This window comes from Xiphias gladius, chromosome 7, assembly GCF_016859285.1.
Source record: "Xiphias gladius isolate SHS-SW01 ecotype Sanya breed wild chromosome 7, ASM1685928v1, whole genome shotgun sequence".
Lineage (NCBI taxonomy): Eukaryota > Metazoa > Chordata > Actinopteri > Istiophoriformes > Xiphiidae > Xiphias > Xiphias gladius.
In genome coordinates this window covers 10,450,829-10,575,025 of record NC_053406.1, presented here as the reverse complement: position 1 = coordinate 10,575,025, position 124,197 = coordinate 10,450,829, and the positions used below count along the sequence as shown (strand labels likewise).

Genomic DNA, 124,197 nt, shown 5'->3' with positions numbered 1-124,197 from the left:
ATAATATGTCTGTAAATCATAACTGTATAGGGATGTGAAAGCTTGCACAATGTTGAAGTTCACAGGCAAAACTTTCCTGTATTGTCACATACAGTATCTCTGTCTAAATGAAAACTCCAGTTTGGTCATCTACATCGTCTGCAACTTGTCAACTTTCAGTGTATTAAAGAGCAACATGTGCACCTTCATAGTCACAGTTAGCCAGTACAGAGCAAACAAAAAGTGCTGAAAGAACGTCCAATTAAAAAAGTGAGAAAGAGTGCAGAGGAGACGAGTACACATGCATTGAACGCAATAAGTTGACAATATCAGTTTTTGGAACTCTAGAGAAACCAACCTTAACTTCAGTTACTGCTACAGCAACCAGTAAAAAAAATGTTTTAGCATTTAATGGTGAAACTGTGTAATAGTAGCCTCCTCAAAGTAAAGTAAAATTGCATTTTTATACTGTAAAATGTATTGTTCAAATCTTGGTTTGGTCAGATCTGGTATTAGGTAGACAATCCGGATACTGGTTCCCTGGGATACTGGTAATGGCCCCTTGTCATACCCTCATGCACACGAACATACACAAACGCACACTCAGACACACATATATAAACTCGGTTTGTTGGCAGCTCTCAATGTTGAGTGCCGAGTTTTAAAGTGACTGGATCAATACAGGGTAGTGAATAGCCAATTTCAGTTTGTTCTATTGAAATGGGCTGGCGCTGCATTCTAGAGGGAGAGCACCTGAAATTGGCAGTGGCAGAGTGGAATTGGATTTGTGAAGAAAGAAAGACTGAGGAGTGAGCAGAATGATCAGAAAAAAGACTTGGTAACCTACATCTCCATGCGCATACACACAAATATCAAAATGCCCAAGTGTAATTGTTATGCGCATGGTATCTTAGCCGAATTATGGAGACAGTTATGCAAGCCCTTTTACCCGCTGTCTTTCACTGTCTCACCAACATGCACCCACTCTCACGCACTCAGCCACAGCTCATTTCTGATTCGTTGATCGTATAATCCATGGCAATCAAGCTCTGTGTTGGACGAAGAGGTGACAGCGTCTCTAGATAGTAAATAGCTCATTCAGTAGATCCTCGGTTGATTCTGTTTATTGGGATGATATGGACTGAAGCCATCACCAAACTACAGTGTAGTGACATGGATGGATGTCTGGCCATAGAAACTGTAAATAGTTTAAACCATAACTTTGCAGTTCTTTCTAGCCTGACAAGCTAATTAAACAGACAAGTGTTGAGTTTGAAGGATACACGGCCAGTGGCGCTAGACCAAAGGGGATATCAGCTCTTTTTGGGTGCTTAGGATACCAGGGCCAGGTAACTTTGCATTCATGACATCAAGTTCAGACCAAAATCCTAAGACTAAACTAAGGAAGACTACATCTAGTCATATTTAATCTTCTTTTACGTAGGTAAAACATTGGAACTTCTTATTTCAAGGTGGAACGCCAACTGCCTGCTTGGTTTTCTTTGGCTCCTATTGACTCTCATGTGTGATGCCTAAAGAGGAGGTGAGTGTTGTTCATCATTGCTGCTGACCTGATACATGATGATGATTGTGTCTTTGTGTTAGTGTCACAGCAGAGAGTGCAGTCATCGGTCTTCACCCCACCAAGCCGGGGGAGCATTGTAACAAGACAATGAGTAATAGTTACCAGTGTCGGGAGAAACATATTACAAAGAAGCATCTGCTACATCTGTTACAATAATGCATGCTAGCACCACTGACCAAGGAGCTACTCCATCCAAACAGCCAAGGCTTGATTTTAATTCGTCTTCACAGTTTGTAACCTGGGCAGAACTAAACAGACTGTTTGCCAGCTATCATTGGTCAACAGCTGAGTCACTTGCCTTCTGTCACTTGACCACTGATTATCAAAATACTGGTGACATATAGAGACTCTGGGCAACCATGAGGAAAGACATTTTCCAGCTAGCTGGAAAAAAAAATATGCTAAAATGGAGGTGGAGCTCAAAAAGACATTTGAGACATTTTGTCTCAACGGCAGCAGACATTTGAACTGTGCATTATAAAAGTTTTGTTTGCATTATCCCACATTTGACAAATCCACACAACCCGCAATGCTGGAAAGCTGCAATGGCATGCAAAAGAATTAAGGTTCGGCATACGTAAGACAATATTGTGAGATAGATAACATTCACTCGTACTATGGCCTATCCTTCTAAGTCACAGCAGCTGTGACAGACAATAGCTTCAATATTGTGAGGGCCTTTCAAATGGACCAGGCACCACCTGATTTGGACTCTGTATTCCTTTAGAGGCAATAGTTTTTGAGGACTTTCTGGTTAAGAAATGGTCACCGCACAGTGGAGCTGAGCAGATCATCCCAAAGGCTGAGTAGCTTCATACAAATGTCACATGCAGAAGTGGGTGCTGAAGCGTATGAGTCCAAGTAGATGATGTGGATGTGATCGAACATGTAAAAGCTACCATGCCTATTTCCACATGCGCCAATATACTTACAGTGACCCCTGTATCATCCATTATATAGTACAGTTATGTAAAAATACAAAAGTAACTTTGAAGCTTGGATTACAGTGGAGTCATTACAATCATATTATAATCAGATATTCTAATGAGCTGCTTGTTTCTACTACAGCCTGTCAACTAAATACAACCAATTGTGTGCTCTAGTGTGTATGCATGTGTCTGTCTATGACTGAGAGCTGGTGATGTGGCCACATTGGAATTAACATTACTCTTGCTGAGTCACAGCTTACGTAAAACAAAAAGACACAGTAATCTTTCGGTAAATTATGACCCTACAAACACGCAAATGCACACCCACACACACGCCCAAACACAGTCATAAGTATTGTGAAATAAAACATGACAGCAGGATTGATTGTAAAAAGCTAGTCTGGGGATATTTAAGCAAGTTAAGTTGTTTTCACACACTGTACATGGTTATGTTACATTTTATGGCTTTGGGGTTTGTATGCTGAGACTATAAAACGGACATGCGCACTCACTAAACAGTAAAGGAGTGGGCAGCCCCTATGACCACAATACATCCTGTGGATTATAAGGTGCTATCTCACTTGAACTCAGAAGCACATTGCCCTGACCATTGGAGAGAGCCAAGGTAAGACTGCAGCTGCAGGCTGTCTAGCTGTTCAACTCAAAAAGTAATTATCTTTATCTTGTATTTTACTTGTTATACTGTGCAGTAAGTAAAAATTCTCTACAATATATATTATGGCATTTGTTGTTGACACTCTATGATTAACAATATAATGATGGATGACAGATTATTACTGTGCCGTACTAGTGGGATTCCTTTTTAATAACTACAACATTATGATAATGATGAATACAAGGAAACTACAGCATTTCAAAACACCTTCTTGTTATAGATACAGACTTGCATGAAATGGTCACTGCCGTCATTCTTTTAAATTCTTTTTTCAACTTTGTGTAGCTTGCAGATGTTTGAATTATGAAGTTCTGTCCACATAACTGTGGAAAGACTGTGACCAAGTTTTTTTAATGATAATGTTGGTAATGTGTAGCTCTTCGCCAGTAGGAAAATAAATCTACTGTAAATTGCAATGCAGCCCTGAGGAACAGATGTCTATGGAAGGCTTTGAATACTGTTTCAGAGACGGATTTTTTTGTTCAGATGTACCACTGCACTGGTCCACACTTTTTATGCCAGTCTTAAACATAATTACAGGTGACAAACTGCCTCTTGGGCTGACACTAACTTTTAAGGATATGTCTCAAAGTAACCAGTGACCTAAAGGTATTAAGTAAAAGTTCAAATGAAATAGAACAATATTTTAAATTCCTTCTACCCATGGGAACTTCAAAAGCACAGCCATATATTGCCTTTTTTGTTATTTGTGTGTGTGCATCTACACGTATCAGAGTGTCTGTGTGTTGGTAGAAGTAAAATGATATGGTGTTATGGGTGAAAGCTATTTTTAGGCACTTAGTGTAAGCTAAATGTTAGAAGAGACGGGCAAAAGGGTTTGTACTGTATGAATGTCTGTGGGTCTTTTTCTGTGTCTGTGTGTCTCAGTGTTTTATTGCATGTTTACAGGCGCTTTTCTAAGATGTGTAGCTGATTGCAAACACACAGGGAGCATGCACAGGTTTGGCTCTCTGTCGCTCTCTCTCTCTCTGCCCTCGCCTGCTCTTCACAGCACATTAAACAGCATGGCTATGAGCCTCTCATTCACCCAAATAGACACAAACCCACACACACACAGACATTCACCTTGTTTTGGTCTCCAAGAGTACATTGGAGTGAAGCCTAATTGCTTGAGTGATATGATGGGCGCCTCTGCAAAGACTCGATCTGGCCTGTCAGGCAGTTTTGTCAACTCTATGTTTTTCTTTTTCAAAGTTTTTTTCACTTCCTCCTTTTGTTTACTCAGTTTAGTGCTTCCTTTCAACTTCAGAGAGCTTTCGTAGAGTCCAAGGTTATTGCAAGGAAAAATGTATATGTGAGACAGATCTGCATTTCCTACATTTTGGGTGTTTTGTCCATGTATGTGTGTGTGTATGTGTATATATGTGTGTCCTGCCAATAGGCCTCATTAAGCGGGGAAGTTTCTGAGACCTCTGAAACCTTGCCTTTAGTAAACTTGGTGTCATTAATGGGTGTTAATGATGTTGGTCATTGTAATCACTGTGTGTGTATCCGTATATACGTGTGTTTGTGACTGTTAGATGGGGAAAAGGCGGTTCTCCGGTTTGGAGGTGACCCTAATGGTCATTTTTGCACTGATGTCTGTGGTAGCCATCACTCTCATAGTTCTGTTTGTCACCAGAGAACCTGGGATCATTAAAGATGGTAGGTGAAAACATTTACACATATGCATAGATGAATATGGAAATTAAAAAAATAAGAAAAATGAAAAAGGTTTCCCTCTATTTATGAAATGGACAAGACCGCTAGGCTGCTGTCATGCGATCACCCAAGTTAGCTAGTAATGGTCGTTGACTACCTCTAGTGTGTAGGCTGGCTGCTAGCTAAGTCCCAGTTTCTATATTTACAAAAGTTAAATATAGAGATGAGATGTGTAAGTGTGGTAGCTTTGGAGTTGTTGGAAGGAACCTTTTTATGGAGTAAATGATATTATTCTATAGTGAGAAAAAAAGTAAAGAGAAAATTATTAAATAACATTTTCCACATAACATTGACTGATCCTAGCTTAAAGCATGGGTAGCCTACCCTAGCTTGTTCTTTCTGGAACTGTGTGAGGCCTCAGATGATAGAAATCTAGCTTTGCTCTGAGACTAAACCTTATAAAAGATACTTACATCACATATTTTTACATACTGTTGCACATCATCAGCAGACAGTTACCACATATTCAGCCATAGGTCAAGAAAACAGGCACTTTGTGTTATTTGCAAATGTGGCAAGATGTCTAAAGATACAGTATTTGGTAAAGTTAATCGGTCCATTGTCCACAAGGGTTATGAATCTTAAACTGATAAATAGTCTGAATACTAAGTTATTAAATTACAGGATTTTCACTTGACCTTGTTTTAGTGCTGAAGTAAAGTAAACATTTCCTCTTTTGGCAGAAACCACAGAAGCATTTGTTCCTCAATGTCCCAATATTGCCCTGGCTGAAAGAGTAGACTGTTTCCCCGATGCTGGAGCCTCAAAGGTATGAATGACTATCATTAAAATGCAAAGTCATGTTTGTACAAGGTTTTTCCAAAACCCTTGAACAAAATAGGTGTTGAAAAGGAGCTGAAAATTCCACCGAGACTGGTTAATAGTAGTAGCAATGACAACGATGGTGATGTGGATGATGATAATGATAAAAACCATCCCACTTCAACAGCTAAAATGTGAACAACGTGGATGTTGCTGGGGGCCACTGGATGAGAGAAACGTTCCCTGGTGTTTCTTCTCAACCAACCATGGATACACAGTGGAATCAGTAGAGCATCCGAATCCTTATGGTAAATCCCCATTTCCCCTCTCTCTACCCTGCTTTTCCACTCATGCGCTCACTGACTGGTGAAAATATTTGGCTTTCTATTTAGCTTGTTTTCTAATTCTAACTGCTCCACATTCCTTCAGTCTGTCTGTCTTCTTCACATCGTTTTTCCCTTTTCACTCACTTTGCCTAAGGCATAGTTTTCTGTGAAATATGACATGGATGGCATATCAGAAAACATGATTGACTTTGCAGCATGCAGGGTTTTTCATTTTCTGCTTGATTTCACTGCCTTATGTGAACTCAAGTTAGTGTGTAAAAGCAAGAAGGAACATTGGATATTTTATATAAAGTCTGAACCACAACATTTTCAGCCACATTGTTGGAATAGTATAAAAACCTTTTTTGAAATAAATAAATAAATAATTTATTTGGGGGCTTGTTTTGTGTGACAAAGGTAGTTAAATTGAAAATTGGCATATCCTTAGACTGATTGAAACATTATCAAAAACAATAATTTCTATTGGTTTTTCCGAGAACAGGGACTTTCATCAATACATAAAATTGAAAGTGCTCTCTCATATAAGTTAAACTGCCTTCAAATATTTTACATGCATTCTGCCATGGTATTGCTGAAGGCTACTATGCAAATTACCTACATTTACCTCAGAGGCAACTGAGCTGGGTATGCATATTGCACCCTTTAATCATACTGGTAAATGAATAACCTGGGAATACATCCGTGTTTGAATGCCTTCCCATTCCAGTGTAATTGATGAATTTTATGTGGACTGCTCAAACTGAGGACTTTTGCAGTTTTTTTTTTTTTTTTATTGTTGCAGTTCACTCATCATTGTAGGAAATAGAAATGTATCATGTTATAATTAAATGTTTTATTTTAAATGCATTTAATTTGACGAAATAACTATTGGTGTGGGTGCATAGTTCATCCAACATTTTTTCTCTTGGATATCAATGGGGGCACATTTCATGATCATGAAATAGATCACTCACATCCACCACATCTTCAATATTAATGCAGAAAATTGATTGAAATTGCTTAAGGGGTGTATATAAGTATTAAAGTAATAATTCGAATTTTTGAAAGTCTTGTCACCACTGTGAGGCTCCCAGGCAACTAGCAGAGCCTCCAGGAAGTTACTACACCCAGTCAAGAAATAGTCTGGCACATAATCCACTGTTAAACCACAATCTATAGCTTGTAATTTTATTTATTTTTTATGGATTAATGAAACAAGACATAACATATAAATTAGGCAGCCTCAAAGGAGCTGGTACGCCGATATTGTCGCCTTTGGACCGAGCCAGGATAGCTGTGTCCCTGGTTACATGACAGTGGTATTGATCTTCTCATCTAACTCTCAGCAAGAGACTGAATGAGCGTAATTCCCAAAATGTCGAAGTGTTCATTTAAACCCTAACACTTAGTGAATTATGGTATCATGATGCCTTAAAATACAGTACTTACTTAAGTAGTTTTAATTACAATTTTAGTGGAGGAATTAACAGACTGATATACTTGCTATTTTTGCTGATTTCTTCTGTTCTTTGACTAAAACAGCAAAAAACTGTGACATTAACCACATTTGATGCAATTATGCCATTTCTTAAAATACATCATACTATGTTATAACCTTTACGCTCCTATCATTATGTGTTTGAATTGCAGTAATGAAAGCCCAGCTGAAGAGAATGGCCTCTCCTTCTTTATTTGGGGCTGATATACAAGAGCTGTCATTTCAAGCAGATATGCAGTCAAACAATCGACTCCGATTTAAGGTGCACACTGACAGACACCATCTCTCTGTCCCCTCTTAAACACAAATTCACACTCACAATCACAGACATATTTTGACGGCAACAGAGGAAGTTCTGTGATAAAGTAGTCCAGTCAAATTAATTTTAAAAGCAGTTTTTAATCAAAAGCATGTTTAACGCGAATGCTATACAGAACAAAAGAGGACAAAAACAGCAATATACAAAACAAAGTACAAACATGACAGTGAGATATGAGGGCATGTTCACAATGCCTGTATGGTTGTTTCCTTTCCCTCAGATCTCTGATGCCCACAGGCAGAGGTTCGAGGTCCCCCATGAGCACATCAGCAGCCTCAACAGTGACCCATCCAGCCCCATCAGCCATACACTGGAGATCACAGAGAAACCCTTTGGCCTTACTGTGCGCAGGAAGGAGAACAAAAAAGTCCTGTGAGCGCTCACTGTGTGTGTGTTTGCTACATATTTGTTTGTGATAGACAAGGGCAAAGTCCTCACTCTGCCTTTGGGGGGGACTGCAGGGGGAGTGAGTGTGTGTGTGTGTGTGAGTGAGAGATAGAGTGAGAGAGAGGATAACCAGCTTCATGATACCGATTATCCAGGATCACCAGTGTACCAATTAACCACAGAATAGAATGAGCTTGAACCTGTTACGTTGGATGACGAATTTTGAGAGGGGGGTCAAATTTCCCCCTCTCATGCATCCCCTGGATGTATCCCCTGGTCCCCTGTACCAATTACACGCATGATGTTAGATGGGGAAGGAGGCTGTTTATACGAATGACAATATCATATTATTGCCATGTAAACAGTGAAGCAATCACAAAAAACAGCAGACTTTGCATGCTGTGTATATTCAACAAAATTACATTTTGTGCATTTAGGCATGCATGTTTACTATGTATTGTAATATACATGCACTGTGCATGTAGGGTATACTGTGAGCTGTATACTATAGCTGTACCTGTCGGTATGGATGAGGGCATTCCTTATTTGAAACATTAATTGTAGCAGGAAACTGTTATGAAGCTGATACACCAACCTGTGTTGGCAGTAAATTATGTGGATGTAATTCTGATTTCAAAATAAGTCATATATACAGTATAGCTATTGAATAATTGACTTAGTGTCTCATTTCTTGCCTCCTAAGATTCTCGTAGTTAGTTGAATGAGAATTGACAGTTGTCAATAGATTAACATTGATTCTTTGTATCACATTTGATGCAGTTTTACCAGAAATCCTCCAAGATGGTCTGTGAGATATATAATCTTATTGCCATGCATTATTTCCACATAATGACATGTGACACCTTCCCATGTTACATGTTAGTTTTCCACAGCAACAAGTAATTATGTTCATGTCAATCCAAGGCAAACCTGGTGAGCCCTGGGTGACATTGTGGAGATCAATTACTCCTCAGAGCTCTTTAATCCAGATGGCTCGTGTTTGTTTTGGGGGAAGCTGAAAGCTACAGCTTTTTATGAAAAAGGTCAATAGAGTTATACAGTATATTGCCCAGAAATGACCAAACATTTAGCGGCAACAATACTTGACTTCTTACCATGTATTTTCATTCTATGATTTCAGAGTTTGTCTTTACTGCAGAGCTAAATATCTGTTACAGTAAAGCTATAGTATCATTGTTATATTGCATGACAACCTTTGGCTTGTCTCACATCACATACTGGTGTATGAGGCAGGATTGTTGTCTCTCTCAACACTGCACGACCTTCAACCAGAAGCAGTGAGATTGCTCTGAAGATTAGCTGTTGAAGATTAGTGGCCATTTAGTAACCAGGTTGCTCTAACATTCTTCACTCACAACCCTGTCTTTAGGGATTCAGCTGATAGGTCAGACGTAAGGTTTTCAAAAGCCTCTCCTTTTGTTGAGATTATACTTTAATAATTTCAAAGGTGGAATTTTCTTCTCTGCATTATACTCTGCACCACCCAGGAACCCACTTTACTTTTGAGGCCAGTGCTATAGCTTCCCAGTAGCAGGAATACAAAGACCCCCAAATTAAATGTGAACATTTTTTCAGAATCTTTGCTGAGGGTTCATTAGCATTTCAGTAGAATATCAGCATTTTTTATTTATATGTATTCATATTTATTTTAGTCTCAAGTGCTTTAATCATAGTTAACCTATTAAAAGGAAAATAATTAGCAGGCTGTAACACAGTTAAATGCGTACAATTTCAACATTTTTCACTTCACACTATTAACTTAAAATTTTTAGTGGCCTTTAATGGCCTCTCTTTGCTCAGACTCATTTACAACAAGCAGTATGAGTCAGACAGAGAACACAACAACAGAAACCAAATCTAATAAAATTTTGTAGGAAAATCATTTGGTACAATAATCTGCTTAAGTCTTTAGAGTTAAATGTCTGGTAACTTTTTCGTCCCAGTTTAATTCAATGTTAAATTTGTGCTGTCCCTGCTTTGGCAGCTGTTGTCGTTATCAGGCGAAATAGTGCATTCACTTTTTGATGTTTTAAAAACTATTAGACAATATTTTGATAATCACATGAGGGGCATATGACTACCAAAATGTCCATAAAAGTAGAGCAATAACAAGGTTTAGATGCCTGTATTTACTTTTTGTACCAGTAAAATTGCACCAGGTCATCATTAAGTATTCCTTGTGTATCTATTCCACTGATATACACAGTTTCATTGATATAGAGGGAGTGTGTGTAATGATACTCATAATCATACTGCTCTTTAACCTGTCAGGCTAGTGTATAGGTGTTGTCTTCTTGTAATAAAAGCTAGTTGTGAACAGACATGATCACTGAATATATATGTGGCTCTTCCCAGTCATCCTACTGACTGAAAGTTAAAAGTAGAAGTAAAGCTATGTCATGTGATTAAAGACTAATGGAAATAGGCTGTATTGCTTTCTATTTGGGCGTTGGTCTTTCTGTGTGCATGCAATGTATTTTTACTGCATTTGCAACCTTTACTTCTATATTTTGTCTTTGCTGCTGTGTGCAGCCAGAGAAGGCTTAGTGTTTCAACTACTAGTGTATTTCTTGTTTTGAAGGCTAGATAAATGCTACCCAGAGGGCTTATTAAGGCTTGATGGCATGGTCTGTCTTCTCCCTGGTTTTTCTTTCTACAACTCAACTCCTCCACACGTCCTTGTCTCATTCCCACTCCCACTCTCTTTTCGCTGCAGCTCACTACGACTTTCTTTCTTCTTTGTCTCACTTTTTCTAACTCACCTGCTCTCTCTTTTTTGCACATCTATTTGATCTGTCTCTCATATATCAGTCTTCTTACTTTCCACTTTTTTTTTTATTAAATTTATTCAGGTTTGACACTACAATGGCTCCACTGGTGTTTGCAGACCAGTACCTACAGCTGTCTGCTAAGCTTCCATCTTATAATATTTATGGTCTGGGAGAGCATGTGCACAGACATTATCGCCATGACACAAACTGGAGAACTTGGCCTATCTTCACCAGAGACGCTTTCCCTAATGGGGTGAGGAGTATCTATCTCTCACACACACACACACACACACACACACACACACACACACACACACACACACACACACACACACACACACACACACACACAAAATGCAGGATAAGATCTTAAATCAGCTAATCACTTTTTAATGACATTGATACTTGATGTTATGCATGTGGATGAATACAGTCATAGGTATAGTGTATCTGCACCTATACATATGTCAGTCCCTGTAATGCATTTTTTTTTCTTTGGTTATTTTCGTACAAGATAAATTGTGTGCTCAAAGGCTTACAATTAGGTAATAGGTGTGTGTGTAAGACATGTTTACATGAGCTCCCTACATGTGTATTCTCCTTCCCAAAGGGCTTATAATTGAATGTCTTGTAAGCTGATTAGGCAGTGAAGTCACCCCCTCAGTCTCCTACTTCCCTCCTGCGACTCACACCTCTTCACTATACCCCTTCATCTTTTGTCTCTCTTCCTTCTCCTGAAGGGAACACATAACCTCTATGGACACTATCCTTTCTTCCTCTGCTTGGAAGATGAGAGCGGAAAGTCATTTGGGGTCTTCCTCATGAACAGCAATGCTATGGGTAAAGACACACACACACACACACAAATAATTTCATGTGAACATAAACAAAAAAACAAAAAGAGAAGGCACATGAACATACAGTATAATACACAAATGCACATACACACACACACACACACACACAGACCAATGAAATATTTGGGGGGGGGGATTCAAAATGCTTCAAGGGTCATCAATTAGGCACCATCCTTGTAGCACAAATTGATTTCCTGTTGACTCAATCAAAAAATTTTGCTGACAAATCAAAAAGAATATTGCCTGGCTCTTTTATTCTATGAAGGTGATGACTGAAAACAATGGGAATGCCCACTAACACGTTTCTCTTGGACATGTCTTAACACGTTTCTCTTGGACATGTCTACAGTCTCCTTGTACAAAAGCTTTTTTTGCCTCTCATGGTCTTGACTGATATATAGATGGTGTATTGGTTTGTGTGTGGACCAAAAGTCCTCATAAGAATAAAAAATAAATAAATAAAATAAAAATAAAAAGTTTTTTTTTTTTAATGCATTTTATTATTATTATTTGTAGTTAGGAATAATGTCAGAATTAAGTCTACCATTTGTGTTCTTTGTTCAGAGGTGACTCTGCAGCCCGCTCCAGCTGTGACCTACAGGACAATTGGAGGAGTCCTTGACTTTTACATTCTCTTTGGAGACACACCAGAACAAGTGGTGCAGGAGTTCCTTAAGGTGAGACAGACAGACTTTACTTATTTATTTAAAAAAAAAAAAAAAAAAAAAAAAGTAAAAATAAAAACGGGGCAGGTTTTTGGGTACGTCTATTGTGCGAAAGCTGTTAGTGTGTATCCTGTGCCAAAGCAACTCACAAACAGTGTGTCCAATCATGCTGTCCAGCTCATTGGTAGGCCCATCATTCCTCCCTACTGGTCATTGGGTTTCCAGCTTTCTCGGTGGGACTACGGTAGCCTGAGTGAAGTCAAGAAAACGGTGGAGAGGAACCGTGCTGTGGGCCTCCCATATGTAAGCTACTTTCTGCATGCTTGTCTTTCTTTGACTGTCATTTTTTTAGGCTGTCTTTATGTACTATGTCTAATGATGTCTAAAACCGCTATCAAGACTATTCCTGCACTTGTCCTAGTCTGTGATTGTGTCCTCAAATTCTTGTGATAAAATGTGGGATAACTATGTTCACAAATTTGACCTGTTTTATGTTACACTACTAGCCATGATATGTTATGAATTTGATGTGCATAAAAGTCATCACGTTTGTCACTTACAGACTCAATATCTCAGCTCTATGTTGTTAATCTTGAGCATATAAACGTCACATTTTGTTTGCATTGTGATCATCATCTAAATAAAAAGGCACAATAAATTCACATCAGACTATGCGTAAGGTAGGGCTGCAAGTTCTCCATTCATACAGTCCTGCTAGTGAGTGACTGCGTTACAAATCCCACCCAAAGTATCAGAAGCATTAGATCATCATAAATCAATTAATTAGTCTGGGAAATAAAAACACATGTCCAGGTTTTCTTGATATTGGGCTCGCTTTTCCATTTCAGTCACTCATCGTCTTTGCAATGAAAAAATACAAATTGGGGACAAAAATGGAGGCGGGTTTTTGAATGTGACCTCAGATGTCAAACAGAGACATTTTAAGTAGCTTGTTTAAGGAGGTTTCTCAAGTAAAAAATATACAACCAATATAAGACCAAGAGTTTGAAATCATGTAGTGACCATGCATAGTATGTTTAGTGGGGGAATTTCTTGCTGCTACCATGGTGGGGGCCTGGTTGGGCAAGTGGGTGAAGAAGATCGATACGTCACCTTGTGCACCCCTTGTTAAATTTGAACCACTCATGCAGTACTGTGTGGTTCTAGAGGCAAGAGCCTTAACCATTCCGCTATCTGTGGCGACGTGATATGAAGGTTGAAGCAGGAGTTCGACAGACAGTCAGAGTGATAGGGATGGCCTTTAGCTTAGACGGGGTAATCCAGCTTTCTGTCAAATAATGGAGCGTCTGCTGGGCTCTATAGGTTCAATCCCGGGACCACTATTTTTCAAGCGTCACTGAATGTTAGCGCTGATCAAAGATCAATCGACCGAGTTCCTTTCATTATCTCATTCATCCTGATCTGAATGTTAAAACTACTCCGACACCTCTTCCCTTGTAAGACACTTGAGAAATACCAGTTCTGGTTGACATTTTCTTGGGGATGAGCCTTATTGCTTATCTTTGTCTGGGCCTGCTGACAGTAACTGTAAGAAGTCCCTTCCAAACAGAGCACTGATGTTTGATGTACTTTTACTCCTTAATTACTACAGTAAACTTCTAATCCTAATCATTATATGTCCCCATTAAACACTTTAACTGTATCACAGCTCAGCAATAACTGCACCAATCAAGGACTCTGTTTGAACTCTGTCTTATCTAAAGATCAAATACAAACAAATGTCCAACCCATCTCAATATTTGACTCTGATAATCTTCAATCTCTCTTTCCTATCCAAAGACATTAGGATGTTGTTGCTTCCTCTCCTGCTATACTGAGGGACATATTTGATAACCATTAGATAGACCACAGAGGGCATTATCACATTCCCCCTAATATGTCTGGAGCTGATTACCATTAGATGAAGGACCTGGCAGAGACTCCGAAACCATCTGCTCTATCGATATGAAGTACATCTTGGCAGACAGAAAGACAGAGAGCTAGCATGAAGTCACACCCTGGCAAGAGAAGAAAAAAAAGTATTAACATTCCCATTGTCCTCCCAAGGTTCAGCAGCACATTAGCCAAGTTGTTTGCACTCACATCAGGTCTCCAAAAGTCCACCAAAGGCACGTCAGCAGACAAGCAAGCAGTTACAATATTTTTTTGTTTTTTTTCTGTGAGGCTCAAAGGGCAAATGCTTACTAGTAAGTTTATTACCAATTCTGGGATGGGAATATACTGTGTTAGGAGGATGTATTCAAATCATATTGAAGATGCTCATTTTGAGTGGATATGTCCAAGTTATGCAAATAAGTAGACGCATGAGTAGGTACATTTAAGAGGCATTAAGAGTCATTTTGAATTTATTACCCTCATGCAAGATGCAAATGTAATTTTAATACATGGACACCATGCCAGCATTTTAGCATCTCCAATTAAGCTTTGAATATCTAATGACATCTAATTTATTTGAAGTAAACTCAATAAGTTGTTCATATAACATACTGTATCCCAAAAGATTTTCTCAAAGCAAGACTAGGAAGTAGATACTTTTTGGACAGTTTAAATTTCTGAATTTGGAACCTTTTTTCCCCCTAAACTACATACTAATCATCATAGGTATTACATGTACATGAGGTGCCTATACAGTATGTTCTTCTCCCCATGCAGGACATTCAATACACTGACATAGATTACATGGAGGATAAGAAAGATTTCACCTATGACAAAGTCAAGTTCAGTGAGCTGCCTCAGTTTGCTGACTACCTCCATGAGAAGGGGCAGAGATACATCCTCATCCTGGTAAGAAAAACGGACAAATTTAAACACTCTAAACTTTAAACACTTTAAACACTCCAGTGTTACTACCAAACTAGCTGTTAGTAATGTACCTTGCAATTCAGGGTTTGGTAGATTGCTTGTATTACAGACATAATGTTGGGGTTGTAATGCTGGATTGATATATTCAAAAGACACCAATTTTTGTTTTGTGTGTTACATAAAACCCAGAATGTTGCAACATTATCATGCATCACTTCAACATGAACCCGTTTGTGTTTTTTAATGCATATTTTCTTGGTCAGCTACACCAACCAATGGAAATTTCTATTACAACAATGTAAAAACTATTATGAAGGCAGCCATGCTATGTAGTTTACTGTCATTGCACCAAATTACTGTTCATCAGCAGTTAATTTGGAATACACTCTGTTCTTTCCTATTCTTATGTGTGTATTCCTTTGTCTCTAGGATCCTGCAATAGCTACCAGTAAGAGAGTAGGTAATGCTCCATATGGCTCCTACGACCGTGGGAATGAGAAGAATGCCTGGGTCACTGAATCAGATGGGAAAACTCCTTTGTTAGGAGAGGTGAGTTGTATTTGGGTGTAAGAGAGAACTGAGGCATGAATGCAGATGAATCAATACACTTAGTGGCCTCTTAATTAGGTTCTTATCTCCATTCAAGCAAAGATTTCCCTCCTCCACATAGTAATGCCTTCTTATACAGAGCCTCCATCCTACGCATGTCCCATGTCTGCATCATGTGTAAATGGCTTGTCACAGCCAGGGTCAACCTTAATGTTGCAAGGCACCAGTCACCCACAGGTGTTAAGTGTAAGAGAGGGGTTACTCATTGTGTATTATTGTAGATTTTTACACTGTAAAGGGCGGTGTGGCTCAGGAGGTAGACCGGCGGTCTGGTAATCAGAAGGTCCTCCAGAGAGCGTGTCAAAGTGTCCTTGAGCAAGACACTGAACCCTGTGAATGGGTTAATAAGACACACATTGTAAAACGCTTTGAGTGGATGATAGACCAGATGTTTTCTAGTGCTGTAAGTGCAGCCCATTTATCATTTAAAGCAAAAGCATACAGAGAGCTTTGAGAGGTTAACTTGCTGTTCCACTTAGAGTTATGTTTGCAACAGCCTTGATTTAAACAATTTTAGCATGGCTTTATTGTTGACAGATGCACATATTCTGGCATCTCAAGAAGCTCCAAATAGATGGGAATTTTATATACTACAGCATATGGATTATGTGAATAATGTATTTAACAAAACATATTCAGTCAGCTAGAGTCCCTCAGAGGTAGTCTTACACCAGCTTGTGCTGAGACTCTCTAGGTTAGTTTAGACTCAGGTACAGTATATAAAAAAAGATTAGACTGAACAATGATACTGGAAAATTCTTCTCCCATTATATTTACTGAACTCTTATTATTAAAAACTACTCCCTACAATATCTGTACATGGCAACTACAATATGGTTAATTTAAGATATGATTAAGGTTAGGTTAGTTAAGATTAGGGGAAAAAAATAAAAAATAAAATAGAAATCACTTGGGTTGTGTGTAAATTTTATAAAAAGCAGTGTGCCTGCACTCTCAAGCACATACAGTGATTAACCCATGCTGCAATTCCAGTTTATCAATTGTAAATGTCCGTGCAAGTGTTTTGATAGTGGGAAAAGTTTTTTTTTTTGGCACGTGCATGGCCCTAATCACCAATTGTGTATTGTACTTTTACAATATTGTTGCTAAGGTACAAGGTCAAAGTCTAACTTTTGTGAAATTGATACTCAAGGCAATACCAGGCACATGGCTGTAAATTCAATTCCATTAATCTATGCAATACAAGGATTTGAGCCCGATAAATCCGAGACATTCGGAGCATTGATAAGCCATCAGAGAATCAGCAGGAACTGGGTAACATAACGTTAGTGAGACAAAGATTCCTTGCTGAATGTACTATATGTAGAACAGAACAACAACACTGGTTGAGCGTGTGTGTATGTGTGTTGCTCCCACGCTTTTATAGTGTTAATTTTGATTACACACATGATCAGGCCCAGTCCCTCTGCTAATCGCTTTTCATGCTGTTTATAACAGGTCAGACATATGCATTGATTCCGCATTACTGTTTAATCTTAAAATGTTCTGCACTACAGCGTCACAGATTAGGTATGCGAGCGAGCGAGAGAGAGAAAAAAGTCAGTCTGAGTGTGCATCTAAAGTATGTGTACCCATTTCTTCAAATGAGAAGCTATTCTTGGTTGCGTGTGCTTTATGTCTTGTGCACAAATGTGTGTGATTATAATTGATTCTAGTTTATTTCCATATGAATGTATGTGTCCTGGTTATGAAAACATTGGAGTCTTTGCAAAACGACCTTTGTGGTAGCTGTGTCAGTGATAAAGGAGATGCGTTGACAGGCTGGTATTTATTATGCTTTTAAGACAGCTAATTGCTTGCAAAGATAAGGATAAAAGCTTTTTCTGTTGGCCCATATGTTTCAGTGTGCAAGAAAAAACTCATAGTAAGACCTCACTCACACATTTACTCCCATCCATTTTTTCGTCTGCTCTGAACATTTCTGCTCAGAGCACAGGAAAAAATGGATGGGCGTAAACACAGCAGCAGGGAGTAAAAAATAAATAAAAAAACAAAAACAAAAGTTAGGTATGATAGACAGAAACGTCGAGGTGCAGGCATACAGACAGACACACAATAGATTAGAGGGAAATGTACAGGGAGACAGATTGGCTGACTTTCCGAGTGGTAGAGTGACATGGTGGTACACTGGAAGTCAGCTGTACCACCATGTGTGAGAGAGCTGTGTGAGAGACAAGAGACAAAAAGACAGATTATCAGGTAAACACAAAAAAAGGACAGACAAGATGGAAGGTAGAAAGATACTTTGAAGAAGAGGCAGGCAGAGGGACAGATAGAGATAGGTAGGGGAAGGCAGACAGGTAATGACATAGATAGGCAGACTGACAGGGGAGCATAAAAACTGAGAAACAGACATAAAGATAGAGTGAGATATGCAGCTACAAATGCCAGCAGATTTGCTGGAAGTGTTTACTGGGGTGTCAGTATTAGTAAGCAGCTGGAGACGTCAGACAGACAAAATCTAAAGTTAAAGGAAGGAAGAAAGATGGGAAATATGAGATACTATCAATAAGCTCTGACCCTGGAGTTCTGACCACCTGCCAAAAAAACATCTGCCTATAAATTTGCGTGTGCATGTGCACGTGATCATATATGAGCAGGATTCATGCCTTTGCTACAAACTGGGTTGTAAAGTTATTGGCAGACGAAATAAAGGTAAAAGATAGCTACAGTGGAGTAACCTTGAGATTTAATATCTACTGTGCTCTATAGAAGGGTTCACACACAGAAATGCTCAGACCCATACAGTGCACACACACACACACACACACTTTCTCTGTGGATTAATCATTTTTCTCAATACATGTCATTAAGGACGACTTCTAACACACAGTCACGTCTAGAGATTTCTATTACATTATCGATTTCTCCTCTCCTCTGTTCTCTTCCTCAACTCGTCTGTCCCTCTTTTCCCTTCTCTCTCTCTCACACACACACACACACACACACACACACACACACCAATCCCACCCCCTCCCTTGCTTCATCTCTCTCCTGTTCTCTTTTCTTTGTCATTTCCACGTCTAAGCTGTTTCTCTGAAATTTCCATAGGCCTAGCTTTTGCTTCTGTGTAGCTCGCCACACCATCTTAGCTGATCGTGTCCCATCATGTTTTTTACATGTAAAGTATTGCGTAAAGACATGCTGATGCTTTTAAAACCGAAATAAAAGGAAGAGAATAGAATTTTTAATGAGGTCCTGTCAAGAAAGTATAACATTGTACTTTGTCAAAACGAAAACTGAAGTGAATTCTGTCAGCAGGGAAGCTCACACAGTGATACCACCTTAATTGTTCTCAAGAGATTTATTCCAAAACTATTAAAAAGTGTTTGTGAACACCCAGCATCTCACATTCTCTCCCTTTCAGGTGTGGCCAGGAGAGACTGTGTTTCCAGACTACACTAGCCAAAACTGTATCGACTGGTGGGTTAATGAGTATGAGCGATTCTCCAGGGAGATCAAACATGATGCCCTCTGGATTGTAAGTCAATTTTAGATACATAAAATGAAGGTGTGTATTCACTGATTAGCTGTTCGCTAACCGAAAATTCTGAAACTGACATTATTCTGTAGCCAACTGCACGCCCACAGGGGCAGTGAGCTTAAATTTGTGTAATTTTCGGTGGCAATTACTTCACTGTGGGTTGAACATTGAGGCCAATGAAAAGCACCGAACACAGGTTCACACAAAAACAGGCTGAAATTCATTTTATGCTGTTAATGATTCTTCAGCTGAAAGTTTGGATTTGGCTCACTCATTACTCGGGCTGTTTGCTGCAATACGCATAATTCCACATCTCACTTCAAACAACTAAGTCCACCCAGTTCATTTTACAAATGTTTATCAGGAAAAAATGAAATGTTGGATGTGAATAAATCTCCTTTTCAACACTTTTGTGGAAGAATCCTGGATTCACAACACTTGTGGCATGTCAAAAATGATTGTAATTAGTCATTGTAATTTAAACTTATGATTGTGTTTTAACACTAATGTGACCTGATGCACTTGCAGGACATGAATGAGGTGGCTAATTTCAAAAAAGGATCAAGTAAGGGCTGTGCCGATAACAACTTAAATTACCCTCCCTACACGCCAAGTAAGACACTTGTTGTTTCTATGTTCTGAGCCATAATCATACTTAATACTTGCTGTTCTTATACAGTTTTAGTAGCTGCAATAGGTGTGTTCCTTTAGAGACATGGTTGAGGTTCAATACTTTGTCATCGCAGCATTGTTAGTGTTACCTTACTTACAAATAAAAGTTATAAATCTACAGTTTAACAGTCTGAAAATTGTACTATAAAAAAGGTTACTGCACAAAAAAAATAGAGGATGCCACAGACTTGCAGCTTGTAGCCCAAATGCTGAGCACAAGTTTATAAATTAGCCACAGTAGCCCATAAAGTAACTTCAGGTCCAGAGGAAAACTCATCTAAAATAGTGGGTCCCTTGTGAAGAATTTTGAAAATGACTTTTCTGCCACGTCTTTCATTCTGACTGTGTCCCAGACAGTATGATCATAACTGGAAAAGGCATGCTCCCATGATGCTAACTTTTTATTGCACTCTTCCTTAGTCATCCGCTTTCTTTCATTTCCTCATTGTTCCCACTTCCTATTGCAGTATATATCAATGTCTTCCTCGTTCCCTCCTTCCCGATTTTCCTCCCATGACTCTCCTTCCCTCACTGCACCCTATATTTTGTATTCACTCCATACCTCATCTCACCGTAGCCTCTCTCTTTACCGCCATCTTTTCTCTCCCCCAGAGATTTTGGATGAGGTGATGTACAGTAAGACTCTTTGTATGGATGCCAAGCAGGCCTGGGGGACCCACTATGATGTCCACAGTCTGTATGGCTACTCTATGGTGCTGGCTACTGAAAAGTGAGTGCATCCACAATCAATGATAGGAGGAGTATGGCCAAACTGTACTATAGTATAGAGGCCAACTAGCTGCCACCTTGTCAGAGCAATGAGGCATTGTGATGTCAAAACACAAAATCTTTAAAATCAAGTGTCACAGAATCAGAGGTTGTTGAGAACTGGCCCAGTAAAAGTAATAATGGAGCTGGCATGCAAAAGTGCAACCAAGAAATCTGTCAGTTCAGTGCAGTGCAGTGCAGTGACTTATGCCCTCTGCTAAATCATAGCCTGAGACTCTTGCAGACCATTTGAAAGTTGGATCCCATGTGGTAAGTGCAGAAGTATTTTTTAAAGAGCTCGGCTCAGTGTTCAGAGAGGGGCATCAGTGTGAGTAGATGATTTAATCATTCACATATTGTAATTGATGACACATAAAACAGGTCAAAGTTTATTTAACCTGCTTTATTTATGTGTACATATATAGGCAGGCTACTAATAAGTTGGTATTGGCCTGTTATACCGATGATAAACTTCATTCTATGCATAATGCCATGTGCATTGTGTGTTCAGGTGGCACACCAGTTTTTGCATATCCTATATTCAACTTGTGCTAATGGTTGTAAAGCCCATTAAGGTACAGTAAGTATGCTACATAAAAAGTTTGCCTTGTCTCTTAGGCACTGTGCTGAGGTACCACACAAATGGTAGAGATTAATGTGTGATTAGTGAGGTGAATCTTTGGCTAAAATTTGTGTATCTAATCTCTGTTTCCATCACAAAATCACAAACAAGCACAGGGGATTTGAAAAGAGAGTAACAGAGGAGGTTCACCGGATCACATCAGATTTGTCCTTCAAATAGTGCAGTTAAGCTAGGCAAGTGACTATACTTGGGGAAGCCAACGTGGGCAAGTGCTGCACAAAATACAAACCACTTAAATGTCAGAGAGGTATAAACTGCAGTCATATTTGTCTTAGTGTAGGATCTCATATAGTTTCTAGGCCCTAGCTAGATATTTCACACAAGGATACGGTTGGCATCAGTTGCCAAAATTCTAACATGCACTAATGGTGAATGGTGTGGGAAAGTGCATCAGTTAGAAAGCAGCACACACATGCACTAATAGTTTTTGGCTGTTAATAATACCCCAAAAAACTAAAAGAAAAAAAAATAAAATGCAACACACAACTCGGGATGCAGAGATAACTCATTCAAAATCCAAAATCCAAAAGTAGTACAGATGGTGCCTAGGTGCCTTCCAAAGTATTGATAACATTCAACTTTTCCAACAGCTTACATATCTCATGTAAGTATGTAATACTTACATGAGAATGTAATATGTAATACCCCCCCATTTACTGGGTTATTCTGCGGCTATGTTATGCTGATTCATCACTGATGTACCTCAGATGCCAATTTAAATGAATAAAATAAAATAAAAAATAAAATAAAAAAATCAGTGCATTTGAATAAAATACATTTGGATGTAGTCTCAGCATTGCTTAGAACAGTCTGTAGAGGAAGAAGGGCTTCTTTCACAATGATATTATAACAGCGTTCCAGTTGTCTTTTATGTTTTTTATACAAAAAATTGCCATGACAATTGGTTTCAAGACATCACATTGATAAACTTGGATGTTTAGACGCAGAAAGGCATCACACATTCATATTTGGTTTTACATATTGACATCCATTGCATGACATGTTAAGGAACAAAGTGTGTAGTTTAAATATCAGATATTACATTGTTGACTGTAGAAAAATACTGACTGCAAAATAAAAGCAGCCCGTTTCACTTATGGCACTTCCCCAGAGGTACAGTATTACCTGTCACAAGCACACAGTGTACACATACTGTATAGAGTGCACAAAAAGGTATGCATAAAGGAAAACATAATACTTTCATACCTATGGTCACACAAACATGCATACAAATGGTCTCTCACACACTCACACGCACACACACACACACACACACACACACACACACACACACACACACACACACACACACACACACACACACACACACACACCGGAGACAATGTAACAAAGGCTCTCTGAAGTTGACTTGCTGAATCACTCCATTGGTATTAAAGCAAGCTCATCTTTTGTGTCCTTTCTCCCTCCGTCCACTAATTAAAATGTGTTATTGGCAGGAGACACATTTTGTAAACATCAGGGTTTTGTATTGTCATGGAAATCAATGCCGCTTCGATTTCCCTCAAACAAAATAACAATGTACAATGGGTTAAGAAAAGTACTACTATCACTGGCTTTTTCCCCATCTAATATTTCTCTGTCTTGCTCCCACTCTGCAAGCATGTATGCATTTGTGTATGTGCGTTTCTCCCTTTTGCCATTTGAGTCTCGCTCTTTCTGTCCCCATGTCCTTTTTATCTTGATGACCTCTTTCTCTCCCTCTCTCCCTGCTAATGTTCTGTATCTCTCCTTGCTGCCTCCTCTCCATGCCACAGAGCTCTGCAGCGTGTGTTCGGAGAAAACCGTACCCTGATGTTGACCCGCTCCTCCTTCCCAGGCGTTGGAAAATATTCGGGTCACTGGCTAGGGGACAATGCTGCCAACTGGAACGACATAAAATGGGCCATCCCTGGTATGCTGGAGTTTGGGCTCTTTGGGGTTCCCTATGTGAGTAGCAAATCTGCACAGGAGAAATACTGTTTGTATCATGCTTAAAGTAAGAGTTTGATGAGAAAAAACAAAAAAAAAAAAAAACAAAAAAAACATTTTTTACCTGGTTGCCGTGACATGGCTTAACAGGACTGCACCGGTAATCTTTTCAGTTTTTTTTCCTTTGTATTTGTGGAGAAAAGTGTCATTTGTAGTTTTGTGCAGACACTCAAGAGCTCCATGCAGTTTGGTTTATTTTTTAGCAAATATCCATTGACACTGGTACATTTCACTTGAGGCTCAGAGTCCCCTCAAACAGTCTTAATGAAAAGAGACAGAAGTGTTATTATTAGGTATGTAGAACACCGATATCATTCAAAAAGACCTTAACATGCAGTTCTGGTTTCATAAGTTTCTGTCTTTTGCCTTTTTAAAGAGCATTGCGCTGCTAATTGAGATCTATGTTCAGGCGTAAGCATAAAGACAGAGGGGCAGGCAAGAAAATGTATCTGGAATAAGATCCATTAAAATGTTTGGAAGAACACCAGTTCTCTTTGCAGGAACACCACCATGTTTAAAACAAACAGACTCAAGAACACACACTGCTTGTCAGTACCCAAGTGCACTCTGTACAGAGTACTTAAATGATCTGTGGTGCACAGGGTGCAAACAGCAGTAAGAAAAAAACTGAGTCAAACGCACATGCAAAGAGACACACACACACTCCTCCAGGTGTGCACGTCAGGTGGTCTTAAAGATGTCAGCTACACCCTGGTGGGACTGTGTCAAGTAGATTTGAGGCTCTTCAGTACATGTACACACACACGCTACAAGCTCTCTCTCACACACACGCGCTCTCACAAAAAGAGAAAAAAAGAGAGAGGGCAGGAGAAATGGGATTTGGATCGATTCCCTCCCATTGAGTCTGTTGTAAAATGTGGCCGGTAGTAAACAACAGAAAGCAAGCAGCCTCCATGGACTGGCCTTTGACTGAAGTCTCTTTCTTGGACTCCTTTGTGCAATTAATGTAAATACAGATCACTGCCCACATCTACTGTCTGCCAATAAATCTTTACCAAAGTGAACAGACATCAAGAACGACATTTTAAGAGAAAAATATATGGACAGTTATCACATTGGTGCCCCTTTTTTACTACTGCGGGAGATTTGTTGACTTCATAGTCAGTTGCTGGTTTTCTTTCTGAAGGTGCCTGAATTGACATTTATAATATAAAGCTACTTTATTGTATTTTCATCAAACAATCTGCGACGAGAATCTACAACATCACCTTTTCCCCAGAGTATGTGAAATGGCATGCCAACTATATGGTTCCAATAGAATGAATATAACATTTAAGACATTGGTAGAAATATACTGTAGGTTCTGGCTAAATGTCAAGTTGTTGTCACCTTACGTGTTTCAGATCGGAGCTGACATCTGTGGATTCTTTGACGACTCCAGTGAAGAGTTGTGCCGTCGCTGGATGCAGGTGGGAGCTTTCTATCCCTTCAGTCGGAACCACAATGCTCAGGGCTATAAGGTACTGTAAAGGCATTTTGTTCTGCAATTCTTATATTAGACTGTCAGTTTTAGATTGATGTATCACACGGCCACTGTTTGGACTGAAGTGCTGCAGGGTATACCCTTCATTTCATAACATTGTATAGGTGCTATACACTCCAATTGGTTAAAAATAGAAACTTCTTTGATTATCCATGGAGATTTTCATCACGCCAGCACTGGCACAACTGAGTTATAAAGTGGGAGAATTGGGACGTCTGATTCGGGTATAACACTGGGAATGGTAGCTGCTGAAAATAATCATGTCTGCCGTGGGTCTTGGAGCATTTTAGCCTGAAGTAAAACAGAACTCAGAAGCTCAGTGCCAGACTGATACTTACCAAACAGGTTGAGATTTTACACTTTAGTATGATGTGTCATATTGCAAATGACCTTTAACTAACCTTTGAATGGGTAGTGCTATCTCTCTCCACTCTCACAGCACCATCTCTTCAACTCCAACTGTGGGTCTGGTTGCACGTGTATCATATGATATCTTTCCTAATATCTTGAGTTTTTGGGTGACAAAGAGTTTGATAATTAAGGATGTGCGCAGTTATTCGAGTAAACGATTAAACGTTGTTACCCTCACAAGTCGGCACCAGAAATTAATGTAAAATGCAGGTTAGCTGTTTCATTTTAGATGTTACGCAGTGTTTTCTTACTTTTAGACTATCTGACTAGTCTAATTTAAATTACCATTTAATCGACAGGGAAATTAGTTGTTAGGAGCATCTCTAGTGATGATGAGTCTATTTCATTCTAACATAACCCTGTTCAGCTGCGCAGCTTACATAATTGGGCAAGCAAGACAGAGGTTATGTTTTATGCTTTATTGTTGGTATTTTTAAACAGTATGCTTCAGTTTTAATGTTACAAGAGGAAAGGCTATTATAATGATTAACCAAAGTCTTAGGTGAATTTAACGTGTTGAGTGTAAACTTCCACAAATCCAATAGAGCAGGACGGAACCACTCGCATCGGCCCACACTTGATAAAATAGTATACAGGACTGCAGTAAGAAAAAACTGCTCTTGTATGTAGAGGGTAAAACAAAAAACCACCATCCATTCCCTTTATAATATGGCTCTCACAACAGCCCCATGCATCTCTTTCACAAACTTTTTCATGTGACATTTCCATACCCATCACTGCTGCAAAAATAGCACAGCATTGAGGTAGGGAAGAGGAGGGTTGGTATAAAACGGTGTGTGTATGTGTGTGTTTAGGTGCTCGAGGACAGGGACATGATGATGATGAATTTGAAGTACGATTTCCACTAAACGAGACAGCAAATGTGTGACCTTTGCTTTGCCCTAATCATGGCTCTCATCACACGGCCATGCAAGCCAGTACACACACACACACACACACACACACACACACACACACACACACACACACAGACACAGACAGTCTGAGGGCATAAATGATTAACCAGATGAGAGGAGGACGGCCTGTTAGAAGCTAATCGCCCTCTCACTCTCCACTATTATATAAATTAAATCACACTTCTGTTTCTTTCTCACACACTTTTCCCCTTTTATTTATCTCAAAGTTCCCTTTTGCCGCTTTTATGTAATGTTAATTTCTATTTTAATCATCATCAATAAAGGTTAATGTCCAATTATTCATCATGAATAAATTGACATTAAAAAAAAAAAAAAAAGTTCCTTGTTTTTCTTCCTCCCCTTTTTTCCCCACTTAGCTTCTCATCCACCCTCACCACCCTCTTAACAACTTTCCCTCCTCCTGCTTCAAGTCTGTCTTTCCACTTCCCTAAATATTCCTTCTATTTAATCCTTTCCTCATTCAAACATATGATCACTTTCATCCTCTCATCTCTCTCTCTCTTTTTTCCCCCCTTTGAATAAAAGACAAATCTTTATTTTCTCTCCCCCTCCTTCTCTCATTCATCAAACCCATCTCTTTAATCCATCTGTCTGTCTCCAGCCCCAGGATCCAGCTGCATTTGGCCCTGGTTCAACGCTGGTGGAGAGCTCTAAACATTATCTGAGGATCCGTTACACACTTCTGCCTTACCTCTACACGCTCTTCTACAAAGCCCACACCACAGGGGAGACTGTTGTACGTCCTGTCATGCACGAGTAAGTCCCCCCATAACACCAGTTCAGTTATAACAAAAGGTTATAAAGTACAATTTGGCAGAAAAGGCTCTGCTGACTGAGGGAGCTCTCAAAGAATCCAAGTAGCGATGTATGTGTTTTATGGAGGAGAGATTCGATTTCTCCTCAACAAAACACATACATGAATATCAATCTTAGTTTAACCAACAATGAACAATATCAGAGGAGGATGTTGGGGTGGTGGAGGAAGCTGTGGCAACGTTGGCAGGAGCGTAATGAGAAGAGTAATAGTGATATGTGACAGTTTATAAAATCCACCCTATGCACCTGCATGAATATGATAGGACATTAATAGCTGCCCAGCTGAAAATTAGCCAAATCACTGTAAAGCATATTGCGCACAGGTATTACCAATCAGCTAACACAAGTGTAACTTCAGTGCTCTATCTGAACTAAGGCTTTGCTTCATTTCAGTCAGGTAAACTTCAACATTCATAGCAAATATAGAGTTAAAGTTGGCAAAAAAGCCTCAGCTGTTTGAGGAAGTTCTCAATGAATCGGAGCAGTGACAGGGATTCTGCTGAAGGAGCTGATCTTCATAAACAAAACTACTGCTCCCTACTGATAAGTTTTATCAGGGAGTGCATTGGACCCCCAAACCATCAGAGCCACTGTGATCAACCATCCTGAATCTATGCAACAAGCATTTTGCAATTTGCAATTTGCCCTGCAAAGCCCTGCAAAGCCCTTCTCATCCTGAGAAGCTCAGACAACATCCCGGCTTCCCTCAGATGAACATGTGGCAGATCCGGATTCTACTAGCATCCTGATTCAAGGGGGAATATTCTACACTCAAATGTACCAGACTTATGTGAAGCAACAACATGTGTTTCCCCTTAAATGCTTGCAAACCCCTTCTCATCTGTGAAGTAGCTAAAATAGTGCACCTCAGATGCACATTTAGAGATACTAACAGTTATCTGGATACAAGGGAAATAGTCTACAACAAATGTGCCAAGGCTAGGTAGAGAATGCATGTTGCTCTCATGTAACCCAGGACTCCTAGTCTCTCCTCTCCTTGATAACCAAATTAGCAATGAGCAGGAGTTTAGGTATAGATTGCATTACATGAACAAACATAAACCAAAGTTTGAGAAAAACATTCTCTAGTGATCTGCTAAATAGCATGCATGAGGTGGTAAGGTAATAGAAAAAAGAAAAAAAAACAACAACTAATAACTGCCAGGGTAAAAATACCCCAAACCAATTCAGCCCATACTAGAGTTCAAATTACCACTTTGGACATTAGCAACAAGGTATGAACTTATTATGTATTTATTTAGTTAAAACCAATGCAAATGAATACATATACATTGCAAATGAACTCAAAAGGTTGCAAATTAAAAACAGATATTTCAAACTAATACACACAGATTCAACAGCATAGCACCGCAGTGCATTACCTGCAAGCACGCAGAAGCCATAAATGCTAATAATTCATGCTCATCACAAACCGAATCTCGAACAGAAACAGCACAGCAGCCAGGTTAAACTGAGAAACAGCCAACAACGCCGCCCCAGCTAGCTCACGGGCATTGCCGAGCAAACCCAACCGGTATTGGGCCAAAACGTGGGATGTCACCAGCGATGAATGTAAACAGCAGAGCAGCACATACTTAGCTAAGACCCCGGGATCGTGGTGTGTCGAAATCCGGTGAGCAGACCCCTGACTTCGTGGCCGCGGTCCGACACCAAACACAGGAAAACTCAGCTTCTGTCCTGACATCTGCCATTATTTACTCCTTAATCGACTATTCCGAAACGAGAAGCACAGACAGGGAAACTACTCACAGGTGGCATTTGTTGTGAGCGCTGTCAGCAGCGTCAGGTTAAAATGTCCGCGTCGTACACCTGCGTGGATATGATTGGATGGTACTAGCCACACAGATGCGAATGAGCCAATCACGGCGAAGCATAATGCAAACTTCCATTAGCCAATAGAATTGCGACTTCAGGGCTCTGCCTGAATTAAGACTTCATCTATCACTTATATTGTTTTCTTTATTCCATGTACCAGGAAAGGTGACTTTACATGAATGCAGAATATTTTATTTAACTTTGGTAAATAAAAAAAAATAAAAAATCTTGGATGAATTATGAATAATGAGGGTGTAAAAATGGTTAAGCATACTAATACATTGCCCCAGATGTTGTCATAGAACAGTGGCAATATTACAGACAGTTATTTACTGGCTGAGTAAAGTAGGAGGTGATGGTTTTACACAGTGAATCTAAATTATGGATCGAAACTATTTATTTAGTCGACAAATACATAATGAAAAAAGATATCTAATTGAATGTACTCTCTTCTTTGTGATTCCCAAGGTTCTACTCCGACAGCACCACCTGGACAGTGGACCGCCAGTTCCTTTGGGGAAAACACCTGCTCATCACACCTGTACTGGACCCGGTCAGCCAACACAAAAACAAAAACGAAAATAAAAACATCAAATGATAATAATAATAGTAATAATGATAATAGCTAACTTAATTTAGCACCTCTTAAAACACAGTTACAAAGAGCTTTACAATAAAAATAGACATTTACAATAAAAATACAGTAAAACACACTAAAAGCCATAAAACTGAAAACATTATAAAACAAACTAAAATGTCATAAAACATAAATGGAATCACCGGAAATATATTTTTTCAAAAAATTGGTTTTTAAGGGTGATTTAAAAGATGAGACAGAGTTTGCGGCCCTGATCTCCTCCGGCAGGTACACATACATACATATTCTAACATGCCCTGTTCCTTCAAATACATGTGCACTTTCAAAATGTACCAGTAATTGCATGCACTGTATCATGTCTAGACACAGAAAGTATCATATATAGCAGTATTATGCAAAGCAGATGATGCATATGGGTTACACACACACACACACACACACACACACACACACACACACACACACACACACACACACGCGCACAACCTGACCTCCACTGGGAAAACATGACATGGGATTTTCTTTGTTGCCCTCCCCTCCTCTCATCCCTCTTTCTTCTCTCTTTCATATCCTCCCTCTTTTCTCTCAGCTCTAATGAGAGCACTGACCTCATTACTAGCAGATTAGAAGTGTAGATAGAAGTGTGTATGCGTGTGTTTGTGCATGTTTGTCGGAGTATGAGTGTATATGCGTGCACCTGTACGCACATGTGTATGTGTGCGTACGCAGCGACTGCGGTCATGTCAAAGTGGCCTGATTAATAAGCAATTTAGCGTGGCCCCTCGTGAATTACAGAACAGTGGAAAGTGAATTGGATTCATACTGGGGCTTCGGATGAAGTAACTTCAGTAAGTGTGATTGTGGAAAAGTTTCTAATACAAGAAGTGGAGGGTTTGTGTTTGTAGTGCCTCAGGGTTTGAGATGTCCTGAGGGCAGAGAAGAGGAAGGACCATAAGGCAATTGTGCAGGTTGTTATTTTTCTGTATCAAAAAGACAAACAAGTATCAAAGTGCCCTGACAATTGAAAAGACTGAAATGTCTGCATTTGAATTCCATCCTCAAGGAGAAAAATTATGACCTTGCTTGTGATGGTGCAGAAATATCATGAATGAATTGACAGTACATTGGATAAACTTTTTAAGGAATAAGATCAAACATTTGCTTAACATTTTGCGCTGGTCTGGAAGCTTCTTGGATGATATGGATGCATTCAGCCCTACAATTCTCAATGAATCCATCTTGGCATATTCTGACAGCTCTGTGTTTGAAACCAGTCCTTCACACTATAATCACATGTAGAATTGGAAATAAAAAAATACAAGCAATTTTCCTCTCTGCTTGAAGGAGTTCAAATTTTAATCAAATCAGCCAACATAACATCCACAAACAGATAATGTAAGCTTTTGAGTCAAATTTTTTTATGTGCCCAGATTTGGGGTTAAACCAAACTCAAGCAAAACACCTTAGATGCACCATACTAGACCCCATACTGAACCTCCCCTCCCATTTCTGTATACTAATGTTCATGGCAGGAAGAAAAATACCAAATATGTATAAGTTAGCGAGCAAATCCGATGCACATTGATGGTATAATATAGCCAACAGAGTCACAAATGGTAAAGTGCTGCAGTGCTGTGGTTTAAGCCGGGAAGAGGGCAGGGGCTGAGAACAGAGTGCCTACTATCTGTTACAGATGCATCAGGCTGTGAAGGGTCACATGAAGAGATAGTGTCACTTACTTGAGTAGGGTCACAGGCTGATCTTTAACAGCCTTTCACATCCTACCTTCATTTTCCTTTCTCATTATTCTCATCTCTCTCTCTGTCTCTCTCTATTTATCCCTCTGTCCGCCTGCCTTACCCTTTCTCTAATGATGCTCTTGCTCTATCATTCAGATCAGTCGATGCTTTAACCTTGATCTCTGTTAAAAAAAAGTGGGGAGATCTCCTATACTCTCTCTCTGTCATCCCCTCTGGTCTTCATCCATGATTCCACTCTCCCTCCTCTTGCCCATTACTCCCTTTTCTTTTTAGCTTATCCTTTCATCAGATGTTGGCTCCCTTATCTCATCTGCATTCTCTTAATCAGCTGCTGTCAAATCACCCTTGTGATCCCATTTCATTTCATCCCATCTCTCTTTCACCCTCTCTCTCTCCCCTCTCTGTCTCTGTGCCGTTCTCTGCCCCTCTCATCTACCTCAGCTACCATCTGATCATTCTGCCAGTATGAATCTTTGGCTTACCTGATCAAATCTTACCTTATGGCTAACTGAGCTTCAGTAATCTAAATGAGGATACAGGCCTCATGCCTTGTCCCTCTCAATCACAGTTAACAGCCATGCTAAGTCCTGCAGTCTCTTCCCATTAGTCAGCAGGGTGAGCGATAGGCGCCGTGAGCAAATCAGACACCAGAAAACGAGGTATAGGGGGAGCATCCATTTCCCCAGGCTGTCATCCCACAGGTTGTTACAGGTGATCTGCCTTAAACTGCGAATAGTTAGCAGACTGTTATAGCAATACTTTTTAATGTTTCACATGTACTTTTTGATTTTCAGAATTGCTCTTATTTACATCTGTCTCATTATCTTTTGTTCCCTATTCTCTTACCTGTTTAATACAAGTTGCAACAGCATGGCTGGTATTGTTTTCACCTCGTGAGTCACTGTATTTGTTTGTTTGTGTGTGTCATCATGACAAAATCTGGTCCTGGAGACACTTACTATAGTGGGAATTACCAAGGAGGTTGTTTCGAGTTGTATTGTGACAGGTGCTTATATGTCTGTCAGTGGACAGATGTTGTCTCCGCGATAGCGTCACAATCATGCAAGATCAGGAAACTTTACAGGTGCGTAGTTGAGATCAAAATGAAGGCTGAGTTCAAAGATGGGTGTAGTCTGACCCATGAGTACTCACGTAACGACATAGTAATGACTACTGACTACTCATGCAATAATATAGTAATGAGCACTGAGTACTCATGAGTTCGTCGCAGCTGGTGTGATCCCATTGCAGGATGGTCTCTGTTTTTTTCTTGTCTTCCTGCCACCCCCCTTTCTTGTTCCTAATGACAGGCCTCTGAGGGCCACAAAATAGGACATGCAGCTAAGGAGAGAGAGAGGGAGAGGAAGCGAGATGTTGTTGGCACTGGTGCCTTTGACAGACAGCCTTGACCTACACAGCCGACATAGTGTATTTCACAATTTTTTTTTTTTTTGAGAAGGACCTGTAGTTCGTTCTTTCTGTCACTGTGCTTTTTGTGTTTATCTCTCTCTCTCTCTCCCTCTGTTCTGCCCTGTCAGAGAGAACAGGGAAGTGACAACGCTATCAAAGGCTTGGTGCTCTTCTATTGATTGCTCCTGTCTGTCCGCCACCTTAAGCCATCAAAGCCTGTCACCTATCAGTTGTTGCTTGATGCTGTCTTTCCAATCATCTGTTGCATCATAGCACTTTAGACTGAAATGTCACAAGAGCTTTGTGGAAACTTTATATCAGATGATAGGCTGTTTTAAAATAACTTTCCTTGATGGGAACATTTTATTTTCTTCTTATTTATTATTAAGTTTCAGTGATTTATAGCAGCAAAAAATATCCGTGTTTCCTTTGTGGTGTATTGTAGCTTCTCTCTTCATGTTCAGCCTTGTAAGATTAAAGTGTCTGGATGGGTACAGTGAGATAAAGCAGGTGTTACCGATTGCAAACACAAATCAAACACAAGCATGCCTCCACACAAAACACAAAGCTGACACCTTGTGATGCCTGCTCCACAAATCAGAGGCCTATATGGTTGCCTTTAATGGCAAAAACAAATATTTAAATCATTGTTCTTGTTTTCTGCAGGGTGTGGACAAGGTGCGGGCATATGTACCAGATGCTGTGTGGTTTGACTATGAGACGGTAAGAATATTCCCTGCTCGTTTTAAGTTTCCTCTAAAGTATGTCCATCCCCCCTTCACATGTGTCACAAGAGAAATGACCAATAGTGTGTTTAATTTAATTTGGATAATTGCATCTGGTAATTACTGTTGCTATACATTAAGTCGTATACTTTCAGCACACATTGCAGACAATTAATCTCTTTCAGTTTATACTTGCTGAAATACTTGCCCTTAGAGATAAAAAAGAACTTTAAGTATAACACAATGAAGGTTCGCCAAGTGAAATGCACATAGCATTGATGGATAGCATTCCTTTTTATATCATAAAGGCCATAAAATTAATTCTTATAGGCAGTGTGAGAAAACTGGATTCATACATTATTTACACAGCATAGCATGGGTGTTTCTTATATATATATATATATATATATATATTTACCTTTACAGACATTAAGGAGAAAGAATACGTAATCATATTTCAATATTATGTAATCTGATTTAAAATCACATGGCATAAAAAAACTATGAGATTTGACTCAACATCTCTCTGATATAGTCTTAAGAAACTGCACATTATAGGCTAAACAGGGGGTATTGCATTAGAATGCATTAGATTAATTGGTAACATAAATGTACAGTGCTCAACAAAAATGATTCCACAGGGGCTTATCAGTATTATGTTACATTAGTGGAATTAACACATACACAAGGAACATGTATCACATGGAAGTGTTTGCCTCAAGTTCTTTGTTTGAGACTGAGAGACGAGAGCGATAAGACAGAGCAAGAGTGAGGACAAAGATAGAGTGAAAGAGGGGACAGGGAAGAGAGGAGAGAGACTATCTCCCTGACAGATAGATAAAAGAGGTGTTGAGTTCCTTTGGGACCTTATTTGGACGTCACGGTGGCGATGTAAAGCGCCCACTGATCAGATGAATGATTAGATTGGCTGTCTTGCCACCGGCCCCCTGTCCCGGTTGGTCCCCTGTGATTATCTGGGTAGGAGGGTGGAAGGACGGGAGGGTGGTATGTGGGGGGTAGGGATTGAGGGGTGGGGTTGTTGATGTACGGAAAATGACCGTGAAAAACAGGATACAGAGGAAAGAAATTATGGAAAAACAGAGGGCTGAAAGAATGAAAACAGATGGGATGGGAGCTGATAAACAGAAAGTAGGAAAAGGGAGACAGTACATAAGATGGGAGAGAGAGGAAAAGCAGGGACAAGATAGGCGATGAGAAAAACAAAAAGGACTGGTGACAATTACTGTGTGTAGAGGAGTAGGAAGATGGGAGGATTGGCCAGCAGGAATAAGGAGAAGAAGAGAAGACAAAGCAAGAGAAGACCTCCTTAAGGCAGACAATGAGGGGGTGATAAGATCTGAAATTGCTTATAGACGCTCCACTAACTCCAGCCCACACACACACACACCCATACTCTACTGTACTGCATAAAATAGTTTCGCACACACACACACACACACACACACACACACACACACCCTCAATTGGAATGGAGGAAAATGGGATAAAAAAAGAATTAGAGCACCACAAGAGAGAATAACAGGGCGCGGAGAGGGAAGTAGGTAGAAGGAGAATGAGAGGCGATGGAGAGAAGAGAGTTTTAAATTATTTTAGGCTGGTCTGAGGATACAGTCCTCAGGGGATCAGAAATTAACTGTGCTCTATCTGGGCCCTCAGAGAAATGAGTGGAAGGGGCACAGAAAAAGAGAGACAGAGCGAGAGAGAGAGATGTGGAGAACTTTGCCTGCTCTTCTTAAATAAATGGTTCTTGGCAGAACAGCAGAGTCTTACATTATATTATTATACTGTTAAAAAATAACACATTTCATATCCTTCTCAAGTGACTCAATCACTGTTTTTTGTAAGACTTTCAAATTTTTTTAGAATTTTAACCTGTTACCAGATACCCCTATTTTTGTGCACAAGCGCAAAGCACAATGTACCCAAAATAAAAAAGATTACGGTTCCTCAACCCCTTTTTATTACAGGCATAACTCTGGTCTCAATTTTACAACCAAAAAGTCAGAATGAGTCTAAAAGATTGAACAAGATTGAACAAAACAGCTGTTGTACGGATATGGGGATCCTAAATGTTTTGTACAGATAGAATCAGGAGACACAGAGCTTTCAAAAAATGTAATAATATAATTTGTCGAGGTTGTGTGAAGAGTGAGTCTGGTACAAACCAAGACACATTTGAATTATTTGCTAAGCTCAAGCGATGAAACTTTATGCAACTTATGCAATCAGGTTCAAGTATCTGCTCTTTCGAAGAGTGGAATTTATTGCTGAGAGAGCCAGAAGTCATCAATAATATCTATAGGTGTACTCTGCTGTTGTAACTCTAGAGTTAGTATACTATCCTGTGTTCAGTGTGTTTAATTGCAAAGTAGCTTTGGATCCGTTAAATACTGTAGCAGGTTTGCAGACTCAGACTAATAACAGATCCATTCACACCAATGGCAACCACAGGTTTTCCCTGCTTTTCTGTTTCAGGGCCTCAGAAAAAGTCAAACTGCATTGTAGACATGGCAATTTCACACAAGCCCAAGATTACTATTTTCAAACCCAGGCTTGTGCAAAATTATGACCACTGCACTAATCTTGAAGGGGGTGTGACAGAGATTGTCTTCCCCATAGCGCATCCCATGGAGGAATTTTATGAAAGTTAATAGATTCTGTTGTCCTACCAATCAGATGGAACGGCTGGCAGACCGCGGAAAGCATGTGGATATGCATCTACCAGCTGACAAGATTGGTTTACACATCAGAGGTGGTGCGGTCCTCCCTACACAGAGACCTGATGTCACCACCACATACAGGTATACGCACACGCACACGCACACACACACACACACACACACACACACATGCCGGTGATGTTCTTCCTGCACATTAGCATTACACTTGAGTGGGGGGTTAACAGACAGGAAATCGAGATTAGTTTACACATCAGAGGTGGTGCGGTCCTCCCTACACACACACACACACACACACACACACACACACACACACACACACACACACACACACACACACGCACACGCACACAAAGACACAAACACAGTTCTCAAACAGTAATTACAAAAAAATGTGTCTATTTCACATGCACGTGTTTGCACAGATGTGTTTAGTAGCCAGTTGATTCATGAATTCTAGTCGGCGTAACCCCATGGGCTTGATCGTTGCTCTTGATGACAACAACCAGGCGGCTGGGGAGCTATTCTGGGATGATGGAGATTCCCGAGGTATTGCATTTTCTTATTTTGAGCCTGTTTGTGTGTGTGCAGATGTGATGGTGAGTGTGAGACAGGATCATCTTCATTTTGTTATTACCAGTCATTACAGGCGTTGTTTTATGAGCATCAAATGGAAGCTGTTATCTTGTAGAATACAAAACGTCACGTGAATCATTGTGACTGTGGAAACACTCTCAGTCAGCTCACACACTTCAACAAGTGAGGGTCAGTTACTCTAACGTGTGGCTGCATTTCAGGTGTCAAACGGAGGTAACATTAACATCTTCCTCTTTTTATAGAAACAGTTAAAACAGGCAACCATATCCACTACGCCTTCTCCGTTGTCTATGTAAGTTTCCCTCGCATGCATCTACACCATCTTTCAAATCCAGCCCACATATTCATTCTGATCAGAACTCAAGTTCAAAGTTTAAAAACCACCAGAGACTTTCGACTTTCCCAGCCCAGAACACCAAGCATGATTGATCCATGTTGCACTGCTGAAGCTTTGTCGGATCAAGCATCCCATGTTCCTGCTTCACACAGCTCTGACTATCGCCTTGCATGTTTGATGTATGCCGGTGATGTTCTTCCTGCACATTAGCATTACACTGGGGTGGGGGTTTAACAGACAGGAAATCTATCAGAACAGATGTTTGACTGATGGACATGAGTTCAGGGAGTTTATAAACTGGTTGCTTCCCTAGTATACTTGATAACAGCTAGTGATGTAAGCTGGGACTGTTACATACATTGGAATAGGCTCTTATCTGTCAATCTATCCCCCTGTCTATTCAAAATATGAGAAAAGAAAATTTTATACATTAATAGCATTAATAGTTTATTTAATTACAGCAATAATAATTTGAGAGCGTGCAATTACTTTAATGCATTCAAACTAGGCACATAATTGTGTGTCTTCTGCCTTATAGGGAGTACTGAAAATGCAAGTGACCCACGCTGGCTACAAGGACCCAAACAACCTTAAGTTTGAGAACATCACTGTCCTCGGGATGCCTTATTCTCCTCTGTCCATCTCTGTGACTCACGTTGGCACTGGGACTCATGGAAACTCTGTCACAGTGGTGCCGAACACCAACATACAGTACGATGGAGACAAAAGGGTAAACACGCAATGCTCATAGACATTGCCATGCACAGATGCAAAATAAAAACAGCTACCATTATTTTTTTTATTTTCATGTGACTTTCTAGGATGTGTATAAACATATGACGGGCCATATTTCTTCAAAGCTGCGCTAATCATTATTTTTATGTTAACAATGGGTTAAATGTGTAATGTGAAGAACCTACAGATAATTATGACTTGATTCTGCTGTTCCCCTGAGCTATACAAAAGTGTTTTACCATCTTTCAGCTCATCATTTTGGTCTCTTACAGCCTTGTTTCCAGTAGCAGGCAGCTTTTTTCAGAGAAAAACCTCCGATAAACCCACCATACACTCATGACCAGCACCAAGCAACAGACAGGCAAAGTTAGCAACTAGCTAGTAAATGTAGTGGAGCATTTAGCTGCCAGGAACTCAGATATTTCCCTCAGAAATTGATGGAGACCAGACCCGAGCTTGACAGAGAGTGAGTATTATACTTGCATTCATCAGTAGGCCAGAAACATGACTCTGAATAAATGCTAATGTTGCGCTGTGTGTGCTGGATATGTAAATAGGCAACTGCTTGCTAACAAATTTGCCGTATCCACAATAAAAAAAATATATATATTACAGCTTTAAAAATAAATTGCTACCATATATTTCATTCAATTTGTTACATTTTTGGCTTTTAATCTGCTTTCCCGGTATTGAGTTGATCACGTTTGGGGATGACAAATTGTGAAGTGAAAGCAATCAATTGTTTGTGGGGTGTATTAGTACTTTAGAATTCATAATTAATGGAATAAAAAGCACTACTATAGTCATTACAAATGAAAAACTCCCAGACATATGTTTAAGTATTTCCATTTTGTCGGGAAGACCTTAGTGGACAGATGCAGGGTGGATGCATTCTGCAGTGGCTACTGCTGTAGGCATCTGCCATTTATTTCAATAAGACCAGGAATGAAACCATTACTATACATCCCAAGGTTAGCCTCTAAGTATAAGTAATGATAACAATTTACATTAGGTGAGTATCACAAAAAGCTTTGTGTGACTGTTTGTCTTAAAAAAAGAAAGAAACCGCCCCGGAGAATGTCTAGCAGCAATGATTCTACAGTAGGTGCCCAGGGTTATGAGCAAAAGGCAAGAGTCTATAAAGTGTCAAGAGGTTCAGTTAAGTAATACTATAGAGGTCTGCTTTGTGGGCTTGTGTATATTTGCGTGTGCACATGTTCATGTGTATATAGCTGTAGCTGTAGTTGTGCTTTTGTAGATCCTCAAGGTCTCGCTGGTCACACTCACAAGCATGCATTTATCAAATGACTCTCAGAGGTAATCATTTCTTGGGGGTGAAGGGTAAATGCGTTGTTAAACCTAAACTCTGGCTTGTCGTGTCCATCAGTTTTTATATGCCTAGTCGCAGTGGGCCTTGAATATAGCTCACAGCCACCAAACATCATTAGCTCGACATACACTCAAATAGAACAGTACTTTACAATACACGAGTCACATTGGCTCCCTATATTTTATGTCATTCTTTGACTTGATAGTGTTATGCTTTTTTAAAAACCATTTTCTGCGTACTGCATAGCCTCACTGTCGTCTATACTGTTGTTGTTCATTGCATGTAAAAGGCCGCCCTTAGAGTCACTGTGCCCTCTTTTTATTCTTTCCATTCTTTCTTTCTCTTCTTCTTCATGTTACTCTCTTCCATCCCTCTCTCCTCGGTTTCTTTATTTATATATATAAATAGTTTCTTCTTTCTAAACATGACTTTTTGTGTGCATCTGTGCTCTGCATGATGCATTTTAAACAATAAAATTGCTGAAGCTTGATTCCAAAAAAAAGACCCATTGGAAAAAAGACGTATCCTGGATGTCCTCTCACCATCTTAGGATTCATTAGATGGTGACTGTAATGACTACAGCGAAAGGGGCTCCCCAAGATATGTTGTGAGAATGACTCATAATTCCCGACAGAGGCTGTTGAAACAGCGAGGGAAATTAACAGCTGCGTCTTAATTGATAGCACACGCAACGTCAAGCACACAGTCTGTTTCAAGCAGGCATGTCTGTGCTTTCACAGCTTGGGAAAAATGTTACCACAGTGGCATCCTTGGATTAATAATCACTACATCCCCCACCTTTTCTTCCTGTGCACTTCATCACATACACAGGTTCTGTCCCTGAGTGGCCTCTCCCTGACCCTGGGGGAGACTTACGTGGTGCAGTGGGAAAAAGTGACAGCGGAACACCAGCGCTTTGACTGCCATCCAGAGGAGCATGCAGATGAGGCTAAGTGCAAGGCCAGAGGCTGCATCTGGGTGGTGAGGAAAGACTCTGCTGATGTTCCCGCTTGCTTACTGTATACATGTGAGTTCAATATTGTGAAAATCCCTATGCTTTCCTGCCTTTCCCTACTCAGCCAAGCACCATGGAACGTGCTCCGTGGTGCTTCTATCCAAAAGACTATGGATACACTGTTACGACAACCAAAGAAACCAACTCAGGCATGACAGTTGATATCACTCGGAACAAGAAGTACAGGAGCAGTGGTCGCCCAGAGTCAGTGGACATTGACACACTCCGTGTTGAGATCCGTTACCACAGCAGTGACATGCTGCAATTCAAGGTGTGTATTTATTTGTCTGTGCTAGTACACACACGCATTCACTGACACACTAATATCACATTCCCTGTCCAGATCTGGGACCCAGCCACAGATCGTTATGAGGTTCCCGTGCCGCTGTCAGTTCCTGCTGCTCCTGAGACTGACGAAAACAAGAGGCTTTACAGGGTCCTTATTACCAACAACCCATTTGGCATCCAGGTCATAAGGAAAAGCACGGGAACCAAGATGTGAGTGTTTCAATTGTTCAGCTGGTTCAGCTGGTCTTATGTTTTTGTTTTGTGTTGTAGATCTTTCAGCCATTAGTTCTGTATTGATTGTTGTTTCTTGGAATTTGGATATATTAGTCTCATTAATTTATTGTTTGATAGGTTTAGGTCATTTCTTGGTGGTTTTGGACTGCTCTTAGGTTGCCTTGAAGGTGCCTCTCCTACAACCTCCTTGTCTTTGTGAGCTTTCATAAAAATCTGTACGGGCATTTCTTTTAATAATTTTACAATAGCATTTTGTAAAATTCTGATGTGGTGACATTTTTAGAACAATCTTGAAATGAGCTATTTTGACTTAAATAAATAAATTCTATACTTTCATAAAAATTAAGGTAATTTAATATGCATTCCCTGCTTTATTTTGTTTCCACAAGCATAATGCAATCTCTTCTCATTGTCCCTTAAAGTGGCCACTATAGGGCACTCACCGACTAGCCAATTTTGGGCAATATAGATGCACCTATCAACAAGCAATAAAGTGAGACTTTGGTTAAAAATGTATTTAAACTATTTCCAGCTATGTTGCTCCATGTATCAGCACTTAAAATAGTTTCCTCTTGTTCAGCAGTCGTGATGATGTCACTTTAAGCAGTCGAGCATCGGAGAGCATTTTCCAAGCATATCTTTAAGCAAGGGTGACATTATTTTGTAGTTAAGTCTTCCATGTTTTTTAGAAGTGTCAGTTGAAATTTTACTAATTAAAATGTATGAAGTATGATGAAGGGATGCCTGCAGTTTCTACAGGTTATTATGCTCATTTGTGTCAAACATGTGGTGAATAACTCCCTTTGACAAGAATTCCCTTCTCTCTCCCTCCCTCATTGATTTAATCCTCTGTCACTTTTCTCAGTTGGGACTCCTCTGTGCCAGGTTTTACCTTCTCAGACAAGTTCATCCAAGTGTCTACTCGACTGTCGTCAGAGTTTGTCTATGGCTTTGGAGAGACAGAGCACCCCACCTATAAGCACGACCTCAACTATCACACCTGGGGTATGTTCTCCAAGGACCAGCCTCCTGGTGTAAGTATCACGCTTGAAGCACATAGTGTAACACACATGCACACACTTGAAAAAAATGAATACAGATTCAGCTGTTACTTCACTCTGCTTTTGAGACATACTTTATACTAGCATATAATTTACCTGAAGGGATGTTTGATAGTAATGATGTCCATGAAAAAAATGTGACATTGAACTAAATTATTGTTCACAGCAGCAACAGTTTTTTTTCTCTCCATTTTAAGCATAGGCATGTTCTGTCAAAACCAATTCCGTGCTTGTTATGGTGTATTTAACAGAGCACCCTGCACTGAATGTCTTTAACATCATATTCTCTAGAGACTGCAGAGGTGACACAACCTTCCTGCACAGTATGTAAAGTTTTTTTCTCTCGCTCGTGGCACTTTGATGTGGTGCTGTTGAGGTGAACGGCAGTTATAGAGTGTCATCATGTTTTCCTTACCGGTGTCAAGGCCAGACAGGATGAGGTTTCCATCTGCATCAGCATTATCAAACCTAATTGCTGAGCTGTCAAGGCAGCTCCACGGGGTTCAGACAAATGCTATGAGGGCCCTCAGAGAGCAAGAGAATTAGTTAGGAAAAAAAAAGAAGGAAAAGTGTGAGCAGACGAAAATCAGAAAAAAAATTATTAAAAAAATGTGTAAAAAAAACTATAGAGGAGACAGGATGTAATTGGACTCTGTGTTTACTTTTTATATACTGTACATACTAATATTAAACCAGACAAGAGTTTGCCGCCTTAACTTTTCTTTTGTTCTTTTGGTTTGTGTCTGTTTATCTTATTGTGAATTAGGTCATAGTCGGAGTAATCATAGTCAAATACATACATAGTGTATAGCATTAACCTTTAATCATATTATTTAAAGAAGAACTAGCTAGAAAATGGCCCTGAACCACAGCCTTGAGTGTCAGTGAAGGTATAGATGTTAAAAAGAAAGCTACATATGTAATGACAGTTCTATGAATTATGAATGGATGCCAGATCTAAGTAATAAAACCTCTGAAAAGTGTCAGTGTAGAAAGTCAGTCACTGTTAAAAGGGATTATATTTTTTTTTGAATGAAAGGGGATGTGTTCAAGCCAAAACAGGGGTTAAGTTGCTCTTTAAGGGCATTTTAGCAAGACATAAACCGTTATTCAGGTAATTACCAAAATGTTCCTCAGAAAGACATGGCTCTTTTTCTCACACATTGTTTCACCATTTACAAGACCTCTCCACCGATACCATGTACAAACAAAGTAATTATCAACCAGCAGAAAGAAAATAGATAATTTCAGAATAATAAACAAATTTGGTGCATACTATCTGATACTACTCTCATGGATCTTTTTTGTTGTTGTTTTTGTTCAAAATCTGAACAGACATAGGCATAAGGATACACAGGTGCAGCCACATGAAAGAGAGATGTGGTTTGATGTTGAATACTTGATAGTTGAGTGAAAATCAGACCCGCACTCATTAATTTGGCTGTGAGCAATAGAACGTGAAGGAGAATATACATAGACAGTTTTAAAAAGCAGCGGGTAAATTGCATATATCTTGTTTTATTTAGTATCCATAGTGAGACTATTAGAGTCCATGTAAATGTACCTAGAATGTGTCAAGAAAGTCAAGAAAGACCGACAGACAGAGACCAAGAGAGCACTGTCAGTGGCTGTCACTTGTTGTTAGAAGAGCTAGGACGAGTTGATGACCTTTCTCCTTCTGGAGTCAGGGCCTCACACCATGTAGCAGGGCCACAACGACACACACGCACACAAACATACCAAGAAAAGCACACCTCCAAACAAAAATGACACAAAGACAGAGCCGGTCCTCAAAGCCATTATATTACAGTTTAACAACTTCTTATGCACCAAAAGTGCAGGAGGCTGATGGAGAGTGACGTGCCCATGAGTTTTCCTTGAAGGACGGTGACATCTGAAAGTGGCAGATTTCCGGTCTTCTGCCACCTTTCTATCCTGTTCCTCGTCACCCCGTCTGTCTAGTCCCATCCTCATCTAAACACTGAAGGCAACAGTGTCCACTCAAAGTCCACTCTGTGAAACTCAACTCATTCCCACTAGAACAAAATATTGTTACATTTGCATACTTATGTGTGTGCATGCAGAAAATCAAGCAATTGCAAACATACATCTGCAACAGATGTTTGTTTATTAACATGTGATAAACTGTCACAATAAATGGAAACAAAAAACTAAATGATTGCTGCCAGGCACACAAGCAAATTGAATAGGTGGGCGTTGTAAACCATAAAATTTGATAAAGCACCAAAAGCTCTGCTCTGTTAATAAGTTGCCAAGTTTAGTACAGTAACCACCAAGGTACAGTTTTGTCATTAATTTTAATGTTCTGTATGATACATTCAGGACTTCCTGATTTCGTTATTGCGCCCAGCAGCAACTCAAATCCCAAAAATAACCTCCCAGCTCTCTGTTGATGTCTTCAAACACCAGTTTAAAGCCTAGTTTAAAATTTGGGGGGATTATGAGTCACCATTGGGTGCTATAACTAACATAGGAAGCGCATCTTTAAAGAAATGTTTTAGCCAGTGCACATTAATTTACATACAGGACAGTCGTAGCAATATTTTTCTCCACTTCTGGTAAAACCGTTGAATGTTGACAGCACTAGGAGCAAGCTTAAGGCAGTGTTATGTCATACAATGAGAATTGCCCGTCAGATGCAAAGAAAAATGCTCACGAATAAACAAAGTGGCACATAAGCCAACATTTGATCAAACCACAGAACACACCAATTCTCTAACCAAAATTCATCCATCTCACACTTTCCCTTTGATTCTCACGCTCTGTCTCTCTGCCACAGTACAAGATGAATTGCTATGGAGTGCATCCCTTCTATATGGGCCTTGAGACCACCGCCGATGCACATGGTGTGTTGCTGCTAAACAGCAATGCAATGGGTGAGAGATGAAACACGCAAACACAAATACACAGAGTCACATCCATGCTCGTGCATACAGAAGCATTGCCAGCGCACGCACATTCACCATATGCAAATGCAATCAGCCACCCTCATACAAACATAGACATAATCACACTCAATTACATATGCAGTGAGAATTTATGTATTAATGAGTGAGGCCACTTTCCATGTTTTGAGCACATCTCCTTGGACAGGGAGCCTCACATAAGGCCAGCACGGCGCATACACACACACACACGCGCACACACTACTATGGCTATATGTTTCTCACTTTGCAAGACAGAGTTGAGTTGCTCACTTGGTACCAATGTCCTCCTGCATCTATTTCATCACCAGATTAACAAAACTAATTACTAATTCAACTGTCTTCATGAAAAATTGAAAGAAATATTTACTTTTTAATGCATTCCAACCAGTTTTAAATTTAATATTTTCAGAAAGTGCAATTTCATATAGAGGCTCCTACTGTACAGTACGCTTGATTACCCCTTAAGCACTAAAATGTTCGTGTGGAACACATAGTTCGTTAGGCAGACACATACACTCATATATACCACTTCATATGAATTTTTAAGGGACATAAGAGTCTTATTTGCTTGTATCCAGATGTGACTTTCCAGCCTACTCCAGCTTTAACCTACCGAACTGTGGGAGGCATCTTGGATTTCTACATGGTCTTGGGACCTACACCTGAGATGGTGGTGCAGGAGTACACCGCAGTAAGTCTTCTTGGACCTCTGGTTTGTTTGCGTCTATAACTATTTGCATTCGCCTGCGTATGTGTGTGTGTGTGTGTATTTTGTGTCTGGCCCTGGGCCGCTGTTGATGGACTGCAGCAGCTGGGAGTTCCTCGCTTCATTGCGCTCTCTCATTTAGCCACTCTAAACACACACACACAAACAAACACTTCATGGATGCTGTCCCGTTTTCCTGCAAAACAACTTTTCTCGGTGCTGAACTGTTCTGACTTACTTGTTTGTTTTTCTTCTTAACAGCTGATCGGGCGACCAATTCTACCTGCCTATTGGTCTCTTGGGTTCCAGCTCTGTCGCTATGGTTACAACAACGACAAAGAGATAGAAGATCTATATACAGACATGAGGGCAGCGGGTATACCCTATGTAAGTGCCCAGACAAGGACTTTTTTAAGAAGTCAGAATTCAAGATAAGGACAGAAAAAGAGGATTGATTTACAGTCTTGTACCTGAAAATAATTTTGTTGGCAATCTAAAAACGCTACAAGAAAATACAAATTTTCAACTCATATGTTCCCATCCATAGTTGGATTCAGGTTTCAGTGAACCAAATCTAAACACAGGGCAACACAGTGTCAGCTTTTAAATAATTGTCTGTCTCTACTGCAAAGAGAGAAAAATTAATAATGCTTTTGAAGTAATGGATTGTGATTCTTTTTTTTTGATTAATTTGTTTAAGTTTATTTGCGATAGAAAATATCACACCTCATGTGCAGCAACTTCATAAATGCCGCTGTAACAGAATGTTACCTACATTTGCCGAGACGCTTCATTCATTCAGTGCCGTGGCGCAAGGGATATTTTCACTGCTCTCATCCAAACAAATGCAACATGATAGCTTCTTCTTTCATGTACGTTGCATATAGCAGATACATGCACTCAATGGAATAGACTGAGATAAATCCAACAGAGTATCTACCCATATTTTACAATATGGTTGACTGTATGCAGACAATAAGTACATAAAACTAAATTAGATAAAATCTAGTGGGATGAAGCAAAAGGGACACATTTTGCATTGGCTGCATCCAATTTAACATAAAGAAATGTGACCTCTGATTTCATTTGAAATCCATTCCATGGTATGTTTCTCTGCCTCTGGATGTTTCAAGTTTGTACCAGAACCAGTAACTCTCTCTGACGGTGAAATATGGGATTCCCATTTTTGCAAAATAGTAGAAGTAACTACGTTTGTACCCATAAATTTACAACAAATTATTTTCTTTTTTGTTTATAACAAAAAAGAAAGTAATATTCCTCCGTGAGAGCACTGTGTCTAACCGTGGCAAGATGTCCCATGTTGAAACAGGCCATTCCCTTCATCATGCAGAACAGAATATAAGAATTTCCATCGATAATCAAGTTATACCGGGAATATGCTTCGACAAAGCCCTAACCTGCAAGGAGCTGACACCAGCCATAAGGAATCCTGCATCATTAACTGGAATGAAAGAAGCAGAAAATGCAGCTTCTTACAAAGGCTACAAATCAGCTAGCTTTACAGACTAACCAACCTCAAACTGCCGCAGACACACCGGGCAGCCAAATCGGATGAAGTTTTATTCTTATAGAAAGCAGACATTCATTCACTCAATTACATCCACATAACTTACACATAGCTCTGTAAAGTTCTGGGAGTTGAATATGTAGAAAATAGTCATCCAAGGACTAAAGTGACATTCATGAGCCAATAAAAAAAATAAAATAAATCACAGTCTTTTACTGTGATTTTGTCATTCCAACAGCACAAAGCACAAAGTCCTAAATTTAATACAGGAAAATATTGCTCTTTAAATTAATGCTATGTGTTAAATTTTGGTCTCATTCTGATATTTGTAATAATACAAAATCAGTTGAACTTCAGTTTTCTTCTGCAGGATGTGCAGTATGCAGACATTGACTACATGGATCGTCAGCTGGACTTTGTCCTGGATCCAGAGTTTAAAAACTTGCCGGCCCTGGTTGACCGCATGAGAGGAGAGGGCATGAGGTTCATCTTCATTCTGGTAATGACCTTATATCATAAAGTACTGATACAGTCACATGACTGGGCACTCAAGGATCAGCAACCATGGGGCCGGTGTAAATATTTTACAGTAATATTAAAGATGTCTAAAGCTTACAGTATATCTGTGAATGTTAAATTTTAAATTACTGAATTACTCGCCACTCTCTACTACTGAATATACGAGCATTGTCTGTATTTAATTCCAGGATCCAGCCATCTCAGCCAATGAGACACGTCATTACCCTGCCTTTGTGAGAGGTGAAGAACTGGATGTCTTCATCAAATGGCCCAAAAACATCAGTAATGAAATTGTGTGGGGGAAGGTAAGAGGGAAAGGATAGCCAAACACACAAGTGGAAAAGCACACCAGCATGTATTGATTAAAAAAGACTTAAGCTAACGGACACAGTGATGACTTCTGCAGAGTGTGTGGCGATTTGATTCATAATCTTTTTTTGCAGGTCTGGCCAGATTACCCTGATGTCATAGTAGATGAATCTTTGGACTGGGATAAACAAGTAGAGGTACACTATTTTTCCATTTTCAGCTCATTGACAGATAATACTTCCTAGCTTCTGACATATTGGAAAGTATGCCTAAACATTCCAACTACCAATACACAGTGTGTGAAATTTTCCCTTACGCCATAATTAAGGAAATGCATCGGGAGACAATCAATTAAAATGCATGAGACCCTTCAGTATTCAGCATTTCATTTCCGTTTTTTTTGACTGTCCCATTTCCAGTTCTACAGGGCTTACACCGCATTCCCCGACTTCTTCCGCACTACAACAGCAACGTGGTGGCATCAAGAAATCCAGGATTTCTATGAGAATACCATGAAGTTTGATGGCCTCTGGATTGTGAGTGACCTGAAAGAGAAAATTCTAATAAAGTGTCCTCATTTGCATTCCACTATCATTCTGCCTGATTTTCTTTTGATTTCCATATTCTATTATCTGTCTTCATCTGCAGGACATGAATGAGCCTGCCAGTTTTGTCCATGGCACAGTTGGAGGGAAGTGTCTTGGTAATCCTATTCTAGAGAAGCCTCCGTACATGCCATGTAAGATGCACACAGTTCTATTTTTTGTTTCTGCTAATGTTGTAATGAGGTTTTTAAGCTATGACGACAATCAATCATTAGCAGTATGCATTTAAAGGATTCCACATGTGTGTTTTATGTGTGTGTGTTTTGTGTTTGTGCACACTCCCAAAAGCCTTGGAGTCCAAACATCTTGGCTTAAACCATAAGACTCTGTGCATGAACAGCGAGCAGACACTCAGTGATGGAAAGAAAGTCAGACACTACGACGTCCATAGTCTCTACGGCTGGTCCCATACCAAACCTACCTATGAGTAAGTGTATTCATATTTGTGCGCCTGCCTGTGTGTGTCTTTCTGTGTTAAGATGTTCAATATTTCTTCTATATTTTAGGGGGATCTATACAATAGATGGTGTTATTCTGCACTTTAGCAGTAAATAAATTACCTGTAAGATAGACCGATGCTCTTTTTATTTAAACATAGAATTTTGCAAAAGTGTAAAAAAAATCCATATGAACCAACACAGATGACATACGCTCAAGTTTTAACGTATTTTTTTCCCATATTTTTAAACCCAGCAAACAGGAGACATCTGTTGGCAGATGTGCATGATACCAAAAAAATGTGTTTGTGTTGCCCATACTACATTAAAAAGAATAGAAACTATTTTAATAATCACAATCCTACATAATCTGAACACAAATGAGTTGTTGGTTGAAGAAAATAGAAAAGAGAACAGGGAAAGCAGGACCATTCATGGCAAACACATTCAGGAAGAAATGCAGCCACAGGAGATGCATAACTGATAATCTTCCAGCCATCCACAGAAATATGGTCTAATCAAATCTTTATGATAATAATCACCAATGTGAAACTTCATTGGTCCTTGTGGTAAAATTGTCTTCTTACCACAGGGAGGCCAGATTGCAACGTTAGCTACAGAGGAGCCGGGGGATGCTCAGCATCATTGGCCCTTGGGTCCAGGTGCTTTAGATTACGAATGATTTCATTTTAGCACCAAGTTGAATTTAACAATCCCAATTAATTTGTTAATTTGCTTCTAAAATGGAGGTACTTTATTTAAGAGCAAGAAGACATTTCTGCTTGTTGCTTGTGTGTGTGTGTGTGTGTGTGTGTGTGTGTGTGTGTGTGTGTGTGTGTGTGTGTGTGTGTGTGTGTGTGTGTGTGTGTGTGTGTGTGTGTTTTATTTCAATGTTCTCTTTCTGTACAGTGCCCTGCTGAACGTGACAGGTAAAAGAGGCATAGTGGTGACGAGGTCCACTTATCCCTCCAGTGGAAAATGGGCTGGACATTGGCTCGGGGACAATTCTGCCAGCTGGGACCAGCTTTACAAATCCATTATAGGTATAGGTATCCATTATTTGAGTTAAAATTTGGTACATACAATTGGTGATGGTAGTCTGAATTGTAATCAGTTATCTGACAATATACAGGTCTATCATACTTATGACAACAGGGTGCTTGCAAACTGTGTAGTATCGAAAAGAAAATGTGTTCTTCATCTTGGCACAACTCCTCAATTTCCTTTGTTCTACAGGCATGATGGAGTTCAGTATGTTTGGCATCCCTTACGTAAGTATCATCATCTGATCTTGGTTTTGACAAGACATAATCTTTTGATGTGACCTTGTCCTCTCTAAGTAGATTACGGCCTCCTGAGAGATGTTATTTTGTTTGCTAGACCCTTTGATCAAAGGACATCTTAAGATACAATGTGAAGCGTGTCATTACAAGCCCCAGCCCAACCAAAAAGCCTTGGGATTGTCTGTCCTGACCTATACAAATCTCTTATTAATTGAGTAGTTATTGTTGTCCTGGCTTTCTCTGTCTTTGCTTCTTTTACCCTGTGTCTCTTTGTCGTTTTTTCTCTCTCTTTTTGTCCTGCTGTCCTCTCTGATCTCCTCAGTGTGTCTAATAATAATTATTGTAATCTGAAACCTTATTGATCAATATATATAAATCATTTGCATTCCCACAGCCCAGCCACAGGATTAAACACACAACAGCATCCTTCATTCTGATGGTGTCTTGCTCAAGGACATTTCAGGAACATGATGTTTGCAACAAAAGTAGTGTGACCCCAAGTTCCTGTGGTTGGAGGGTGCTCACTGTAGTCACACCTGCACCCTGGTGCCCACATTTTTTCTCTCCGTCCATCTCACACACACGCATACGCTGAGACTCTCTGTCTATCAATCTCTTTCAGACGGGGGCAGACATATGTGGGTTCTTTAACACAGCTGAGTACGAAATGTGTCTTCGATGGATGCAGCTGGGCGCCTTCTATCCATACTCACGCAACCATAACGGCAAGGGAAACCCGGTGAGTGAATTCAGAACAGGAGAAAAACACTCACATAGAGATGTACTGGGCTGTAAACCCACTTAAATTCAGTTTTTTAGCTAAAAATACTTATCTTTGCTCTTGTTTGTGGTTGGTTATTTCATGCTGGTGGTCGGCTAGGAACCACAACTTGGCTTAAACTCGGAATGATGTCAAGTTTGTGCATTCACAAATGGTAATTTGGGTTTAAGAGACTGAGATCCTTGTTTTTCCAGGGAATTCTCATCAAATTTTACTTGTGTTTCCTGGGTAAAAAATACCTGTAGATACATTCACACGTTGAAGAACAATTCTCCTGTAGTTCCTCATCCCACAGAAAAAATGACCTCAAGTCAAAGTTAAGATAGTCACTCTCTTCTCTATAACTACTCTGATATACTAAAACTGGTATCAGTAAGACAATCTGATGATTGTACTGTATATGGTAGTCATTGTGTTTTTTCCACACCAAAGTTTGGAAGGGTAGTTGTTCCACTACCACATAATCTAAAGAATATGAAGGATAACTCCAGAGAATTGAAAATAAACATATTTTTATTTAATAATTATCCAAAATTCTGTGTTTAAAATTAAAATGTAGTTATGATTTGATTTTTTTATTCTTTGTTTAAAATGTATTTTTTAATCCTGTCAAAAAAGGTGACATTCTCGAGAAGTAAAAATTTTAGAATAATGGGAACTCCTTCAACCAAAAAATCTTACCAGAAAATGGGCAGCACAGTACAATTGTTCAATATGAGCATGCTCTGCTTCACAACTCTGCAAAAGCTGAATGCTTTCAAGGGGTGTATGAGCTGATGTCACGGGCCTCAAATGGTAGCACTGGTGCTCACTGTAGCTCGAGAGATGACACAAATCTGTTTTCACTACCATATTCTTGTGCTCTGAAAGTAGGGGCTCATTTTGTGCTTATGTTGTAGTAATGTTTTTATAGTTATATGAAAAACATTTATCAGCACTCCTATTGTTTGGAAAAAATACAAACCAAGTTGCTCTCTCGACCCGTCTCTCTCTTAATCTGCGTCTGACATACACACATGCGCGCACACACACACAAACTCACAAAAAGATAGACCTGTTTGGTGGTGTAGTGTCGGTGGCATTCATTGTAGCGGTGACCTTTGAGAGCGTTGGAACACATCTGAGAAATCCAATAATGCCCGCCCGGAGATCGATTCCACCGGGCGAAATTTCTCTGCACTGGAGTCTGCAATACTAGACAGGACACAGGTATGTGTGCGTCTGTGTGTGGGGGGGCTGTGGATATGTTGTGTGTCAGTGCCGGTGCTTTTTAACGGCATGGAATGGGGATATAATTGAATTCTCAAGGTGATCTGGGCACCAGTGCACACCACCTAACCTCCACTCCTCACACACATACACCCGATGATTCCAATCATTTAATAATGGCTTGCAAATGGGTGTTTAAACATGGAGAAAATTGACGGAAAAAGCACACACACGGCAGTGGAGGGCGGCACAAATATGAGAGTGTGAGAGGAAGAGATAAAGTCAGGGAGACAAAAAGTAAGAGAGATAGAGAGAGATTTGGTGGGAGAACAGTATAGGTATTTATACCAAATAGGAGAAGAGGAACAGAATGATTTAGAGGGAAAATACTGACAAGCAAATATGTACAGATAAAGGAAAAAGGCAGGGAGAGAGAAGGTCATAAGCTATGAGACAGAGAAAAAGAAAAAACGATGAGGGGTAAAATTGGTGCGGAATTAAACAAGATGGCAATTTAGCAAGTTAAATGGTGGTGACACAGGACAGTGATAAGGATGAAGAGAGGTGGGACATGGCTGAATAAACAATTTACCGATTTTGAAACACCAACGATCAAGTCAGAAAAGGAATGTGTGAGAGGAGGGAGGTGAAAGGAGCAAAAATACTCCAACCAGGACTAAGAGATGGGAGAACAGGGAATCAATGTCAGCTCTTTATGTAGTCTACTGTAAAAAGCTGTGTTTTTCCAGCCAGCCATATAAAATCTCCCATCATCAGACAGTTAGTGACTGTAACCTCCAGTCTGCTTAACAAGGCATTTTTATAACAAAGTATTAACGCCAAAACCAGACCAGAGGGTACACAAGGTCAGAGACAGTGGAGAGAGAAAGAGAGAGGAGAGCTTTTGCACAGTCATTCCCAGAGCAACGTCATGCCTAGTGTCTCTTTGCCCTCAGACAGCTTTCAGTGTTGACCTCGAGATAATTTCACTGCACCAGCAATATACTGCAGTGTCCACAGTCATATCAGAACAATGCAAAATTAATTAAACGAGATATGTTCTTCACCAAGCCCGTTTCATCAGCGTAGTCATATACGACATATCATTGATTGTCTAAATATATTTTCTTTTGTCTGTCGTGAGCTCTGCAATGCAAAACAGAAACTCAAAAGTTTATGAGATGGGGCGAGGGAGTAGATTGCAGACAGAGAAATGTTGAGAAAGACCAAGTAGAGGAGAGAAAAGATGAGAGGGGCTGACACTGCCAGATAACCAAATTTTTCCTTGAGCCGGGTGAGTAAGTATGTGCACACACACACATACAGTACATACTGTATTTGTCTACAATCAGAGTATGTCAAAAAGGCCTTTTGCCACTGTAAATGTGGCCATAGATTAGGTGATTTCAGAAGATGGATTCTCTGTCTGCTTCTCACTCTTCAGCACTCCCTGCTCGCGTCTCTTCGTCAATTCCTCCTCTGGTTTTCCGCAGATGAAAAGTCTACTTCGAGGGGCCCAACAAGACAGTGGTTTAAATATCAAGTCATGGAGGATTTGTGTGACTTTCTGAATAAAAATAGAAGTTAAAACAGATTTTTTGGGAGATTATCTTGTTGGTGATCTTAGCTCTTATTAATCTTGATTGAATGAATAATAATTTAGTCTACAGAACATTAGAAAGTAGTGCCTGTCACAAATTCCCAGAGCCAAAGGTCATGACTTCAAATTCCTTTTTTTGAAACCAGAGAATTTTTTCTTTGCTAAATTTGCAGGGCATATAATAAACATATATATGAGTAGGATGCCAGTGTCTCCAAAACTGAGAAATCCAAAATGTGAGGCAATACATTATTACAACTCTTCCCCTGACTATCCAGCTTTTCACAAAACTGGGTAGACGGCATTGATTGAAGGCTTGGGGAGGAACACAGATCTAAAGTGTTCTTGTCAGTTGTCTAACCAGACCTGTGTGCTTGACATATGCCACTAGTGCACTAGCTGCCAGCAAAGTGTCTTCAAATTTTGGGACAGTCTTTCTGAGTTCAACAGTTTTTAAGGTATGCCTGAGCACAGTTTTATATACAGACACGGTCCTTTAAGTCAAGGCACAAGTAGGGTGCAAGAGCAGCAAGTATATATTTGAGCCTTGATCAATTACCGTGCAACTTTTTTCAGAATAGTTGCATATATCCCAGCACAGACACCAGCTGTTGATGCAACTCTGCAAATGTTTGGTATAGGTTTTCTTTGGTTTGGTGCAACATAATGCGAAAGAATCGCTATGTAGCTAATCTCATGATGATCGTCAGTCGACATACTTTATCAGTGGACATTGCCACAGTTATGTAAGATGTAATCTCTGAAATCCTACCTCTTTGTGGCTGTGATATTCTTAAAATTTCTGGTTATGGTGGCACACAAACACATCAAGCCCCCACATTAAATCCTGTGTGATATATAAAACCTGTTAATCCCCACGACAACAGATAGAGAGGAAAAGAACAGAGGAATGTCTTATTAAATCTCATGAAAATTGAAAATTGAAAATAACTGAACCGACTTGAGCCTGAAGCTAAAAACAGCCAAACTGCCTGAAGCTGGCCCTGAAACCTGGTACCTTGTCCGGACTAATCCGGTTTAGGCTGGGAAGCCGAACTCTACTGTGTCTGCATCGACTGTATAAATGTATTCTTTTTAATTGTAAAGGCAAAACAAGGTCATGCACACTTATTCACAGTCATTTGATCAGTCTCTCTCTCTATCTCTTTCTTACACACACACACACAATTTAGCAGGATAATTTTTTGTGAACACATCCGATTGTAAGGCATTAGGGTGCACAAGGAGGGTGACTGAAAAGGGAGGCAGGTAGAGGAACTCCTGGGTTTCCAGATAATTACAATCTTGTGAATTTGCTCACAAAATTAAATGATAATCTGGTAAATTCCTTAGGTCGTACGATAATGGAAATGTTCTGTATTCAATCATGTGCTGTTAGGCCTGTACTTAGTAACCACGGGGCTACGGTTAATAATTGTTATCAAATCTGACCCAGCTAAACTGCAGCTGGGAAGAAAACGTCTGTCTTTTTATTACGCTCTGTGAGGATTTTTATGGTTATATCTGATGATTTTTTTTTCTTAAATCCAGAGGCAGGAGACGCATACACACAGATTTACAGTTAACTGCATAACGCACACTCATGCAAATGCAGTACACGCCAAGACACATACACAAACAGTATCATAGAGAGGAGCATATGGTGATGACATGCTTCAGGTAAAAATCTTCATGATCCTCACTGTGTGTTCGCGTGTGTGTGTACCTGCTCAGGCTGATGATGAAAATGAAGCTAATACATTTAGATTGTCCCATATTTACAAATTGACAGTACACCATGCCCTCTTTTTGCGTCCTTGTCCTTTAAGAGGATGTTACGCGTGTTGCCAATTAAAACTAGGTAAATGTCAACACAGTGTGTGGCAAAATAGGCTGAGCGTCATTTATAAGTGCAGGCAGGGCATTTGAGTATTTTGTCCATGCTATAGATTAGCTAGTGTTGCTGTCAGTCCTTCCTCGTGCCTGAAGTTATTCATTTTCAGCATTGTTGTGAAATCCAAATGGGAAAGAGTGAACACTACAAACACAATGACAGGTTAAGAGAAATGCAGCTTTGTGTAAATGTGCATTTATTTCACAGACAACTCTAAAAGCAATACATTCAAACTCCACTGGCTTTTTTCTGCATAGCCCTGCATGTCTGTGTGTATTTGTGCTTGTAACTGAGAGAAAAAAAAAGTTTTTAGCATGTTCTGTAAGGTTACAGTTCACGATTTAGAAAGAGCCCACTTTATGACTAGCATAGTCAGACTAGTATTTCCCCAAAGACTGACAGCTGCACCTGCAGAGTTGAGGGTAAATTTATTGGCACTATCAAGTTCTTTGGTGGATTTGGGGAAGTTTACAAATTGCATTTTGCAGCCTTACCCTCAGTCAGTTAGCACGATATCATGTCTGTAGTCATCAAGTGCATATTCAAGACCCTGAACTGACCTGGAAACATTAAAAAAGGCAGCAGCACACAGCATTTCAATCCAGCTAGCAGGAAACCAAAAGTCCAAATCCTGCTTCAACACTCATTTGTCACGGCAGATAATTAACACAGATTTATTTTTATTTTTTTACTATTCATTTTGGTCAACCTGTCCTCAACCACTACTTTTTAAATATTTTTCTTGCAGAGGCAAGACCCTGTTTCTTGGAATTCCACCTTCTCCGAAGCGTCCCGGGACGTCCTGAACATCCGTTACACCCTCCTGCCCTACCTGTACACACTGATGTTTGAGGCTCATACCAAAGGAAGTACAGTAGTCAGACCTCTTTTGCACGAGTAAGCAAAAACACACAACACACACAGGTCTTTACTTTTTCTGCGAACGTCATGGCTCTCGCATTACATGTAATCACTTAATCAAACCATCTAGTTATAAACAGCATGGATCTTTTATCCTGATTGCTGGCAAGATAACCTGATTTTATACTACATTGCTTCTCATTACTATGCAGAATGTCACATGTGTCGGTTCCTGGACTAAAAACCAATTTAGGTAGAGCTTTCATTTTAGTGCTTCAACACGTTTTCAGAGCCACTCAGTTTTAATGCCAAACTCATTTTCAACTAGTTAGAATATGTTACCGTCAAAGCCTCCCTTCTTAGCTACACGTGTTAAGTTCGATGGCAGAAACATTTTTTTCCCTCTATTTATATATCCTTACATTTTTCAGTGAGGTTAGAAAAGCTGGTGTGGGACATTTGCTCATTTGAATAACTTGAAAAGGAAGAAAATTAGAAGTGTCTTCCCTGCCTCAGCAACTGCCATTAAGAAGCCCTTGAGCAAGGGTCTTCAAATCCAGCGAGACTGTGTAGAGGCCAACCGTAGATGACTCTGTCTGCACTTGGCAGCTCCCAGGTGTGAATGTGGGAAACTTTATGAAAAAAACCAAAAAAAACCCAAAGCATATTTATTCATTTTAAGAGACTCTTACAAAGTCACAGATGGTGTTTAAGGAGCTGGCTGGTTATTTGGCTTGCATCTTCAAACCGCTGAATTCTGAATGGGTGCTTAAACAGTCGTCTGGCCTGAGGAGACAGGAGAGAGCATTAGAAGCTTTTATTTTTTTCAGTCACATTTAATGGCTTCTGTGTTGGTTTGTCACAGGTTTGTCAGTGACAAAACTACATGGGACATCTACAAGCAGTTCCTCTGGGGACCTGCTCTACTTATCACCCCTGCCCTCGACAAGGTATAAACACACATACAACATGCTTTAGCTTTTTTTCCCCCTGCATTATTTAAGATGTCCCAAATGCAGCTTTTCAATCATTCCAGGGATAGCTGTCAGTCTATCTCCCCTGGCCTGTATTTCTCTTTTGGTTTACTGACTATGTGATCGACAGGGAGCCAGAAATGTGGATGGCTATGTTCCTAATGCACGCTGGTACAACTTCCACACGGTGAGTATATGTCTCTATGTGGCACCGAAGCAAAATTACAGAAAGAGGTAACAGCATCTGACTGGCTGATTAGTTTATGCATAGTGTGGGTGTACTTTGATAATATCCTAACATATGAAAGTACATCTGTACACCTCCTCTTGTGATGAGGTGATCTAAAAATTATTTTTACAGTAGGCAGACCAGAACCAATACAGAGAGAGACCAAAATCTCAACAACAACCAAAACCCAAATAACAAAGTAATAAGAGACTTCTATGACAACATCATTAAGGAGCTGCAGCTGAACAACTGCAAAAGGCACCTTGATGACAAAAGCAAACATCCAATCACTCTTTCTAGCGAGGGGACACCCCATCTGTTAGACGGCATCATAAAGCCAAACAAAACACAAGAAACAATATATACTAAATTGGGGCATGGGATGGTGGAGAGGATTGGTTACTTCCATTTAACTTTGCCCTTCAGCATACAGAGAGGAGTAGGCTGTTAGACAAAAGAACACTGGAATAAAGAAATTTGCAAAGACTTCCTTTGGTGTGTAATAAATTACAGAAATGTTTCAGATCTAGCCTTTATAAATGTCACATATTTTTCCCACAAACCAGTTGCTGAAGAAAATGAATCAAAGTTTGGTTACCAATAGTATTTATAGTAATTTAAAAGTATGTAATTATTGCTGCTTTCGTCAGGCCAAAAATGTTGGAGTGCGCGGCCAAACGGTTAGTATGCCCACACCCATGGACCATATTAACCTTCATATAAGAGGAGGATATATCTTACCCTGGCAGAAACCAGAGAACAGTACATATTACAGGTAAGTGCTCACACATCATGGCTGATACATCATGACAGCACACAGCTGCAGGTCAGCGTCCCGTGTGTTTAGTGTGAAGTGTGTGTTTTCTGTGGGGTGGGGTGAGGGGGTAAAGTATATGTATGCATTCCTGCTCTGTTTGAATGTTTCTCTGTAGAGAGGTAGGTGCCATGCATGACAAGCTTTCATCAGAATGAATGTCATCTATGATCATTAAAGAAAGAGGCAGTGAGAATGAAAAAGAAAGACTGTCAGAGGGTGATGAGAGTTCCAGCAGCAGTGAGATCAGGTGGATCCCCCCAGCAGGAATGTTAACATATTTGTTCTCAGCAGCAGGTATTAATAGACGTTGTCCTTTAGCAATCTGCTATAACCCTCTCTACCTCCTTTTGTTTCAGTCGGAGGAATCCTTTAGGACTGATCGTTGCTCTGAGCGACAGTGGAACTGCTCAAGGCTCTGTCTTCTGGGATGATGGAGAAGGAATAGGTAAGTGAAAGGTCACACACACACACACACACACACACACACACACACACACACACACACACACACACACACACACACACACACACACACAGAACACACCATGTCATTTCATGTTTTTACACGAGTATTTATAGACTGATTATTCATGATAGTTCATGAAGTCATTCATGAAGAGTTAGTACAGGTAATTTCCTTTAAACAACTACTGTATTGGATGGATTTCCATGACATTAGTACACAGATTCATGTCCCCCTGATAATGAATTATGGTAGCTTTGGTAAACTCTCTTAATCTTGTTCATTGCAAATATGTGCATGCGAAATAAAATGTAGCCACCAAACACTTTTTAGGAGAAAAGAAGACACTGGAATAAAGAAAGTTTACAAAAAAAGCTTACAAACTGGTGTGCAGACAATAAATACCAGAGTTGGTGTTTAAATGTAAAATCAGTCAGAATTATTTGTCTATAGAAGCAGTTTTGTAAATAGGGAAGTGAAGATCAACATGAACACCTGCAATACCCCACTATGTCTTTACACTCATGTACAGTATGAGAAAGCAAGTTGTTTTTATAGAATACGGTTTTCTCCATTGATTGTATCAGATAGACACAGTCAACTACAACGTAGTCTCCCTCCACTTTCTCAGTTGTTCTCGCACACACACACACACTCGCAGAGACACACACACGAAAAGAATCAGGCTCTGAAGTGCTTCTGTGAAAAGATGCACTCTGTGAAAGGCGTGTTTGTGTTGGCACAAAGGAGAAAGGGAGAGATAGAGAGAGAACGAGGGATGACAGAGAAGGGGAGTGACAGAAACTATTACAGTAGTTCCCCATGTCTCCATCACACCTCTTTTATCTGCTCCCTCGCTCCTCTCTTCTGCGTCTCCCTGTCTGTCTGCACTGTAGCCTCCCTATGTCTTTCTAGTTTGCTTTGCCTCTCACTTTAGGGCCTGGTTACCTGTATTATCTGCTTTTTTGATGTTTTTTGGTTTTTTGGTTTTGCATTTTTTAATTTCACTTCAGAGGGTTAGCTACTCACTCTGCTGTCAGTCAGACTGACCCATCAGTCACTCATTCATTAGTTATTCCCTCATTCATTCTACCAGTCCTATGTTCACTCATTCATGCAACCAATTAATTATTCAGTCTTTTATACAGTTAAGAAGTGTAGCTTGTCAATTATTAAATTTATCACTACCCTAATTCTATTATTTGCTCATACAGAGTAGAGTGTTAACACCTCCATCCAGTCACTCAGCTAGTCCGTTTTTTTAAATGTATTTATTCATGCAACTACTCAGTGTCTTGTTCACTCATTAATGCAGGCCCTCACTACACAACTTATTCACTGATGCACCTCATCCGGTGATCACTTATTTGTCCGTTCAGTTGGTCAATATGAATAGGCTTATCCATACAGTCCCTCGTTTATCCAGTTGCTATCTCTCTCTCTCCCACAACCTCACTATCTTTCTGTCCCTCTGTCATTCATTCAAGTAGTCACACACCTTTTATCTCTGCCCCTCCATTCCTGGCACTGTATTCACTCTGATTTTCTCTCCACAGACACGGTCGAGAAAGGACAATATCTCCTGACTTCCTTTGCAGCAGAATCAGTGAGTTCAAGGGCCAACTACATGCCACGTTTCTTTTTTTTCTTCGTCATCATTATTGTTATTAATGCAGCGAGACTGGAGAATAAGCCCATGCTTTACCATGCAACCGGGCTGTGGTAGGCGGATGTCAAAGGCTAACTTTTGGAAACCATTAGCACAGAATTTATATCTAACTCTGGGCTGGTGATTTGAATTTGGCTTTTACTACTTTTGGCTGCGGCAAAGTTCTGACATTAAAAACTTTTGACACCTGTTGTTGCGTCACTTAATAACAGCACTATTAAAAATAGATTAATTTTCATTAGAATTCAACCACCGTATACAACGACTTTAACAATAACCATTTCAGTCTTTGATGTAACTGAAAAGGTAAGGTAGTAGAGAGGAGGTCCAAATACAGAAGGCAGAAGCTTTTATTAGCTTGGTCTTCTCATTTAGCATTCCTGTGCATGTCATGGTGACATTACAATGGTTTTACAATTTTAAGAAGAGAGAATGTTGCCCAGTAAGTTTATGGAGTTTTATACTGAAATCAGATGCTCCAAGTGTAACAGTAAGAGTCTAAGGCCTTCGTTCAATCACCAAGCCGGCACCCCTAATGAAGTCACAATGTCACAAATTCTTTAGGTCCAAGGCTTTTGTTGTGCATGCACCTGCTTATTATTTTCGTGACATGAAACTAACATGCTAGCAAAGAGGAGGTTGGAGTGGAGCCACTATGGTTTTGTTTGTACAGCTCACAGTGCGTTTCTGGTACTTGTATTGGGCACAAAATTGCACTTACATTTCTGTCTGCTCATATAACCTCATATCACAAACACAAGCAAAAGAGCAATTTTGTGGCTTCAGTTTGCAAAACACAAACACTGATTCCAAAGTGACAAATAACACTTTTGTGTATGTTGCACCTGCCTCTTTCACCTTGTACAGATTTAAATGTTTATCAAAATACCAAATACTAGTCACCAGTGTGATTAAATCAAACTCTGTTCTGGTTGGATTAATGAGTGATTCTTACAAATAATGCAATCCACAGATGCTTCCCTCAGGCCCTTCGCTTAGAGTGGATTGAATATCTGTATCCATCATCCAGCATTAACAAGGACACACACTACATCTACAAGCTCTAAGTTGATTAATATCCTATGTGTAATGGGTCAGACACCTTACTTTCATTAACCATCATTAACCAATATCCAAATAATTATATATTAAAACATGACAAGGGGTCCCACAAAATAGAAAGACTATAGTGCATACAAGGGGTTATATATATTTTTGGAGTAGTCTGCCAGATAAAGCCTTGAAAATGAATATAAAAAGAAGGGGTCTGAGCAACAGAAAGGAAGGTAAAATTTACTTTTCACTTCTCATATTATGATGTGAGTGTCTACCAGGCCACAGTTTGATCACATTTTGACTCAGACATGACAGAAACTCCTTAATCACTTGGACTAATGGGACTAACCAAGCCCCATTTGCTTCTTAGCCGGGAAAATGCACACAATCACACACAGACACACATTAATGAGCATGAATTTAATCACAAACATATACACATACACATACATTACGTGCACACATCTAGAGTATACACAGACACACATATAGCTACCATGGCCAAACATCTGTGGCTATCCTCTGCCTACCATCAGGCTCATTCCAAAGCAATTTCACACAGCGATAAAACAGGCACAGTGTCTGACAGCCAAAGGGGGGGAGAGAGAGAGAAAGGGAGCGTAAGTGTGTGCGTTTTTGTGTCTGAATGTGCTTGTTGTGTGTGTGGGTGTAGATGGGTGTATGTGTGAACAGGCAGATGTGAGAAGATGAGGATAAGTTGGGCAATGCGGCCAGTGCTGCCTGGCAGATTAGCAGATCGTATGCCATTTTGGATGGCTATCTGTATGTAGATGTGTGGATGTGTGTGTGCTTGTGTGCTTGTGTGTGTGTGTGCGTGTGCGCGTGTGCGCATGTGTTTCTGTGTGTTCCTTTAGCACCATATGAGTTTTGGACCTTTGGAGTAAGGCTATTTTTACAAAGTGAGAACATTTTAGTCTTCCTCAGTCTTTAAGGGGCTGTCAATACTTCGGTTAATTGATAACACACGTGTGTGTGTGTGTGTGTGTGTGTGTGTGTGTGTGTGTGTGTGTGTGTGTGTGTGTGTGTGTGTGTGTGTGTGTGTGTGTGTTTGTGTGCCCAAGCACGTATGTTTCTCACAGTGTGAGCATGATAAAAGCACAGATTTAAAACCATTCACACAATCAAAATCTCCATGCAGAAGATTACCTACCGAAAGCAAGGCATAGCGAAAAAAATTATAATATGGAAGATATAAATCTATGGTTGGAGAAAGATACTCAAATGTTAAATCTCACTCAGTAAAGATTTGAAGCATGGAATAAAACCAAAGGGGGGGGGGGGCACTCCATGGCTCAGCGCTGAGCACATTCTCAGCAAATTGTACAGACAACCCTGTAGGTTGAAAGATTGATGACCCGCCTGTCCCACAGAGCAGCACCTCTCTAGAGTACTGTAAAATAAATAAATGCATTGGATGAATCATATTTTAGCAGATACTGATTAATTTGAATCAAGTATTTGATTTTTGTATTATATTTATGCCCTTTCTTATAACTCTCTTGGTCTCTTTGTTTCAACTGCCCGTCTCCAACACTTTCTCTTCCAGAACACCTTGACCAGTCAGGTCATCCACAATGTCCTGGCCCCTGCTGACCGGTTGATCCTGGGTGTGGTGAAGGTTTGGGGCGCAGGCAGTGTTAAGATCACAGCAGTGACCTTAAAAGACGTAACTGGAACGGTGCATTCACTGACCCCGCAGCACAATCTTGACACTCAGGTCAGAAGAATTTGGGGATTTTTACCATTTAGTTACCATAGTATATTTATTCATGATATAATAAATGGAGTTTTATAGATAGGTATCTGTATTAAATTACAAGTTACAGTTAGTATATTACAATCTGAATCAATTATAAATAAAAACATTGTTGTCCTCCCTCTAAGTTTTTAAATAAGCTTAAAATTATATGCTTTTGATAATTTCTGCCATTGCGTGCTAGCTTCTCTATGATAAACACAATTCAACGGACTGCTGGCCAACATCATCAAGTACAGGTCAAAATTTCTGTTACTGTGAACAGCTAAGTGTGTAGAAGATGAACTGATCTCCAAAAGGCATAAAGTTAAAGGTGAAACATTATTTTCAACATTTTAGGCATGATTAGTGTATTGTTTTTGTTTTGTACAATTTTAGAGTGAGAAAAGGAAAGGAGCCCCATAACAAAGTTTGGGCACCCTAAGAGATTTGAGCTTTCAGATAACCTTTACCAGGGTCTCAGAACTTATTTAGCTTGTCAGGGCTATGGCTTGTTCACAATCATTGTTAGGAAAGGCCAGGTGATGCAAATTTTGAGCTTTATAAATACTCTGACTCTTCGAACCTTGTCCGAACAATCAGCAGCCATGGACTCCTCTAAGCAGCTGCCTACCACTCTGAAAATTAAAGTAATCGTATGGGCGGAAATACCTCAAACAAGATGTGAAAGACTCTTAGCTGCTATGAAAAACTTTACTAGCTGTGATACTTAGTGGTACGTAATACTAAGTACTGACCATGCATGGTGCCCAAACTTTTGTTTCAGGACTTTTTATTTTTTTGTCATTATGAAACTGCAAAAGATGTAGGTAAAAAAATAATCTTGCTTAAATTAAGAAAGAAATGTTTCATCAACTTTATACTTTTTGGAAATCAGTTCATTTTTTACTCACTTAACTATTCACAGAAACAGAAATTTTGACCAGTGGTGCCCAAAATTTTTCCATGCCAGTGTAGTTGCAGACAGAAACTGACTGATAATGTGTGGTCCTATTTACTCATTTGTTGATGTGTTTTATTAAACAAACTACATAATACTGAGCCTTTAAAGCCACAGAAAAACATTTGAAGAGAACTGAAAAATGTTTCCAGTTTCCTATTCACAGCATTTGCTTAAAATCAACTGTAGGCATTGTTATTCAGTAACAACTTTTTTTTTTCCAAAGTCTTATTCACTGATCTTTAAGAATATAAATACTAGACTGAGGCACCTGCTAGGAAAGATGGGAAACTTCAACAGCAGTGGAACCATATTAACTATTACGTATACAAGGGTAAACATTCCATTGCATCCCACATATGAACTCAGCTAAATTTCTGCTCTATTGACCTCAAAATAAACAAATTAATCACTGTCTAACATTTATACAATCAGTGTCATTGAATTTAATAGTGGATTTGTGCATTAATGTCATAGCTCAGTGAGCCTGTTTCATCATTACATGAACTCATTTCATAAGCACACCCCAACTTTCAAGTTGATTGAGCATTTCCCTGCCACTCAAAAACTGTCACTACAAAAAAAAAAAAAAAGACCACTGTCAGGTTCACAGCCAAAACCCTGCTGTGCCGCGCTTTGTCATCTAATAGCTGTAATCAACTCTGCATTCCCCCTGACATTGTTGTTTTGTAATGAACACAGCGCTGAAGACTCGACCCAGGACAGTGATTTTAAAGCTGCTCATGTAAAATGATTATCATTTCCTCTTGCTCTCTCCATTATTTGCTCCAACGGTTGAGCAGAAAGAAACGTGACAGAAAATCATGGGAAATTGTATACACAAAGAGAAGCCCTTTTAGAGTACTTGATGATTCATTCGTCCAAAGGGCCTTGCAGTACCACAGTTGCTTTCAGTTTTGAGCACTGGCATTTTGTCAGCTTTTTACATCAAAGGAATTTCCCACAGTATCGTATGTGTCTATATCTCCTCTGTAGTCCTCCATAGGACGATCAGTGTCAACTGCAAGGTTCAGCTAAGGGCGCTTCAGAGTAGGGTGAAAGTTCACGAAAACAGGGCTTGAGTTTAGGTCCTCATGATGACCTTGCATCATGCTAGGTTGCAGAGACAGTAGGTAGAAGAATCCTGAGATGTAAAAACACGAATTGGAGTAAGGAAGAAGAGATGAGATGTAAGAGAAGATGGGAGATAAAGTTGCTATTTTACAGTGAAACGTATACTCTATATGTTTGAGATGGAGGAAGGCTAACACGGAGGACTACCACTACAAGAGCGTGAAGCAGAAGAAAAAGGACAAAGGAAAGACAATGCCAGGTTTAAAAAGTTGGCATGTGTTCTCTCTCCTTATTTGGCCTGTGATAAAATATTCCTGTAGAGGTTGTGTACTGTACTCAGTGCACTTATCAGGAGCATGAAAAAGATCGCTACAGAAGCTCCATAAATAATCACCCTGGAAGTCTTAGATTTATACTGTTCTTGGAGAAGACGGACAAGGAGAAGCAAGAGAAGAGGGCAAGAATTGCAGATGAGGAAAGTCAGGATGACGGAGGGATTTTGAGTGTGTGTGTGTGTGTGTGTGTGTGTGTGAGTTGGGGATGCACGGATGAGTTGAGCATAATGAAAAAACAGAAAGACAGTCCATCTTTGGGAATGAGGGAAGGACGGACAGAGCGCGGTGGAGGGAGAGAGAATGCATCACAGAAAACAGATGGAGAGAGGAAGAGAGAAGTGAAAGAGATAAACAGGGAGAATGAAAGATGGGCGGAGGGAAGGAAGAAGGGCAAAGAGGAAGGAGGGAGAGAGAATGAGGATGACACAGTATGCACATGGTAATAAGTGTTTTTTTCTCTACGAGACAATCCATTCATCTCCCTAAGTATTGTCTGATTGGGTAACAACTTGAAAGAAGCAGTAAGCATCTGGCACACAGTGAAGTGGGAGAGGTATTTCTCTCTTGTACAGGACAAGATGTCATTTACAATATCTCCTCACATGTATACGTCCAGGCTTGTGTGACTTACTGGGGACCCATGCTGTGTATAGGACGTGAGCGAAATGGCATTATTGGCCTTTAAAGCAGATACAAGAGGAGTGCACTGTACATTGTCATCACATTTAGTAGACCTAACTTAAAGGAAGGTATTCTAAAGAAACAAGGAGCAAGTTCCATCCATCCATTTATCCATCCATTGTCTATACCTGCATAAGCATTTGTGCAGGATCGCGGGCAGCCTAAGCCTATATGCAGAATGCCCTGGGTGAAAGGTGAGGTATAACCTGGACAGGCCACAAGTCCATCGCAGGGCTAACATATACTATTCATACTGACATTCAAACTTAGGCCGATATAGAGTCACCACTTCACCGAACTTGCATGTCTTTGGAGATGAATCTAGTTTAGACATCAAATGATTAAAAAATAAAATCGCATAAAAAATGTTTTGTATGTATGGTACATTTTGTTGATTTCTTGGGACATACATACTTATAAATACAAATGCATATGACTTTTCCTAATTTAATGAGAACATTATTTAAACTGATGGCATGTTTCAGAAGACAGCTACAGAAAATGATACATTTGTTTGGGCACTCAGAGACCCCAGCTGTAAAACATGGTCAAATACAATAGATTTATATTATTATCTATATTTGTGATTGGTGGCACGCAGTTATACCTCTCCACAGTCTAAATGACACAAACTATAAGTAACATCACTATTACGATCATATACATTTGACCAACAGAAACTATATATTTCTTCATGCATGGCACATATAACATATAACACTGTAATGACAGTGTTTTATGGTCCATTTCAATATTTTGTCACCTTCATCAAATGTGGAGGCCCATTTTGTGGGAAAGGGAAAGTTTACCAACTACTGACTTTTCTACATAGTGGGTTTTATTAAGGTCAAAATAAAATGAAAAAAAAAACAAAAAAACATTTGAAAGTGAAAAATTCAAAATTCCAATTAAAATTTTTACAAATACAGCCCTGGGGTCTGTTGGGCCCCAGACAAATAAAGACATAAAGCCAATGTTAACAAAACAAAAGTTTAATGGTCCCATCTCACGCCCTCTTTTTGTGTCTATAGGAGCTGATTATAGATGCTACTCAAAAGTCCATACGTGTGGATCAGCGTTTTACCATAACATGGACGACCGGCATCTGATCAACAGATCAACAGTTTCTGTGTTTCAATGACAAACAATTACCATACCAGTACATAAGGGTTCTTTGCCATGGCTTATGATGTGAAATAAATGCAATGTTTTTCCAATGTGAAAACACCTTAATAGGCTCATTGCCTCACTAATGAGCCCACCTTATAAATGTTCAGTTTTGGTTGCATGATACAACCCTAAATACCCTTTTTTTAATGTATATATATATATATGTATACATTACTGTGCCTTTAAGCCTTAAGTGACATCACACTGGACTGAGTACAGGCAGAAATAATGCCAAAACATAACATGTATTAAATTTACAATACATAACTTTGGAATGTAACTGTTTTGTTTTTCAATAACCTCAGTGCAAAACAACAAATTAATAAAGTTCTTGATGAAAAAACTTGTATACAGTATTGGCTGTCTTTGATGAGATTGAAAAAAGCATCGATACCAGTGGCATGAATGGTTTCCTGAGCACATGCTAGTTACTTCTTGGGAGTAACTGGAATATCTTAAAGTTAGTTGCAGCTGATGCAGCTGAAACTGACGTTTGCATTATTCTCAGTTCACAGCTTTTTGGGGGCAAAGTTCAAACTGCCTTCTTCTCTATTTTCTGTCCTTGTGACTTGTAAAAACATACGAATAAGTTTATTTTCTTTTAAAATGTTCGTTTTCAGTAATCAAAAACTCAACTGTGATCTTTAAATATCAAGCGCTAACTCAATACCATTTACCTTCACAAATTTAGGTTCTGTTTCATTTAATGATGAACAGGTGAAAATATTGTTTCTAACTCAAGTTACTGTCACATAATCCATTTAATAGTGGAGGACAGAAATGTCAACGTAATTTGTGTCCACAACACTTCAACTGCAGAGTGAGTAATTTTATGAAATTGTTCTGGCCCTACTTTCACCACACAGACACATAAGTAGGTAACCAACAGCTGTGCAAAAGGAGTGAACAGGTGTTTATAATAAAATAAAAAACAGTCAGTACTAATGATCAGTGGAAAAAAAAACATTCAACACATCAAGTCTGCTTTTGACAACTGAAAATGTTTTGATTCAATAAATGAATAACGCCGTGATGCTAAGCATAATCTTGTAGCACAGCAGTCACCAACAGAGTGACAATGGCTAAAGTGGAATTATGAAGAGCAGTTTAGCTTTTTGGCTACATTTAGTTCTATTGCCATTTAACTGTGTATTTTTGGCACCTGTGTGCTTCACATATGCATTAACCTGTGGTTCAGTGTGGTTGTGCCAGGAACTAGACACTAACTCTAGCTCTCACCTGCAGCGAGCTGTCTACCTGTGCTTTGTCTCGTCCCATCGCTTCCCCATGGAATGATACTGTCCTCCATTATTCAGCCTGCAGTAAATGTAATGATATCAATTTAGCCATGGGCAACTCAAATTGATTTCCTCTCTAATCGCCACTCCACAGGAAGGAGTGTGAATGGTGGATGCGGGTGTGTTTCTGTGCTTGTGTCCACAGAAGTTTTCATTTTTAGATGTAATCATTAATTCCAACCGCTGTCTTCAAGCAGGGTATTTGTGATTTTGAAGAGAAAACGTCCCTGTTTTGACTTCCAAAACAAAGCCAGCCACCCACGGGTACCAATGGGACTAATTGAGCAGGTGATCTGACAAGGCATTTTTCTTGGATTCGTACTGAAGTCATAATAGAAGAAACCCAGAGAAGAAAACTGAAACAATCGGCTTTTTTCTGTTCTACATTTCTAAGCTAGTGTATTCTGATTTCATCAATTGTTACAAAACAATAGATGTGTTACATCTCTAATCTTGCTGGTGAATGAAACTACATAATGAATGCCCCCCTGACATTATCATCATCATCATTTGTTGTCTTGCATAAGTGTTTTTACATCTTTTCTTTTCTGTCAAAAAATGCTTATGAACTACCTCGACAGACAACACTATGGGGCAGTCAAACCTGGCTGACATTAAGAGAAACTTACATCCGTTTATGCTTAGAGGTGTTTTGGTGAAACTTTTTTTTTTTTTAAAGAAATGTTTCTTTTGCATTAATTAATGAATTTTCTAGGTTTCAAGACTCATTTCATGCAGCACATAGACCTAAATATATGAGTTTGATCTTCACATGACTTCTTCCACGTAGTTTAAAGAAAAATGTTCCGTTCTTCTCACGCAGTGAAATAATGTTGCCCAACAATTCTCACACAAAGTCTCACTCACATCTTATTGTCCATAGATCAATCTGTTTTTTCTCTGACTTTCTGAAAGAGAATCCATCTTACCAGACGACATGCTTTTTAAATGAGTTGCAATAACAATGTGTCTTTGTTACTGAGTTGACTGACAGATACAAGTGTGTCACAGATGAAGGGGGAAACAAAGAGATAAAACAACATGAAAGAGGGAAAACACTCTGACAACATCAAAGACCGTTACACATGACGGGCGTGTGTAATTGTGTGTGTGCATGCACGTGTACTTAATGTGCTGCTCATATACGTTTGTGTGTATAAGTCTACAGAATTAAAGTCACCTTTAAGTGGTTACAAATATTGATGAACGCAATATTCATCAATATTTGCTTGGCTGCCGTAGCAGTGCATGCAGCACGATAATTGGTTCTGTGCATGTATGTGCAGGCTTATACAGTATGCCAGCCATATAGCTGTCACGTCTATGTGTGTGAGCTGCATAAATTCTGAAATCCAATGTTTTTACTTTTGAAAAGCAGGTCGCACCATGAAAATACAAACCATTAGAGAGAAAAAAAAAATCAAAATCAGATATCTCTCTTCCCTCATGTATCCCTAACAGCTCTATTTGCATGTCTTATATACAGGTAAGAAATAAATCATGCACATATGGAATATTCTTTTATTTCTTTGTGCTCTAAACCACACCTACACACAAAAGCACACACACACACACTTTTTTCTGTCATCATGTCATTTCTTGAGCACAGCTACTGTGTCGACAGCCCAACCGGACCCTACCTGACCAGATCCTCACAGCCAGTTTCACCTATGACACGCACACCCGCACTCTCACTGACACACGCATACAGACACACAGTGTAAAAATCTCACCTGTTTGTCGTGAGCCATTCCATGTGTTTAACACCATGTTTCAGCAATTTTCCTTTCACCTCCACTAATCTGCCAGTAACTTAAGGCGGTCATGCACACCAGCAAGTCCTACGTACGCACCTGCCCACTGAGAGCCTACCGTGCTAATTAGTGTTTCTGCACTGCATTAAAGCAATGTCAGTGGTTCCTGACCCAAACCGAGAACACAATGGAAACCTTCCCCAAAACACTTAGATGATAAAGGAAAAAGAAATAAGAAGAGACGTCAGGAAAAGTAATTCAAAGAGAAATATTTTCTCCACTGACAGCTGGGGGGATGTAGGAACCATTCACAAAAAAAGAACATTACTTTTTAGAGAAATCCTTTTGAAAAGGTCTGTATTGTACATCCCTTGGCTGATTTACATCTGCCATTTCTTTATGTAATCCCATTCTTTCATTTATCCTTATTTGTCAGTGTGCCCTTTAAGTAAATAGGGTTTTTTTTGCCTCTACTTCCTCCAGAATAATACATAAATCTCTGGCTGAATTGCCACTTTTTTCTTTTGTTAAAAAATTCAGTTTGCAGATGAAGGTCTTGAACAGAAATGTTAAGTTGGTAAGTTTTTGTTTCCACTCTTTCTACTCCGCGGCTTGATCTGAGGCACATTGATGTTATTTATATTTCACATGGGCAGCCTGCTAGCATGTTGCGATAGTATTATAGGTAAATTACTGACACTAACAACCCAGCACACGGTGACAACATGATTGAAAGTATAAACTGAGAGCACCAAAGATGAACCAAGCAGAGGAAATGTGTATCAGACGTAATTAATTAAAAACATGACAGTGAACCATCTGAAAGCACCTTTCAAGACAAAAGGCAGTTATAAAGGTTTGACAGTGGTGCAGATGACAACTGGTTTTCATTTAGGTCATCATCAAAAGGCGAGAGAAAAAAAACATAATAAATCTGCATTTTGATTAGCACTGGGGTTTAAATGGAATTTTGACCTCTAACATTAATATTGCATTAATATTGTTTTTGCTGTAATTTTGTCGTGCTGTATTAAAAACACCTGCTTTTAAGAGACTAACTTGCTAGAATTTAATTATCTAAGATTTAATAGACTAAAATCAAGCAGTGGCAGGCCATTAGCAGGCCAACTTTTAATTCTGGGTAGTGGGTGAACAAGAGACCAACTGTTTGTTTGCTTTGAAATTATTTCCCAGCAAATTACACTCAAAGCTCACTGTAAGCCTTTGGTGGAGTCAAATGAACAAAATGATGGATCAGATGGATTAGGAGGGTGAAACTGAAAAGCTACTTATATATATATATATGCCAGAAAAAAAGACATCATCTTGTCGGCCATAAAAAAAAAGACATTTTTTTTCTGGCCATTGTGGGTTAAGTACCTAAGGATGGCCACACACATCTTCACAAATCATATCACATGGCACAATGGCACACCCACGCACTTACACACTCACACAAATATTCTTTACAAATCGAATCAAAAACAGAGAATGCACGGAGGAAGACTGATTTGCCAATTGGCTGGAGCATTCACATGAAAAAGGATTTAAATATCACTGGAAATGGGGCCAGTGTGATTGCATCACTTCCAGTTCAGCAGAGCTATTCAAATGCCTCTGGTGGCTATGTAATTCAATACTCCAGATAGTATGCATTATGCCACAAATCACCCTGCACACGAGATCAACAGCAAACTGAAGATTCAAATCAAGCACACCCAGTAATCTTGTCGAGGGTATACGGAGTTATACTAAATACACTCAGCCCCTGAGTGTTTAGACTGTACAAAAATATCAGACTAATTACACATGAAATGTACAAAGGGGTCAAAGCTACTGCCCTTCAATCCCAAATTACAGTTTTGTGACTGAGCTTGCCTCATCTGAATATGAAAGAGTACATGTGACAGCTGCTCCCTGTAGCTGTCAACTGATGAAATGGGGACAAGAAAAAAGAAGACCTATAAACAAATGAATAATCCCTGCTCATTATATAAACAGAGAGGGCGGTGAAATCTCTCTGTTTATTTTGGGTTTTGCCTCTTTTTTTTTCTTTTCAGTTAAAGCATCACAATAGAAACAAGGGGACTGAAGCATCCACCTCTAGCTTCACTGTGAATTACTATCACCCCCCGAAAATGACATACATGATTCATTCACACTCTTTACACACTTGTGCGGGCTCGGGCTAATGAATGTCTGTGGGAAAGACATGTTACATTTTCAGCACAGGCTGAATAATGTAGCAAAGGCTGACAGTCATGATGCATGATAGTAATTGCAAAGCTAAAATGGGAAAGTGTTTTATTTAGTTTGTGGATGAATGTTGCCATGACAACACACATTTCCTGAATGTTATTTATAAAGGACACACTAGGATTGCTTCCCTCATTTTTCGGTCCACGCAAACAATGTACAAACAAACATAGAGTGGTAGAGTGGTAAAGAAAGGATACGATGATACAAAAATTTCAACATCTATAAAATTCCCAGCGGTTTTTGAAATTAGTGTTATTCACATACAAACCAAACCTGTGACTGCATCATAATGTAATAAAGAATTGATGGTCAAACTGAAAGACGAACACTGTTCTGGTCAATATGCTATAACAACAGTTCAATCAAATACTGCTACTGTTGCTACTGTTTAGAATAGCCCACTTCCCAGCTCCCAAGAACGACCATCAACCAGTAGATTTGACTGGCTGGTTGGAAGTGGACAGAGGAGAGGCCACAGGAGCTGGTGGAAGCCTGCCTTATAGCCCCGAAGTACAAGACACAATTTGGATTGTAGCAGCAGCCAAGCCCCTGTGATGCACAAGTCCTGCTACTTCATTTCCACCAAAAAATTTACATCCAGACTAGAGATGAGGTCTCACTTACAGTACAAAGCTTTATGAACTTCTTACCTGAAAGTTATTTTGCCATTAGCATCAGAGCTGCAGCAGTACTATGCCCTGACTGTCAGTCGGATCCCTGAACTGCTCTGGGAACTACTTTAAATGGTCATTCTTAGGCATTAGAATGAGTCTCAGTTTAACTACCTCACTTGGTGAGTGAACAGACACCAACTTGTTAAGGATTTCAAGTGCTGTGCATTATTCATCAGCCATAAAATGAAAGACCTTGATGGCAATGTGTTTTCTATCCATACAGAGTAAAGCAGCACTCAGCCGTGACTCCATCACATTAAATAGAAAGATTAAAGGAAAGAAGCCACAGTACATTTTTTGACTGTTACACAGTGCATCCCTCATCTCCTACTTAGTCTAGTAGGTAACATATTTTTGATTGATTCAATTTAGCACGACTAATAACAAATTCTTCCTTGAATATTAACACCCGTGCAACCTTGGATTGTAGCAGCAGCCAAGCTCCCATGATGCACAAGTCCTGTTATTTCCATAAAATATACTGTAAATGTCACATTAAAAAACTTTAGAAAAAAAATAAATAACTTAAGACAATCCAGAACTTTGAACACAAGCCGTTTCCTTTAAAGTAGACTTGGTAAATATGAATTTTCTTGCACATCGCTGATGATAGCAAACGTGAGAGTTCCTGAGAAGGACAGATTACCATCACAGAACAATACAGCCTATGATGACAAATTGAGAGTGATCACTGAGAGTGGATAGGGGAAGATGAGAAATGAGAGTAGAAAGCTGGAAAGGGAAGATGAGAGATGGGGAGCACTGACATGGTGAGGGAGCGGGTCAGGGAGAATAAAGGATGGTGGATGAGAGTCAGGAATATAGTGAGTAGGAGGGATGGATGGAGGTAAAGAGAGAGCCTGGGAGCGTCCTCTTGGTAGAATAGTTCTGATTGAGGTCAGTTTTCCCACCAGATGAGACTCCACTTTAATCACCCTCTGTCGGTCTCATCACCATGGAGGGTCTGGCCTCATCATGGATAGAGGAGAAACAGTGCTTGGAGAGAGAGAGAGAGAGAGAGAGAGAGAGAGAGAGAGACATATCGACAAAAGAAAGGAAAGTTACAAACACATGCAAAATGTGAGCAGTATGTGCTGAATAAGATAGTAGGGGAGGCAGATTTACAATCAGAAAAATGGAAAGCAAAGGGCAAAGAAAGAGACGAAAGGGAAAGAAATAAATAGGCTGCGTGAGATACAATGTCGGACCAATACGGAGAAAGGAGGGGAATCGGAAACAGAGTAGAAAGGATGGAAAAAGTTTTAAAGTAACTGACTAACACAGCATCAACATTATAATTGGTGAGGAATCTAACTGAATGAAAGAGAAGTAAGCAAGGCAATAGAAACACAACAGAACATATAAGGAGGGCCAGAGAAACACAATTGTAATGGAAGAAGAAAAGTTTTGTGTATACAAGAGGAAGAAGATTTTAAAAAATCCTTTTTTACTCCACTGCATTTATCTCATAGCTATTGTTATGACTTTGTGACCATTTCGTAATATATATAGATTAGATCAGCCAACAGTTAAATTTAGCTCCAAATCAACCAGCTACAACAGTGAAGTTAAGGTCGCTATCCAGTGAAGTCTTTGTGATACTAACGTATCAACATTATAAGATAATCGATATAATGCTAGCTTTGGTGCGGCCTCTGAAAAAAATCAATCCAGAAAAATTAAAAGTAATTGATTTTTTTTACAATGTGGTATAGCTTAATGATACTTTGGTCAAGATTCTAAAAACATATTCCACCACTTTACACAGGCATGATGGAGATATATTATCTGTGTCCTCTTGTCTTGCTAATAATGTAACAATAAAACCAAGAATGTAATAATGAAATGTGCACATGAAGTAAATGTAAAAATTACACTCTTAATGCAAATAAACTTCACTGAAGCATGACTGCAACCAATCTCGCACTGCTTCATTTAAGTGGACAAATTTGCTTTATGGCTCAAAAAAATAATAATAATAATAAAAATAAAAGGTATTTTAGGTTTAGGGAAACCCCTATGGGCTCATACAAAACTATCAGAGTAAAAGCCCCCTGTGTGAGGAGACAGTCTGTACTAATGCAAGGATAAAAATGGAGAGAGAGACAAACAGAAAGAGATCAGAGAGAGGGAAGGAGAAATAAATGAGAAGATAGGATTCTGGTTTCAGCAAGAGGTCTCCCATCGGTTTGCAGCCATTTTGTATGTATGAAAGTATGCAAAAAGACTGAGAGAGCACAAACAAATCTAAACACTATTCAGACCACAAGATCTGAGAACGTTCAGGGAAAGATTTGTGAGAGCAGAACAAGTTTTTAGTAAGAGCGAAGACACAATGTTCTAAAAAGTTCTGGAACACAAACTCCAGCTCTGGGCTCCAAGAACTCAGTTTCCTCTCTGTCATTCATGGCTACATTCAGTACCTGAAAACATAATTTATTTGTATGAAAAAAACATTGGATAACTTGAAACCTAAACTAATTTCCTTGCTTTTCTTCAAAAGATGCAGTGATCCATTTATTTTTAAGATATATTGTGCCTTGGCTGTCTAAAGTGCTCTGAAGAGGTCCAAATTAAGGACATTTTTCATCGTTCAAAATCACAGGAGTTTCTCTTACATAATCGGTTCTAAAAGAAAAATATCCAGTTTGGTCAATAGATGAGGACTGATGGAAACACTCGGTTGGATGCTGCCGTTTCCCACGTCTACAGCTGGTATCAGGCTTCCTTTGGTATTAACAGGATGATTATCCCAGGTTCCTGAAAAGACTCTGAAGGCCCTGTAAAGTCTTGCAAGGGAAAACCCATTCCCTCACCTATACAGCGGAGGATAGAATATGAGGAAAAGATGAACCTGAACCTTGTACGCATCATGCACTCATGGTGGAGCTCATTGCTGGCTAGAAGAGGACGGTGACGTGCCATGAGTCAAGGAGGTACTACATGGCTCACTATTGCTCTTACCAACTTCAGAGTTAGCAATGACAAGAGGACTCTCACATCAAGCCAATTATCAACGCTATCAAGCTAATACCGGCCTTTCATCTATTTAATACCTGTGTGTGTACATTACATAAGACAGCTTTGCCTTCACTGCTATTCTTGGGATCGCACCCCAGCAGGATCTGCTGTCCTACACCTCCCTTCCCTCCGACGGTAACAAAAACATTGTCATTACATAAACCCCCACTATCTCAGATCCTGATGAACGTAGTAGCCGCGGTAACTAAAATGGGGATGATGACCAAATCCTTCCTCAATGCAGCTGTGACGTCACAGGACAGCAAAGCCGAACAAGTGCTTGTTGTGGATTTACAGAACAAACTTCAAGATGTCAGACAATCAACAAATGAGAGAAGTTTTTTGTTTTGGTTTCTGATCACTTTCAATGGCTGACCTTGAAGACAAAATGTGTTATTGTTTATTAGGAAGTAACTCTTATTAAAGTGATGGTAGTTAAGTAGATTAGCAGCTCATTATAATTTTATAAACACTGAAAAATCAAATCAAGAAAGGAGTGGGAGAATGCAACGTACACGATTTATCTTACAAAACAATGATGACCCAGGGTCGATGTTTGACTTAGAGTCTGACTACTAAAGCATTGTTTGTGTTTATTGAGTTATATGGGTTTGACTTTATGACAAAGGACATCTTTGTACGTTTATGGACAGCTGTCTGCTTATGTCTGTGTATGTGATTTCATGCATGGTTTGTAATGCAAGTGGCAAATGACTATAACTGAGTGTACAATTAAGTACTATGTCAGTGTTTATATAAATATACACAATATCTATCGGAGTTTAAAAAAAATCTTAGCTCTATGAGTGATACAAATCTTCAGTTAAGACTTGTCAGTTGCAAATAACTATCACAAAAACACTGGAAATTTTACTTAATATTTGTGTGTGAACGTGTTTAGTGTCAAAATTTGTGTGTGTGTGTTGCCTGTGTGACCCTGATTTAACCTTGGGGCTGGTGTCATCCCAGAGATTGATCGGTTTGGGAGGAATCTCAGGCCCCGCCGACACATTAAGGGAGTGCAGCTTTGCTGAAGGATTACTCTGAACAGCAGGAGCCTGCCTTTAAATGTGTTAGCATAATGCTGGAGACAGCCAGGGAGAGAGAGAGGAGGAAAAAGAAGGCGATAGAAACAGAGAGAACGAAACAGGGAGAGAGGGACAAAGAGAGTGAGATAGTCACAGTTTCTGTGAAAAGGAACAGAAAATGAGAAGGGAACAATATTAAATTGAAAGAAATAAATACTCTTAGAAGGTGCAATAATATAAGGTATATAATCTTTTTCCATACAGGGACAAGATGAGTCGTCACATAATATTACACAATTACACAAAGTAATTTGGGTGATAATTGTATGAGCCATCCTCAGAGCTCTTGTCTAAACAATAAAGCTTTAGCCTATAATTCTCACACAATTGCCTTAAGAAGAAAATTACATGGTACATTTTGCTCTCTTTTAACTCCTCCTCATGCTCTTTATAAAATAATATTCACTTTGTTTCAAAGGGTCCCTGTGATAATCTCCTCAAAAGAAGTCTTCATACCTAAATGACAGAATAGTTTTTTTTAGTGCATTTTAAAAATGACTCATAGATGGTCCACATTTACTATTAAAATGGTATTAAAATAAAAAACTTGGAAGGGGAAGTCGGACAACCATTGATAAGCAATTTCAAAACTTTCTTCTTTCACCTTCCTGTGTTCTCTGCTGTACAAACACCATGTTGCAGTGTTATGATGGAAGTATAATTAACAATTTGTGTCTTTCATTCACAGTTTGGCATATCTGTCATTTTTACAACATCAAAGCCTATTTTCCTTTGTTTACATGTCTGGTGTTAATATTACTCATCATGTTTTTACCATCTGCCCCACATTCTTGATGTTTGTTAGTGCAAATGAAGCGTGGGAATCCAGTGAACTCAGCTCAAATGTTGTAGACTGGGTGAGTGGTGCATTGCTATATGGAGCATTAATTAGCTGCAGGGTGAAAAACTAGTGGCAAAGGGTTTTGTATTAGTGTTGATGTGACAAGAACAAGAACTATGAACATATGTTGCTGCTCTTATAATCTAAACCAGAAAGGCCTGTGTGTGTGTGTGTGTGTGTGTGTGTGTGTGTGTGTGTGTGTGTGTGTGTGTGTGTGTGTGTGTGTGTGTGTGTGTTTATGTGTGGGCATGTGTTTGTTTTTTAGACTGAGCCAGTGTACTGGTAAGGGAACAATCATTGGCAACAGGAGGGCAAACTGGTCATGTGCCTTAAGTATGAGGAATCAATTGGTATGTGACTCATGCAGTCTTATCTGAAATATGGCTATGCATGCAACTGTGGTCTATCTGAGAGAAAAGCTAATGTGTGAGAGTAATTGCACGTGGGAGTGGAGGTGAATTGCCGAAGTAAATGCCAATGTACATTATACATGCATAAGAAATGTAACTGTCTGGTTGTGCATGCGTGTGAATGGATGTGTGCTTGCACATATATGTCTGTGTGGATAAATGCAGTAGACTAGTATGGATATTTATTTCAATAAACTTTAAACGGAAAATTGAATTGAATGTAGTCTTAAAAAACGTAATTACACCACAAGGCGACGGTGACTGCAGAAATATCAAAAATTGTGATTGGCTGGCTTGGGCTGCCTGTGTTTTCCTGCATAAGTTTTGGATGCTGGTGGAGACTGTTGATGGTGAAGACAACACTTAAATTGTAATCCTTAAGATTTCGGTCCTGGGTAATTTGGCAACCCCCGTGGTTAGCGTCAGAACAGCAAGTGGGATTTAACAGTAAAGCAAACACCTCCTGAGCAGCTCCTTTGTCAGAAATACAACAAAGAGCAACTGGTGTATACTGTACATTTACAGCTCAACCAAACAAACTCTCTTTTTTAATAAAGAAGTTGGTCGAACATAACCACAATCTGATTTCATGCTGCACACAGTTTGAGTGGTGTTTCAAACAAATCACTCCTCTTTGCTTAGGACTTGGAGGTGTGTGAGGCCTGTCGCCTGGAGCTCTACATCCAACAGCTCACTGAGGCTTCTTTGCAAAAAAAAAAAAAAATAAACCACTGAGGAAAAAGTGGAGAAAATGACCTATGTCCTGTTTTGTAGATGCATTTTCGATGACAATCGTGGTTAGGATTAACTGCAGCGACAAACACAATGCATTTCCTGTGTTTCACAGTTGTGTTTTGCCAGTTGAATGCTTAGGTAGGAACGGCTAGATATGCATTTGCTGTAACATGATAAAGCTCATCCATGCTGTGAAGAGAGCAAACAGTAAACACTAAGGCTGTTATCAATGAGATAAAATTGGGCTCGATTACATGCATATAATCCCCATGTTTTCTTGTGAATTTCCCATGCTTAGGTAGGGAATCTGAATCCAGTTTGGGCAAGGCAGACTCCGCCACTACCAATGAATACCACTATATAGAGGGATAATTGCTTAATTGTAAATACATTGAAGTGCTATTGTAGAAAAATTCTGCAATATATAAATAGTATCAAAAATGGGTTTGATCTCATGAAACTCACAAAAACACTGAATTATAAATCAAATACATATATACAACTGAACCACTGTTGAGCCCCTGCATCAGGTATAAAAATAGCTTCAGATAGATTTAGGGATTCATTGTTCTAAAAGAGGAAAAAAGGAGGACTGTACTAGTATATGATTTCTCATGTCTTACATGTAAACGCCCAAAATGTAAATTTTTCACATCAGGCAGCAGCCTTAGAGAGCGAAGCACAATGCATTAGCAGTGCAGCATGCATTGTTGGATAAAGCTCTTTTTTCTGATACATGCCTGTCACAGCATCTTATAGAAAAACGGCGTGGTCTCACACATACAAATACACACACGCACATGCACACGTGCACACACACACACACAAAAACATGCACTTGCCCCGTAAGCTTTTGAGTGAGTGCTGTCCAAGGCTCTGAGAGTTAAGCTCCTCTCTTGGCGTTGGCTGTATCACTGAGACTGCCACTGGCCGTGGTACTCAAGTGGCAAAGTGTGCTTATGTGTGTGTGTGTGTGTGTGTGTGTGTGTGTGTGTGTGTGTGTGTGTGTGTGTGTGTGTGTGTGTGTGTGTGTGTGTGTGTGTGCGTGTATGAATATGTGTGCGTGTGTGTGGCGTGTACATTACAGCTTTTGTAACAGGTATGTGCCATTCCTGTGAGGTGGTGATTTCAGGTCAAACCTTTTCAGCACTGTCAATCCCAAACAGTTTCTCTCTCAAAGAAACTCAGACTAGAAAGAGAATAATCTCTCAGAGACGAGGACTTTTCCAACCTTTTCACAAAGCCACTTGATATGCCCTACATAAAACTCATTTGCTCTCCTCCTGTGCACAAACACACACTCCTTCACAGGCCTTGATAGCACTGCAGTTCACCTATTTAAAAGGCAGGCAAGCCAAAAGACAGGCATCTGGTGGAGAGAGATAAAGAAGAGATGTCCTCTGACTCCCTGACCCCATACATCTCTTTCATTTCATCTGCCCCCCCCCAAAAAAAAACCCACTAACCCCACTCCATCATCTTGAATAGGCATCACTCAGATGCCTGACAGCACATAAGGATAAATGGCAGACTTGGACTGTCCATTCACTTTCTTAGGGTCTACAAGAGAAATCTTAAGCTGGTGGAGTGAAGAAAAGAAATAAAAGATGCACATCTGAACAATACAGAAGACTAGAGGGAGTGGAGAAGAAACATTGGGGAGGAAAAAGAGAGACAGATAGAGAGCTGATTGACAGAGGGAGGGGAAAGTTGGAGACAGCACAAGGCAGAGTAAGAGAGTTGAAAACAGGGTTAGAGAGTGGGAGAGACAAACAGGATGAAGCACAGAGTCAAACAGAAAAGGAAAAGAGGATGGAAATAGAGATAAGAGGGAAAGTCGAAGAGGAATGGGGAGGAGATTTATGGCAGATAGAGAAAAGGCGGGATCGCAGACTTGAAAATGGTGTGTAAAGAAGCAAGATAGATGGAAGGAATATGGGCATGAGGGAGAAAGAAAGACAAATAGTGGAAGTGGAAGTGGGAATAGAAAGGGTGGAAGCAGATAATCTAGGAGGCAACAACTCTGTTCCACTTTTGGCAAAAAGACAGCATACAACATTGCTATTCCCTTCTTTTCTCTGCCATGTTCTCTTCTGTTCTCATCATAGCTTGTTGTCATTCTTGATGTGTCTTGCTTTTTTGTGGTTTTTCAGTTGTTTGTGACTTAACCTTCATCTCTGTCTCCACCCTGCAGTGGATTCCTACTCCTCACATGCACTGTGGTTTGGCAGCCGCACAGTGATGACTGAAATTACGGACCTCTATTTATTAAAAAATATTTATTTAAAACTGTGTGTGTCAAAGAGGGAAAGAATAAACAAGGAAAGATGAGAGAGCAAGACTGTGTCTTAGAGTTTCTTCACATTTGTGTGCATGTGTGAGTCTTCATACTATAATGTTTGTTTCGATTCATCTGTCACATTTCCGAAGCTATAGCAATATAACAAAGCAAACACAATGCTGGTTAGACTACGTAAATTAACATACAAAGTTGTCAACTGAAAAATAAAAAAGCGAGGGTTGAATCTGTAAACTGTATAATACAGTACTATACAATAGCACAGTCTTTACTGTGTGTCCCATAAGAGTTTAATAGATGAATTGCACAACACTAAATGCATATTAGAAGCCCTCCATGTCAAAATGAAAGTACAACTTGTAGGCTAGTTTTATTCTTACTGTTAAAAGTAGGTCTTAGTGAATATGAAAAAGGTCAGCAAAGAGAGAACGTTCTGAGCTCTAACTATGTCTTCATGATATGCACAGTATCGCTGACTATTATCATAAATATGTTTTCTACAGGTAAGAGTACTGTAAAGGGACTGTTGCGGCGATGGAGACAAAATACTGTATAAACTGTTGTACACATCGCAATCCTACATTTTAGTACTATGAATTTATGTTTAAATAAGACTAGGCTGGGATTTGTCCTGGAAACATCAACGATCAGCGCTAGCAATTAGCATTAGTTCTTCCTGGGCTAATATGAGTGTTAGCGATTAGCATAAGTGATTAGCATTAGTGAATAGAAACGTAGTTCACAGGCTATAAAAGGGCTAATGGCTATCGTTAACGGTCATTTTGACTCAGTAAAGTCCGATAAAATGTTTAGTGTATGACATATATCTTTTTACTGTGACCTATAAATAGTGTTTTGTGTATTTACAGTATGTAAAAGTTAGCTAGAGTTAGAGAATTAATCAGGTAAGGCTTGAAAGTTAGGTTTATGGTATCACCCAGCCAACTGGCAATACTAAGCAGGTAACATAGTTCTGTATTTTTGAGAATCAATTCAGTGCAAATCTATGGGAGAGAAATATTTCAGGTCAGGCTATTGAGACGGGGTGAATTTTATGAGATAGAAGGAAACCCTCCTGCTCTCCCCTCAGCCTGTCTGTCATGATATCTTCCACTATCTAAACAGAGAATGCGCTTCTCATTGGTTGTGACTCACGAGCAATGAAAGGCCCGTCAGCGTCACTATGATACGCCTGACAGCGGCATGAGATTTAAAAAATGTCAATCTACGAGCACAGTCCACCAGCACAAATAAAAAAAAACGAAGAGATTACAGAAATACAGAACGTAATGGGAAAATGATTACCAATGGCTGCGTGAGTGAGTGTGTACATGGAGGAATTTGTTACATCAAACAACCTGCATTAACTGATCAAATACAGGTTTATGTTTGCTTGTCTTAATACATACCTTTATTATTTTTTTTTTTTACATGTAGACGATATAGTTTGAGCTCAGTGTCACAAATTTTAATGATGAAAAGTTTAATGCAAAGGAAATTTTAATGAATCAACACCGGAGTCTCTCCTTTGATGTGCATTTTTGATTGAAAAGTGATAAAACAGCTGCAGAGGAAACTCTCTGCAGAGGAAACAAATCAACACACAGCAGATTGTGTTTAAACCAGAATTACAGCTGGAGGGGCAGAGAAAATAATATATGTTAAACTGTTATTTTGCATAGACAAAAGGGAATTTTTGAATGATAATCTGTTACACATTGGGTTATTGCTATCACTGAAACTGAAACTGATCAAATTCAGGTTTGTGTGTTTGCTCTTCTTAACACGGGCTTATAGATACATACATGGTAAATGGTTGTGGCCATTGCAGTTTCTATGATGTGATTATGTATGGTACGATAGGACCTCTCATAACCAAGAATGTGGACATTTTTATATCTTTAGATAAGTCTGCTCCTGAAGACAATACAGGGGTCAGACCTATCGTTTTGGACAAAATGAGTATTATGCTGTAATATAATGAAATATTTGCTATATGTCCACAGTAGGTCCACTCCACAGTGCCCCAGCCCCACCCCTCACGTACCTTATTTCCATTTCAGGAAGTTGGCAACCCTAACCTAATACAAGGTGTGTTTCATTTTATATTCGGTGTCTTTGAGAGCAATTTCTGAAAGTCCTTTTTCTTCCAGTCCTGTTTCATATTACCACACCTTGCTCTAAATTAAGAGTTAAAAATCTTTGATGTGTCAATTTTTATGCTAAAATATGAGAATAAAGAGACAGAGAAGGACCAGGGGGGATGTAGATTGAGGGGACATCACACTGAATAATGCAATAACAGACACCATGGGCTACTTGTTGTCATTATTTATTTATTTCCTGAAAGAACAGTGCATCCATTCCTCTTTTCAGGCAATTACTTTTAATTGGATAACCTTTTCGTTTGCTAAAGAACACTATTTATAACTTAGAAAGTGCCAGGTGTTGAAGCACCATGCGTTCCCTTAGGAATAGCTCAATACACAGATAGGTAGACTGAAGAAGAGAGTCCCTGTTAATATGGAAAGGAGATGTAAGAAATGGGAGGGAGACAGGGAGAAGCACGCACATCAAACAGATGGAAATTCCTTGTTTAGGGTTATTTCTTATGGAAAAAATAGAGTAGAATAAAGTTTTGAAGGAAAGAGATAACAAAAACATTCACTCTTAATACATATGGAATAACTCCACCTCAATGAATAAAAGTAGGAATTCATAAGCCAACAAAGTTTTACAGTTCATATAAGTATTGATATTATCAGCCAGTTGAGTCTAAGGTATTTCTCACCTGGCAGGAGGAATGACAGTGATAAGAGACTCAGCTCTTCTTTTCAAGTCTCTCATGGATGTTTTGGGATAAATTTGACATTACCCACTTCTAAGATAAAAAAATCTAATAGAGTATGTCAGCTCTTGGGCAATAGTACCAAAATTTTACCAACTGTATTTAAAATTCTGTGAGACATCCCTAGGTGTTGGCTATTAAATTACACCTCACATCTAATCAGTGTAAAAGCTGGTCTGATTGTAAGTCTTAAAGCTATCGAGCAAAATTTAAATGATAGCTGCTGTTTGAATATGCTGGAAGAACCACATTTTTGAACGTTAGCAGAAAACGAGTTACAGTTTTATTTCACAATTGCTTCAATTGCTTTCTCTTCTGTGTAATATTTTAATGAACCAAAGAACAGCCTATGTGCTACCGCTGCTAAACTTTAGCCTAAATATCCAGTAAACATTTGATGTAATGGATAACCACGCTGCAGTTGTATACATGTGTCTCTGAGAAAAATCAAGGGAGACAGATCGAGGAAGCCTGTGCCAAGAAAATGTTCACTGCTTTGTAAAATACATCGGTGGATGTCATTTGCTATTCACCATGCATCAGCTGAATGTGACTGTTTAGTCAATTTGTATGCTCCATGTGTCAGTTCATGTTGTTTGGTGCAACCTGCGTCTGCTGCCATGGGCTTTCAAATCAGCTAACAAATCTAATCTCAGACAAAGTTGGTTCAGATGCTTGTGTTTAAACTTCAGTTCGGTCTCAGATTATTTTAATGAATGCTTCTTATGACTGTTAAATAACTGCTTTTGTAGATTTAACAAAATGTGTTGACACACCTCAATTCAAGGCCAACTCCAAAATCACCAAACAACAACATCCTGAAGAAGGTCACGAAGACCAAGAGGCTGTTGTTTTTTCAAAAAAAAAATGTTTTAGGTACACAAAGCTCACCCAGGGATCATGCTGTGATCCCTGGGTGAGCTTTGTGTCCCTCATTATGCCATTAGTAAGGAAGAATGAGATGTGGCTAAGAGTATTCTTAAGTAACAACATGCATTTGGCTAAAATGTGAATTACATTGCAGGTGAAACTGCCTCATGTTGAGGGCTAATGTAAACTGGCTGTGTGCCACTAAATAGGAAACAGGCCAAGTGTAAACTAAATACAGACTTTGTTTTATTTTTGGGCAACCCAACTAGTAGTTGACAAGGCATGAAATTAAAGGGAAAGGACTACAAATAAACTAAACTGTCGTAATCTTGTTCTACGGACTGCCTCCAGTGTGTTTTCAGGATTATACTGTTTTTTTTCTGCAGCACTCTCCAAACTGTTAGTTATTTTTCCTCTTATTTCTTTTTTTTGACACAGCAAGGGATGCTGACACATTTCATAGTACCAAGATTTTCCTTTTAAATGTTTTGCAGCTGAGCAAATGGCTTGAACAGAACAATGGAAATTTAGCAAAGTATAAAGATGATGGTTGTTCATCTTTAATCAAACTTCATGACAGGCAACACTGCAAACCGTCCTTGGGCAAGTAGAACCAACAGAGACCTCAAAGAGCAATCATCATCCAGGATAAAAGAAAGGTATGACTGCATACGGACTGTTACGGAGATGATGCACAGGGGTTATGATGCAAGTATAACCCAACAAATGCATATTTAAACCTATTCTTGTTGTAGTCACATGTCCTTATATAGTTAGAATATAGATGTCTTATATATATATATATATATATATATATATATATATATATATATATATATATATATATACATACATTTTTTTTTTTTAACATTTGTATCACCGTCACAATACTATTATTACTCCTTGTATGATGACTCTTAAGATGTTGATGGCTCAATTGGCTCCATAACCTCCTAAACCTATTAATTGTTTGGATAAAAAAAGGTAGAGGTTACTGAGGTCACCCTCAAAATTAGTAATAAAACTCAACTTTTTAAAATATAACCACAATGCATTGCCGAAGAAAAAATAATTTCTATTTATGAAGATAAACAGTCCAACTGAATTTTGTCATGTTGTCAAATGTAGAGAATGTCATGATAAACACATTTCAAATACAACACTATATCGTCCCATGAATTTATTAAATGTACATATATCATATATTTACAACCTTTTTTGTAAGAAGCAACTCAGTTTTTTTCACATTTTATTACTATAAAGAATAGTCCGTGTAGTAATCCTACAAATGTGTGGTTCAGTGCCTTGCCTGTTGACAATTTCCCAAATTAAATGGTTTGTTTAAGCACCTCCAAACATAAAGCTTGTTGTGAAAAAGTTTTCACTATCTTTGTGGGGTTTTCTGTGTGGTTGTATTTACATCTGTTTTTCCTGCACAAGCATGCAATTGTTCGAAACACTGCATTGATCCACTGTAATGCATACAGTTTGGAGGACTGGGTGCATGCTGAGTTGATTGCATGCAGGTTTATTTAATTTGAAATCAATGGTAAAGAAAATAGACAATCAAATTCAACGGCAACTAAAGTGTAACTGAAATACCAAGATATTGATCAGCATTTCCCACAATTTTGCTCCTAAGTTCTGTTGGAGGCAATTACAAATAAAGAAAGAATTATACGCTTGTTGAGTTAGCCATGCTTTTATTGATGTTTTTCTTCTGCATTTTTTCCCATTTCCCAGACATTTTCCAATAATGAGCCATGTTGGGTTTGTGAGGGTCTGCTTCATCGTAAACTTGTTGAATAACCTGGAGTCGTTTGGAAATATTCTTGTTTTAACAGATGGCATTTACATTAATCATTTTTGTAATGGTCAAAACTGTCCCAAATTTGATCAACCACAAAAAGAATCTCCTTGTTTTAGAAAAGAAAAGGTATTAACATTGGCTTTATTTGACTTCCATGTCACTTACAGTATCTGAATTAGCAGTGGCAGTTGTGCAGGAGTGTTGTTGCAATTATTCATTTGTTAAATTACTAAGTGGATTGCTTAGGAATGCCCAACAATTTATTAAGTACCACACTCGTAGATGACTATCCAGTAAAGCCACTGCACCCACATATTTAGCCATTTGTTAGCCTCAAGGTGGCATTACTATTTATTAAGTTGGAGATGTGTTAGTTAATTGGCTAGTTGTTTACCTTCTATCTGTTTTCTTTCATTATTTTACTTATTCCCCTGCAGGCTAGCTGATGATAGGCTGAGAGACCTGATCAGAGAAATACTGTACACTGTCCTGAGCAGATGTGCAAAGATATGAGATGAATGTAGTACTTTATGTGTCCGAGTGTGTATGTCGAGTGGGGAGCAGAACTGCGTTTGTGATTGGCCTATGTGCTATATGAAATGTTCTTGTCCTTTTGTTCCTATCTGCATGTGTGAACTGAATGCAGATGTTTGTATGATAACTCAGTTCTGTGCATACACAGCACTAGAGAAGCCACTCTTTCAGCAAAGCCTTTGATCATAATCTGACTACAGCTCTCATGATAGTGTGATTCTGAATGCACTGAGAGTGCAGATGTTTGTTTTACTTGAGCACTGCTCATTGCTGTGCTTTTGGCAAACTGCTGTAGCTACATTTTATTGTGTGTGAACTTGCTTGAAATGAGTACCAAGTGAGTATAGTTTACCGAATGTATACATACATACACTAAATGACTGTACGCTAGCGTTTGGACAAGAATTGCAATACAGAAATGGTAGTAATGGTACATTGCTTTCATTTGAAAGGCAACTTGAACACTGCTCTGTTCTTTCTGCCAAGCAGACACACTAACATGTAAACACACATAAAGTATATATCACAGATACCGCAGACCAGGGTTTCTTGGCCTCCACTCTTCTATTTCACACACGCTAGTCCCTCTAACAGTACTTTTTAGGCTTTGTGGATCAAAACTGTGAACATTTGAATGTATTTGACCAGCTAGTCAGAGTCTATTAAATCCTGCGTCGCCTGCCCATATAAAAGGGCAAAGATCAACCCATTCTCAATCAACTTTCCATCAGTAACTGCAGATGACAATATAACCAAAAATGGGTTCTTCTAATGCGTATGTAACTATTCTTTTATGTGTCTTAGTGTTTAACAATCTGGCATCCTTGGATTGGCAAGACTGTTGGCAGTGGTGGGCTTTATTCCAGCAAACCTCCTCAAATTTCAATGAGCATGACATTGCATCAGACCTGCCACTTACTTCTCTGGAATGTGACGGCAGATTATCACACTAACATTCCTTCATCACTATGTCCCCAGATCCACAGTTGGTGTAAACCAGAATGAAGACTTAGCTGACAACCTTGTGTCATCACCAAGCAAGCATATTCCCAGCAGTCTCTCCTGGCCCATCCTCTCATTGCTACTAAGCTCTAGTAAAGAGTGTTAGAGTTCTACTCGGGCCTAAAACCCAAAACCAAACCCAGCATGTACCTGTGTTTTTATAGTAAGACCCAACCAGACTGAACCCAACCAGGTACTGCCACATTGGAGGCCTGAACCTGACCAGAGACCTGAACCTGTTTTTACTTTATTTCATCCTTAACTGACCATTAGTGCACCAGGCTGATGCAACGCATGGGCTATACTCATGGGCTCTGCTCTTCTCACTTGGGATTGCATATATACTTGCTTTATGCAAGAAAGTGGCCTGAACTCCAGGTAGCAGAACATGTGTCGACAGAACCACATGTTCATAAAGGCTTATTTTTGCACATTGTATTTCCCTCTTTTAGTACACAGTTAAAAGTCATTTTCCTTTTTTATCACAAGACCTGTGATAATGGATTGTCTAAAATAAACAGCAGCATGGGATGTCCCTAACCAGACTCATACTTGACTTGCTGAAATGTGAAAGTGTTCCCCAAAATTTCCTTTTATGAAATTCATAACTAGTGCACACTCTGTCTTAAGCACATTTTTGGCCTTGTTTTCATCCACAGTCAGGTAGATATACTACCTGGTAAGTGTTAAAAATGTTACAATTAAACCTTTAAATGACTCAACAATGTGGGAATTTTTATTTGAAAGAAAAGTTTTGTTTTTGCTGTCCTCAACAGAGGATTAACTCCCATTTATTATGTGCATTTATTATGTGATTATGTACTTCTGTCTTCATCTACTGTAAAAATGTGCACTTCACTAAGCCTAGTAATGCACAAATAAAGTTTAGCTCGCTGTTTAATGAGACTGGACTATTAATGGTGACAGCCAGGACCCTTGTCATGTTCATAATAGATGAGTTTTCTAATATTACTTTAATAACCAGCCACCCACTAACATTAAAGCAAGATCTGAGTTTTAAATGTTCTTTTTCTTTATTATTATTAACAAACAAAACACTTTTGTTTTCAGAATTTATTTTGTATTTTTTCTGGTCTTACATTTCCTTGGTCTCCTCTCCATCTTTTTCATGTTTACATTTTACTTACTGCCATGCAACTTTGAAATCTGTTCGTTCTCTTAAGATCAAAGTTAGTGTGTTTGTGTGTGTGTGTGTGTGTGTGTGTGTGTGTGTGTGTGTGTGTGTGTGTGTGTGTGTGTGTGTTACATTCTTTAGGGAAATGTGAGGAAAACAACTGTATATTATAAGAGCTGGATTGTACAGCTGAACACTTAGAAATGCATTATGCCCCACTAAGCTGTGAAACAGGTCACAGTGACATGCCTTGCAGATTTTTTTCATAATGTATAATTTTACTATGAAGAGTCAGGGCAAACACTTATACAAAGCATCGCTAATTGATGTGAACTGAAAAGGGAGTGCATTAGAGACACTAAACTGAATGGAGATTATGTATGAGGAGAACTCTGTATGTGTATGTGTGTGTTTGTCAGTGGGAGGGAGGTTATTTCTGGGTGAGTGCACAGGCGTGCAACTCTGTGAGTGTCAACGTGTGTGTGTCCATGTGTGTATCCATGCCTATGTGTTTGCGTGCCAGTGTGTGTAATTGGCCTGACGTGGTTTGTGTTATTTGAGCCCGGGGGAGGTAAGTTATTGGACTGACCTCTGTAGTGTGACAACAGTTGAGTCTGAGGCAATCTACAGGCCCAAACATCAGTAGCCACCAGCAACCAAAACACATTAAAGATTAAAGCAGTCGCTCAGAACAAAGCCACTGGTGTGTGGTTTGTTAAAAGGGGACTTTGTGCGCATCAGTTCAGTTGGGGCTGGTAGGGGCGCTGTTCTCGTTTGAGCATGTGTGTTCTTGTGTGTGTGTGTGTATTTAGGAACTTGAGTCACTGTTGTGTGGTTTGTTACTGCGGATGGATATTTGAGAGTGTTGCTGAATCTATGGTGGCCACTTTGAAAGCCACTTATCAAAATACTGGTGTGTGTGTGTGCATTTTGTTAAACTTACATGGAGACATTCAGTGATTTAGGCAGCGCACTATCCTTCCAAAATTAACAGTGAAATTCCAGCAAGGTACTGGAATAGGGTTTGTTCTGTTCTTGGTCACTCAAAGATGAAATGTTTACATGTTGAAGCAGCAGGCATGTCTCAGTTAGAGACATTTTGATTGACTGATGAGGGCTCTGTGCGTGTGTGTCTATGTGAGTGCGGATCATGATGGAGATGAGCAAGGGTGAAGGCAGACACCTTGTTAACTTAGAATCTTTCCTCTTGTTAACAACATCTTCAGGGGAAAGGTGACTTGAAAACAACCCTGTTTTCTGCCTTGTTAAAATGGAATCCAATACCTAATTTTTGTGTGTGAGTTGAGTGTGTGTTTTGTTGGCCATGAATTGTGAGTGCATATCTAAGTTTCTGTATTGTAGTGGCATGCTATGACAGAAGACAAAATTCCACATGTGAGTAAGAGGACAGTCAAACTGGAAAAAAGGAAGTACAGAAAAGAAGGACAAAATGTGCTGTGAGTGACAGGGAAAGGAAAGAAGAGAAACCCTGGGGAAAATTCAGTGTAATATGAAAATAAACAGTCAGCATGTCAAAAAGACTGCACAGGAAACAGATCAGATCAGAAACACATCAGAGGCAAAGAAACAAAACTGGAAAAATGCACCAGTGACTGCAGGGTGTTTACGACTGAATGAGACAAAATGAAAAGGTATTTCATTTATGCTTAAAGAAACAACTTAATTCCCTTTTAAGACTGACTTTAAATTTAATGACAATAATCGACAGCAGAAATCGTATGACATGTACATGATATGTTTAGATATGTGACAAGATAAAGATATCACGAGTTCATATCAAGAGTTCAAACTTTTCAAGGAGATTATATTTAAATATATATTTTGGATTTAAAATGACGTTATCTTATTGCATGGTGGCCGCAAATATCTTCTTTTTTTGTGTGAATAAATAGTAGCTTATAAAACCATCTAATATGCAATAAAACCTTTGAATGTAGATCTATGTTTTTTAAGTGTTTAGCATGACCAATGGTGCATCTGTTACAGTAACTAGCACAGCGCAGGCAACTGTATAGCCTAACACTGAAAATCTGAATAGAAAAGGAGAGGAAACAATAATTAATTTGATCTTTATCATGATTCAAAAATAAAATTATAAAAAAGCTAGAATTTACAGTAGTGAAAGTTTCTTGGCGTGACCTCCCAAGTGTGGACTAAGTCACAATATGCACTACTGCTTTCCTACTATAACATGGCACGACTGAAATGTCATAAACAATTGTTACACTGCATAAATTGTCACCAAAAAAGAAAGGACAAAAAAAAGGTTGTCTTATGTTTGCCACTTGTTGGACAGAAAATGTGGAATGCTTTAGCAAAGTGTAAAATAGAAATGGAGAAAGGAAAATTATGAGAGCTTCAGGGAAAGCACCAGAGAACAGCCAATGCTGTTTCAGCACAATCTTCTCAATTTTTCCCAAACCTCTCAGCCAGTATTTCAACACAGTAGAGGGGATTTTCCTATGTGTTTTTTTTTCTTTTCTTTTTTTGTGTGTACGTGCGTTCGTGTGTATCCATGCCTAAGGGCTGCTGAAGGGGGTTCCCCCCTTGCATGAGCAAATGTTGTGTTTTTACTTGCGTCTCACATAAGCCGTAATTGAACACACACATGTGAAAATTGTTAACAGATGACCAACAGTTTCTAATTTTGTTGGTACAAAATGTTGTTGATTCTGAGGTTGTACTGTCAGTTTTGCCCATTTGGGGAAAGTAACATTAAAGTACATTTGCTCAAGTGATGTATTTGGGTACAAAATTTGAGGTACTTGTACTTTACTGAAGTATCTCCATTTTCAGCTACTTCATACTTCTATTCCACTACATTTCAGAGGGAAATGTAGTTTTGGTACCACTTTATAATGGTATAGTAATTTTGTTGTATGAATCAGGTACTGCTACACTGTAACACATTATCCTGTAAAATTACAACCACAACTGCCAGTACTTTACTGTATTTTTTACTGTTTATTTCAACAGTTAATTATTGTAATAAATATTACAGTACTCTAGAGCAGAATATGATGTTTACAGTGTAAAGCCAGGCTTTCCAGTAATGTTCTGTATTTCTACAATGTTGCTACGGTAATTTACGTTATGTTTCTAACTGTAGTTTACAAACTACTTAAAATATTTCTTCATATTAAAATGTACATTAAATAAAAATGTGTCTTTAATCTATGTGATCAGGGAATCAGATCGAACAATTATCATCTGTTTAAAATTCAAAATTCATACTGTATTTCCTCAAATAGTGACCTCAACTGCAGAAGGTAACAGCCCTTTATTTGAAGTAGGCTTATATTAGAGCCAGGCCTTTATTTCTAATTCCCTCTGTATAATAAGTATAATTGGTCATATTTTAGTGGGTAACTTCGTTTTGATGCGCTCCCGTTTGCCCTGTTTAAGTTACTGCATTATGCTGTTAATACAAACTCAACACTTCCTGTCACTGTCTCAAATTAAAAGCCCTCTAACATTTCAATGGCCAGAAACCCTTCATTTCTAAACGGGTCTTTTATTATGAAGCATTTGTAGGCATACTATATGAAACAACAGCCACGTGGGATTAAGGGACAACAAACCAAAGTGGATCAGAACGAATAAATTAAGGCCACCATTGTGTCAGTTTGAACCCTGTAAAACATACCGAGTACATTTATTGGAAATGAAGTATACAAAGTGTATAACAGTAGATTTCAGTAGATTACAGCAGTAGAAATGTACTGTACATCATGCTTAATCGGCATGCACATTATATGACAGACACTAGAATTTTATCCATCCTTGTTTTTGACCCAACCTGTATTTGGGGACCAGCCTTTATTTGTTCATGTCAAGCCATCACCCTGGCCTTTATCGGAAACCCGGCTTTTAATTGACTACCACTTTATATTTCAGGAAATACGGTAACTACTATAACAACTAATACAGAAGAGGATAAGGCAAGTAACATTTTTCATGGAACAGAGCATCTATTAAAAGGTAGCTATATATGATCAACTGTAGTCCATTAACTCAAAATATATTTTAGAAACCAAGCACAATTCATTTGAACTTAATGTTATAAAAGATGAATTTGAAAATTACCTGTCTCAGTGCATCAGTGTAAACTTATCAATAATATTCTCAGCTGCCTCCTAAATCAAGCCATTAGTCTAAACATATATAACTGCTTTGTGAAATATTGTACAAAAACTTTGTTTAATGAAACAAAAAGCAATATATAGAACAATAAAAGCAACATTAAACATTATACAGAATAACTTAAAAAGGCTTCTGTTTGAGGGTTGACATTCGGGTGTGCAGGCTGACTGCTAACTGCATGAGCTAGAGACAAGAGTGAAAGTCGAGCAGAGAGAGAGAGAGAGAGAGAGAAATCAAACAGTTGGAGGGCAGAGAACCATTTCAAATAAGAAGGGACACCTAACTAACCTTTATGAAGTGCCACTCAAAATCCATCAGGTTTTTTAATAAGAGTGGCAACGTGGATTTACTGTCTGCACATTGTTTTTGGAGAAGCTTGCCTGTCCTCATAGACACAATCTTTCCACGGCTGGCCTTTGTTCCCCTCTCGGGGTTAGTGGCCTTTTAGTCATACCCATAGTCATAACAAAAACCCATGGTCAGGCATCCTTTTATTACTACGGCCTACATCTCTGTAACAGCCTTCCTGAAGAACTGAGGGCAGCAGAGAATGTCAATATTTTTTAAAAGCAAACTCAAGACCTACATTTTTAGTCTGGCTTTTAATTAAATTGTATATACTATATTTATTTATTTGTCTATTTATTTATACATTTTAACCTGTTTTACTACTTGGTATATCCTTTTATACAATTTTTATTTTCTGGATTGTTTGGGGATTTTGTTTCTATTGTATAAATCGCTTTGTGTTTCATTGTGTTCATATGAAACAAGTAAAAGTCTGATTGTTTGATTGAATTCCAGTGAAGCAGCTGAAACAAACAAGCCCAAGATAGGGGAAGGTAAGAGTTCACAGATTATATTATTTTACTTCTGTAAAAGAAGTAACACTTCAGTTCAAAAGAATAAATCTTTTGAATACAAATTAAATTGTAGTAGAACGTACCTTTTCTAAAGTGACTTTCACCTGTCAAAACCTAAAGGCCTAACAGTAAATAAAGAAATAGGATAAGTAAATGATATTCCCGTAAGCTTACAAAAATGAAGTGACAAGCAAAAATGCGCCTGGCTACAATTCCCTTAACTGATCACTTTTTAATGGATCCATTATCCTGTCAATCCAAATACAGTCTGCTGTTTGCTGCTCTGTCAGCAGCTGTGTAAGTCTAAGAATTTCTGATATGAAAAAACTATCAAGATTTCATTTGTTTGGGCATCAGAAATGGAAAATAATTGGGTTTTCCTGTTTTTTTTCTTGTAACGGATGATCTGATGAACAAGAAAAAAAGTCAGAATTTCTGCATTTCGCCGCCATATCCATGTGCAATATGTCATGAACACTGAAGAGTGCAGTAGCCCCTCAGGATTCGAAGTGAAAAAGTGAATGATAAAAATTTACCCTCAAAAGATATATAAGGTGGCAAACACTGCAGCAAGCCCTGTGATGAAGGTTGGCTGGAACCCTCACAGATAATTTGACCTTTAGTAGTGACCATCTATCCAGTCCTGACTTGATCAGTGTCACCTTATGCAGGCAGAGATAATAGATTAGTTGAAAGACATAAGCATGTTGCATTGTTAACATACAACAAGTTAAATTATGAACACAAATGTTATTAGTTTACATAAGTAAACTTTCTACTTTTCCAAAAAAAAAAAATTTCATTGGAACTATGTATCTATTTTTTCAGAACTTCAGACGAGGGCTGGCCAGCAAAGTCAGGGTGGCTCCATTGTCTGCTGCTGTGTCGAACTCCTATCAAACATGGACAATGGTATTACACATTTGAAACAAAGTTTGCATATAATCAGTGTAGAAAAAATTATTACTAACTAATTACTATTAAAATTATCTTACCTCCACATTGACTATCAGTCCCTCAGGTGACTCATCGATGCGGGCCATCAGGAGCTGAATGGCAAGCAGTGTCAAAGCTCGTACATCCGTAAGTGTCAGTTGGCCCCTGCTTGAATCCAGCTATTCCACAGGGTCCTGATGATCTGTACCTTTGAAAGTTCCCAGAGCGGTTGGTGCTTCAATTAATGGATTTCGTTGATACAGGAAAGAATTAACCCTCCAGCTTGGTGTGATATTGGCAATGGTTTTCGGGTACTGAGAAGTTATGTGCTGATAGATTGTAAATCACGGTGAACGAGTGGGTTTAGCCTCACACTTTCTTTCTTCATCTGCAAGGATTTGTAGCATCTGCTGCCTCCCATCAGGAGTGGGTCTCCTGCCATTTGAAATGGCCGTCTGGATAGGCATCTTATCCCAAAGGACTTGAAAGGCTTCACGTCATGTCTGGGTATGCTTGGTGGACCAGCCCTGCTTAGACCATGCAGTGATTGCTGTGGCGAAGGGCATGAAAGGGATGAATTGCTGAACAGTGACGATGTGGAAACGGGTGAGAGATTTGAGAGAGGGGACAGATATTTTGAGTCACCGGACAAAACCTATTACATATTAACTAATACTATTAAGTTATCTCTTGATGATATAATCACAGAGGCTTATGTGATTGACCATGTGTAAAACAAATATTAATATCTAATAAGTTGTGCTACATGCCTGAAATATTATGAATTACTTACATGTCTGTCAATACCTCACTATTGTTACCAGTTACTAGTTATTTGCTCAATCTAGCTGGCTAAATACTATTTTAGCTAGGTGTATATGATAAACTGGCAACTGTATAATTAACTAGACATAACAGATTACAAAACATTATGTCTAAAACTTTATTAGAAAATACCCAATTTGAAAGGTCTCAGGTATCCACTTGCTGGACATACTTAAGGTCTTCTACAGACACCACCCCAGAGATTTCAAGTTCAGAAACAAGCCTTTGTTGAGTGTCCTCCGACAGACTAGGCAAAGCCTTGAGGATCATCTCTTTTATAGCATAACCTAAGGATGACATTGATCTGAAAAGTAGGGACACAATGGTGAAGTATTAGCAGTGACATACCCCTTACCATATATTTAGGCAGTGGGCAAAAATCAAGCAGTTCCTCTTGTGTGACACAGCAGTAGGGTTTTGGCATGGGTGTGGTATGATAAGCATCGATGTAGGTAAAATGAACAGTATGGTTTTTCTCCGTGATAAACTGAAGAGTTTTTATGAACAACCATTTTTTTAAAATTATTTTTCCGATAGATAAGCCATCATCATTATGACCTATCACAATCTCTGTTATTTCTGGCCAAAAAGTCTGTGCCCTTGCCTACCACAACATCTGGTGGAAAGAGAGTGCCGGCACTTAGAAAAGCCTGCAAAAATTGATGCCTTTCACTGTTTCTGTTTTTTAACAACATTAATATAAAATCAGAGGAACAATGCGTTTAAAAAAGGTCAAGGCCGAGACAGGGAGTTAATCCAGACTGGCAAATATGAAAAAGACCAAGGATATTGATTTAAAACCAACTCCACTTGCTTAAACATTGTGTCTTGGCCTGAACATGCTCTTGATATGATTCTGCTGTTCTATAAGGTCATTTGGCAAGAGGATCTGCCAAAAATGTTGGTCGATCATTCCCACAATATCTGCAGAAATTCAAGTTCTTGCCAAAACTGTCAACAAAGCCCCCAGTTCTTTATGAACCCAGACTTTCAGCTGAAATGGCACACAGGGTTCCTTTGCGGATCTGGCCATCAGGCAAGGTAATGCCACTTAGCTCAAGATCTTTTAATTCTTTCACAAGAGAGCCAAATGCAACATCCTGGCCAAAATACTTAAAACCTTGTTCTCGACTAAGTAGCACCAGTTACAACAGATCAATGCTTAATCTACCGTGTATGTGTAGAATGTGTGCAAGTTTCATATATGCTGCCGAAATCTTATGCCTCTTTATCCCAGATTCTACAAGGTTTACTACCTCAAAGGAATCCTGATAAAGTATGACAACCGTTGACGATGCTGTATTCTTGAACAACATATTTCCTTCAATATTTGTGCCATCCCACACATCCTTAAGAAATTTATCAGTTCTGATGGTAGTTTCTACCTGCTTGTGTTGCTCCCATACTGACTTAACCTGCAAGAAAGACTCAATGGTGTTCTTCACTGCACAAAACTTTCTTTGCCTGACTTACTGTGACCAAGACAGATAGATACAGGACCAACATAACTAAAGTTTTTTTTTAAAACTTTTTTTCTCTCCTGTGATCTGTTTGAAGTGTCTAGGAAATATCCTCATTTTTTAAGATATCAATCACTGTGCTTAAATCAGCTTCTGGAAGCCAAACAGAGACTAGTTTTACTTTAAGTTTGATAAGCAGATGTGAATGACTTAGCATGTACTTCTTGATAGTTTTCAATGACAGTTCAAACAGTAGCAGATGGAAGGAGCAATTTTGAGTCTGTGTACCTTCACACTTAGCACTAGAGAAGTTAATATGACATTGTAAATCGGTAGCACTCCCCACTTTGGTCCTATGCGTATCTTTATGGCAATAAATGTGACAGCTAAAGGCTGAAAACTTTCAAACTGCTCTACTGCATCCAAAAAAGCCACACTTGAACAACACATTAGGAATACAACTACAGCTATGCATGTGAAAAACAGTTAACCCTTCATCAAGTCTGGATTCACTGACTGAAATGGTTCCTTACTCACATGCAAGGCTGAAAGATAATACAACACCAGCAGTTATTTTAATTAGACTACTATCAAAAGGGAAAGAAGGGATAAAAAATCCACCCCACAACTGCAGCCAAATACAAGGCTAATTAAAATTTGTTAATATTAGGCAGGTGTAACATTAGTGTTAAATGACTTATGCCTACTGAAAAAAGCAGTGAGATGAAAACATTTAAAATGGATCAGCGAGCAATTACCACTGGTCAAACGAATATAATGTTAAAATTATCATTATTATTATTAAATTATTATAATTATTATTGTTATTATTGTTATTATTATTAACTTCCAATTACTGAAGACACACAACATGGAAATGCTATAACAAGTTAGGATAAACCTAAACCATAAACCTAGCTTATACATAGCTCACCAATTGGGTATCCAGATTCACATATGAAATTCTAATTTCTCAGTATGATGTTACTGACTTTTGTGTTGCATTCAGGAAAGGAGGATGAACGGTGATTATATGTCACTTGTTGCATGTGGCTCACTCCATCACGACAAAATGCAAAATTAAAAAGAATGATTGTACCATCAAAGTTTATGGCAGCCTGCTTTATACTGCATTTATACTGGTTCCTGCTGGTACATGAATGTAGGTACAGCGGACAAGACAAATGAATAAGACTATAAGAAACAACGGAGTAACAACTTGACATTTTAGAGGACAAGAGAAATAAATTATACTCTTAAGTATTTTTTTGAATAGTGGGGTGAAACAGGGTGGGTAGTATTTAGTTATGATATGCTACCAAAAGTGTGGGATACAGTAAGGTGATGAAAGGGCTTGAAAAAACCCCTGGAACTCAGATGGCGGGTTTATTGAAGACCGTATGAAATATGTGGGTTATGTTCCCAAAATGATAAAAGGAGTTCTCACAAATGCTGTTGAGTACAGCAAGGTGGTTTTGGTGTAGGACACCACAAGGAAAAAGGTACAAATCTATGAATAATGAGCAACTAGTCAATCATTTATTAATTACAGTGACATACTTACATACTGCATAAGTGATTTAGTCTACCATCTTATGCTCTTAGGACTGACTGCAGTTTTCTTTCCTTATAGTAACGGATGAATTACAACAAAAACAAATGTTTTTGGCCTTTTTCTTAAGGGAGTTATTACCTAACATTGCCGTAACAGAAAATCATGCGGCCATCTGACAAAAACCCTTATCCTAACCCTATTATATAATGTTGCCCAATTGTTACTCCTTTGTTCCCCATAGACTTCCTACTGTTACTTAAATGTAGATACAGCAGATGAAAATCCACTGTACCTACATTTAAGTAACAGTAGGAACCAGTAAGTATTTTATTAGTACCTAATTCATAGAACAAAATTACATAGTGAAGAGCGAGCCTTACTAAAAGTATTACCAGAGTTTTGTCTCCACCATGATTATATGACAGTTCAGTTATTTTCTTAGATTATCCCAGATTAAGATTTAACGGGCAAAACACATCTACTTCTAAAATTATTTGTTAGATTACACCACACAGCTTTATATACAGTAAATTATATGCTTTACCCTCAACCAGTTACGACAGTAAAATGCTGCTTACATGTTAATGCATCAGTTGGAGCAGGTGACATTTGAGATCAACATCATATATTGATAAACAGTGTTTTTGCTGTAATGACATACCCTATGTCGGGACATAACAGCCACAAACTTTTTTATATCTTGTTAACTCTCGGTAACAGCTACACACACGTCCAACACAAATCTCATTGCCAGTCACGTTGTCATTCTACTCAATTTGTCCTTCGCAGGCCAACATTTATTTTGCAAAGGGGGAAAGTTATCCTGAAAGTTCGGCTTACTACAAGAGAAATCTCTGCAGATAGCAACTTTTGGATGTATAATTCTCCAAAACTTTGCCAAAACCCCTCACTCACTCATTCACTCACTCGTGCCATTTTCCCTCTCATCTGTATTTCGGTATAACTGATGCTAACATCACACTACTGGGTCGTTGGCTTGAAAGGGGGAGAAAGGGGAAGAGAAGGGTTATACTGTAGCTGGATAGGAGGCAATAGATAAGACTGAATGCAGGGAGATGACGAGGGATACAGGGAGATGAAAGTGGGAATGTGCAGGAATTAATCAAAGAGGTAGTTGTCACCTTTAGCAACCTAAAGCACACTGATCAATACAAAGAATATTTCCGCAGGTCCATTCATCTGTGTACTATATTTATCTTCATTTGTTTCCACGACCTCTCCCTCCAGTTTCTGTCTGCCTAGTAACCTCTTTGTTTATGTTCTGGGTGCCTCTTCTTCTCTTGTGTGTATGTACGAGATAGAGGGAGAAGATGTGAGCTACATTCTGTGTAAGCTTGATAAAGTTTATAGAATAAAGGTCAGCTGTTATCAGGATTTATGAGATAAAATAAAACTATTTCTGTCAAAATGAAATTTAATGGGAAGTTGCATCCCATTAATCAGGTTTATATTTGCTTCTTCATCTTCCTCAATGTAACTTTCACCCAGGATAAACTGTGCCTATTTTTAAAAAAAAATCACTTATTAGCAGTGAAAATGATCTTATCAATGACAAATCCTAGAAGAAGCGTAAAAATAAAACAAATCCATTTATTAGCTCATATGGGTAGGCAAGTTTTGTTTGGTTGGAAAACCTTCCACCATATTGAGTGTTTATGCTTGGCTGCGGTTTGGCTTCATGGCTTCCTGTACCATCCCTATTGGGACTTTAGACAGGTGTGTATGTGCATGTGTTTGTCAGTCTTTGTGATTATGAGGAGTGTCAGAGATAGGGAGAGGAAGAGACGGCGAGAGACCGACTCAGCGGATTGATTTCTGTATGAATGCTGAGGATTGATTTGTGTGTCCGTGTTTAAAATGCCTCTGTGTGAAGACTGTCTGCAAATCCATGTCTAATCTATATCAGGGACCCAGATATTTCATTCTAAATAGTTGTTGGATTTGTGTGTGTACACTAGATGCAGAGTGAGCCCGAGTGTCCCTTGGTCTCATTAGCCACCTGTGATGAGTAGACTCATCCTCTCGCCATGCCTCGCTCTTTCTTTCTCTCTCTCCAACCCAAGTGCACACACACGCATGCACAAACACACACACACACGCATGCACACATTCACACAAACACACATTCACAAACACACACACACACGCGCGCGCGCGCAAATGCATGCAAAACGACTGATCACACACATAAAGTCTCCAGAGCTCTATGCCGACAGACCTGTAACCGTCGGCAACTGCTCTTATTTACGCTGGAGATGAATGAGACAGCTCGTTGCTCAACTTGCCTAAATAGTTCCCCAAACACCCAGACAGGTGGTGTGTATGTGTGTGTGTATGTGTGTGTTTTGGGATTGTGTGCCTATGTGTGTACGTGGGGAGTGCATGGTTGCATGTATGTTTCAAAGATCTAGTGGCAGGTGGCACCATTTCGTTTGTTTGTTTTTGCTCCCATCCCTCTCGACTTCCCTCTCCTCCCTCTTGCTCATTTTCTATTCTCATTTCCTCTTCCTCATACCTTTCTTCTTTCCTCTTTGCCTTGGTTCCTCTTTTCTTCTCTCTGAAGAAGTGCAGTTCTTAATTTCAGAACAAAACGGAGGTATGCCATACCTAGCAATTTCCAGAAACCTTCTAAATTTTCCTGGGGAAAAAGGTTAAACATTCATTCTGGCTAAGAATGAAAAGCTGGCTGCGGTCCAATCCCTTTAATTGCAGGTGGTTAGTAAAAATTGTGAAGGTGCTGATATGCAGAAGATGCTACTTTTCATTTGGAGTGAGGTGAGGAAAGTAGAACAAGTTTTTTATTTCCGCAGGTATATAAAATATTAACTAAGGAGGCAAGCAAATGTGGAAAAGAAAACATAAATGGACACTGTTCCAGATTTGCTAAGGAGAAATGTGCTTTGGGAAAATATAGTTGAGGAAAACCAACAAAACGGGAAAAGAAGAGCTCTGTGGAGGATCTTAAATGAGATGGCAAGATGTCAGATGAAGGCAAAAGCTGCATTTAACAACAGATCAACACGGTTGACCGGGAAAGGACCACCACAGGCTTAACTCCAATAAAGGAAAAAGTTATAAGTAGTATAATTTTCTGAGTCACAGCTAATAGATCTGACAGGAGTCAACACACTTGGAAAAGCCATTGTCTAAAGTAAAGAGCAATCATATTTCTATACAAGTTAACACATGATAAGCTGTGGCTGTGACAATACAATGCCTCCACAACCCACCTGTTGACTCTGTGTCAGGGGTGTTGATTCAACTCTCTTACGGTGTTGGAGGCTCTATATTGTGGACCGCTTCTAATATGTTTGCTTTGTCATGTATCTAAATGAAGTAGACAAATACTGGGAACACTTTTCAATGTTATAGAGTCCAGTACAATACTAGTCAAAGTACGGCCTCAAAAAAGACCACAGAGTTAAATTAAAAACCTCTCAGACAGTCTCCACAAAACTGAATATGATAGCTCCATAATTTAGTGCAAAGCTGCTGCATTTTATTGCATGAGATTATACATGTATAGTACTTAACTGGTAACTTAGTTTAAAGGCTAAATGTTTAGATTAAATTTTGTAGCTGAAGGGGAGCCACTGCTAATTATTTTAGTGTTCAACCGAAACTGTGAAAGTTGAGAGAATTCTTAAAGATAAGATGGGAGAAATGTCTGGTCAGATTTGCGCCAAGGTTACTTCACTAGGACATGCAGTTTAAGTGTGAATTCATCAGTACACTTGTCCCTGAAATCTGTGGAAAACAATGTCACTGCATGTTGATGATAAATGAAATGAGTGCTAATGTATTAAACAAAAATGATCTGATAGCCAGTAATTGCCTCATTGCTCCATGGACCCATTTCTTTGGAAGTTTTTAAGTTTAAGGATAGTAGGGAGTAAGGAGTGATGATAATGATGTTTAATTTTATCATTATAGATGATATAAGGCTTGAAGATAGAAAACAAAAACACCCATCAGTGAAGGAAGGATTTGTTATATACATTAACATGACCCAATCTTTTTTGCAATCCAACAAACTCCAGACCATGGATGGGTTTAATTTTATGCCATCAAATAGCTCAAGTAAAAGCCAGTCTTACTTCATTTGCACATGCACGTGCCACAGCTTTACCATTGTAAATGTAAACAGCAACCTTCTGTATAAGTGAAGACTGAATCATTCATAGTGCCCTTGCCACTGCCCACTGAAGTTAGTCAGTTGAAGGACAGGTTTTATAAACCAATGAATGTTGTGGCATTGTAGTTTTTGTTTTTTGTTTTTTAATGAAAGGATAATATATCACATGATCTGGTAATACTTTTTCGTCACTGCTCCTGGCACCACTGTGCTCCTCCTTAAATAGTTGCAAGATGCCTTGATGGACAGATATACCAACGCACATACACGGACTCGCACACACTGTAAAACACATGATTCTGTTTAATGTCTTAGAGGCACTTTCCAAAATGTGTGCTCTCAGCAAATACTATCCCAAGTAAATCAACAAAAGAAAATGTAAACACTTATACTCAATTGATTGGCATTTGAAACACACTAGGAAGAAATCAATGGACATCTAGCCTTTGTTTTTAATCGTTTGACTCAAAACCTGATAGACCAAAGTTCCTTGTTGACATACTTTGCCATCTTTTATGCATTCTGAAGTTTTGAAACTTTGTCCAAGAGTTTCATATGAAAAAGGCCCAGTTGTAAAGTTGTGTTGTATAACTATGTGGTCCAGAATGTGTTGTTATCTTTTCTAGGGACCTATGTTCAGAGTCTCGGTAACAAATCAATAAAAAATTATTTGATCATAGACACACACAAAGATAAAAAACCTTAGTAAAAAATATATATATAAAAAATAAAGGACATGACTGCTAAAATAAGAATTTTAGTATTATTATTCTTAATCCAAATCTTTGAAACCACCCTTTTAGAAGCAGCACTCATCTCCCATGAAATATTACCATTTTAACACCATACTGTCCCAAAAACCAACTTAATAGACTGCATTTAGAGCACATCCTTGGGGTAAACGTGTATGTGTGCATTTCTGTGTACATGCAGGTCAGTGAGAATATCATTACTGTACGATATTTGTGAGAGACTAAGAGCAAGTTTATGTCTATGTGTTTGTTTGTGTGTGTTTGTATGTGTGTGTGTGTGTGTGTGTGTGTGTGTGTGTGTGTGTGTGTGTGTGTGTGTGTGTGTGTGTGTGTGTGTGTGTGTGTGTGTGTGTGTGTGTGTGTGTGTGTGACCTTGGAAGGAGCAGAAAGCAGGTCACATTCTTGGCTGTCAGTCCCTGTTTCCCTGCGTCTTTCCTATCCATGAAATATTTACAATGGCATTACAATTACATCAACGTTTACAGCAAACCTGCACATACCTCAGTGCTGTGACTTGTGATGTTAGATGAATAAGTGTAGGAATAGTGAAACATTTTATTCAGACCATCAATAATGCAATAATTTACGTTTGAATCAAACAATACTGGAGTTAAGTGCTAATAATGATTTCCCTTCTGAATATGTCAAGATTTTTTTTACCTTGAGTCTTAGGAATAATTCTGAGACAACCAGTCCTCTCTACTGGTCTTAACTGTGTGTTTTAAAGCTGTGTTCAGAAATGAATTCAAGACTATTGCTATGTCATTACCTTCTCCAGCTGTAGGCCTGGAATTTAGGCAACTGTGACTGCAAGCATCCCCCTATTTCAGTGTCCTTGAGCAAGACTATTAGAGAACAAGAGGCTGTTCTGGAACTACATCGTACATTTGACCTCTGTTTGGGATCAGTCTAGAATCTAGTCTAGTGAAAGTGCAAAACTGAAAACACTAATTAGCCCTAACTTACTCAGGGTGGACCTTGCCTCTCAAAGGTTCCAGCCTTCCACAACCCTGATTACGATAAGGGGACATAAAAAGTGGTTGGTTAAAAATATTATAAATAAGTATGAATGAGTATGTTGAATTGCAGCGAAAATCCAGCGAGAGGTAAAATGTGCCAGTATTCCAAAACCAGAGAAAGACAGACAAAGGCAATGACTTGATTTTCTTTTGGTGTCATTTTGCAGGTAGATTGAGTAAAAACACTGAAGCCATTTTCAGCTCTCAGAGTTCTGTGCTCTTTTCCAAAAAGTCACAGGGTTTTATATGCTCCTTCTGGCAAAACGATACAAATTATTCGACAACTACAGCAGTGGTGTCTTTTTAAGCTGCAATGAAAATTAGGCTGTAGGCAGAAAAAGAGAGACAGATAAGGTCGGAAAAGAGGAGGGAAATCACGTGGAGCAACAGACAGAGAGGCAGACTGAGGGAAGGGAAGAAAGCAAGAGATAGACCAAGACAGAGAAAGTGAGTAGAGGAGGGAGGAGAGAGAAAGTCAGCGGGGAAGAGGTGTGTGACAGAAAAGTATAGCAGCATTACAACGAGAGAGAGGAGTTTGAGTGACAACAGTGCAGTAGAGCAATTTCAACAGCTTGAGCGTAGAGGTGAAAATGTTATTAGGCACTCCTTGTTTCTATTTACTGTGATAGGAGCTCACTGTGGGCTGCTTCCCATCTCAGCCTTTCAGCAATTACTGTAAATATTGCATATGCATGCACACACTAACACACACGCACACACACACACACACACGCACACACACAACCATGCAAGATTATTTTAACTCACACTTCTATGTGAACACACGAATAAATTCAAACACTGATACTTTGCAACTTACACACCATATAAGCCAACACGTGCAAACACACCGCAGCAGACAAACATCCTCATTCACATGCTCAAGTGGTGTCTCGATCTTTGACACACAGCTGTACCCCAGCCAGGCAGTGAGCTGTTGTATGTGTCCATCTGCAGTGAACATTTATGACAGATGGGAGACACTTTGAAGAGCCATCGGCCATTACACTTCCCGAAGGAGCAACTACCTGGAACGACAAATCACTCCTCTGTTCACTTCTCCTCCTCCCTTTTTTCCTTCCATCTCCACAGGCTCCTGCCACAGCAGGGGAGAGATTTAACACGACACACCGCTGTAAATGACAAAACTGTCAGGCACATGAGAAGAAAAAACTGGAGGAAGGGCGGATGGGAAGAGGGAATAGCAGAGGGGATTTAGATACATTGGCAGATGAGAGGAAAAGAGGAAAAATATACAAGAGAGAGTAAGTACGTACAGTATGTACAGTGGATATACATTACCCATGATGTGAAAAGACTGGGCACAACTTTTGAAAAACTGGGATGAATTAACACAAGCAGACAGAAAGCAAGAAGACCCAATAAATAAGAAATGTGAAGAAATGATAATGGAAAAAGAAGGGAGAGGTTAAAAAAGCCTGTAACTAACACTAAAAAGACATTTCAACAGTTTTAATTCTATCTTTTTGCTTACATACAAATTCTGCAGTGAAATTTTAGTGTCAGGGATTACTCTGCCTGTGCTGCCTGTCAGTGGCTTTTCAAAATGAATTTGACATGAACAAATCGTATTCCAAAGTGTACACCTTTATGAAAAGAAACATCTCATAATCTTAAAGTTTTAATCTATTCAAATGATTTTCTAGATATTTTTGAAAATGAAGAGGGTGGAGGAGAATGAAGCTTTTCCCCTCTGTCTAAAGCTTTATTTATTTAACAATTACAATTACAATTACTGTAAATACAATTAATATTTTATGAGTTTTGCTTGACTAATGATACAATATGTATGGTTGGGTAACTAAAGGTCATGGTGATCTCTTCAGTAGACCTGTAGGAGTAGACGGGCAAATTTTGGATAGGCGATCGGATCTGTTGTCAGAATTTGAATTAAGTCGTGCGTAGATTAACAGTGAGAAAATCAAAGCAAAGCCTTCACAAGCCAAGTGATTCTTACAGAGTTTGCACATGTGTGAGTATAATGATGTGAAAGCATGTGACAGTGAGAAAGCAATGGTTGAGAGGTGAAGATGGCCAAAGTGACAGAGACAGATAGAGATTTCAAAAGGCTACCGTTTCTTATCAGCAAAGGTCACTCAAGTAATTACGTGACACATTGATTTATATCCCCTGAGGCAAACACTCCCACAAAAGCAAGCACAACACACAAACACACACAAGCACAAACTCAAATACACACACAGAGACCTGGTATCAATCTGCTGCCCACCCCTAATTATTATTGTTTTCTGTGGAAGTCCTGTGGTTGACTGAGATCATTAAGGTCTTGGTCACTGGGGTGGGGCTGTTCTTAGTTTCTTCAGTAGCTCTTTGCCACATCCTGACAAGCGAGTTCATTCGTTACATAAAACATCCATCAGTCATTCCCAAAACCAACAGCTCTCCTGTGCCCCTTTCTTTATTGAATACATAAGTTTAAAAGACTTGTGTTGGAGTGCATTACTCCTGCTAATGAAATAAAAGGAACACAAAATCAAGAGCCTTTGATGCCCTCTGTGATGTTAATTCATGTGATTTAGTATGCCTTCTAAATTTCTATTCTCGAGTTTGATACTTACAAATAAAACATGTTTGATCAGACACAATACAGAAATGGTCCTTGTAATTAGAGACCTTTGGTGGCTTATCAAGCAAGTAATTAACATTTTGGAGACATTTGGAGAGCTATACTATGTACAAGTAATTCTTCATTCCAAAATCCTCACCTATGGTCCCAAGCTGAAAATTAGATGGATGAATGGATAGATGAATGACAAAATACAAGATTGAGGTCAGGTTCAGATTGCTTTTAGCCCTGGATGAGAAAACGTAGCTCTCTCATTGCAGCGGGACTACCAATGCATAGGGCTCTGTCAAAATAACACAGGGTCCGGAAAAATAGGCTAAAAAAAAACCTCAGCGTGTCATTTGGCAATGCACTGCGGAGGCCAGTCAAATACAAGCGCAAGTGCATATTCATGATAGATTACTTTGTAATGTAAATGGTGTATTCCCACCATAATTTACCTTGTGATTGTCGTGACTAGAAGTAATGGCCATTATGATAACTTTCCTCAGTTGTGAATTTGTATTGTTATACACCTTTGACAGTGTTTAGACATCTGATAAGCCTTAATGTTCATGGATCTCATGGTCTCATGGTTACTCAGACTGGACTGCCGGGATTGTACTTCATGTCCCACCAGTACCTGCAAGCACCAACCCAGCCCCTTCCATTGTTTTAACACAGAGATGTATTCATTCTGAATTACCTCTAAGAGTCTAGAGACGTGCTAGTGGTCCACCAGAGGCTGTACTTGGGCACAATAATGGTTTGAGCTAAATGCTAATGTCAGCATGTTAACATACAGTGACATTCTTAGCATGCAGAAGATTAGCAGGTAATCATAGTTTAGTGTGTTGACATAGTAACATTGGCTAGTTAGAACTAAAAACAAAGTACAGCTGAGGCTGATGAGAACATGATTAGTATTTGGTTGTTAACCTAGTTGGCAAAATCAAATTTTGATGCTGCCTGGTTTTGCCAGCTGAGTCTGAGGATCACAAAAGCCATTAGCATTCCTTCTCTGGGGAACATAAATGTCTATACCAAAATTTGTGCCAATCCATCTTATATCTATACCGATCCATCCAAACGTTGTTGACATACTGTATTTCAAACTGGACTAAAGTGGTAGATCACTCTCCCAACCAGCTGACACTGTCATCCCCAGAGCCACACACCTAGCGTGGCTAAAAACTGCATGGTACATCATTGTGAACACCGGTGCTATGCAGTCACTGAACTCTTAAAAACACCAACAGGGGTGTAATATTATGTATGTCTCCTCCCGACACACTGTACAAAAAGGATACAAAAGGATAGCCTTTAAAAGTTACATTTCATCATTCATTCAGTCGGGAAGTCTTGGAAAACTTTGAAATAGGCTCTCAGGTTGTTGCTCCAAAATGCCAAGTCTAAACCTTGTCATCCTGTACCATTAGCTCCATATGGCATCACAGCGCAAAAGTCCAAGTACCTTACCCCTGATTCAATCAAGCCATTTTCAGCCACATTTCTCTGCTGCCCACCAAGGGCAAAATGTGTGTACTCACTATGGGGCAACGTAATTCTACTCTTCCATCAAACCAAAATTACCCTCCTGAATGAATGTGCACATACACACACTCTAAAAAACCCACTAAAAAGCACATGCATTACCACAGTTAGTCTCTCCAGAAAACTACAGCCAAACCTTTATTTATATATATTTTATATGTGTATGTATATATGCAGTATCTGTGTGTTCTTGCATGCATACACACACCAGGCACATGATTTATTAAAAATCACTGTCTCCTGCAGTGAGCCCTGGTTTCCCTGGGCGTCTGTTCCTTTTGGCACTCGATGCACAACTAGCACACAGGAGACTTACACACACACATACAGCCATCTTACATTGGATACCATACAAGCGCACAAACACAAAGCTTGTGCGCATTTAGATCAATGATAAATAAATTTACCTATTCTATATACACAAAATAGAACACCTGCAAGTAGCTATGTCCCCCCCCAACCAGATTCTAACCTCACACATATACACACACAATCACACACTGTCACTTCAGGTGACAGTGACTGTATTTTATATGACATAATTAGCTGAGGCAGTGTTAAACAATTACTGAGACTTTCAATGGATTTAATTGACTTGTGGAGAGGGCACTTCACTTTCAACTGATTCATTAGTTGAAAACAATGGACAACTAATTGAATTTAAACTCCAAATGCAAATAGGTGAAAAAGCAATAAGTTTCCATACTAAGCCACTACAGCATTTACTCACTCACAAAAGAACACACAGACTGTAATATAGCAAGTGGCTGCATTCACAAGAAAAGTGGAGTTGTTTCTAACCAACTACAGCACATTAAAATTTATAAAAAATTCCAGTAAAGATGCAGTCTTATCAAGACATCATTAAAAGGAAGCAATAACAGTATCATAGTATAACACTCTAAGGACTAGATTTATCTATAGGAAATCGCAGGTCAAATTTGCGCTGCCCATTTTATTTTATATTATTGCTTTCTGATGTACTTGGACATACAAGCAACACCTGGAAACTCCATTCAGGCACATTCTGGATTAAAGGAGAGCCCAACGGGTACAGTTGTTTTGTTTGAGATCAAAAAGCTGAGAAAATAAATAATAATATCTCAATGTTGCACAGAAGTACTCATTAATTGAAAAACAAGACTCTCAAACATTACTAAGGCCTTTCAGCTCCACCTGAAAAAAACAAAAAACTGTCTGAGAGAATGAGATGCATAAAACAACTGATGAAAAACTGCATGCAACACAACACCTGGTGGTGAGAGTGAGAGAGTTGAGAGTCAGGCAGAGCTGTCTAAGATGGAGAAGAAGGTCCTGTAGAAGCTTAGAGCAGTAGAAGGTGGAAATGATGTTGATATAGCTAATGCCTCACTATAATACTGAGGTAATGCAGTCCATTGCACAATGTAAATGTTTTTCTAAAAAAGGGTACCAGTGGTAGTCTATAGTGAATTCACAGTTCAGTGAATGCAACTTTCAACTTTAATGGACACAAAACCAATACCCCCCTTTGTTCTGTTTGTTTATTTTCACAGCTTTTTTTTCTCTCTAGGAATCTATTTATTTATTGGTTATTCATGTACTTATTTAAACTCATCCGCTTCAGGGCAACTGCCTATATTTTTTGGCATGCTAAATCATGGTCACTAACTTGTTCTGCATTGGAGGAAGAGGTGAAGTGGGGGCAGGGTTACGGAAAATCTAGTACCACTGCAATTTTGGTGCCAAAACTGACTGCTGCGCTGTCTGCCGCCGTCCTACTTGGACAAGGTCAATACCGAACTACACATGGTGCTGCTATTTCCTTCACCCATCTCTCCAAAATCTCACAGACACATTTTTATCTGTATACATTCTTCAACCAGCAGAACAATCTAAATGCATAGAAAAGAGTTTTATTTTGAAGAGGGCAAACGTTACCAAGAAGCGGACACTCTATTTGAGGAACATATATAATCAAAGCACTATTACACACACCAGATCCAATGCTTATTAAATCTAAACACGACCAGACTGTTAATGCAATAGCCGCATAAGTATTTGTGCCACACTGTTTAGTTATGATTTTACTGAAATCAACAGGAGTGCTGGAGATGGTGGCTTCCTGGGAACATAATTTGTTCACGCATCCCCTGCAAATCAATGACAATCTGGTAAAAGTTCAAATTAAAATGAAAAATTATTTAATTGTCTGCCATTTTGTAAATATTACTATGTACAAGAAAGTGTTGATACTGACTTTGACACACATGGATGAAGCTTAGTATTCTACAGTAAAATATTAACATACATATATACAATCCATATACATTATGCATACAAAGAATTTGCTGCAAACATCCAATAAACAAGGAACACTGACAGTATGTTCACCATACAGCTAATCTGCATGAATACGATTGATTTTCTGCAAATATTGCATACAATTCGTTCTGTTTCCTCACATGCAATTCTGCTCTCTACTAGTTAATTTTTGCAGCAGGTCTGAGAAACACATCAAATCTTTCCATGGGATTGGATTCTAAGTTCAATTTTCTCTGTAGAACTACTGTTTGCCATCTCAGCTTGGTGGGATTCCTTCCATTACTGTACCCCCCTTGATATGTGTTGTAATGGAGTTGTCAGAGGGGATAGTGGGGTTTGGTTGTAAAGTCCTAGGTACACACTGTTCCTACTGTCTGGTAAACTTGAGGGAAAAATGCAAATCTGGCAGATAAGGAAAGAGAATGCTAGATAGACTTTGATAAATACTGGCAAATTGTAATGAATCCCTCAGAGATTTAAAGATTTCTCTCTAGTTGCATGATTCTTTTGCAGTTGCATAATTTGCCTAAACCGTAACCATAACCATTTTTGTTTTTAGTTTTTGCATTTTCATAATGTGATTATTTAAATGTCTGTCAGAAATATGACAAAAATAAGGCCCAACTCAACTAACTATACTATATGATACACAACTGTTTAGAATATCATGTTATATATTAAGTGGATCCATTAATACTGAAAAAAAAAAATCTGTTAACTGTTCTCTTTCCAAAGAAAATCTAATACGTCTGAGTTACATGAAAATATTTCATGCTCTGTGTAACTAGGCACATGCATGTGTTATCTGTTGTAATGTGTGAAAGTGTGTCTGCATATATGGTGTTAGTATATGATCTGTAGAGAGGAATAATTGATGTTAGATGATTAACTGATGAAATTGCTGTGCCTGTCAGTGTTGATTGCTGCACCAGGAGAAAGCGAAGTTTGATTGGCCTCCCTGTGTAAGGAACATCTTCTTGCTACGTGTTTGTGTGTGTGTGTGTGTGTGTGTGTGTGTGTGTGTGTGTGTGTGTGTTTGTGTTTGTGTGTGTGTGTTTGTGCATTCACATCTGCATGCAGCAATAACCAATAACATCACTTTCCCGTAATATATATTCAGATGCAATGTGAAATATGAGAGGGGAATAAATCATATTTGATATATCCATCATAACCAGGAATTGACTGAATAAGGGAGAAGGAAGGCAGTGTGATGCATGGGTGAGTGAGGACTTTTTTCATTTTATTTTCCCTGCTGTAATTCTCATTGCTCTACTTCTTTATGGACATTTCACTGACGACTCAAGCCATCGTGTGACCATGCATCAAATAAGGGATCCTCTTTTCAATTAAACCAAATCAATATTCACTTGGGTATGAATTTGAAGAACTGAGTTTATTGAAAAGTACTGATGCGCACAGGAAAATTCTTATGTATAAATTCAAAATAAAATGGTCTAATAAAGAAATAAAATGGACAAAGTCTGAAGAATTTTGGAGCTGCACTTTGGGAATCTTGTTACTCTTGAGATTTTAAGGATTAGCAGATTAATGCGGCCATACTGAGATCTGTGCAATGTAGCTGAGTTATAATTTATGTTAGCGTTACAGAAAAGTTTCCTTCAAATCTGACAAGTCCTTCAAACTAAATGCCCATATACTGTAGGTCACTTGTCCCTACCCTCAGATATGACCCATGGGAGTGTACCAGGGGTAGGCGAACCGGACCTACATTATCAAACATGTGGTTAAGGTTTTGGAACAGTCATGGTTTGGTTGGGTTTGGGTACAAAAACTGCTTGGTTAGGTTAAGGAAAAGATTGTGGTTTGGGTTAATTAAGTACTTCGTTGAGGGTAGAGGACCTGTGTTGTCATGGTTACAATAAAAACATGGTTAAGGTTGTAGAACAGCCATAGATAAAAGAAACAATGTTGAAAGCGGACTTTGTCTCTCGTCGTAATAAGCTGCTTGCACAGACAACCTATGGGGTCACTTTTTTCAGTCAGCCCTGTATTGATTTCTGGATTATGTTATTTGAAAAGTAGAAGTGAACTAAGAGTTTGGTGGATATACTGTGATGCATATATGGACAAAGCCGAAAATGTAAAAGTGTGAAGGCTGAGGTTCTATATATTTCAGATAATAAAGAAAAGCAAATGGTGTCTACAAGCTGGTTCGGAAAATCTTAAAGTTGTGGAAGGTTAAGAGAAACATATTAATGATGGAATGAACCATTCAGTTTCCTTGTTGAAATGGCATGGTTCATGCCATTTCAGCATGGAGTATACACATGACAGTGAGGACATGTTACAGGAGTGATTTGAGATTTGAGTCAGGCAAATGTGCAGAAACTGTAGTATTTTGATGTCTTTTTTTTAACAAATGAATTTGACCTTTTATAAAAAGACACCAATAATGAAAAATTGTTCTTTTAGATGATCTAACCAAAATTCCTTTATTTGAAACATGGACTTATGTTTACTTTAATCACAACGACATAAACTAATCAGCACATATTAGATGAGAACAACTAATTAAAACAATTATGTATTATTGCATTACGTGCTTGTACTGTAACACAGAAAAGAAAACATTAAGATACTGTCAGGGATCCTGAACCTTCTCAGAAGTATCAAGTAAAGGCAGGAAAGGGATCTAAATAGAAGGTGATATAGATTATGCATATCAAATTGAACAATGGTCCTACAGGTTTTATTTTTCATTTCCACTTCAATAATGGAAGTCTAGGATGAAAATATGTATATATCATGATGCTTACTTCGGAGGTCTTTCCATTTCTGCATTTTTTCTTGATTTGACTGGCAGCCTAGGGCATCAGAATACGCTAGGTGTAGCAGTGATTCTGTTTATTACAGCTGTCAGTCATCACTGTAATTATCAGCAGCAATAGGGAACTGCCTAAACAAACACACATAGACAACACACACACACACACACACACACACACCCACACACACACACACAATCAATCATGTGTAATTATGGTGTATAGAGGGAAATATCTTGCAGTCAGTAACATGCCTGCATAGTGAGAGTCACAGTATGACAGAATAATAACCATCATTACGTTATAAAGACAGAGGATTGTAGTTCTAACAAATCTCGCTTCCTCTACCCATCATTAACTCAAATGTGTAGGTGTGTATGCAAATGTGCATGTCCCTGTGTTTCTGTGCACTTGTTTGAGTGCGTATAAGTTTGAATGTGAAATTCTGCATGTATCAAGTAACTTTGTTTTATGAGCCTTGTTCAGTGCATATAACTCACAAGTTAAATATAGGGATATCACTTTTCTTAGGATCTAAAGTATACTTTAGGTTATCCTGTGGTGGTTTTCAGTTGTTTTCTGCTGTATATGTGTGGATTGTGTCGTTTTCTTTTCAGTTGGCTCAAGCCTGGTCATTTCCCTCTGATTATGAATCAAATAGTGGGGAAAATGTTAATATGACACAAACAGATGAGGATTTCAGTTCCAAAAGTTTGAAAAGACAGACTGATCTGTTCAGAATGAATAATAATTTATATTAAAAATAAATGAATAAATAAAAGCGTGTGTAATTGTGTTCATGGTCACACAGTTTACTTTTCTGAGAATGTTACTGATTTGGATATCTCCTTATGCATTTGTGTGCGTGGGTGTGTGTGTGTGGGTGCACCATACATTTGTGGAAGTGTGAGTTTCCTTTTGTTGGACATGAAGGGTAATTGCAGCTTTTGTTGACTGTTGGAGGCAGGTGGTGAGCCATCTGGTGACGGCAGGTAAGAGGGAAGGATAGAGGCGCTTTAGGGACACAGGAGTGCTGAGTGGCGGAGGAAGGGGGTGGATGTGCCCCTCCATCAATCACACATGGATGAACAGCAGGCACAGGGGTAAAGGGAGGGATAGGGGGAAGAGGGGAGGACAGAGCAGAGAATGAGAGATAGAGATAAAAGAGGTGTTGAGTTACTTTGAGAGTTGTCTGATCAGTATATGTGGATATGCACAGGTGTGGGGCTGTGTATGCTTTTGTGACAATGAAAGGATAATGAGATAGAAAGAAACACAGGGCGAAACGGAAAAGAGATAGCAACAAAAGATACCTACACTCATAAACACTGATAATATAAAACGTTACATATTGTAACCCTACTTCGATGAGCAGGCAGAGCACTAAGAGGCTTTCTACAACAGTCATGTATCTCATTTTAGCGACACCATCAGGATTGGGTATTACGTTGTTGGTTGGGGGTCATCTGGTTAGACACTTGCTGATATGATAAGTTCTAGGTTTTTATTTCATTCCACTAAGGCTATACCCTCTATACGCTTAAAGGGTTAAACCCAATAGCACCAACACCTGCTGTGACGACTACACAATATCACCAGGTAAACTTTCACACCTTGACTGATGGCAATGAGAAAAGACGTCAGGCCAGAAACATTCCTGAGAAAGCATGGTTTTGCATGAATCCCCTGCAATGCTGTGGAAAGTTAGAGGACAGAGTTTACTATTCCTGCCGGTGTCTGAAAATGACAGACTAAAGTGGGGTACAACTCACTGGTCACTTGTCAGCACAAAACACACACCAAAGACAAAGAACCGAACTCACTTCAGTATTGCAAGACAAAGTCAAATAGAAAAATTTAAAACCTAAGCTTTTATGAGATCTTTAATTTACACTGGCATGCTGGCATGTCCCCAAAACATTACAAAATTCCACACCTTAATCTGTGAAGCCTGACATCTACTCATTAAATGTATGGTACTGAAATAGCAACTTACAGAGACTGCATATAGATCTTGATCTCTGAAGGCGAGATTTGCCAATTGTTAGTAAGTTTTGTATTGTAGCAGAACAAAATGTGTGACTTTACATTCATATTTAAATTTGCACATTTTGTGAGGAACGCTCTCTCTCTCTCTCTCTCTCTCTCTCTCCATATATATATATATATATATATATATATATATATATATATATATATATGGAGAGAAAGCTAATCATTATGTATTTCATTTGTCAGTGTTTTTGCTACGAAACATGATTTTGAATAGTGAATGCAGGTTTTTGTCTTCTCTTCCAAGGACATTTGTATCTTGTCTTGTCCTTTTTAAAGTTTCACAGCTGGGTGCCCACAAGGGTGATAATAAAAGTTCACGTCCTGTTGTTAATTGCATTATCAGATCAAAACGTCGGTTTCTGCAGGTTGAAGATGGTAGTGCTATGTTTGCCGTATGTTACTTCTGACACCTTTATTATAAAGTGAGCGTTCATGTGGAAAGTCCTGAGCATGTGCGAAGAGTTTATTATAAAAGGGCGTTAAAATATTTCTATACATGAAAAAAATTATGGTTTTATATGCATTAATGTGCAGTATACATTCACATACAGTATGTCCTATTTGTGTGTGAATGTGCTGCGGAATCAGAATATTATGTTACTGTCACAATCCTTCAGGGATAAGGATTCCTTTTCTAGACACATTCGACCCAGTTAAATTAATCTAACTGCAGGACAGGGTAGTGCATAACTGCCACAAAAATCTGCAACAGCAAAGAGTTGTGAGATCAAATGAAGTTATAGTTTAAATAGCTCAACAAACCACTGTACCCTGACTGGTGAGCACAGAAGAGCAGAATTGCTGCAATGATGTGAAAAAGTAGACTTTTGCATACATATTATTTCAGACACAAATACAGGAATCTGAACAATTACTACAACTACAAATTCTGCAATCCATGCAGCTGCGTGTGCGTGCACAAAGTTTGCACATGAGACACCAATCACATGGAAGTGTTGGCAGATGAGGAGTATCTGTAACTCAAAATTCAGGGCATGAATTTTCACTTTCCCCTGGATATACTTTTCTCCAGTTATGTCTCTTTCCCTCTGCTTGATTGTATTTTGAAATTCTGGAATCAGTACATTACTTGAAAAATGATGAAAAGCGAGTACTCAGCCTCTTTTCAGAGATGTTGTCTTACAACATACACTGTTTGTGATGTGTTACTGTGCCATCATTAGCTCTGACATATACGGTACTGTATTACAGGGGTGGGACAAAATCATTGTTTTGCAAGTCACAAGTTAGTCTCATGTCTTGAATATACAGTCCCAAGTCAAGTCTCAAGTCAAGCCCTACACATCCCAAGTCAAGTCCTGAGTCAAAACAAGTCCCTAGTCAAGTCATATATATATATATATATATATATATATATATATATATATATATATATATATATATATATATATATATACATATCCACATATATATATATATACATACATATGTATATATATATATACATATATATACACAATCGGTGCATCCTCACACTGTCTGCATTCCTAAAGTATAGTCATCTAAAACTGATTTATAGTATATGCACTGTTCCTTATATATGCCCTAAAAGTCTCATATAAATTGAACGTCATTTGCCAAATTGAGTGAGGTGTCACCAATCAATTTCTGGCTTTAGGCAAATTCAGCCTAGAGTTGTTTGTATTTTAGCAGTATTTTGCTATTGCTGAACTTTGTACGGCACGCCTTTGATTGGCAGGGCAGTTATGAATAAATATGCATAAAAATTGCGTGTTGTGACTGGTGGGCAGGTGAGGAAAAAGGAAGCAGAGGGTAGGCGGATAAATTGGTACTTGAAAGTAAGGAAGGGAATAAAGAAAGGAAATGAGTTGGGAGAAATGCAGGACAGATGTTTAGCATGTACCGTCCGACACTTAAGGTGTGGATATCGTTCTTGTTGCTACACTGTCAGTTTAACATTTGCCAAGTTTAACAGCTGATCACCATCCTGTTATTTTACAGTTGGAATTACAGGACAGCCAGCGTCTTAGTGTTGTGCATGCCATTAATCTTATCATGTCAAAGTCCCAAGTAAAGGTATAAAAGTCAATTGTGTTAAAAGGCCTAAACTTGGACTCCAATGTTGTATTTAGATAAATATACCGTATGTGTCTGTGCTCATTTGAATATGAATTCCTATTGATTGGCCTCAATAAATGCACATTGATCACTATCATTTTCTATCCATTTATCTATATATGCATCCACCAGTACATATAGTACACTTACTCAAGTCTTTACCCCTTCTCCCTGCCTCTTCAGCAGTGGAAAGATGATTCAGTAGATTCTGTAGCTTTGATGTGCCAAGGGGTATCCAGAAAAGACAGCTCCCATATGTAAAGCCTGATAGTTATGTATCCCCAGCTTCCATACAGCTGTCCCAAGGTACTGATGAGAGAGATAAGACAAACCATATGGGAAAAGTTATGACAGAAGTCATCATCAAACAACTGACTGGTTGTATGAATGCCTCTTCATATATCTGTCACAGTTTTTCTATCTGCCTCCCTCTTTGTCTTCCTCATGCCCTCAGTCATTCAGTTTAGCTGTCTGTTTGTATGTACAGTATGCATGTATTGTGACAGCCATGCCTCACACGACTCGGAATAGCATCAATATCACTGCATCACAACTGTAGCACCATGCACAGTGCACACTCTTGGAACACAAGGGAAACGAGAAGCTGCCATATGGACCATGGCTAGCAGCTCATCAGGTCACACCACTGACAACAATCCCTTGTCAGAGCTATTACATAGGACCACCTACTACAATACCAGTGGAATTATGGCTACAAATTCACAACAATGTCCCACACTTGCCCTCTTTGCATTTTGTTTGACTACTCTAATTTCAGAGCTGCTCTGTAAGTAATTTAATGAAAGGCCCTGGATTCTAATTGCTTTACAAACTTATAAAGTTATAAAGTTTTCCAATGCAATTCCCTGTCTGCTATTTACCTAACTGACCCTTTTCAGTATTACTGCAAGATAAATGCATTTAGGTAGGTTGCCAGATAGGTACACCTAGCTAACTTAGCTAGCTAAAATCAAATTCTTTCTGATACCGCAGCTTTACAATAGTTGTGAACCTCATTATATTCAGATTTTGTTGAGACTTTCAGAAAGATGTGGATTCAACTCTTTGGTCATTTTACAGGCTATAGATGGTAATGCGATTTTACTGTCTAGAATAATATTGATAGATGTTTCTGTTATTTTGCCTGCCATCATTTAAATCAAAAGCAGATAAGCAAAACATTAGAAATTCATCTCAATATAATGCAGTAACCTTTCAATATAAGCCCATCCAATTCAGTTTTCTCCCTCAGCTGCTTAGTGGAAGGGCTTCCTCCTCTGCCCAGCCTTCAATCGTTCGATGGGAAGACTCATGAACACACAGTGAATGGCAGGTTGCCTCTAGCCTCAGGCTTTCCTGCCAGCTATATGAAAGTTCACAGCATTCATGTGGTAGAAATAAAGTTGTCTTTAGTGACCAGAGGGTCCCTTACTTTGTGACAAACTCTAGTGAACTATTTGTCACCTGCAATTTCAAAGTTGTTTTAAAAGTGAAACTGTCTCTGAAAACCAAACACTTGTGCTAGAAAATGAAAAAAAACAAAACAAAAACAAATGTACGGTCCAGACGATAAGTATTTGGCCAGTTCCACGTTTTAATTTTTATTCTTCACTGAGCTTCAGCACATTCAATTTGAAATAACATCATACTACATTTAAGTGCCAAGTCTCAGTTTTAATTTTAGTAGGTTTACATCAATATATAAAGAATTGTATAGGAGATATAACCCTTTTAACACATAATGCCTAAATTGCAAGGGTCAAAAACTAATTGGACACTTGGCTACTAAATGTTTCTCTGGCAGCTTTGTGTTGTTTCAATATTAGTTCATGCACAAAAGAAATATCACATGTGGCTCAGAGCTAAAGGAGAGTTGAGAGTTGCCATTTAGACTGAGGTGGAGCCGTCTGTCAGAGTGAGGAGTGAAGAGTTGACCACTCAAGTGAAGAACATAATAATGAGGCTCAAAAAAGCAAAACCCTGTCAGAGAGATATAGAAGGTAGTTGGTTTGCCAAAATCAGCAGTCAGGTACATTCTGAAAAACAACAACCTGGTTAACAAGGCGTCTTGTGGATAACTGTAAAATCATTTGCATGGTGAAGAGAAACCCCTTCATGACTGCACAACAAGTCAAGAGTACTCTTCAGGATGTAGGCGGACATGTTTCCTTGTCAATGGTCAAGAGAAGACTTCATGACCATAACTGCGGAGGATTCACCATGAGATGCAAACCCCTGGTCAACCTCAAAAACCGAAAGGCCAGGCTGAAGGTCACAAAAACATACAAAAAGAACCTGGTAGAGTTCTGGAACAAATTTCTATGGACTGATGAAACAAAAATCAACCTCTGTCAAAATGATGGAAAGAGCAAAGTGCAGGGAAAAAAAGGAACAGCTTATGCCCCAAAGCCACAACCTCATCTGTCAAACATGGTGGTGGTTCTTTTATGGCTGCCAATTGACCTGGTACACTGACATTTATTGATGATCCTGTACTCAAATTTAGCCAAATGCATAAAACTAATGGGATGATGTTTCATCATTCAGACAACGTTCCTAATCATACTGTGTGGCCAAAGCAACCACAGACCTTTTCAGGGTTAAGGGGTGGAATATCCCCGGACGGCCAAGTCAATCACCTGAGTCTGACTTAGCAGCGTTCCACTTGGTGAAGCCCAGACTAAAGACAGAGAGACTCCGCAACAAGCAAGAGCTGAAGGAGGCAGCAGTGTAGCTCTGGGAGAACATCGACAGTGACAACACAAAGGGGCCATATTTTCATAGCAGTGCAAAGACCAGCGCAAACAGTGCTCTGACTGTTAATTTCATGACCTTGAAATTCGCTTTGCCCATCTGTGCGGTTTTTTGGTAGCAATGCAGAGTGCACAGTGCACAGGTGGGAGGAGTAGGTCGGAGGTTGATTAAAATGAGGCAGCGCAAAGCAAGTTGTTTGTATTTTGGTTGAGAATGTCTCTTAGAATTTAAAAAAAAATGCACAGAATAGACATCTCAGAACCACATCTGTTTCTGATGCCACGTCAATCTGCTGCCACTTTGGTGATTTTATCAACAAAATACACGGAGAAAATGCACAACAATAATGGAAGAATGTTTCAAATGTAAATAAACCATTTTAAATAATCACTCCCCAGCCAGTAGATGTGTTTAAATTGGCATAGAAATTAACATTTATTGTGTTTAAAGCAGGGACATTGATCAATCAGTTTACATTTATCTATAAATTAGTATGAGTGACTCTTCAGGTATCTTTTATGCACCGCTGCTTTATACTATATCTAAAGCCTCTCCTTCAGTTCAATAAATCCCTGCGACCATCTGAGGCCAACAGGACACATACAGTATGTTGATAAATGTGCACATTCTGATTTGAGAAGTGCCAACTAAGAGTGCACAGCCATTCCGCACAGATCTCCACTGTGTCACTTTTATTAAGTCATGTGCAAGTGGCAACAGGCTGCTACACAGTAACCCCACACAATACTACACACATCAGACTGGTCCATTAAGACTCTGCATTCTGTTGTTTAAATGGGAGATGTTGGATTGCAGCTTCTCATTAATGCTGTGTAAATAGTGTTGATGTAATCACATAAATGACCTTGTTAACATTTTTTTATTATTTATTTCTATCACCATTCTACAAATTAAATAAAAACTCCACACCGTCTGCCTCTGGTTACAGATTTGAGGTGCTGTTTGTTCAGATCGTGCTGCTCTTCACCATCCAGACAATATAATTTTCTGGAGACCCTCTTTCCATCTGTTCAGCTGTTACTGTCAGGCATTTGTGTGATTGGCACAGCTGTTTCAGAGAGAGGAGAACAGTGTTGCGACTGGCTAAGAGTGAATTTATTAATCACCACACCATCTGATTTGATCCAACTCAGCCAGCCCTTTTGCACTTTGCACTGCTGCATGACCCAAAATTGCAGGTGAGCTTGGAAATGCCCCCACAGTGTGTGTGCCCAAGACCTACTTCTCTGCACTTGTCATTGCTTCAAATTAAAGATGAGACTTGGAATTTTAATGTAGTATCCATTATTTTAATTTAAATTGAATGTACTGAAGCAAACAGACTGAAGAACAAAAAAAAATGTCTAACTGTCCCGATACTTATTGCCTGGACTGTAATCAAAGTGACTAAATAAAGGAATATCATTACCTTCAGCAGCAAAATTGTTAAAATGTTGTGCAACTATTTCAATGATGAATGTAGGCTTTACCAACTAGGAAGCATCATTTTGACTTAACTTAAAAACAATGCAATTTTAAGGCTTAATATTCAATTACAAGATTAAATGACTTTGTGAGATATCGTTTTGTACAAGGTACATATACACATGCATAAAAACACAAATTCATACCCACACTCAGTCCAAGAGAGTTAATGAACAGAGTTGGGGGTTGATGGTGGCAGTCAGTGTATATGTAACTGTCACACAGTGTTAGTGTTAGCACTGGGGTCAAGCATAGCCAGAATGAGCTTTGACTTCCTCTGAGTTAACACCAGCTCATTAGTCAAGTAGAGCAGGGCAGTCACACCTCAACACACACACTAATTCCCTCTGTCTCTTTCTCTACCCCTTGCTCCTTGTCTGTCTTCCTATGTCCATCTCTCTCTCTCTCTCTCTCTCTCTCTCTCTCTCTCTCACACACACACACACACACACATACACACACACACACACACACACTTCTGTGTTACTACACATTGACCTTAAACCATCTTACTACACAAATAAAGTTTTTTTTTACCAAGCATAAGTAATGCACTAAGCATTTAGTATTAGTTCAATGAGATGGAAACTGAAAGT

General features: G+C 39.0%; 1 protein-coding gene and 1 long non-coding RNA gene across 3 annotated transcripts; one reads left to right on the top strand and one right to left on the bottom strand.

The window, feature by feature from the left end:
- Positions 1 to 2,921: 2,921 nt before the first annotated feature.
- On the top strand, positions 2,922 to 67,965 carry si (sucrase-isomaltase (alpha-glucosidase)). The gene is made up of 48 exons (XM_040131112.1): positions 2,922 to 3,118; positions 4,711 to 4,834; positions 5,575 to 5,660; positions 5,841 to 5,961; positions 7,630 to 7,739; positions 8,017 to 8,168; positions 11,057 to 11,228; positions 11,716 to 11,815; positions 12,397 to 12,509; positions 12,675 to 12,800; positions 15,171 to 15,302; positions 15,750 to 15,869; positions 19,318 to 19,431; positions 19,963 to 20,047; positions 20,719 to 20,836; positions 23,293 to 23,464; positions 24,871 to 24,987; positions 26,961 to 27,115; positions 29,480 to 29,564; positions 33,446 to 33,502; positions 36,202 to 36,326; positions 36,664 to 36,752; positions 37,043 to 37,092; positions 37,676 to 37,867; positions 40,034 to 40,183; positions 40,282 to 40,488; positions 40,561 to 40,715; positions 41,605 to 41,773; positions 44,601 to 44,697; positions 45,327 to 45,439; positions 45,716 to 45,841; positions 47,353 to 47,481; positions 47,690 to 47,806; positions 47,945 to 48,007; positions 48,230 to 48,346; positions 48,459 to 48,549; positions 48,704 to 48,842; positions 49,762 to 49,895; positions 50,089 to 50,123; positions 50,758 to 50,874; positions 56,368 to 56,516; positions 57,346 to 57,430; positions 57,585 to 57,641; positions 58,334 to 58,458; positions 58,857 to 58,945; positions 60,520 to 60,569; positions 63,256 to 63,426; positions 67,527 to 67,965. Exons 2-48 carry the CDS (start codon positions 4,711 to 4,713, stop codon positions 67,602 to 67,604), a joined length of 5,478 nt encoding a protein of 1,825 aa, XP_039987046.1. The 5' UTR covers positions 2,922 to 3,118; the 3' UTR covers positions 67,605 to 67,965.
- Positions 7,884 to 28,986, bottom strand: LOC120792084. 2 transcript variants are annotated; one of them, XR_005707780.1, is made up of 4 exons: positions 28,931 to 28,986; positions 28,771 to 28,896; positions 14,413 to 14,515; positions 7,884 to 8,137 (listed from the first exon to the last, which is right to left on the bottom strand). It is a non-coding gene; the product is annotated as an uncharacterized LOC120792084 (long non-coding RNA). The 2 variants fall into 2 exon arrangements; XR_005707779.1 differs by having other exon boundaries at positions 28,771 to 28,959.
- Positions 67,966 to 124,197: the final 56,232 nt, after the last annotated feature.

Coding starts and splice junctions, on each gene's coding strand:
- si (XM_040131112.1), top strand. CDS start 4,711: ATGGGGAAAAGGCGGTTCTCCGGTTTGGAGGTGACCCTAATGGTCATT. Junction 37,868..40,033: donor AGTACGATGGAGACAAAAGG/GTAAACACGCAA, acceptor TCACATACACAG/GTTCTGTCCCTGAGTGGCCT. Junction 44,698..45,326: donor GCTAAACAGCAATGCAATGG/GTGAGAGATGAA, acceptor GCTTGTATCCAG/ATGTGACTTTCCAGCCTACT.